This window comes from Passer montanus, unplaced genomic scaffold (assembly GCF_014805655.1).
Source record: "Passer montanus isolate IOZ18808 unplaced genomic scaffold, ASM1480565v1 scaffold56, whole genome shotgun sequence".
Lineage (NCBI taxonomy): Eukaryota > Metazoa > Chordata > Aves > Passeriformes > Passeridae > Passer > Passer montanus.
In genome coordinates, this window is record NW_024370595.1 from 1,374,941 (window position 1) to 1,519,119 (window position 144,179).

Consider the following 144,179-nt stretch of genomic DNA (forward strand, 5'->3'; position numbering starts at 1 on the left):
ACCAGAGATCATGTACTGAAGATGGTTACCATGCAAAAGGACCTTTCTGAGTGCGGGAGTTAAGCCTTTATAGGATATGGTAAGAATATGTCAGGGAAATTAACATTTTTTCATTTCTTTTTTTCTTCCTGTTACCTCAGTTCTCCATCCCCCTAATCACTGCACACACTCACACCTTCTGTCTCTCTGACCCTGTGGATGTCTCCCATTTGCTGTGACCTCTTCTACTCCTACATCCTCCACTGATCTCAGTTCCCTCATGCTCCATTTGCATCCTCTCATCCTGATCACAATGCTCTTCACTGTCCACCAGACATGTGTCTTTTTATCTTCCTCACATATTTCTGTGGTTTCCTAAATCCTCCTTCTCACATCTTACGCCAAACAGCTGGAACAAAAAAAGGGAACAGCTTCTAATTGAAAGCCTCCAATTGTAAATATAATATATTTAAAACCAACTTGTTGAATGTTCCTAATTAAATCCCTTCATAATACTAAAAGGTCAACCTTACCAACACCTACAGAAAAAAACCAAAGCTAAATTGTTATGTTTATTACTGATGTCTGATGATTACTGATGTACTGATGATTTTTATGACTGAAAATACATTTTTCATTAAAACTAAACCCCAACCACCTATTATAGGAACAATAGGTTTAATCTGAGTTTTACCCAGCTATACAGAACTAAATTTAGAATAAATATTTTTTAATACCCTCGGAAAAAATGAGTAGTTCTGACGAAGTTTGTGAAACAGCAGGCAGTCAGCTTTACAAGAAGACATCAGCTAAACCCCTATTGATAGAGTGCCCATATCATTCTGCATCTGGTTTGTATCAGTGTTGCATTTCTAATTAGACCTTGCCAATTCATTTGTCAGTACTGCTCTACGAGTGACAGGGTTGATTTTTTTTTTTTTTCTATAGAGATATCTGACAGGATTTCATGCATTTCGATTTAAAATAGGTTAAAGCAATCATGGATTGTGAAATTCTCTTTCGGAATAGCAACCATTAAAAATTGAGGACAAAATTGAATGGGTTAAGCATTATATATGAAGGACAGATCTTCAGATAACAAAAATTGTTATTATTATTCCACTGATACCATTAAGGTTTTATTGATCCAATTCTGCTGAGAATTTGCTGAAAAGTAGTGCTACACCCTGCAGCCAGAAGAAACACTGAAAAACACAGACTTGCCCCTTATCAGAATCCACTTTTCTTTCGAAAGGAAGTTATTTCTTTGTAGATCTATATTAAATTTTTATTCTTGTGAATATTTCTTTCCGAGTTACCTTTAACTCCCTTGGAGCCTTTTCCCTTTGAAATGCAAGGATCCCAGTGTTTCATTATTGCAAGGAACAATTCCTTTATGCCATTTAAATGTGTAACTAAGTACTTGGATCTCAAACCTTGAGAGTGCAGTGTTGAAACAGTGAAAGTTCTTTCTTGAATGCATAACCCATTTCAATTACACATAGAGTGACTTCGTTTAGTTAAGAAAATAAAGCAACACTTATTTTATTTGCTAGCATGCTATTTATTCTTTCTCTTCCCTCTTTCTACTACAAACATCTCTGTATGTACTGCTCTGTTTAGTAACATTAACAGATAAGCCTGTGGAGTCTGGAAACCCTGCCTCCACAATAAGGGGGAAAAAAGCCTGCAAAGGGCTCAAAAGGAGCTGCAAATATGGAGACCAGAGGTAATATTTCTAATGCATCAAGCATGTAATTGCATTAATTCAATACAATGATTAAAGAGCTTTGGAGCAATGTTACTACCTCATCCAGACAGATTCTGATTAAGCCACAGGTGTGAGAAACTGTTATGGATCAAAGATTGATAAGATATAGGTCAGGAAAGAAAATAGGTTGGAAAGATTTAGAAAACATATTTAGATGCTCTGAGGAAAAAGAAAATGTGTTAGAGATAAGTTATAGAATAGATTGTTATGTGGTATAATAGATGTAATGTGGTGTAAAAAAATCTGTCATTAAATGCATACTTTAAGGGGCACAGTGATCATGGATAATTTAAAGATTTTATTTTAAATTATTTTAAGGAAAAGAAAATAATTCTGTTGGAATTCAAACATCAGCCTCTTACACAACTTAAATATCTAAATTTAAACACTAGTTAAATAGCTGTGTTTCTGAAAGATCTAAAATCATTGTTGGATTTAAGGAGGTATCATAGGGTCTGTAGCACATTCCCCTATTAACACCAAAATTTCAGTGTTGAATCTGGGCAGCCAAATCACCTCAGTTTGATTTTTTAAGGGCTCTACAGGATTAATGATAACTATATTCCTTCCTGACTACAAACATCTTGATGAAAATAGTAAAAATTAAGGCAGCACATTAAGTTCAGAAACTTAGTATAATCACAAGTCCTGAAAGTCAACTGACAAGCCCAGGAACACTATTTCTGATACCCTTTATTTGCTGCCTGAGTTCAGATTAGCATCTTCTTTTGAAAAGCAGTAGTTCAGAAATAGAGTGAAGAAAAGTGAGCACCTTGAGGAGCCAAGATATGGCTGATGATTTTAGTTTATGCATGAAATGACCATGAAATGAGGTGGGTCTCTGGAGAAGCCAACAAACTGGCATGCTGGAAAATATATTTTTTATTTCCTTTTTATTTTTGTAGTTAGAAGGTCTCTGGACTGTATATTAACATGGAGAGTTCCTAATACTTCCCAGCAAATTGCTTATCTCAGTAATTTTAAAAAGGATTCAGTGGGAAAAGACTACTGCATAAAGGAGAGAGTAGGTTAAATCATGATGAGGGTTTACAAGCAGCCACTGACATAACAAAATTTATGTACTAGCAGCTGCTATAGGTGAGAATTTATATTCCAGAAACAGTAGTTCTACATCATAAGCTTGCTCAAGAGTTTTCCAATGGAAGCCTCTTGGTTATACAATTTTTCTTGTGATATATAGCTGCAAAAAAATTACCCGCAGTCCTCTTTCTTCTATTATTTACTTTATGAATTTACAGTTGCTTTAGATCTTTTCAGGATACACTCCTCTAATAAATGAAGTGAACCAAAGAATGGGGTTTTTTTGAGAGTTATCCATCAGTTGCTACTGTTTCATCCTCAGATCATGCTAAATTCTGCACCCTCCCTACAGGAAAGTAAAGAAAGAAAAATAATCACCACGACGTAACATTAGAACAATACTGCACAGAAAGCCCAAAAATGAACCATGTTTGGAAGTATTCAGGGAAGCCATTTTCTATGCCCATTTAAAACCCAGTGTTAAGCCAAGTACAGCTGTGATGGCTTTCTCTGCACACTTCAGCAATCTGAATTACATGCTCTAACTGTGACCAAGCTATACCCCAGGGAAACCTGGGGTCGAGCCAGTCAGGAAACCTGGTGTGACTGAGTGAGTGTGGGGTGTGTAGCCAAGAAGGGGCCTTGGTCCCAGCTCAGGTGGTTAGGTGAGACTGCCAGAGGGACTCCTGCATGGGGAAGTTTCCCTAACACAGGCCATGGCTCACTGAACTTACTGGTGCTTCCTACCCTGTAAGTGTTTTCTGGCTTATTTTAAGATGTCTTACAAGTAGCAGTCATGCTCCTTGAGAAGCAGCACCTAAACCATGGGATTTTTTTCTGTCAACTGAAGGAGTACAGCACAACACAGTGTGGCTGCAGAGCCTTAGTCATTGCATAGGTGGGGTTTGGAATTCTTAGCATTAGGTTTATCCCCTGAAATTGCTTCTATTTGGAGCTTTCTTGTGCTTAGAAGAGCTAATCCCACTGCTTCAAAGGCTGTAGAGAGGAATACATGCTTTGTATATAATTATTCTCTTCAGCAAGTTGCCTGGTGAAAGTTATGGTGTTGAGTCCTCGAGGCACTGCATAGCAGTTTTATTAATATCTGGGTGATTACCTCCAGAAGCAGAGTAAAATGTCTCTTCATAGTGTTCTGTTGCAAGTCCCTCTGGTGAGTGAAGAGCTAATTTCAATCACCTGTAATTTTTCATTTTCCCACTGCATGTCAAATATATCTCTTATTACTTTTTTTTTTCTTTTGGCCTGGGTAGAGATGTTGGTATTGAGTAGATCAGCAGCACGTGACAGAATCCCTGTTGCAAGGAGGAAGAAAAAGTGAATTATGTAGTTAGCTGTACTGGTCTGTAGGTTTCCATTAAACAGATGTCTCTGGCTTGCTATCATTCACTATAATTGCAGTGTCTGGAAAGTTGCCTTTCCCTTGAGACTAATCTATTTTAAGTTCAATGGATCAGGGGAAGCTTTTGAAAGATTTGTAAAATTCTTTACACTTGACTTCTTAAGTCCCAGGAAAGACAATACTATGTACCATGCATACTTCTTAGTGAAGAATTTATTAGAATATTAGTTTGAGTCAAATTCTTGTGTGAATTTCCACAGGCAATGGATCACCACACGCACACACAATTATATAGATAGTAATTGTTTTCAGAGATTGCATTTAGAAAAAATTAGTTAATTTTAGTTGCAGTTGTAATTATAGTCTATTTTTCTATATTACCCATGTTTTCCCACCAGCTATGGCAGAACTATGAGGGCAGCCAAAGATTGCTGCAGTTTCAGACAAGCTCTGAAGGAAGGAATGTTATACTTTAGGGCATTTTCAGGATTTTGTCCAAATCCATGTAGTATAAAGAGGCTAAAGGACTATTCCTTTAGCACTTCTTTAGGCTCATTTTTTCACAGAAATAACTGAGAGACTATTAGAAACTCTAAACTAATTTTAAAAAGAAAATAAAAACAACCTTCAGAAGAAGATATCCATTGTGCCCTGAAATCTTGAGTGGACAAAATGACATCTTTCTTGCCTAGCAACTCAAACTATGGCAGCCCATTAACCAAACGACAACTGGAAAGGTAATCTTCTAAAATCTCATTTCTGTGGCTGCTGTAATGTCTGTCATCTCTGTTCAGGTCTCATCCTGAGATTCATAAAGTACATCAGTGGCATAATTACACCTTACTTACTCCTCTGAATACCACATAGCTAAGGATAAGGGTCCTACATTTTCTTCATGGTCAATGCCAGTAGAAGGAAAGCAGTGGTAAAAAATCAGCTGTTTAAGGTTTTTAAGTCAAGAGTGACCAACATTGCAGCTTTCACTGTACAACAAAAAATGACACATAATAGGTACAATTCTTGGCCCATAGCATTGACTACATTCATTTCTGAGAAAGAAAACAAGTAATAATTATTATACCTGTTGCTTAATCATGGCTGGAAGGTGCATATCTGCTCTGTAAAAAGAATCGTGTAAAAAAATGAAACATATTTGCTTTCAGTCTTTATAATTGAGACCTTTCAGACTCCATCTCACTTTCCTGTTTGGGATTGCCCAGGAAGACCATATAATAAGAAGCCTAAGGGCTATTAAGAAAACCTGGTGTTAAACAGGTGGCTAAATAGGCAGTGAAGTACATCACCTGCATTCCAGGTGATAAGCCTTGAAATGCACCCAGTCTTCTTCTAAAGAGCTGTGCTCAGAAATCAGGAGCACTGGGAGATACTCCATGTCTGGGGTCCTTTCTCTAGTACCTTAGGTTAAGCACAGCACTTATACCTCTTTTTGAAAGAAGAAAGTTATTACACTGAAAGACTGGTATTAAATCTGAACCTCTGAACCCTAATTTAACAAAAACTACACTTTACCTTCTCTTAGAAAGCACCACTGTACGTGTCTTTTTGAAAGGGCACTGAGAGTTTCCCCCTGAGGGAATGCAAAGGCAAAATACAACTTTCCACCATTGATCTCACAAAAAAAATCTATATTCAGCTGCTTTATGCTGAGGCTGGGAAAGGCTACATGGGTGTGCCTAGTCATGCCTGAGCATGCTGCTTCCAGTCTGCTCTGTGGTGCCTTAGGCTGCTCCAGAGGCTGGACTTGCAAAGGGTATGGTATCCAGTGAAAACCTGAGGTCACTGCAAAGGCATTTTCTATGGCCAGTGTCCTCTGTGTAGACTTTCCCAGCTTTTCACATAATTTATGATGGACTGTGGTAGGAATGAGAAGGGCACCCAACACATCAGCCCTAGGCAGTGGTAGCAGTCACAGCTGAGCATCAGACCCATCACACGATACACTATCAGGGATTACCACCAGCAAACCCATAGCAAGACTGCAGTTGAATTTTTGTGTTTTCACAGGAGAACAAGGCCTCTTTGCTCTCCTGTTTGGGTAGATGCACCTTGAACACATTTGTTCAATCTGTCCTGCATTCCCACCAGCAGTGCCTCACACAGCGCTGGTGCTGATAATGTTTTTAAAGGCATTTTTCCATTTTGTTAGTGTTAAACTTCTTTGGAGATTATTCTTTCCTCCTTTTCTCTTAGGAGTGGATCCTCTGTTAACAGGTTTCTCCATATCTGGCTATGTGAACGAGAGACTTTGAGGACTCTGCTGTTTCAAGAGACCAGGATGATTGACTGCAACAGCAGTACAGTAATGGAGGGAATCACTAGGGGGATGTTGGAGCAGACAGCTGCTATATTATTTTGAACAGGCAGTTTTCCTTATAAATATTTACTGTATTGAAAAACAGACAGCTATTGTAGCAGTGATCTGGAAAAAATTTTGAAAAATGACTGGGATTTTCCCTGTGAGACCAACATCAAAAGCTGTAACTAAATATACTTATGGTCCAATATTGCATAAAATTTGGGCTCAACCTGTATTTAAAAAAACTTCAGTGAAGCACTGTATTTTTTATGTGAGGAGGTCAATGCAACTTTTGTTTCAACAAATATTTCAGTACTCCTACCTATTGTTCACAAATTTTACTCAACCTGAGAAATATGCCTGACAAAACTGACCAAATGCCACTTTGAAATAAAGGTGACTTCACAGCCCTCATGGAAGCTGGCTTGGTTTACATTAGCGGGAGATTTGATCCAGAAGCAGAGATCACTAAATATATTAAGAAATCATTTAAATACTTTTTTTTTTCCTGAAAAGTTGCTGCTTCTACTTTTATAATCAACTCCTGAAAATCTTAAATAGAATAAACCATTTCTAATGTCCACATCAGAGATTATTTGAAAAAAATCACACTATTAAATTTCAAGAACTAAATATTTGAGACAGCCATATCTGAGTTGCTGTTGTTGATGTTTTAAAATTGGTTCCTTCGTTATGTAAAATGCTGTACCTATGAGATAATTGACTTTTCCTGTAATTAAACCTGCAATTAAAAAAATGTTATCACCACTTAAATAACTGCTAGGGAAACAATTGGATGAAAATACGAGCTGAAAGCCAATGAATGGTCTTTTCTCAGAGTGTGAATAACAACAAGGTTTCATAGTCTGTCAGTCTCAGTACCAGCAAGCTTGTCTTTGAAAACGCTTCCATTTTTCAAGCTGTTAGAAGGATTGCTGTAGATCCTGGGGGCATATGTCTGAAAGAAAGATCATAATTCAGCAATAGGAGGTCTGCTTATCTCACTCAACAGTGAGCTGGCAGAGGACGAGCCCCACGCTTTGTTTACAGGGAGAATAAACAGAATACCTTCCTGGTGCCTGCGTGGGCTGTGAACCCCCTCGGTACAGAGGTGACAGAAGGATGGAAGAGCAGGCACGGACAGTGAGGAAAAAACTGTGCATAAGTATGTAGGTGTGTAATTAGTGGGACTCCTCACACCTTGAAAAAAGAAAAAGAATCTGCCTCATCCTTACAGTATCCCTTGATCTCTTTGTTAAACTGTATTTGGAGATTTCTATTGAAATGTCATTCAGGAAACACCATTCAGCTTCCCTTGACACACAAAAAGAGAGGACAATATTAAGTGACCTGTGTGGTGAAAGGAAAGCTGTGACTCAATTTTATATTATTTCTAATTAAATTCAGATAATTACAAAAGAGATGGGAAAATGGGAAGAGAAGGGGAAAGAAGGACACACAAGAAATTAGGTCCTATTTATAACACACTTTTCATAGAGCTAAATTCTGCTATGCCTACTTATTTTGAAGTGAATTGGTCTACTTGTAAAATATTCTTCTACAGAAATCACAAGGGTGCAGGAAAGGTTAAACTGATTATAACAGCACTATGATAATTTAGCTAGTAAGAACTGGTCATTTCACCCTTTTAGTAGAAATGTATTTAAAATCTAATTACAATGGTGTATTTTAATTTGGAGTTACAGGTGACGTTCACCAGATAGAAAGATCAGTAATTACCCTCGCTACTGCTACAAAACCAGGACAACCAGACCAAAGAAAAAGGAGTTCACTGAAGAAGAAATAGAGAATTTAGACATAATAACACTGGTTATCAAATAGTGATAGACTTTGCCTTTGGCTTCTGATTTTCTCTATAAGTTTCTAAATAGTTTCCTGTTTGGATATTATGAAACAATAGATTGAAATAAAAAGTATTCTATTTAAGTGCATCACCTTCTACAAACTGAACATAGAAACTATTATTTATATTCTGCTACCTATGGTTCAAAAAAAATCTGACTTGAACATGCATAAAGGTCTTTAAGAATTTGACAAAGTAAATATTTCTGTTTTCCTTCACATTTTTTTACCCCATCAAAGCTAAATGAATGTAAAGCAGTTTTAACTGTTTTAAATAATCAGCTTGCCTGTCTTGGTTCTTCATGAAAGATAATGAGGTGTATTTGATCAGAAGGTTCATTAAAAATGATTGCATAAAAAAAAAGGAAAGTCATTCCAAACAGTGTTGCTAATTGGAAAAGATGAGTTGACGTATGACTGAAGTTTGGATCCAAGTTCAGAGCCAAAGAAAATGTGTAACAATTTGTTTTCCCATGTGCAATAGTTTGTGTGATGTTATGACATTAACAAGTCCCTCAGTTATAACAACTTTCATTTAACTGTGTGATGTTGGAATAATTTACATTTTTCAAAATTACATTTGAGTTTCTGAGTATGAATTACCCAAGAAAGTAATTGACTGTTTAGAAGTCGATGTTTCTAATAACCAAACAAGTGTTGAATCACTTCATTTTTCAGCATCAGTCATATTCCTCATATGATTTCTGAATTGCGCGTGTCACGTCACTAATACCTCTTTTGAATTGAATTAGAGGAAAAAATGGTAGCTGGAGAAAGTAATTATTTCTCATGTTTCATCTGCATAACTAATGTCAACAGAGTACTGTGCTTTCTTTAACTTGTGATAGGCAAATATTGTTTGAATAGCCCTCCAGACCTCACAGAAGCCACACCTCTGATTAAGATTCACAGAATTTACTATCGCGTACAATCCTTACCTTTTCAGAGGAAAGCAAGCCTTGTCTTTTCAGCCATAATAAGAAGATATTGCTGTAATTGGGAACTCACAGGTTAACATTTAAGATACCCAAAAATAATCAGGAAAGGTAAACGCAAGGGAAAAAGGAGAACACTGAGTCAAAAAGAGATCGCCTCTGAAACCTACAGCTGGATTTCAGCCTATGGAGACTGGATTACAGAAGGAACATATGCTGAATAAAATCTACTTTCTCAGCAAATTACATATCACTTTCAAGTGCAGGTGGGCAATAGGGCTATGAGTTCCACTCCAACATCTATCCATCCTGAACATCTTGCTGGAACAGAATGAATGGTACATCTCACTCCACTACTCTACAGAAATTTTAGATAACAAACTTAAACCAGACTCCTCATTTCTGCCCAGCCGATGGGTGAAATGAATCCTGAGTGCTCTGAGCTCTTTTGGGGGGGTTTTGCAGCAAGTCACCAACACTCAGCTGCTCAGGATCTATGGAGAATAGGTTAGTTTTTAATAACTGGGTTAGGCGAGGTTTGAGAAACACAGGCAAAGCTTCAACTTGATCGAACACATGTGTGAAAGTACTACTTCTCTTGTGCAGACAATGTATTTGGCTATTAGAAAAGTAAATTATGCTTTTTAAAAAATTGCATCTGTGGTATGCATCAGTTTACCACAGATGCAATGTGTATAAATGTGCTAAATGTGTGTATCATGAGGTTCTCTGGGCTGTTCATGGCTAATTTTAAAAGTTTGTAAGCTAATTAACTACTTTAGAAGGAAATTTATTAACTGCTGTATGTTTAAGACATGGGAGTGTATTCTTTATCAAAGATTCTAATCAAGAAACAACAAATAAAAATACTGTGAAGACAAAGTTTGTTCTGCCTTTTTCAAGAAGCTGCTATATCTTATATAGTTACTACTGATACTGTAAAGAAAGTAAGAAATTAGGTCACATTCTATTTTTCAACTTAAATTCCACAGGAAATAAAGTCAATTCTAATGTTTCATAGCACACAGAACTTGACTGTTCATTGTCTTGTCCTTGAGTGATGGTACTGTTTTGCATGCAATTTGTACAAGGTAATGACAATACAAAACACAAGAGTGTACACTTCAGTTATTGCATCCTAAAGCTTTGAATCTGAAAAAGTCCATCTATATACAATTCTTTCTCACAGAATATTCAGAGAGGGCATAAATATTATTAAACAGGCATTAGACAGAATAATTTACAGATAGAAATGATACTGCTGATTTTTCTTTGATTAAAGAAAAAATTATTGATGGAATGTATTGCTAAGAACTTTGTTGGGATCCAGAGAATCATTAAATATCCCAGGACTCTGTTTTGTGAAGAACTGCTTCGTATTACGCTTGCCCAAACATAGTTTCTGCAGAGAACCATCTAGACAGTGTGCCATTGTAGGCTGCAGATCCTCTGAAGAGGCATGGTGCACTGAATATTAACACCATTTCACACATTCCCAAGATGTATGCAATTACCTCAGGGAGAGGAGCTGGGAATGTGAGGTCTCAAGGGCTTGGATAATGACATAAAATAAATTGCAACGATTACCCATGTATTTTTCCAAGAGACATATTATTTAAAACCTGTCTCGGCTTTTGAGAATGAAAGACAGAGGAATGTCCACTTTATGAAATTGCTATTAATGTGTGACCTAGAGTTGAAGACAAGGTTAATTATAGGTTTTTAACAGAAGTATCATTCTGGTTTAATATCACTACCCAGGCCTTAAATATTGAAGTAAGTCACATTTTTCAGGGACAATTGCCTTTGAATGAAGAATGGCGGGGCTCTGATCTTTGCTGACCCTACTGACTCCCATTGTGTAATCCATAGCAACAGCGTTGCTACAGCAACCCAGGAACGTGTCGTAAAATAGGATAAGACCGTGAAATTCGATGTCATACTTCTATGAGATGCAAAATTGCAAGTAACTTCCTAAATCAGATTTATTAAAGGATTGATATATTGCATAGGAATCATTTTGGGTCAATCTTAAATGAACAAAGTACAATGGAAAGAATGGAAAGAACAATAGAAGGCAAGCCGATCTTACAGGACGCTTTAGTGTTCTGGTGAAATGTTTGGTGCTTAAGACAATTATCTACAAATCATGTGCATCTTTACTAATGTTGTTGCTCTCTTTTTTTCTCTCATCTGTATCTAGTAGGCAATCAGGTACACTTGATTTAATCCCATACAGTTATTCCTCAATGAAATTAAGAAGAAGATAAAACTGTAACCAGTGCTGTATGAATGAGGTGGAATTATTCAGGATATTGTATACAGAGTTTCATTTTGCCTTGTCTACAAGCTGATTTGTCCTTGGCATAGTGTACAGCCATCCAGCCAGCATGTAATTTACATGAATGTTCACATATACAACAGACAAGCTGGAAACACTAAATTATACTTTCTGACAAAGAAAAAGTATTTTTGACCGCGATATGTTTCAGAGGAAAAAACCATAATAACATGTTATAACTTTTAACCATAGATATATTTTTTAAAGCTATAAAATATAACACCAATGAATCTGAATTATCAGCAGGTTTTAAAAGACTTTTATCAAGAGCACAACAAAACAAAATCTGAGAACAAAAGTCCTATTCACTAGGAAAAAAATTCTTGCTTCTCAGCCCTCACAACATTTGTTAATTAATATAACTTTGCAGTAAGCTTAAGTACATCTCACTGAATGGATGGATTGTGCTATACATATTATAATAGGCTCAGTAGCTACACAGCACAACGCAGGAATTTTTTTTGAAGAATCAGAAGTTCTTAGACTAATCAATTTCAAACAGTTTTTTCCTGTGATTTACAATAGTCAAACCTGGATATTTCAGAAGAAGCTGTAAACTCCTTACACTGCATACAGCCCTAGATTTCTGTATGATAAAGCTAAATTTCTGCCAGAAGTACAGATGGGATGGTGATCTACCTATTTCCCCAAGCATGAGATTTGATGGCTCCTGTAATTTGATTCTCTTTTGTTAGTACAGCTAGTCAATGAGGAGTGCCTTTCTCTGAAAGTTCTGCCTGTATATTAATCGCCTGTGATGCTCTACTGCACATAATATGCTGCAGACATTCTGCCTCTATAGGAGATTGTAAAAGCATGTTGGTCAAATATATTAACCTTGCTAACATCTGCATCTTTAGAGATGACTTATTGATAGAGAAAGTTCAAAGAGACGATTGCACAAATCACAAACAACGGCAGTCCTGTTATCACATAAAATTGTATGAGTTGATAGATGCTCTTTAAATGATGCTCTCATACAGAAGAACACTGAAACAAAAAGGTTATTTTTCAATTTCTTTTGTGGCTGTTTTCTTCTTTTCTTAAGGCTGTTATGTTACCCACAAAAAAAATCTAAAATTGCTCACTTTTTCACTAAACATATGAAAATTGATCATGCACTTATAGAACGAGTTTTGCTTTTTATAGACTAACATTCATATTTATGACTTCTGAAAAAAACCCAATATATTACTTTGGGTTTCAACTAAAAACTAAAAAACACAGTACTTTAAAAAGAAATCAATACTTCTCAACCAGCTCTATCTTTCCTACAGTTATCTGCCATGGAAAGTTTATTGTAAACACAGATTTCTTTGTAAACTAATTGAAACAGGTCAGCAAAATAATTTGATTTTATGACTGAAATTCTAATGCTGATGTAAGATTTAAAGTGCTTGTGAAACCTGGCTGCAGACTCTGAGGCATACAATTGAATATATATATATGTATGTATGTATGTATGTATATATTCATATAATAATTTTATATATGTATTTATGTATTTTTTTAACAAAGGTAAGATGTTCATAGCTTTGCTTTTCCTAGTGAATGATACAATTATTTGTACTAGGAAAATCTTCTGGGAGATATGTTCACAGAAAACAAAAAAAAACAAACACCAAAACAAACAAACAAACAAAACAAAACAAAACAAAAAAAATCCACAAAAAACCCCACCAAAAAAAATCCCCCCAAAAAAACCAAGGAAAAAAATTTCACAAACCCCTCCCATCACCCCCCACCAAAAAATAGAATTTTCCAATTCCAGTAGCTGTAATTACAATAATACTTTTTTCAGTGAGGTCAGTTTCAGAGTTGAAGTAGAAACTCCCTTAGCAAACTCTTTCCTTCACTTTGATGCTATATTTCTATAGGGTTTGGACCTGTTTTAGTCAGGTAAAAAAAATGTGTTAAACTGTAATTATGTTGGAAAATCAGGCTTTCTTTTAGGCTTAGATAGAGGAAGGAGTAATTTTTGAGCATCCCCTTCTGCTGTGGAAAGGACAGTGAGTGTGTCCTGCATCCCATTTGCAAAGGACCTCCCTGAAGAAAATGTTGATGTTCCCAGCAGTTGAAAAGGGCTGTTCTGGCCTGTGGGGCAGATGTGATTGGAGAAGTGATCACTAATTTCAGGTGGCTACCTGACCACAGGACTGTAACTCTCTGTAGTACACCCCATAAGGAGAGGCCCCTAACCACCCAAACTGGAGGGATTTATTGGGATTTGTGTCAGCACCTTCCCTGCTCATCTGTCCCAGTTTTCTTCAAAGAGAACAGCTCTAACTAAAATATAGATACAAACACTTGCCTAGATCTTTTTTAGTATGAACTTCCAGTTCAAAAAAAACATTTAGCTTTCTTGTTTCCTAAATTGAAATGGTCTGAGTCAGTCATGAACAATCTTAATTTCCCTACATAGCATGTAAGATTGGGATTTCCATTTTACAAGCTCAAGCCATCTGCCATTTATTTCAATTATCTCCCTATACTTCAGATTTTCCTTCCAGTCGGATGGGAATTACTCGTCCATTTTGCTTCCTCACACCCCTGGATGCAGGCACACGTGCACTCCTGCAGGAGGTCACACAGACTCTCATACTGGAGATTCAGAGGCAGTGAGAACACCTACATGATGTAGTGCAACCCACCTCTGCTCCTTCCCAATGCAGGTCAGAGTCTGATCTATTGCTTCTTGCTACTGATTAATATAGTCTGCAATCAGTAATTTATAAGCTTCATTTTCTTTGCCTTAAGTAAAAATCACAAAATGTCACACAAGGGTTTAACTATTTTCAGGGGCTACGATCTACTTTACAGATGATTCTTCATCTACACAAGTTTCTCTATTTTCACAGAGGTCCCCTTCCCTGTTATAAGTCCTATTCTGTGTGAAAAGCAAAAAAAACTAATTGTTATGTCTATTCCCCTTATGTTTCCTGCTCCACTGGCATCAGGAGGAACTTTGCCATTAAGCTCAGAGGGTGTTGGAACCAGACCTGAACAGGTTCATGTAAGGCAGTAACATCATATCCTCTTGTTTTGAATGGCATTTCTCCTTCTTTCTATTAATGTCCACCCAACACATCAAAGCCTGGCTGAGTCGAGGCAGGTTATAGCAATAAAGAACATAATCCCCACCCGCAAAGTTTAAGGTTGAAGCTATGACCTACTTTAGCTCAAAAACAAAATGGGCTTCACAGGTGTCAGAATTCCACTTCAATCAACCACTAATCTTTGCTTTGCAAGAGTGAAATAACAACAAAAACAATTTATCTGTAAAATGACAAGTTGACTCTTGCCAGCTTTGTGTTAAAATGATACTTCTGTAGGTATTACTTAATGTATTGTTAATCATGGAGTTTTAATTCTTCACATATGTGAGGTAGGGGAGAATATTCATGTTATTTGATTGTTTTATCTACTTTCCAGGCTCAATTATTTTATCAGCTGAAAAGCTGGAAAATATTCTTATGACTAAATAATTTCATGTTTATCATTAATTTTAGTTTTTTAGCCAGTCCTCATGACACTGTTCTAATTTTGATAATGTTGATTGGAGGACGAAACATTTACATTGAGTTATCTAAAACACTATTCATTCAAAGAGATTGTCAACTATATAAAACACTTGTCAATAAAGTGGCATAATAAAAATACTTAATATTGAATACTTCTCTGGCACAAATAGATACTAATCTTGTTTTGCATCCTCTATATTTTCACAGGTTTATATATAGCTTAGTTTTGTATGTATTGGTCCTGGGAAGAACAAGTCATAAATAAATCAGATTTCCATTAAACTGTAAAATATTTAGGGCTGACATTCTTGTATTAATCTTTGAGGAAGGATTTACAAGAATGTTGGTGTTGATGCACCAATAATAAGCAATTATCACTTCTAATTTCCTTGGATTTTCCCTATTTTGTGACCTGTTTTTATCAAATAGGGTTGCAGAATCAGAGTAAGTCTTTATCTTGCAGACTATGTAGGTAACTTTGATTTTTGAAAGCAATTTTTGTGGCAATTAAATTTTGATGGTCTGTCAGACATGTGCAGCCAGTAACATAATTGGCTCTAATTTAAAAAATAATAATTTTTGCTATACAAGTAGCCAAAGAAAACAAGTAAAGGGGACAAAGGGTGAAAATCTGAGCCAACTGCCTTTCCTCAGGAAAAACCTGTAGTTGAGACAAGGGGAAATCATATATGAGAATCATTTTCTCACTCTATATATAAATAAAGAGAAATTTTACTGTGAAAATATTAGCCATAAGGTTTTTCTGACAGATGTCCTTACATCTTGGTTTAATCATAGTCCAGTGTAATGTTTGTGAACTCTACCTCATTTCAATATATATTTACTCAGATAGAGAGGAGAATGACAGCAAAGTGCAATATTGAGAGTTTTATTATTATTTTAGTGTATAGAATATGCAGATAGCCATCATCATTACTCAATAGAGCTGGGCAAGAACGATCACAAGATTTAATATGTGCACAAATGTTTCACATTACAATCTGATGGACTGGATAGTACCTCCCCTTAAAAGGAAAAGGAGATGAAAATAATAATAAAAACTATGTGGAGGAAGAGGTAAATTCTTATGCTTTTCTTTTGTCTTGCTTGCTCCTCTATAACCATGACAACTCTGCACTTCTTCAAGAGGTTTTCATTATTGCCCAGGTGGGGCAGAAGAGGACAAGTCACTGCTCCCACTCGAGGTAACTGGATTTCTGTTGTTCCAGGTTTCTTTGTTCTGCATTTGTATGGTCTCACTTTAGGGATAGCACCCTGAAACAGAAATAAGGAAGCACTTCACACACACACAGTGTAGCCCTTACTCAACTCTGTGCTGATTTGAGGTGGAAAAAACAGAGTATACTTTATTTATTCTCTGCTGTTCATTTAATGGCAGGATATACATGAAAACTCTCAAATATGTGAGGTACACATATGAAAACCTTTCAAAACAGTCTAGGTAGATCTTCCCCATAGCTTTTTAAAAATTATTTTAGTTTATTTTAAATTAAGGCTAAAATACAACCATAAATGTAATGTTTAAGGAGAAAAATACAGCTGGGGGTGGGGGGGGAGGGAAAAAATTCATTAAATATCTTATTGTTTGTTCCAGAAAGATCTCATGGAGATGACCGACTTTGCCTAATATTGGCAGAGTCAGCTAGATTTTTTATGAGAAAAGTAACAAGCAAATCTGGTTTGCAGTCAGCTCCATATGCTGTTTATGAAAATCCTGTTTCATAAGAACGTATTGTTTAATAGCTGTGAAACAGCATTTAAAGAAACATCATTGATTAATATGGTAGAGACCGATACACTAATCATTTACTTAAGCATTCACTGATCATTGTTCCAGATATTCAATAGGGGGTCTGGAAGAGAGAAAATGAAGAGGTCCTGAAGGTCTAGATTTATTTCTCTAGGGATTTCTTGGATACACCATTAGGCTTTCTGAGATGAAAGGAAAGAAAAAATAAAAGCTTCCCACCCTCTGAAACACTATAGAAAAGAATGTCACAGCCAGAAGTTGAAAATGGAGTCACTATTAAGGTATGGCCACCCAAAGGATTTTTTGCACACATCCAGGAGAGAAAAGTTTTTGTCATCCTCACAGCGAAGGAAGTCAGAAAAGCCACTGCTAATCAGGAGGTAATGTAATTTCAAACATGCCCTTTAGAACATTCATAGTACCACTCTGTTTAACAGTGTTGTCTGACTTTGATTGCTCTGACTTCATGCAACCATTCTGGCTTTAAAGGGCTTGATTTTGGGCGGATGGAGTTGAGGCATGTGAAACCACTAATTCAAAAATCTCATTTTTCTAGCATATATAGCAATGCCTCTACAATGTGCAGCACTGCCATCAGTTATCTGAAACTGCTTCCTAATTATCTCGCTATTCCTGGGATATGGCTGCTCAGAAGTGAGTTCCCTGAAGCACAGAGCTATCTCGACTATCTTAACATAGTTAGCTCAGACCTCATTACCACTGCAGTGGAAGTAGTCCGAGTTAATTTCTTTTCCTCAACAGAGCAAATTGCTCTAACTTTGGAGGAGATAGTCACAGAATAAGAAATTGCCAGTTTCTGTAGACATGGTGTACAACCTCTTCTTGAAGTCAGCTTTTAATGTGAACACAGTAAATCATCATGAACATTTGTGTAATCTACTGGGGATTTTTCAAGTGGTGTCAGTTTTTCAGGTATGCAATAAAACTTTTTTTTTTTCCTGTGAAGGAATGAAATGGTAAACCAAAACAGAACATTTAAAAATATTATGATTTGTGGTACTGAAATATCAAATAGTAAAACTAAAGAGACAACCAGATGCACTTAGGGAAAAATCAATGCATATGAAATATTTCTTTGATGACACACACCTAGTTTTAGACTCCAAAGAGGTGACAGAAGAGGGAGACCAGCTGGCAGGGATGGAAAGGATGAGTGAAACAGAGATAAGGCACAAGAGAAACAGGATAATAACAAAGATAATGATTGAGTGATTGTGAAGACAGATATTAAGAGAGGAAGGAAGCATGGCAAGAACAGCGAATGCAGTAACAAGGTCTAATATATCAACTATTAGATATTATAGATAGCGAATCACAAGTTTTAATACAACACATGAAAATAAATAAGAAAAGGACAGAAAAATAATTAAATGCAGGCTAAAATATTTTTCACTAGAGGAAGAATGAAATTATAGAAGGGAACATTGAGAAAGAGAGCGACCTTTTAAGGAAGAAAAAAAGATTGAAGCAAAAACATTGTGATTTTTTTCCCTTTAATTAAAGTTCATCTCTACTTTTTTGTCTCAGTCAGCAGTAGGTGCTGCTCATTTCTGAATTTTATTTATATTGTATTGGGGGGGTTATTATGATTATTACACAGTCATGTTTAGTTAATAGCTGCCTTTGTTTCACAGGCACATTGTTGCTGGGGAGCATTTCATAAAGACTACATTTTTTAGCAGGCATGCTCAGTGCCAAATTTACCCCTGAGGTATTACCCCCTGTAGGTGGGTAGAACTGCACAACCTCAGCAAAGGACAAGTCTGGGTAAAGCAGACAGACATTCCATTGTGTGGCAAACAATGCCAGTCAACATACCAGGACATGTGGCACACCTTTGTGGCAGGTTTTTGTCACCAAAAGTGAAAGAAAGGTACTCAAGAGGAATAAGTAAAAGACACATCATGGAGGAAGGCCTGGTCCACAAAGCCACAGCCATGTAGTGACTATTCTGGGGAAGTCCTTTTCACATGAAGCCTGATGAGAAGATACACTCTATTTGTATTTGCAAAATACAGATTTGCTCAAAACACAAGTTGTGAAAGCTGCACAGAGTTGGGGTTTTTTTTCTCTCTTTTTTATAAACCCTCTTAGTGAGCTTCCAATAATAAAACACAACATGATATTTTAATGTGCCAGGCTTTGCATTGCAGGTCCACAAAAAAAGGTCTATATCAAGTATAAGGTCTCCAGCACAGATCCCAACTTTATATTATGCAGAAAACTGTAATTAAATGTATCAGAAACCATGGTCCTGTATATAGAATTAAATCAAGATTATTATATTGTGCATTAATTAATCTTCTTGAATTTTTGACTGAGGTATAGAAGAGAGAATGTGCTGTGAGAATGTTTAGTTTTACAACAGAAAATTTGTTTGCTGGTTGAAAGTAGCAAAAAAAAACCTGGTAGACTTATGTAAGTTTGTCTTTTTTTCCTTTCTCTCTAGAGTAAAAAAAAACCCCTATTTTCTTGATCTTTCTTAAACCAAATCTAGTATCACTTATTAATCTACAGAAATGAGTCAAGCACTGAAATTTTTTCATTATTTTTCTTATCATTATGATAATCACTTTCTTTGTAGCTGCTTCTCCCAGTTAATTCAGCTGTAGATAATACCAAGCATGCAGGTGTCAGTTAATCTCTCTGAAATTTTAAAATATTTTTATTGAATTGCTCATACTGAAGCTACCGGATAATTTGGTCCCCCACACCATTCAGAAACTCTGTAACAGCCATTGTTTGCCTTCCATACAAATGAGGCTTAAGCATCACATTACCATGGGCTGCACTCTGCAAACTGCATTTATAGTCAAGGAGACTGGAAGTTTAAATGGCTTGAAAGCACCAGCAAAGCTGCAAGTTTTCCAGTGGAAAAGAACTCTGTCTTATTAGTTAAAACTCACACCTGTTCAGAGGACCATACCAGGTCCTTAAAAATTAATTGATGCCCTCATAATATTCCTATAAATTTAAGCAATAACTTATCGTGTGATCCTTGAATTGGTTACAGACCCAGGAGTGGATTTCACCTGTGATGAGTGTTGTGTGAAGGGAAAAAAATGTATGAGAAAGATTCCACAGAACTAACAAGCTGATAAGTTAAACAAGAGGATAGGAAGAGAGCCTGCTATGATTGGTCATATTGGATAAACAATGTGAGAAAAGTAATGTGAGCTATTTTAAAAGCCATTCTAAATCCTTACCTAGAAACAAAGGAGAGATATACTACACTTTCTTTGTGTTAGCCAAGAAGAGAGAGTGAGGATATCGTGCTTCCATTCATGCCTTTGTTTGGGCTCTGATTTTTCAAACATACTGAACTAAAGCCAGAAGAAAATCTGAGCTCTACAGATATGAAACAAACCAGTGATAAAGGAAAAGACTGTATAATAGGATAGCTATTAAATACCATTTTCCACCAATTAATATTATAACAGATGCAGCTCTAATAGGATTAGAAAACTATAGTATGACATGGAATCTCTGTGATATAGAGCACAAAACCCCCCAGGTCTACAGCTGAAGAAAACAAAAAATGTTGAGTCGTATGAGCTAAACACTAATAACTATCAAAACAACAAATATTTAATGCAAACAGAAAAAATCTAGCAGCAGATACCTTAAATTAGCTTCAAAATATTTCATTGACCTGGTATTTGAGCTGCAAGGCTGCTATTTCACACCTTGTCTGTGCTGCCAGCTACAGCTTGCACTACGTCTGTGCTTCATCTCTTTATGCTCCTGACCACACAAACCACACATCTAAGTGCAGCTTGTACATTCATCTTCAAGCTTTTAGATGTGATTGATGCCTGTAACAAATAAGTGGATTTGAAATAAAAGTTAAATGAATTATCATATTTATCTAGGCCTATGAGCTGTTATCAAGCCTTCCACAAGCTGGCACTGCACTTAGAAATGAGTATTTCAAAGTAAAAGGTTAAGGGTTTTATATAGAGAGAAAAATAATCGAGTAATTGATCAATTCTTTTGCTAAGTCAGGTGATAAAGACACTTTATCCTTAAGTGTCAGGACAGATGTAACATTGCTTGCAAAATCCTTTATGAAACTCAGAAACATTGAACATTTTTTTAAAACTTCATCTTTCAGTGGGAAATGCAATTCAGCTTAACAAGGTAATATATATGCTTGTGAATTACCTTCCTTTTGTTTTACAGTGACATCAAATTTTCTGACATAAGACTAGAAACAAGTAAAATAGAAAGCAGACAAAGATTCTTGGTAGAAAATCAGCAAGTTTTGGAACTTAGGTTCACATTTGCAAGTACTCAAGTATGGATTTCACTTCAGGAAATACAGCATACAATTACAATATAACTGTCCAAACATTACTCCTGTATTGCAACCATATTTCATTTCCCCATTATGCATGATTTCTGAAAAAAGTTTGAAAGCTGTATTCTAGAAATGGCTCCATTCCAAGTCATTCTGTAGTGTGCATTTTACTGAATATAATACAGCCCAGTTACTGCTGAAAATGAAATGGCTATTATTAATGTATTTGCAAGCTTACCCTAAATTTGTAGTTAAACAGAACAAAACTTGGTCTGTGATGCAAGAAAAAAACTGAGATAATTAGTTATCTAAAGCTTGTATCTTATCAGTAGTGATAATAAAATGCCTTTATTCATACTTACAGAGGCTCCATCTTACTGCTTAAATTTAAGCTGTATTTTGAGGGTATAACTGTAGCTGTGCTCATTAGATAGAAGCAGAGTCATCCTTCATCTTGTTCTACCTGAGCAAAGCTTGTAAAAATGAACTGTAACTAGAGAAAAAAAATGTTGCAACCTGTCAAAGTCTAGGTATACAGACCTTCATGTAGAGTATGAATGCATAATACGAAGAATATATAATAGGCTACTTGGGTTTACTAGTTTCAAATATTCTGCATACTTTTTATAAATGGCTATTGTTCCAAAAAAGAGCAGTTGTTACATATTGATCACTTTTTTTTTTTTCCCCAGGTATTAATTTAATAGATATTAATTAAATACAACCATCTTTTTTTTCCCCCAGGTATTAATTTAATAGATATTAATTAAATACAACCATCTGAAGATTACAGGAGTGTGGACATGAAAGCACATATTGTGACACATCCATGTGTACACATTACTTTTAGGAGAGGCTCAGTACATCTGCAAGTGAAAGATAAGGTCTGATTTGAGGGTTCTAATTTCCATCTAATTTGAGGCTAAACCAATAAATAAACGAAACATAAGTTAGGGTAAAATTAAGTGCACACTTTCTGGACCAAGCTATGTTTTCCCCTCCTGCAATCTACAATGTTTCACAGGGACAACAGGAATTAACTATGTCAGCCATGTGCAATGGATGAAAATGGCTGAATCAGTATTTCTCAATCTTAGTGATTATCTTTATTTCACCCTGCGCTATGGCAGCTTATTTGAGTTAATTATGATTTTGCATCCAAAAAAAAAAAAAAATTAAGTCTTCCAAATAGAACTTTCTGGAGTTCTTCTACAAGAATTGCATTATCATTATTATTGGGGGTTTTTTGACAGGCCCATTATGTGAAACAGACTTATCGTTTCATTACTCCAGGACATTAAATTGCTCAGTGGAGTGAGCACATTGCCCTCTTGGTGTGTTGAATCATGAAGTATCTATGCAGGGTTTGCAAAATTCCTTTATCTCCAGTAACCTTTGTGACCCACCCCAATGACTGACTGGCACCCTCACAGTGTGGGGTTAGGATACCTGCAGGCTTTCACTCGGAGGAGCTTTTGTATACCATTCTTTTAAAAGCTGACCAAGGCCTTCACAGTTATGAAGTACTCCAGGAGCCTCTTCTGCCTAAATTCTTGCAAAAGAGCCTAGTGTCAATGAAGCCTAAATGAGTGCCTAAATGAGCTCTTCTACAAAGACATATAACCACTGAAATTGTGGTGTTTAAATTTACCTGTGATTACCTGAATTGAATCCGACACAGATATGCTCCATGCTAAAACTTCCAGCGTCCACTAGCAGATTACTTAAAGCCTGGCAACGCTACAAACATTTTCATTTTAATTGTATCAAAATGATGACCCAGTTCAAATCTTCCCATTTTCATCATCTGGGTTGGAAACATTGGCTGTAATGTTGTCAGTAAAATCAGCTGTCCTAGCCAGAAAGCAGATAGCCCTGAGCAATGGTGCCTTCTCTCAATTAGCACTTTGCAAGCAAAGTTGGCCCACGAGTAAATTGGCATGAAAGCTCATTGAGCTAAATCAGATGAGACTGAGCAGTCAAACACATAAGAAGAGATAGTATTTATCCTGACCCATCTGCAAAAATAAACTGGAAAAATGTTGCATTTTCTTATTTTTTGTACCTTTTTTTTCCCCCCATAAATCAGTAGCACAACAACCTGTCTAATAATTCTACCTCAGGGAAAAGGTATATCCAGGTGCAAACTTGATTAATTTGAATTTGATTTTTTAACAGAAATGTTCAAATAAAATTCTAAAGAGGAAAAAATATATTCCACTATCTAATTTTTGGCTATGCAGGAAGTTTGAAAGGAGACATATATTAAGTTACTTATTTTTCAATTAATTATTTCATTTATATCTTTCTGAAATTACACACTATTTTATATTGTGAGCACATCTAAAAATGAAGAGACAAAAGGAAGACAGTGCCACATCTATCCACAGCAGTTTTCTTTTGCCTTAAGAAAATTGAGAGAAGTTGCACAAAAAAACCCCAGCAACCACAATTCTCCTGCAAGACACAATGTAAGCCTACAGCCACAAAGCACCGAAGTGCTTTTGAATCCCATGGTTATTCTTGTGGCAATGTAAATATGTTTCCTAGAAACAAGATGGCACTAATATAGACTACTGTGACACTTTTGGTTAAAAAAAAATAAAAATAAAAATACAACCAGGCATGGGAAATACATTAAAAATTTTTGATAGAATTTTTGATCAACAAAAACAGTTGATCTGTTCTATACAGGGTGTATATACTAGTATAAAACAAGTAAGAAATCAAATATAGCCAAGAGATCAGTACTGCTTTCTATTTTCCAGCACCCTGGATCTTAGTGGTTAAAATCTTCATTATATTTCTGATTAGTTGAGATTAGTTTTTAACATCTTTGTACCACACTCTGTGAACAGCCATGCTGATTTCAAGCTGCCTGTACAGGGAATAGGGAACTGAGTGGAGACACTGTGGATTTTTGCAGAACATTGCTCCCTGCCTACCAGCATTCTCTTCTGCATTTTTCTTGCTGGACCTGTACATTATTGACCTCACTTGCTAAATACACCCCAGTCTTGCTTCCTGTCCTTCTTGAGGAATACCTGCCCCCTGCACAAGCAGCTCTTCAAACTCCTGATCTCCTGATGAAAGTGTTTCTTGCCACCACACTGTACTGTGAAAACTGATGATAAGATAGATGTCAGGTGGGGGACAGGTTTTCTCGATTCTGTTTCCTTTCCTGAGGCCAGAATGGCTGGATAAATCAAACTGGTTGGCAGGTCTAAGATTAACAGAAAGTTATAGTTTATATTTGATGTCTCTACAAAAGAGGATTTTCAGGTTTGGTGATTGTGTTGTTCATTTTTTCAAATGGCCAGCAAAAGAGACTTAGCATAGACTTAGCTACTCAGTAGCACTTTGGGGTGGTATTTCCAAGATACATTTACACTTAAAATGGCACAGTATTTTTCCTTAGTTTGTTAGTCATTATATTCCTCTCATTTACCTTCTGAACTTTTTTTTTTCTAGAAGCCTCCTCAAAGGCAGCCAAGTATGCAAGTTATCTTTTATTTCTTAATTCCAAAAGGGAATATGGTAAGTGCCTGCTCTGCTCTTTATTAATGCATAGTTTACAGTGGAGATGATCCACATGATCCAAGGAACAAAAACACCCACTTCATGCAGGTGCGTGGGCATGGCTGAGTTTCACTGCACTGCCATAAATTTAACACAGGCCTTGAGATTTATTCACACTGGATACATATACAACCCTTGAAATGATTTTACATCCAGTATATCATTAATTTATAAATGTAAATAAATAAACAAAAGCTGACACTTGCTTCTTGGTAGAATCTTTGAAAAAGCCTTGATACTTTAATTATTTATTTAGCTTAATGAGGGGAAAATAATGCCTAGTATGCAGTTGTTAACACTTTCTATAAACCTCTAAAACAATTTTTTTTTTTTTTTTGCTCAGTGACAAGAGATCTTCACAGGTTTTTATACAAAATCTGTAAGCAGCTATCTAAGAACTGCAGGTTTTTTCGTCCAGCATTCTTCCTCCTTCTGTTTGCTATTCTACTTGGCTCTGCTCTTATGTGTTAGTAAGACGTGCCATTCCAAACCAAAAAAAGTTTAATCAAAAGCATATAAATTTACTGATGTGATGATGTATCAAGTACAATGGCTGCTAGAGCAGGCTTTAAAGAAAATCTACAACATACATTGCACTGGATGATGTGCATACTTCATTATGGCATCTCAAGAAACAAATCCTCTTTAACTTGACATAATGAGAAATTTAAAAAGGGGGAAATAATAAACAAAACAAACAGGAGTAATAAAGGTTTGTTTCCTAATTTGACCTTCATGGTACTGTCTCTACACCTACTCCTTATTACTGCTGCTCTGGTTGTTTCCTCAGGTGGAGCAGAGTGTGGGTACAGAGAGACAACTTGGGCCACTTGTGGCTTTTTTTCCACCTGTATCTGTGCCTTACCTAGAGAGCCCTCTCATAGCCAGAATATTATTCTTGGGCAAAGGCTGTTAAAATGTGACTTTATTGTCTTTGGACAATTACTCCAAGTGTTCGTGTAACACCATACCTAATCTATTAAGTATGGCTAGAGCTGTGTTTCTTTTGTGGAGTCATACCTGGCTTAACACCATGGCTGTAGTCATGTTTGACTGTACCTACTAACAACCCAAACCAAGGATTTCTCTCACTTCCTTAGACATGACCATGTGTGTACACAGCACAAGGGAAGAAGGAGAGACTGGTGGTTGGCAGTGGCCAGCATTCCTTATCTCCTGATTCTCAAAGCAGCACAATATTCTTTGTCACTGCTCTTTCTCACCTTCAAATGAAAGTGTTGGAAAGACAACTTCTATCCTTTCATTTTAATACATTTTAATCTCATGCTTTACTTTGTCACACTCACTTAGGCTTACTACACAAGACCTCCCATTGATGTTATTAAAATGTCGGCATAGTGATCAGGCTACTTTGATGGAAAAAAAAAATGGACCAATTTTATCTCTAAACATTTTATCATCTCATGCAGATAAAAAAACCTCTTCAAACAATTGCCCAATAGAACAGGTATCATAAGAATTTATGTGGGCAGATAATTATGTTAATTTGTTGTCATTTTTATTATTGCCTTTTATTATTACTAAACTGTTGCCTATTAAAACAGATAAGTAATTTCCCCTTCAAAAATGAAATAATCTTCATGTTAATATATTTCTAAAATAAAGGTACTCACAATACAAGAAATGTTGCAAGCAATGCATGATTGTGTTTTGTACTTCTGTACTCACAACAGAAGTGAGTATCTGGGGGTCACAAGGAGTACCTGCAAAGCAGCAGGCCTTGGTAAGGTGCAGAACGATGTGTGGGAGCACATCAGACAACTGGGAAAGAGTTTTTTTGCATAAGATATGTGTCTAGCAGATATAGGTTCATGATTTTTTTTGTAACACTCCTCCATCTTCTATTGTTTACAATTCTGCACTGCCATATCACATCTCTCATCAGAGTGCACCACGTTTGAGTCTGGGCTTGTGTCTAGCTGACACATCTCAAAGGCATCTGTGATTCTACAGGGGTGTCACAAGTACATATTTTTAATCCTTTCTTCTTTCTAGTCGTACTCCCGTTTCTGTTTATTAACTGCCACTCTTTAGAAATCCTAGGCTTGAAGATTTGCCACCTCCCTGTTTCTTTCTCTTCTATGCTGCCTTCAATCTAAGCAACTAAATTAAGTCAGTGGCACCCAGCTTCCCTCTCAGGGTTTTCACCTGCTGCTTCTAGGCAGAAAAAAGAGCTGTTCTCCCCAGTCTGCAGCTGTAGGCTAATTATCTCTGGTCTGTCAGCAGAAAATTTAAAGAAATACACACTTTCACTCATTTTGTTTTTTTTTTTCTTTCAAGTAAACCACAGGCCAAGTGTTCTCCATGTAATTTTTAATTTAACACTACTGGCTTCAGAGCCTGTACATAATAGATGAATTTGGCTGGGTAGGTTATGATTCACCTAACTCAACTCCCCAGGCATCCAGTGGAGAATTCATGCACCCATTTGGGTCCTGGACTCCACAACAGAAGTCAGACACCTAAAATTTAGGTTTGAGCATTGCAATGCCCACAAGTCTTTCTGCATCTGGGGCACAGAGATGTAACTCAGCTCTGCCTGAGGCTGTTTGTCCTTCCCCCATTCCTTCAGACTGAAGTCTCCTGCACCACCTTTGCAAATAAATGAATGAAAGGTATTAAAGACGTAGAGTGTCTCTTTCCCTCATTCAGATTGTAAATGTTTAAGATTGTGCCTCTGATTTTAAGGGAAATTCAGCTCATTTGTGAGGATATGGTGTTTTTCCAAAAGCAGGAAATGTTTGATAAGAACTCTAGATGTATCTACAAGATAAGAAGCTTATTATTCCTCTTCATAGTATATGGAGGGAATAAAAAAAAAAAATCAATTTGTTTAATATGTGACAGTTTCCTTTAATGACCCTTAAACATGAAATAAATAAGGTCACCCAAAGTTTACACCTGTGCTATTTGAACACCATTAAAAGAAGCATATGGAGCAATGCTGAATTCTCTGTTGACCTAGCAGTAATTTTATTCATGTTGCCAGCAGGAATACACCGCTTATTAATTAGTTTATTCATCCTTAACATTTTTTGCATTAGTAGGAATAAAAAAAATCAATTTGTTTAATATGTGACAGTTTCCTTTAATGACCCTTAAACATGAAATAAATAAGGTCACCCAAAGTTTACACCTGTGCTATTTGAACACCATTAAAAGAAGCATATGGAGCAATGCTGAATTCTCTGTTGACCTAGCAGTAATTTTATTCATGTTGCCAGCAGGAATACACCGCTTATTAATTAGTTTATTCATCCTTAACATTTTTTGCATTAGTTTATAAATAGACACTTCTAGATTAAATCAATAATTTGTCAAAGATCTGAGGGGTCAGCCATGTCCTTGTCAGAGAAACTGGTTAACACTGCATTTAGCAGCTAAAAATTGTCTCTGCTAATGGAAGACAAATAGGAATCCGTCCAAATCTCATGGAACTAATTCTAAAATAACAAAACAAAGCAGCGAGGCTTTCTTCTCCACCTTATAGTGGAGAACTGAAAGCAGTTGTAGACACCTAAGAAACTGAATCCCATGGAAAAGACATATGGCATAGGATCCATCATGTGACTGCCTGGATGCAAAAAACCGAAGACATCTGAAAATGTCATCTGTGAATCCTGACTGTTGGTGGGAACATCCCTCACCCAGAGTTGAGCTTTTTGAAGTGCAAGGCCTCAGCTGTTTCCTTGGCGCTTCCTGCTGACATCCTTGTCTTTGATGCCAGCACCAGCTTTGCCTCTTTTAGCATAAAGTACTTGTCTTTAACATGAGGATAGATTTTTACCTAAATCTTAAATGATTTTTAACTCTTGCTCCGTTTTCCCCACAGTTTGTAATGTCATTTGGCTTAATAAATTTGGAGCTGTGACTGTTGTAAACTGCCCCAAATGCTCCAGTGGGATGGTACTTTTTGTAGGTATTGTACACTTTGCAAAAATTGTCCCTCCTGCCTGACCATTTGGCATAAGCCAAATTGTTGTGCCTCAGTGGTAGAAAATGCACAAGTAAGTTGATGTGATAGATATGTTTACAACATTGTTCCTCTCTGCCTTTATTTTACTCTTTCTGAAAAAAAAAAATAAAGAAGGCATTTGATTTCCCATTTATTTTCCACTGTTTGGATTTTCAGCCCTTTGTAGTTATATGAACATCAGGGGGATCTAAAACCACAGTGCTGAAAGAGTTAAGCAGGTTTTAAGCAAAGAAAATATGTGTCCAGACTTGTTGAAGCTTTTAAAATGCCATCTAAAAATCAGTGTAGAGAAGTCAGCACTGGCTCTGCCAGTGAACATAGAAAGCAGCACTTTGCAAAGAGCACTTTCTTGTTCAAGTACTCTAAAAGTGTATTTTTAAACATCTGGAGCTGTGAAAGCTGTTCGGCTAAGACTGTTTGTTACAGGAGGAGGCAGGGGATGGCAAGCAGCCATGGGATCAACAACATAACACCTGGTTTCTGACCTAAAGTGGCTAAGAAACTGAACATCTCATCATTGGCAGCCACAGCTTCCCTGCAACATGATCTCTTCTCTGATATATTTGTGTAGCGCTCTTTTCAGGCCTCCTGTAGGCTTTCGCTCCAGAAAAAAAAAACAACAACCCTCTGAATTCTTTCTTTCCCTGTAGAAACTGGCAGAGAGACAAAAAGCAGAGTATGAAAGACAGTAAATGGATCTCAGCAGGAGGAGCCCTGTTCCCCTTATAATGACCAGCCAGCATGTCTGTTGCTCCAGTGCAGAAATTCAAGTTTTGTCTTTAAAATCACCAGGCGTCTTCTAGACCTCATGGATTCCCTAATTTTTCCTCCAGTTCCATATTATAGCATTCACGCTTCCTGCTACAGGGGTCTAACCATATCAAATGTTGCTCAGACTGCCAGAAGGATTCCTTACAAGCACTGGGTATTTGTTTCAGTCCTACGCACTTCCATACATTTTTTGCTATAGACGTGTACAAAGTCAGTGGGAATTATGCCTGCGTAGGGCAGAGCTGAATGCAGCCCCAGATTTACTGTGTCATCCAGTATTTGTAACACAATAGTGTTTGTCAAAGTGCCAGTGTGAAGTGCATGTGGATTTCAAACAGCTGTAGTGCTGCCATATGCTGCCCTTTGGTTAAGCCATGACTTAAAGTTCAGCTTCCCATTTAGAGCAAAAATTGACAGATTCATCTTTTTTTGGATCTTCAGAAGCAGTCAGGTTCTTTGTTCTGCATTTTCTCATCTGAATCTCTCTGACTGGTGCTGCTGACACCTCTCCCTGACACTGGTCCTGGAAGGTGCCTTGATTTCTGAAAAAAGAAACCTCTTGAAGGAGTCCACTGTCCACCTTTAGGGAAGTGTTTGGCATCTCAGCCCAAGGCAAAAGCTCAGAGGAGAGTGCATTGCCAGTAAGACCCAGTCTCCAACTTTAGGGTGTGGCAAACTGGGACAATGTGAGAGTCAAATCAAACAAGATTTAAGCTGTGCAAGTGGGCTTGCAGCCTTCTCTGAGATGTGAACCATGCCCTCCATTATAAAGGGGAACTCCCTAAATGTCAGGTTTGGGGATAACCTTGATCAACCTCTCTCACTGAACAAACAGGATAATGCCTCTGCAGGTGACTGGTGAGCAGAGTTGCAGCTTGACTCCCTAGGCTGCCAGTTCATGACTTTTGGAAGCTTTTCTGAGCAACAGCTGTTTCGTCTACCAAAAGTGATAAAACTCCAACAGAAAATAGCTGACAGGGTACTAACCTGAAATCATATAACCATAGCTCTGTTCTGAGTCATGCAGGCAGTGTATTTCAACCCAGGACTCCTACATCCCTGGTGAATGACCTAAACTGCATGTTTTCAGAGGTCATGGGGATGGTGACAGTCTGGTTGCTAGCAGGGACTTTTAGGACGTGGGAAAGGACCCAGACTTAGCTCAGGGTGTGGTCTGTCTAAAAAAGATGGATTGAGAAATGAGGCAATTTGTTAGTACATGGGTGATTCATGTGGTTTGTGAGGGAAAATAAAAAGGATTAAGAGGGCTATTTGAGAAAGGAGCTTTATGCATCTGGTTGGAAGATACAACAGAGTATTCAGATAAATATTTCCTGTTAATATATTATAAAGGAAATATCCTGATTTTGCTATAGAGAAACATAGGTAGAAACCCCTTAAGCTTTTCAACTGCAGCCAAAAATATAATCCTCTCTTTCTGGATAGGATAGCTAAGAGGTGCTGAGCAGTTTCAAATCCTGCTACTATTAATACAAGCTTAAAGTGCTTTATCACAATCCAGGATGTTTTACAGGAGTAGTTTCCTAAAATTCTGGGGACACAGTAACTGGCCAGGATGGCATCCAAACTGTTTCAATGCAGTTCCTCCTCAGCTTTTCTAAGGTTATACAATAGGAAAATACAATAGAGCCATGCAATTTTGAGTAGTAAACTATATATTCTCTCTCTCTTTCTTTTTAAGGGACAAAGCAGAACTAAGGGAGAGTTCAAAGTACAGGAAAAAAAAGTGTTGGAGCATGGAAAATTCACTAAATGGAAATAGGGAAGCATGGGTACCACAAGAAAGAGAATGAGATGAATGAATTTTTAACTTTTATTTAGGGTAGAAATATGCTAACAAGTGATAGAATTTAGGAGTTGATTTTCCTGTCTCAGAAGAAAGGAATAGAGAGATTCAAAAGTGGAAAGCTAAAAATTGATCAAAGAAAGCACTCTTTCATATGATGTGTGACTGAACTGTAAAACTCACCTCCACAGAAAGCCACACAGGCCTGGAATTCAGGGAGATTTTTTTTTAAAAATCATAATTTCAACACCCATTAAGAGTGCTCAGAGTTCTGATTTTTCACCGCCCCTAAAGAAAAAAAAAACAAAAAAACAAACAAAACAGTACACTTAACGATTATGTTTAACTTAGAATAGCTGGCAATGGATAGGATCTTTCCAAGAGCCCATATTTCTAGGGAGATTGGAAATGTTACTAACGGGTCTTATATTTTATAGGGATTGAATTGCCACCTGATTCATGTCTGTCAGCTGGTTGGTAATCAGGGGCCAAATTCTTCAGGGCACTGAAATCAGTCGGCTGCACCAATAAGAAACTTCACTTCATGCTGAAGAAACCACGGTTGGGTCAGCCGCTGTTCCAGGAGCCGGCAGTAATGTTAAGTGGAGCCATCAAACAGTAAGTAGGAAGTGTAACCCTTCACAGGTCTCCGTCTGCGACCCAGAAGCAGCCTCTCCAGAGAGGGGCCGACCTCCGGGTCTGCAGGAGATACCGCTGTGACAGTCACAGCTGGCTGTCCCTGCATCCGTGATTCTCACCACCCGGGAAGCTTCCAAGGGTTTAATTAAGGCGGATCCTCCCCATTGTTCCTTGCAGAGCACGTCTGGCAGAGCGGTGCAGCAGATGAGCTGAGGCACGCCGAGAGCCCGGCATCAGCCCCCACGTGCCTCCCTTGCGGGCTCAGCCCCCTTCCAAGGAATCCTTCGCATTCCAAGCGGCTGCTCTCAGGGCCGTGCACAGAAAGCTGAATGGCTGAACCTCATCGCCGGCAGCTTCAGCCCAGCTCGGAGCCGCGGCCAGAGCTGGGTGAAGCCCCTGCCTTGTGCAGCACAGAGCAGCTCTTCCCTTTGAGAAGGACTTATCAAAGTGCTGGGGAGGGAGACCTCGCCACCTCCTCTCCGCCTCCCTGCCAGAGCCTCAGCAGCCCACAGCAATCCTTCCCTCCCCGATTGCGACTGAAAGAGAAAACAAACCCGGTCTGTCTAACTTTGGTCAGCACTGATGGGGCCTTCCTGGAGCCAAGTGTGCAGGTTTTTCAATCCATCAGTAGCGTGACACAGCTCAAGTGCAGTGGTAAGGTGTCTCTGAAAAAGCTGTGCAAAAATGAGTCTCCCAAGTCTCATCTGGGTGCTTGTAGGCACCAGTCTATTAATGGTGCCTTGTGTAAAGAGGATGCTGTGGAAACATTGCAAGCAGCCAGCTACACGGGGAGACAAAAGTGTTGTATAACTTGATAAATATAGTTCTGATGCTATCTTTGAAATATTTAGGCTGAGTAAAAAATCCAAAGTAAAAACGTCTGCTGTTTTGAAATGCAGCACTAGAATGGCGTGGAGGGAGCTGGCAAAAGGGATTTATGTCTTTTCTGCAGGAACAATGTACTAGTATAAATCCCTTGTATTGTGTGTAATCACATAGGTTACACCTTTTGGTGGCCAAAGCATCCAGAATTCAGTTTTATCACTGCTCGTCATAAGAGACAGAAAGGACAAAGCTACATAAAGAAGCTGGCTGCCACCAGACTGGGGCACCGACAGTAAAACCAACAGCACTTTCTGCGCTCCAGTTTTGAGCTGGCTTAAGGAAACAAACCAAAACCAAACATTAGTTATTGCCAGAAGTCATTCTGTCTTTTTCAAATATGCCCACTCAGTTTTGCGCTGCACATCAATAACTGCTTCTTAATTCTGCTCAAATTATGCTTTCCAAAGTGAACTGCTTACACTTTTCTAGGGAGAAATAATAACATATTTGATAACTTTTCTTAAATTACAAGAAGCAAGACAAAGCAATCTGAGATATTTTTAGCTTAATGTATTGATGAATGGAAATGTAAAACCAAGTGGATTGTAACAAGCTATATTTAAATTGTATTTAGGAATTTTACTGCATGCTATTTTCCTTCAGATGCAACTGTATAAATACAAAAGGAAGAGATAAAGCCATATAAAAATTCAAACTAAAGCTGATTGAAAAATAAGGGGCTTATAAGAAAACATATTCTTGGTACAGGGATGGTTTCTGTGTTCCATCAGAACCTTATTTCTTTCAGGAAATGTCGTCACCAGCTGAAATCCAGAGACAGGCATATAAAGGGAGGACAGCCTAGGATAACATTTGAAAAGAAAATTTCAGGGTGAGTAACAAAATGCTTTGTCGAGAAATTAAACCATATTTGGGACGATATGAAGCCCCAGTGAGGGCTGGTGTGATGGGCAGGGCTGGTGTGATGAGCAGGTGATCATGACATGGCATCTGGGTGTGCAATAAACAGGCTGAAGGAAAGCAGCCAGCATTTACTCAACAGTGGGAATTTCAGAAAACACCTACAGACCCAGCCACATGAATCTCTACAGCTTGGACACTGTTTTGAGGCCTGGAAAATTCAGATATGCTTTGCTGGTTGTATACAAAAAGAAACCATAACACATAATGAAGGGAAATTGTGAAGCAAAGGCAGTGCACACATGATTTTTAACTCTTTGATAATCATTTGGATTTCCCCAAATCTCAAGATCTTTTAGTGTGACAAACAAAGGGCTATTTTGGTCTCCTGGCCTCACATCCTCCCATATTTCTTATGGCAATGAAAGCTGAAGTGCTATTGATTCTGAATAATTAGTAAATTATTCATGTGGTCATACACATCCAACAGCTGAGTTTAAAGACAGTCAGAATTAGGTATGTTGAACGAATTAAGAGATTTGGAAAGACTAGAAACATAGCATGTGGGCATGAACAGATAATGTAATAACATTGCACAGCTGACCTGCTTGTTAAGCATAAGGAATAGAATTGAATGCAGCAGGAGGAAGGAATGAGTTTAAATATTAAAGAGAGGCCAAAAAGACTCATTAAAACATGAACAATTTTTATTACACATTTGCTAGTAATCCAACCTACTTTAATGAACAGATACAGCAAATTGCTGACAATGTTCAATAAAATACAAAATACAATTTTTATGGCATTGATAGCAGTATTTTATAAAAGCAAGTCACTGTTGGTATGTTTTTGAGTACAATCTTCATAATATTCAGAACAACACTCTTATAAAGAATTTTCTCATAGCTAAGGGCTATAGTAAAATCTGTATGAGTATTGCTTATGTGTGTGCAATTCTGAACTACAGATAAATAGGATCAGATCTCAAACTGAACTATGCTAATTTATATCCACTGAAGGTCTGATCTAGAAGCAGCTATCCTCCCACCCTCAACAAATTCCCCATATTATTAATTTAATAATTGCACTTCTTCAGCAGTCTAAGCACATGAGGGTTTTTCAATACACTTATGAAAACACAAGTTGTATTCCAGCTATGACAGCTGTGCACAAGGTTCTCTGCTTTTTGGAGTTTGACTAGTCCTACAGTTCTTGCAGATCCTTCATGTCTTTTTCACAGGATCTGAGGCTGCAGAAAGCACTGAGTTCTGGCCTGGGCTCTCCTCCCTATTAGGCTCATTCTCCCCTCAGTGTCTAGAACAACAACCTGGCCTGATCTCCTCACCTACCTGAAACAACTAATACTTATCAAACACTACACTTGCTTTTCATCTTTCAACACTTGTCTTCTGCACGTTTTCCACCAAAGCCTTTCCCAGAGATGTGAAGATCCTGTTTCTCTACTTCCACAGCTGCCACCTTTCTCTGATTTCTCCCTGGATTTTGTCATTGCAGATCTCCCTGAAGAAAGTCACTGCTCAGAAAATCACTGTCCTCTCACACACTTTCCATCTCTTGCCTCATCCCACTGTTCCACAGGTCTTCCTTCAGAAGCAGCCACCATCACCTCTACCTCCTCATCCTCACTGTGTATGGGCAGGCTCCTTCTCAAGAGGGTTTCCTATGGATTGCATTATGCCTTAATTATGCATCGAAGTATTTGCATGAATCATGTGAAAGACGGGTATTATTATTTTGTTTCATAGGCGGTAGCTCAGTCAGCTGAATCCAGCACCATTTGGATTATGAATAGCACAGCCATTAATACACTGTGGTATATGCGCCAACATCCATTTTTTTCCAAAACAAATATTACTTGATTTCTGGTCTGATGCTTCATGTAATGACATACCAATTGTATAAGGAGTTTGTTTGGTGTTTTCAAACCCTGGGCATTTTCCCCACCAGAATTTGTATTGTGGCTGTGAAGATGGAGAGCAGCAGTTAAAAAGACTGAATTTTCATTGTCCTTTATTTTGCTAACCACTACAAAATTTTAAGCTTTTCTGCAAAAAGAAAATTTATGGTGCCCATAGAATCAAAACGAGTGTGTTGCTGACTGAGTGAGCATTTGATCAATGCATCACAGCAAAGCTAAAGAGACAGGCTGAACAAGAGGTACAAGGTTTTAAACCAAGGCAGTAACATTGTTATGCTTACTTTGTGAGGCACTATTTTATATAACAGATCCTAATTCCACTCTAGATGGATAACTACTGTGAATTATAATTTTATTTTCCACTTAGTGGAGCCTATTGACTTGGACTAGCTCTTGCCAGAGAACCAGTTTTGCAATAAAGGCAGTAAATTCTGATTTTGTGCTTGTTTGATAATTAATAGTGAGGTGTCAGCAGCAGGAAAAAATGAAAGTATTTTTTTTCCTCTGCAAGTTATAAAAGATGGGTTGTAAGACAATGATTTTATGCTGAGTGTCTAAGGCATCTTTTACTAAAATGAGTTCAGCAACTCAGTAGAGGTTTTGCTCTGTTTGGGAAGGTATGCGTGCAAGGCACTCCTGTTAACCAAGCATCCTTGGCCCCAGGCATAAATATACAGATAGTTATTACACTGGCAAGGATTTTCCCCTCCCAGTGGAGACACAGTTTTTTAGCAACAGCAATTTTCCCCTGTTGCTAAGACAGTGGAAAAATAGGTGCCCATGGGTGTCAGTATACATGCTAGTTATAAATACATATAATAATATATGTTTATTTTACTTGGAAAAAAGAGGCACAGTAATGAAAACACCATGTAAACTTGACACTATTGAAGTACTTGTTTATCAACAGCTTCCAGTATTTAACAAGGATTAAAATACAAACAATAGCCTTGGCCTTAACTGAGCTAGAGCCACAGCTCTAACAGATGGCTGTGCCAGACAGGCTTTCAGCACAGACCAGACCTGAGCACCTCACAGCAGATGAGGACGTGGGAGCCCTCACGACAACCAACCGAGATCAACAAGTGGAATTGCCCGTGTGCAGCCATGGAGCAGGGAGTGAAACCACAATCCAGCTGAGTATCTGTGTGCTCAGAGAACACAAGGCTATCTCCTTTGAAGTGGCTTAACAGACATAAATAGAGGATTAGGCCCAAGATTTACTGAGATGCCAGAGGATGCTCACATGTTTTACTCTTATGCCTTCTGCTGGACCAAATCTCCAAGGTCATCTGTACCAGAGCCAGGAGGTAAACCTAAGTTCCACTGTGACTTTCTCTTTAAGGTCAACTTCTAGCACAGATGCTGTGACCTGGATCTCCAAAATGAGCTCCAACTGCAAGAAGTCATACTAGTTCAACCATCTCCCAGTCCAGGCGTTTCTGTACATCCCATTTCAGAGTACTTGTGTCATTGCGACACGCCAAGTGTCCTAGCCATGCTGTCATTTTTCTCTGATTATTCAGAAAATAAATCATTTGACAAATGGGAATGGCATGACCCATACTAAAAATAGCTAACTGTGAAATTTCTATGGCTAATTGGCATCTGTTGTTAAAGTGACACATGCATATTTGCCCTCTGTAGACCTTCCCACCTGTTACTCCATGGACCATCATACCATATATGTGCTGCTAACAAAACAGAAAGGTGCTTCATTTTCAGGGTGATTAGGCTTTGTCAGAAAATTAAGGTACTATTTATTAAATTGATTTGTTACCCTAGTGAAAATTAGGGCAGCAGAACCAGAGGAATTGCATTAAGGCTTGTCCTACCTGCACGTTTGCCCTCATCTCCCCTAGGCTGCAGTAAAAGAATCATGAAGACATGTCTTGACTTTGCAGCACTTCCAATCCTTTGTCATCCCCCCAATGGTCTTTCATCTCCTGTCCCTTCTTGCTCAGCCCTGTCACCCCAGGCTCACCACTGCCCCTCCTCAGGAGAAACCATATCCAGAAGGCTTCAGGTTTGTTTGTTTTTTTTTTCTTGGATCCTGCCCACAGAGTACATCTACCACATAATGCTTGGGAATCATTTATGTGGTTGTATGCTCAACTCCAAGATCATCCAAGAAACCTGGCTACTGCATCTGACTGCAGATCACTGACTTCCAAGGGCATAAGATGCCCAGGTGCTTTCTAAAATCTGCTGATATATGGAAGAGAGAATTTGAAAGAAGTAGGTTAACAGAAGTCAGTGTACTCTAAGGAGATTTCCTATAAACTACTAGCAGTCAGGTTGGAGAGAGGGGGGAGAGGAGGAAGAGAGAGACAGGAGGGAGGCAGGCAGGCAAGCTTGGTGACTTATTTATTTTCATCCTTTAAAAAATAAAAAAAATTGCAAAACTAAAGAAGAAATACTTAGAAGGCAAGGTTTCCATAGGAAAAAAATATTTTATTTTTTTAAGAACAAATTCAGTTTGAAACAGACGTGGAATGTGATTTTCATAATTTTCATTTTCTGGGAACTAATTGCAATGTGGAACTAAAGCAGATTTCAAACTTATGACCGGCTAGTTTTAATACAGAATGAAACAAACAAACAAACAAAACCAAAAAATAAAATTTAAAAAAAGGAGAAAGAAGAAATTATTTATAACTCAAGCATAATACTGTGTTACTTACAAACTGGACAAAGAAATTCTTAAATAAATATTCATGGTACACAATTTCAGCACAAATATGCGGCAATTTGGCAACCTTTTATATAATTTTTTCCTCAATACAGTGCAAAGGGGAATGACACTGCCTTTAAACAAGCTGTAGCTAAATACATTGCAAAATTCAAATTTTATACAAAACATCTTGCTCAGACTTTATAAAAAACCAACATTGCTCTATATACACAATCTGGTTAAGAAAAGCCTTTTTTATCTTGTTTTCATGTGTTTTTTTTAATTATTTAAAAATGTGAATAAGGCTACTGTAACACCCCAAATCCATATACAGTAAATCTGAACCTATTTACAGCATCTTCACTTAGACATGATGGTGCAAATTCCAATTTGGGTGACTAGGGATGATCATACAAGCAAGGCATTTACAGTAACTTTTCAAAGCTGGACCAACGTCAAAGAAAGGAACAGTTGGTAGATTGTCATAATTCTGCACCAGACACAAAACAGACGCACAGTACATTTTTTTTTTCAATTGGTTGCAGGTTGCTCTTGAGCAATTAGTCTGATTTTTTTTCACAGTTTAGTATATAACTAGAATGTAGCCAACTGATGAAGCATAGATATGATTTAATAAAAATAAGGATCAGTAAGCCCATCTTTTCCCTTCCCCTCCCCCAAAATAAAATCTTAATGACTTACAAGAGAACCTTGTATGGATGGATTCATAGAAAAGAAGGGTTGTTGAAAAGAATTACATATGTACTGTAGTTAGTCACCATGGTAACCTTCCACAGAACCATGGGTTGGAATTTTTTTTGTTTTTTGTTTCTCTCTTTTGGACCAACATCCCAACATTATCTTCAGATTCAGAAAACAAAGAGAGTGATCACGTCTATGACAGATATTTTTCTTTTTTTTTTCTTTTTTTTTTCCTTGCAGGTGCTCACCAGAGGTCTGAGAACCCTAAAATGCTGTTGCTACATTTTCTTTCCAAATCAGAAAGCGAAGTGTTACCATAGTAACATGACTATGTTAGAAATGTCTATTTGCATAGCACATATAAAAGTAGAGGGTTTTTTTTTATTTCCTCCCTAGGGTGGGAGCTTTAGGGGAATAGCCATGCTAAAGAGAAAACTTTAACCTGAAAACCCCCTCTACGAACCTCAACACAATCTACAGAACACATCAGCCTGTAAGGCAAGGGAAAACACAACACAGAAAATAAATGCCGGCACATCTTGTTGCTGTTAAATATGTGATGCATTAACAATGAATTCCTGATATTTTGGACCTTATATTTTCTACTTTCCTCTTACAAGATGCTTTGGAATTTTTTTTAACTATGCTCCCACTGGTGGTTTAGGATAGCTGTTTTTTTTTTCCCCCAGAAGTATTTTTTTTAAAAAAAAAAGTGCGCATATGCATACATATATATACATATGTATGCATATATACTTATATATGTGTGTATATATACATAGACACACACACACATATATATGGAAAATGATGACAAGTTAAGACTATGCAATTGCCGCAAATGAATTTCACATCTTCTGGTGTAGATTCTGTGCAATCTCAAAATATATATTAGTAAAAAAATCCAAACCAAAAGTAAGAAAGAATGAATAAAAGAAAAACTCTCACTTTATATCCCTTGTGTTCTATACACCTATTATAAATAAGACATATTTTCCATCTCCATCTCAGTGTCATAATTTATTTTACTCTTACAGACTGCCAGAGGTTTGCCATATGTGCTTTAACCTTGCAACAGAGCACCAATGAACTGCTGTGTCAGTCAGTACCTACACTCACTGTGCAGGGACAGCACTACAATAAGCCAAAGTGCCAAAAGGGTCAGTCAAAAAGAAATTCTGCCTCAGAGATGAGCAAGTTTTTGTGGTTTGTTGTTTTGTTGTTTGCTTTCCCCACAACTTTATCAGTGACAGAATTATAGCTCATTTGACCCACTGGCTTATAATCATCTTGGGCACTTGGCTCTCAGTTGTTTTCTTAAATGCTTTCCCTGTGTTTAGTATAATGTGATAGTATAGCAGCTGAGTCTGCTTAAAAGTCATCCAAGGCAGACTATGTTTTTGCTACAGCTTCAAAGCTGTGTATTTTATTGCCAGTACCACAACAGCCCTGCCCTAATACATCCTCAGTGGCCTGCTATTGTCTTGTCTTCTCCAGGCCTGTTGACTTACTAACAATACCCCTTTGTTCTACTGTATTGAAGGTACTATTTTTTTCTGCACACTGGTATTTGATAACCGTGAATTCCTTCAAATGCAGCCTTAACCCACTGCACATGTTATTGTGTTTCCTACTTGCCTCGTAAAACTTAGCATACCAAAGTGCTGTGCTACCTAAATGCATTTTTTTTTCTTCCTAGTTTCTATTTCTGAGGCAGCAATATTCAATTGCAACCTCAATCAGCCCTTCCCTCCACCACCCAGTCCTGCTCTTGACTTTGTTGACAGCCTAACTTTTTGGCTGGAAGGCTCCTTACTATCAAACACAACTTTTATAAATGCATTACCCATTCGAGTGAGGCTGCTGTAGCAGATGGATGGAGTGCGGATCTCCAAACATTAATGTTCCATTAGTGATTCAGGAGGTGGAGTGAAAGGAAATCTCATGTGAAGGATGGCAGAGCCCCGGATAACAGAAACAAATGGAACAGTGACGGACTAAAAGCAAGAGAACTTTAACAAGTCTTACTTAGACACCAAGGTCTGTGTGACAAATCCAGTACGCACTGAGAGACACACAAAAGTCAGAAGATTGCATTTCAAGCTTGGTATTTCCTAGAGCACCTTCCCAGGATGCCTAGAGCTATTAACATCCACGGATTGCTCCATCTTCCCTTGGCTTTTGTACATGCCTGAATGCCCACAGCACATGGCTTTGAGGATGATGAATGTAACAAGAGTACAGCAATCAGAATGGGCATCTTCTACATAAAAGTCTTCCAGCTTTTAGTGAATACTTATTCACTGAGATAGGGATTCTACAGACTAGGTAAGCTGTCCAGCTCGCGTCGGTTCCTGGAGAAAGAGCTGTTGCCTTCTCCCCCCTGTGCTTAAGTCAATGCTAGCGCACAAGGCATCATCACAAACCCCAACAGAAAGCATTTGACCAGTGAGTTTCCTCTACGACTCAACTGTACCAAAGAGCTGGTTGTGTGTTCCTCAGACCTTGTAATAAATGTTTGCTGGACTCTGAGGAGGCATCTCTTGAACTATGTACACCGGATGTCCATAGTCGCCGCTGACCTTTTCATAGTGGGGGCAAAAGACACTGTCTGCAGTCCTTAGAGGAATGATAATGTCACTGGGCTCAGAACCATTGTTGTTGCCACTGCGTTTTGGGGTGGCTAATGTACTAAGTGACAGAGTTGTCGTGTGTTGCGGGGAATGCTTCCTGTGTCTTCTCCGGTACTTCAACAAAAGAACCACCAAAGTGATGATGATGACGATGAAAATGATGCACCCTGATGCAATCCCTGCAAATAAGGCCACCTCTGAACCCAGTATACTGGAATGCCCAGCCTTACTGCCATCTGTGCTAGATCCTGGAAAGAACGGAAATACAATAGACAAAAGTTATTGCCATCCTGTGACCCATTTATGTTGCTTAAAAATGTGTAGAGTAAGCAAGACTGGAAGAATTAACTGACAGCTAAACTTTGACAAACCAATTACCCTGTTAGATAGCTAAATGCAAACAGCCGAAGTCAGCAATCAATATAAAGCAAGACTTTGTGCCTGTTGGTCTCACTTTTGTGTTGCTCCCAAACCACCCTGTTTCATACATCATCATCCATCAGCGGCAAGAACTGTCACTGACAAGGCAGCCTTTGATGCACACGGCATCTTTTAACAGATGCAGGCCAGCCCCAGGCACAAGAGAGGGGTGGGATAGGACTAGAAGGGAAAATAACACAGGGAAATGACAATTCTCAGAACAACTGGTACTATTCAGTGCCACGCTGCTCCCTCTGCTATTTTATCTTTCGCATATTGATTTAAGTTAAACCATCCTTAGTGCCTCTTTACAGGGACTCCTCTTGCTTGGAAACGAAACTAAGGAGCTTGAGGCAGCATGGGAGACAGGCAGAATGGTTTTGGCATGTCTGTTAGTATTAACTTACATTTACTTAAAAGAAAACAATGCCATGCATTTGGTAGTCAGGAAAAGCTCATGTGCTGAACAGCCTGTTGAATATTTGCTGCTTATCACACCATCATATTATTTGTCACAAATATTACATGAATGCTTACTGACACTTTTTCACTTCTAAGTTTTAACCTATTTCCGTCTCTTGATGTTCACTTACAATAGAAAAATGATACAGATGCTATATTCACATAATTGTTAACTCTTCCCACCAAATCCTCTGCAGGGATCAGCTGAAGCCACTCACTCTATCAAAAATTCATTAGCCCAGTAACTAAAGACACAGCTGGCAAGGAAAACTTGTGGCCTTTTGTGGGAAACCTAGAATCACTTGTCAGCAAATTTTTGCTTTGTAGCATTATTAATTACTGAATTTTCTTCTGGACATCTTGATTCGTAGGAGTTAGGTTTTCTCTTGTTCACCCTATGAGTGAAATGCATCCTGAAGATATTTGTTTTAAATGATCTATTTATTTTGTTTAGATAATTATTAAAAAAAAACCCTAAAAAAAACAAAAAAAAAACCAAAATCAAACCCCAAAACTTTACATGTAGTAGAAGACCAGCCATACATATCTAGACTTCATATGGTCAGCTAAAACATCAGGACATTAATTATAGATACCCTGAAATAAACTTTATAAATGGCTGTTAAGAACCTCTTGGTAATGTATTATGTGGGAACAGAAAGAGACTCGTTTATCTGCCAAAGTACTAAATGTAAGGCAGCACTGACCACTGTAAAGCTGCTTAGCAAATGTCCTATCCAAAAATTTTCCTGCAAATGAGAGACAATATAACAAGATGTAATTAACTTCTACAGCAGAGTGGAAGAGGGTGAGAGCAGCTATTGCCAAAACTTGCAGCTCCCACACGCTATCAGAACTGGCCTTTGCTTCATCTCACGATGAAAACATTTGCTTTTCTGCCATGTTAATGGCAAAAAAACCACATTTGGGACAAAGGAGGAGACAACTTTCCAGGGCAAAGTCCCACCACACCTACCTGAGTGGTCCTTCACAAAGGGGCTGGTGGTGGAACTCTTCCCATTGGTGCCAGCTTCCTGCTCAGGACGCTTGGTGGGATCCGTGTGCCGGGGCTGCCCTGCTGAGTTGGGATCTGGGGAGAGAAAGAGGACTCATGCAGCTTTGGCACTTGATGGTATGGAGCCTTACAAGCTGGCTCTAGGTACCTCATGAGACACAAATGGTTTAACAGAAGAACCTTTATGCAAAGGACTGGGAGATATAAGAATGCAATTTTCCTTTTAAAGCAAAATGGTTATATTAGTTATTTCAGGTTTAAATTGTGAGGCCATCTGCAGAAACTATAGGGTCTCCTGTAATTGGCAAGAGAAGCTTAGCAGATGACATTTCAGTTTAACTGAGGAAGTTGATTGACTACTGAACCAACTTCTACTTAGAAGAATAATTCTTTCTTCCTGCACAATAGGTTATCTATATGTGAAAAGAGACAATGAACAAAAACCTCTCTGTAATCAGAATTCATAACAAGCAAACTATAGAAATATTAGCTTCCCTCTTTTCATGTATTTTAAATAATTCTGAGCAGCAGAGTTGTGGCTTTTGTTTTTAAAATAAAAATAAAAATGACTGAAACACACTACTCCCAGGCGACCTTTCCTTCTAGGGATCTCTCCAATGAAGAGATCTTATTACACTAACCCTCCTTCTGTAGAAATCTGTCAGTAGCCGAGGAAGAGAAAATAGGCTGTGCTTTCAGACTATAAGGGAGGAATGACCACACTAGGCTCGACTGGCTCTCTGCTCTACACTGCTAAAAGAAGCCTGAAAACTAAAAAGGACATTGAGACGGATCAAAGTGATTTCATGAAACAGCAGATGGTCTTTACCTTGTCCAACTTTCATGAGGATCTTCATGGTTTTTGTCTGGCACACCCCTCCCTCCTGGTTATCCAGGCCCTCCAAAGACCCATTTGATGTTGCTGATTAAAAATAAAAGAAAAATAAATAAAAATAAAAATAAATAAAAATCAGGAAATCAACAGGCAAAGTGATGTGAATATGAGTCTCTGAAAGCAGGGATCTTTCAATCTACCAGGACCTGTTTTTGTTGCTCAGGCTGACCTATGGAAAGTTGTGAAATGTTGAAAGCCAAAGGAATGAATACACTGGTAAGCTGTACAATATATACAAATGGAGGAATGTGTTATCAAGGTTTCAAATTTACCCAGCAGCCTTTTATTTTCCTATGCACAATTGACTGACTGACTGACTCGGACAAAAACACACCATCTTGCTAAAAAGGTGATGGAGTCAGCTGAAAAGGAAGCTCTGGCAGGCTCAGAGGAGAAAAGCACTGAAAAATCACTCTTTTTTCCCCCCCTCCCAACAATATCTTTATAATCACCATGTTACACCTGCTTCCTCTATTACAAATCTCCTGCTGGAATAAGTGAACACACACAAAAGACCCAGGTGAAAGCTAAGATTCTGAACTGATTGGAAAACCATTTAATATTTTAAAGGACAATCTCACTTTTCTCAGCATTGAGGAGCCTCTGCGGGGGCGGGGGGCAAAGGGGAGTACGCTCTACTCCCAGGGAAACCTTTTAGCTCACACAAACAACGGGCTGCTTTCCCCTGTGCCGCTATTGTTCTTGCTTATCTAGGTGCCAGCCGGAGCCACGCGATCCGGGCGCAGGCTGACACTGCCGTGCCATGCACCACTCCCTTGGAGAACCCACGGGGCTGAATCACCATGCATGGGTGCGCCGCTGCCGCCCCAGCCAGCTGCTGGTTGCAAAACAGCTGCTGGCAAAGGATTCGGCAGCTCCTCAGCAGGAGGTGTTGGGGCCACCGCACTGCACTGGCCACGGGCCACCACGAGCGGGGCACAGCTGCAATCGGTGGGCTGTGCATTCTCTGTGCAGGGAATGCGCCGGGGGTTTTCCTACCCTGGTTGTCCTGGGCATGGAAATTTCACTGTCATTTCTTGGAGCTGTTTATCTGAGGCCCAAAATAAACTTATGGGAGGGTGTACTGGGCAACCAACCGGAGAAAACACATGGAAAATGGGATGTCAGGGAGCTGAGTGCTTGGCATGGCGGGGTGGTGGTGAACTGCCTAAGCAACACATGCCTCCCTCTGCCCCTCTCCTTTCAGCCTGTGGGCTTTACACTCTTCAGGTCTTTGTTTTTAATTCTCGCTCCCTCTCTTTCACCTTCCTTGGGGATTTTCTTTCAAATGCAGTCTATGTATATTTCCTTTTTCCTTCACAATGTCTTCCTACCCCCATGGCAGTATTTTTCTTGCTCTAATCTTCTCTCTAGCCGTAAAGATATAAACCCCATACTGCTGAACCCTGCTTCCTAGCCTTTGATCTGAGTCTTGTTTTTGTTCCACTTCTGACTCTTTTGTGACCAACTCGAATTACAGCCACCATACAAACTTCCCAAACTGTGCTTTCTTTTCCTAAAATTCCCTTCTCCTAATATGTGGTCCCTCCCAGTTCCTCCTCTTGTTCCCTCCCCCCTGTAAAAACATGACAATAGCTGTATGGCAGAAAGACTTTTCAAAATACAAAAGAGCACGTTGAGTAATTTAAGATAAAAGCTGATCTGAAATGTGTCACTGCATTGCAAGGCTTCGAAAATAATGGAGACATATAGTTTTGTTTTCTTTTGGTTTTTTGGTTGTGGGTTTGTTTTTTTTTTTTTGGGTTTTTTTTCCCCAGAGGGGGAAAAAAAATCAATACCAAGAAGCCATCCTGGACATAAATCAAATGTGTCTTTGCTGAAAATGTTTTTTATGATCTATCTGCCAATGTACCAGCACAAGGACACAGAGAAAAAATGCAGTAAATAGAAATATCAAAGCTGAGCACCAATTTAACGTACAAATAATAAACACTGACTTTGTTTTGTGGTTTTGTTATTTGATTCTTTTTTAAATTGAGCCGAAGGGAATCACATCTCTTTAAACACCTTCTACTTGATTTTAATTGACTAGAATGCTGCTGCTGCTTCTGAACACCAATGCCTTTTTGTTCTTTAAAGGCCTATCCACTTAACCCATGGAGCAGGAGACCTCAACAGGATGCAGAGGATGCAGTCTGACCTCAGTACAGAATAAAAAAGTAAGATGAAAAAAAAATGCAAAAATTACTTCAAATACAGTCTCCAAATGGGAAGATCCAGATGTACAATGAGTCTGGTTGTGTGCCTACGCCAGCGCAATCCTCCTCGCTTGCTTGCTAAAAGAATGCTTTCATAGCTTTGATGTCAGATGAATGAATTTGCAGAAGTATTCACTTTTTCCACAGTTCTTCAAGGGATTTTAGGAAAGCCTACGTTATAGCTCAGAGTACAGACTGCTACGTCCTGAGGAACAGGGAATTTTCAAAGAGAAGCATTTCAGTGACAAAGCAAGTTTCCTTCTCAGCTTTTCCTGTAATTAAACTGACAATTACCCAAGGCCACTGGAGGAAATTATTTTTCGAAATTCATTAAGACTACCGAAATACAACCTTGCGTATCCCTAGTGTACCAGGAAGAAAGTGGGTAGCTTTAAACACATCGCTTTAAGCTTTGAAAAGCTTCACTGAGAAAAAGAAGTAATCTGGGACAGCAGAGAAAACACAGTTTCATACAGCTAATGCCCCTTGACAGTGCAGTGTACAGAAGTCAAACAAGGGAGTGAGTACAAAATATTCCTCAAACACTTTCTGTGGCCTTTCTATATTGATCTCCAAATGAAAATTACACCCACTGTAATTTTAGCTCCTCCACTGCATCCACACTTCTGTGGGAAAGTGACCCAGAACTTGCAGCTCTGCTCACACTGAAAGGATATTAAAAAAAAAGCCTCCGATAGGAGTTTTGGATTTAAACACAAATGTAACATAAGTTTCTGGTATTCAAAATGGAAATGTTATCCTCCAGTGTGTTTATATAATCAGATTTTAAACTTTCCATCCAATTCATTCTTTTATATATATATATATATATAGATAGATAGATAGATAGATATATATAAAAGAACATTTTGGTCTAAATATGGATATATTTTAAAGCCAGTTACTTAGATGATTTACCATACAAAGCCCTCTGCTAAGAAGACTAAATACTAAAATGTTAACATTAATAAGCATAACTAATGATTAATATGAAGTTTCTCATTAGTATTAGTATGTTCTCAGGATCCCACACTTCATTTTCTATTAATACAGCAATAAGTAGGAATGTTGAAGTAAGTAAAATGTTGCTAAACAGGTAGCAAAATATTTTTAAATCTTTTGATGGTTAAATACCTCTGATTTTCTGAGACCTGTCCTGCTCCACTGGTGTCAACTGCAAAACTAATAATTACAGCCCAAACGACATTAAATTATTCAAGAGTTTGTCCACACCTAAAAATAAAGACATATAACTGTGCTAAAATCTCTACTACTTTTAAGACTTTCTAACAACATTGTAATAACTTATAGGCCATTTTACAGTAGTTTATCAGACACTGTCTGCACTCCTTGAATATAACACCAGCTGCCATTTTATAAGGAATGCAAGTTTAGCTTGTCAACATTCCGAAAACACTTATCTATTATGAAATTAAGGTTTAAGAATCTTGCTGGTACATACTTACTTTAGAGAAGCTAGTATACATTTGCAGGTTCATAACACACTACTTTAACATATCCTCCTCCATACACATGGGAGAAATTAAATTATTCAGACCAAAAAACCTCATTCTGATCTGCCTCCCCGTCTTTGAAATACATGAATTGTATAAAAACAAACAAAACCCCCAACAAAACAAACAAACAAACAAAAAAAGGCTGGAACTAATGTAAATCAATGTAAAATGTTTTACATTTATTTGCTTTTAAAACTCCACAAGTGCTGTTTATTGTACAAAGTGCATTAGTCATAAATGCAGAGGCAGGGAGTCAGTGAGCATAGCAGAGTCAGCTGACAAGAACAGTTCCTGGCTATGATTCTTATACAGTCCCCATGGAGAGGAAGTAATATTACATTTTAATATGTCTTCATTTGATTGTTATTACTCTGCCTCCCAGGAGGCTACACCACTGCATGGATCATGGCTGTTTGCAACCTACCAGGTTGGTAACATTGCTCTAATCAGACGAGAATTAAGCTGCTGGATTTGTGCCTGTATATAGCTTTTCATTCACAAAGAGATTAGAAATGAAGGCACAGTCATAAAAATTCAACTTCCTTCACTCCGAAAAACACACATTAGTTACAAAATGAAAAAATGCCATCACAATTACTTAAAAGACCAGCAGACAAAAATATCAGCCTTTTAATTCTGCTACACTTATTATCCACAGTTTCATGTTTTTGGATTATGAAAAACATTACCTATTTGCAAATGAAATGACATATGCTTTGAACCAACACAACTTTAAAACATCTGTTTCTAGAGCTTGAACATAAAATGGACTACATCACTGATGAGAGAAATTATGATGATCATATTTAATTTTCCTGTGAAAACTAAATAGACCTTAAACCACGGACTACAGGAATAAAATGAGTGATATCAACTGATGGGCAAGGGCAAAATTGACTTTGCCCCTCCTTAGTGTGCTGGACAATAGAAGTCATTTGGCAATATATAAAAGACACAGCATTGATGAGGTCATCGAGAATTGCTGCTGACATGGATCTGTTAATAACAAATTGAGAATTACAGGTTTTTAAGGGGCAGTTTAGTAGTATCCAATAGTAGTGATTTTCCCAGTTTTTGTTCATTAAATACTGCTTGAATACTCCATTAGAAAACAGATTTTTCAAAATCAGAATAAAATAAAATAATACTACCCTTTTCCCCTTTTCCCATGCTGTGCTTAGAATGAAAAAAACAGCAGCAAAAATCCACACAAGCTTTATATCCAACAGTAGTAAGAAGGTAAGAATAAAGTGAAGTTGTACTCCATCACACATGCACTCTCAAAATTACTAAGTACATGTAAAGTTGTTGAGAGTTTTTTATTGTATCAAGCAATAGAATACTGTTTTGGCCAGGCATCATTGTTTGTGCTCTGACTGCTTTCATCTATTTTTGGTCCTTTTAATGATCCTCTTAGTAAAGCACTGAATAAATAATTCTTCTTTTCCATAAATTTAGATAATTTATGGGAGAGGTTTAAGAACACCAGAAATCACACACTGCAAAACCACAAATCACTGATCACAGGAGAGAGGTTGTTTCCAAACTACCATGGACGAAAGAACAAGATACGTGAGAGAATAGAAAGTGTGTTTTAATTAAATGAAATTAAATTCTGCCCCCCAGTAACAATGCCAGATCTGCATGGAGATCTGAAACAACAAAAAAAATTGTTCAGGCCTCTCACCAAGGAGCAGGTAGTTTGGACACATTACTCTGGGTGAGCTCAAGAATGTTTAGATAGAAGAGAAATATACTAGTTTCAAATACTAGCAACTAACGCTTTCCCTTTTCTTGTGGTGACAAAAAGATTGACCCTGAAACCTTCACTTTAAAAAAAAAAATTAAACTGTGTTCCGAAATTTCACTATCAGCAGTCCCAAACCTGGACCGCAAGTACTAAATGTAAATGCACTATGAATAGTTGAATGGAGTGCTGTTATGTGTTGACTGTGTTTTTAATCAACAGACAATAAAATGAAAACTTTCTACTGATCTTTCAGAGACAAAGAAATGATCCTAAAAAAAACCCCAACCAACAACAAACAAAAACCTGCTGAATTTGCTCAATACAATTTAGGACCCCAAGACTATAATGAAAAATGTATAAAAGCAGCTTACCAATAATTTTGCTTTTTTTCTAACTTTTTTTTTATTTGCAAAGTCAAGGTGGCAGAATTTTGAGGAGTTTCTCAGGTTTTAAAAAAAAAAACCAACGTTTTAAAAACCCCTCATTCTACCTTACTCCACATATTGTTTCAAATCAAGATAGATTTTTTTTTTCCCCTTAAACTAGGGCTCATGGAGTGTTTATAAATACTCCTGATGCCAGCCTTTTTTCCTCTCTAAGCACATGTGAGGCAGAAAGGACAAGAAGAGAGGGAAAGGACAAGAATTCTCTATTCTTCTTTTTCAATTTGCATTCTTGCTTTTTAAATTTAAGTCCTATACTGCGTGTCTCGGGATTTATATATAAACAGGATCCACAAATTATATTCTCTACAGCAAGTAAGCAGCAATGCCCTCTCCAGTCAAGCTAAAACCAGAACAAAATAAAGTAAAATAAAGAACAGGCCTCTTTTTGCCAGGAAGAAGCAATGGCTCTGCAGTGAAACTTTGTAACTCACTTTTCTAACCACTGCTCTGAAATGTGTCTTGTCCAACTGTGAATAGCATGGCTTGTGGTACTTAGATGGGACTCATGATATAAGGGTATTTATATAATTCCCCATAAAAGTCTCCACTTGTATTCATATGTTATGAGAGGGACAGATTCTATTACTGTTTCAATGATTTTCTGAGAGTGCAATGCGGAGGACGCAATCAAGACAGAGCCAATCAGCTTTGTACTGTAATATACTTTGGTATATACCAGCTGTATGATTCCAGGGACAGCTCTGGAAATCCACAGACTCTCCTTCCCACATTTCATGTCATCCAACAGCACAAAACAGGGAGAGAGTTGTGACGTTTCCTACAATCAGAATTATTTTATTAATTCCAGGGAGGCATGGCACCAAGTAAGAAAAATATACATGGTAAAAAAAGCGCTGCTTATGTCAACAAAGTATTTCCATAAAGAGAAAATAGAGACAGTGAGAGAGCTGGAAAATATAAATAAAAGCTGTGAATTCCAACTGGTTACTGCTGCCTATCATTTTAAAAACACCACCACCTTCTCATTGAGTTAAGGAATACAGCTGAAGTGTACTGAACAGTAAACTATTTGCTGAATTATTACCCATTACTGAAGGTCACAGGTTCCACCCACCCACAACAAAATCCTACTTGCTTCACTGCTGTCAAGTGCAGTGCCCCTTTCCAAAACTCCCTGGGAATGACTTGGAGATTATATAAAAACAAACCAGAAAAGCATCTCAATGCTGTATATACTATGAACGATGAGTCTTTCATTACAGTTAAGCATTTCTAAAAGAATTTCAGTTCTATATTTCACATACTCTGAGAAATGTTGTCAGATAATGATCCACTGCACACATGGTTGCTTCTAGTTTACATAAACAAATTATATATTTGTGAGTGCTGAAGTAACTGTGGCAGATGTAAGCCCACTAATTATGATGTATTTAGTGTATACCCAAAAGTATGCATCTAAAACAGATTACTAGTTAGTTGACTTCACCATTCACAAACAGGTATTTTACGCAAATTTATCCTCTCTCTCAGCACACTACTGACAAAAGCTTCTCATGGATGGGGAGAAGTGTCTCCCACTACCACAGCAAGCTTTGCTTAACAGTTCAGCTGAACAGAACTAATAGAATTAGTTAGCATTCAAGTTACACTGATTGTTGCTAATGACAAGAGGGCTTGCTGGAAACAAAAGCAGAAGCTTTAACATTAAATGAGGACCTACGTTCTGTATCATACAAATTCAACTTCGCTCTACAAGGGTGTTCACCTGCCTTGAAAATCCCTCTGTTTTTTGTCTGTGGCACTTGGATAAGAAAGGGTTATAGCGAAAGTTCATACTAAATAAATAACAAACCCCTTGCTCATTCTACTGTCACTAATTGCATGCAATGATATTAATGACCCAGTAATTGCTATACGAGTAGCACTGAAGTGGAAAACATCATTTTGAGGCAGAGTTCATCTCTAGGTGGTAGGACTTCACCAGTGACTGAGTTAATGCCTAGTGACAGTTTAGAATATAACACTACAGATGAGAAAATGTGCCAGTCTCACGGTTATAACAGTTTAGATGGACATGATGTTATTTGCTTTGACCACACAGAGTCTAGGAGTAACCCCAATAAAGTACCACAGTCAGACTTTGCCCTGTAGATGAACCTCATTCCTTTCAGGGGAGATGCTCTGTACTATAACAATCTAGAGCAATTTTCCACATGTTTGCTTCAATAAAAGAATACCTTCATCTCCTGCTTTTACATGTAGCACAACAAAAGTGTGCTTTATTGCAAAACACAAAAAGCTATTTACATCATCTAACTATCCTTCAGCAACACAGAGTTTGGCACCTTAGTACTGAGATCAATTATGATACTATTGGATGACTGTACACTTGGCAAAGACGATCAGAAGTTAAGCACTGTTTTGACTGCAGTATGCTTATGTTTGTGTTTAGAGCTGTAAAATACCCACAAAGTAAACCTTAATGAGGGAACACGGCAGAAATAAAGCAATCTGAATTTCCACGGTTCTACAGGATCTCCTGTTCAAATACTTGCCATTAAGAAATTAAGAAGTTTAGCTTCTTTAGAAATTACTATGTAGGCACATCTTTGGTTCATTTTAAGAAACTCCAGTGGGATATGCTAATTTCGCCAGTGTTTGGAATTTTGAAAAGTCACAGCTAGACAGGCGAACCGATACTTTTAATACTTATGTTCAGAGAGTTTTTAAAAATTCACTGGGGTTTTAAGAGTATAACATTATTTAGTTATTTGTTTTATTATTAGTTATTATTTGGGGTTTTTTTCCCTGTTGCAATGAAAATTATTTTGCTAATGTCTTGATTCTACTACTGAACCTGCTGTAGCAGCCTCTGGATGGCATGTGGAATCAATTTTCAGCAAAGGCTGGGGCCAAACACATCGAAAAAAGCCCTGCAAAAAAGCCATGAGGGTCCTGGTGGACACCAAGTTGACCATGAGGCAGCAACGTGCCCTCGTGGCAAAGGAAGCAAACAGCTCTTGGGCTCGATCTGCAAGAGCAGTGGCAGCTGGTTTGGGGAGGTAATCCTTCCACACCACTCCAAACTGGTGAGGCCACACCTGCAGAGATGGGTGCAGTCACAGGCTCCTAAACAGAAGACAGACATGGACTCACAGGAGCAAGTGGAGTAAATGCTCATGGAGATGATGAAGGAACGGGAGCACCTGCATAGGAGAAGGGGCTACATCCTTGGGGATACTCAAAACTCAGCTGGACACAGTTCTGGGCAACTGGCCTGCTTGAGCAAAGGTTTGAGCAGGGGATTAGATGAGCTCCAGAGGTGCCATCCAAACCAATCTATTTTGGGATTGTGCAATCAGCTGGGCTGTTGTGGTTTAATGCATTTATGTGCTAACATTAAATACTTGAAAAACAAATAATTTTAAGTTTTCCTGCCAGGATCTGGATTCAGAATGCTGTTTCTCTCACAGCAGCCCAGTGAGAACATAAGGACTACTCTGCTGCCGCGGTTTAGTGATTTTTGCTGTCTTCGTCTACCAAACAGAAAACAGATAAGCCATGCTAACAAAGATCCAAACATGCTTTTAAAAACCAGCCTTATCAGCTTAATATGGACTCTTCTCCAAGAACAGCTAAGACTACCTTAAGCCTAATCCTGCTTTTACTTCCAGAAAAATTTGCATGATTTCCTTGGGACTGAAAAAAGAAACTGGAAGACTGCCCATTAGGGCTTAGTTTTGTAGTCTGATTTATCAGAAATAAATCCTGAAATATTCTTCATCCAAGGTTTCTAGGATGGACTGAAGTCAGGAAAGAAAATCCAAACTGACATGTAACCCTGGTTTTCAACCACTCCAGCCTTTTGTTTTAGCTAATGCAGTTCTCAGACAAACGTACCTTTCCCTCCATTCCAGCTACGTAAAGACTTTAATGAGGCAAACAATTTCAAGTCTTGAAAATGAGTTTCATTAAAGTCTTTATAAATCCTTATGCAGCTCTTCACCTTTAATTTTAGGACTTCAAATACTGCAATATGTAACACATATGATACAAGCAACTGCATAAAGTAAAGAATAATCATTCCACTCGATGAGCTAAATTATCATCACCAAACTTACGTACAAAATAGAAATTAAATGTGTTTCAGTGTGGTAGTGCACTCTCAAGTTTCAGTTTAGACAGATACTTTCTTCATGCTTCCTCAGCATAGCACATCTTTCCAATACACACCCCCCTGATTTAAACATTTACTCATATCCTGAATATAAAGGATAAAATACACACTCAGCACATTCTTCTTCTGCATGTAGTCCTGTTAAGGATGTTTATGCAAATCTAAGAACATACACATTTTGGAGAAGATCAGGGCTTAAGCTTTTTATTTTGCAAAGCACGACAAATGCTACATGCATAAAGAATTCTAAGGAAGAATACAGTATCTTTCTTTCAGAATGTATTATATTTCCCATATTTATTCCAGCTTCTGAGGAATTATGAAAGCGAGATATAAAAATAGCGACTAAAACTATTAAACAGCTTCTTAGGAAATTTTAAAATCTGTTCAATTCGTCAGTATTTCCTGAATATTTTTTTCTTCCTGTCTGAACAATTATTCTTCATTTTTCATCTGATTCCATATCTATTCAGAATACTTGTGGGGGTGTGGGGGAAGATAACTGTATTTTTTTCACAACATGCCATCAATTAACAAACTGAGAATTCCTATCTTTCATTTCCTTCCCTTAGGAATAGAGACATAATAACAGATTTCCTTCTGAACTATCTCTGTCTACTTTAAAGGAGATAAACGATTGGTATTGCCTAGGTAATGGCACTGAATATGAACAAAGTCCATCAATATAAAATAGCCTTATTCTCTTACAAGACCTGTGTGGTCTGGGACAAAATCCCAAAGGACCATGACTCCATTAATCCTGCAGGTCTTAGACTCTGTTAGAAATCTGAAGCTGCAGAGACAGTGATTTTTCTCTCTAATATTATTTGTATAAGCTGTATTTATATTTCATTCAACAAGAGCTAAGTGGTATTGCTGATACACCCCTTAAAAGACTCTTCAGCAAAGTCAAAGACTGACCTCTGGATATTAAGGAGAAATTATTTATCTAATTGTCTGAGGAAGGAGGAGGAGAAAGGAAAGAAAAAAGTGATCTTTGTAGAAATGGAATCAGAGTGACTATTATCGCACTGGCTTTCATTAACACCATCACCACCAAAAAAAAAACCCAAAAAACAAACCAAAAACAAACAAACAAAACCCACCAAAAGAACCCCCCAAACTAGTAGATTTCTGAGTCTTTAATACAAACCAGGAAAAATGTCTTTGTTGCAAAATAAAGGGATTGACTTTCTGATACAGTATTTGTTCCTGTTTTGGCTAGTTTGGCATTAACAAAGGAAAACCTGTTTACTGTATACTTTTGGGCAGCTTTCACTAGAGGATTTCGAAGTTGCAGGGGGCTGCAGACTGAAATCTGCCTCAGAATTTCAGAATTTTTCAGAATGCCAGACAGACAGATTAGCCAGTGCTTAAACTGGTCAGAATACTAAAATAACATTTTAATGTAAATCTATTTGGCCATGCAAAGAGATTTATTCTTCCCAACTGGGCCATATTTCAGGGCACAATCTATATTGTCCTTTAATATGTTCTTCCTCAGACAGTTATTGCCCTTTAATTGTAACAGAATGACAAAGTGAAAACATAAAAAGCCTTGTGATTTTTTTCAAACACAGCTAATGCTAAAGTTTCAGAACAACTGTTTTGATTTTAAAAGCCACAGTACTATTAAAGCAGTTATCCAAAATATAGTGCTACTAGCCAGTATAAACCTTCAAATCAGTCAGGGATCAAATACATATAAATATACGTTTTTTAATTTAAGCCAGAAGCCAATTATGTAAGTGGGTCACTTGAAAAAAAGTTGACAAAAAAACATTTAAGGAAAGCTGCATATTCAATTTTGCCAATGTCAAAGCCAATGAGCATCATTAGCACAGCAAGCTCAGCTAATGAGGTCCAGGCAGAGCAAGCCTTATAGAGGAATCTTTCAGAGAAACATTCTGTAGCCCCTGCCCAAGTCCCAAGTCACTCTACTACAAATTTGGAACAGGTGAAGACTTCATTGCAGGTGACTTATTTTTTAACATTGATGATGTCAGCCCATAAACTTCACTTATGCAAAAGAAGAGATGGCGTGAAATATGTGCTTGCTTGGCCAAACTACACCAAGCTCCAAACCAAGGAGCTTGATGGCGGCTTGGAGGCAGGCGGCACTGCTCCCTTCCCTCTGGCACAGCTTCCCACAGGCTTCCCCCAGAGCTCCCTCAGCACAAACCCAGTGTATCACCAGGTGCTCTAGGCTCTCTGACTAAGGGCCAAGTTTACTGGGAAGGGTTCAGGATGACTCCTGTGCACCAAGAGTAAACAACTTTGGTATATGAAATGCACTTGAACTATGCTAATGCATCTCTCAAACAAGAAGAATCTGCATCTGAGAGGGGTACTGAAGCAGTGACACCATGACCTAAGTACTTGCAGATCAAGTACTGAGTATCTCCTCAGCAGTGAGAATATACTCACTGCTTTTTCTGAGCAATTCACAACAGCAGAAAATAATTCCTTAACCATGCAAAGACATAAAAAGAGTTTTTAATGCAAACATCAGAGTTGCAAATCTTCACACCCTTCTCAAATTTGCCCTTCACATAGATATTTATGTTGTTGGGCATGATGGATCTTCCCTCATGCATGTGATTAAGGATTTCGTTAGAGACTTACGGTATGTTAGCTAAATGGTCACATATTTTAGGATAATCTTCATGCATGTGATTAAGGATTTCCTTAGCTAACATACTTACGGTATGTTAGCTAAATGGTCACATATTTTAGGATAATCAAACATTAATACTTTTGAGATCTCAAGTACATTTGACCTTCTCCAGCTCTGCTGAAAAGAAATCAGGTAACTGTAGGAAAATGAATCTATTCATTTCCCAGGAACGAAAAATTGATGATAGCAAAGAAGAGAAAACCAAGGACACTCTGTTACATCATTTATTCACTTTCACAGTATCATTCAGTATCGTCTTTCCAATTACTGCTGTTCATAGAATTAACTCTTTGGATACTGATAGTCATATTGAGGAATATCGTGCCAAGAAATTGGTTACTTTTTTTTTTTATTTATTAAATTCCCACTAAATGTGAAAACAGATATGCGAAACTTACCCACACTTTTACTTTTTAAAAAATTGGGAACTGTGAAATGAAAAATTTTATATGCCTAGGCTTAGGAAAGTACTGAACAGAAAAGATCTCCTTCTGCTATACTTTTCATGAATACATCTGGATGATATAAAAATTATGGCTTGAAGAATTCCTGTGCAATCACATGTCTATAAAGGACTCAGGAAGCTGCTTCATCCTGTGTTGCAATTCCTCATCCCAAAATGACTAACCCCCTAATATGAATAGAGATTTTACTGTTTAATACAGCTCCACAAACCACATACTATTACCTTAGAAAAACAAACTCTGTTTTCAAATAATGGCAAGACGATAAAGGTGCATGACAATGCACAAAACATTCAAAGGGCTGACAACAGCCTGCCAGCATAAACAGCGTGAGATTAGGCTGTAGGCGCAGCCACAGCAAGCGCTGCAAAGATGCTGAGCTCAGGGAGCTCTTGTGTTAGGTTTGTTTGATGCCACTTATTTGAAGGAATGAAAGATCCTAAAATACTTTAAAATCAAAATCTGGCACATAAAATGCATCATTGCCTTCATTTCACAGCTTTTCCATCCCTCAAAAAAGCCCAACAAACAAGCAAGGCAAAACAAAGGGACGGACGGACGGACGGACGGACGGAAGGAAGGAAGGAAGGAAGGAAGGAAGGAAGGAAGGAAGGAAAAGAAAGACTTACCAGCCTGTGAACAGGAATACATACAATTTAAAGCTTGATTTGCATACATTACTAAGATGCATTTTATTTCTTATAAAAATGATAGCAAATGTCCCAACTGCCAGAACTTGCACTGACAACGCTGTGTCATGAGCTTTTACATACGAACTAATAAAATCCTATCTAGTTCCAGTACTCTCTAAAATGGTGTCCTAGCTGAGCACTGGCCTAGTTTTCTATGCCTCTTAGTGCTTCTGAGACCAGCATCACTGAGTTTATTGTTTCCTCCTTGAATGACAGGAAGATGAGGGTTTTAGCTTCAGGATGGCTGGGTTTTCAAGGGTGGGGTGGTTTTTTATCCAGCCTATTAAAATGTATGGGTACCCTTGCTGAAGCTCAGTCAGTATGTTAGCAACAGAGTGGTAAGTTAGCCATTTGTTTATGCCACAATGAGTAGGAGAAATAATACCCTGAGGCACTCCAGTATTGCTACTAGGCCAGTGTGATTTTTGAGGCATTAGACTGAAGGCTGAGTAAGTTCTTTCAACCAAGTTATGCTGTAATCTTCCAGGAAATGGAATGTCTATTATGTCTTATTGATATAATGAAATAATTATACAAAACTAATGAAAATGAGACGTACTTAATAATTCTCTGGGTAAATCCATGACATAGATATGACAGAACTGACAGTGCATCAGAAAGCTCCATTTGTGCCCATAATTTTCAGGTAATAATTGTAACAGTGCCATTTGTTCCACTACAGTTGGTCTTCTGTGGATGTTTTTAAAAGCAGCACTAAATAATGAGCACATTTCCTCATTTAAGCCAAATATAAGCATGGTCATTTTTATGCTACACATTTTCACAGGAGTTACTATCTCTCTATACTACTAACTATCTCTCAACATGTAATTTAGTTGCTTTCACCCTGGTAAGTATCTCACTGTATTTCAGTGGGAAGTTTGTCAGAAGTTAATATTTTTTAAATGGGACCACATTTTTACATACTCCCCAGCTAAACAGAGAAAGTGTCTACTTTTACCAATCTTTAAACCAAGAAAATGGTGATTTGTATCTCCTGTAACTCTTACCTAGTAATTTCTAAAACTAGTAATTAATTAATAATGCAGTGAATTCTTACTTAAGCTTCTGTGACATACAACCTTGTTTTATATATTACCATGTACCACTATGGATATAACTGGAAAGTGAGCATTAATTTATATTGAATTAATTTCCATTTCCATTTCAAAAGTACTTGATCAGAGCACTTTTAAAACTGCCAATATTTTTAAATCAGAAATTGAGAAATAATTACACTGGCAGACATTACAGGAAATAATTATCAATCCTCCACTTTCCAAGGAGGTGGCAGAAATGGTTGTGTTCAAGGTTTCAAGGTGGTGTTCAGGGACTAATCTTTTAGTAGGACCTGTTGTGACAGGACATGGGTTAATGGTCTTAAACTAACAGAGAGAAGATTTAGACCAGGTATGGTGAATAAATGTTTTACAGTGAGTGTGTGAAACACAGGAACATGATGCCTAGAGAGGTGGTAGATGCTCCATACCTGGGAACAGAGGTCTGAGCAACCTGATCTAGTTGAAGATGTCCCAGCACACTGAATGGGATTTGGACTAGATGAGCTTTAAAAAGGACCTTAAAAAGCTAAAGGTCCTTTCCAACCCAAATTATTCTATGATTCTGCAAAATAAGACACTCAAGTATCTAACTTCCTTGTAACTGCAGAAAAGCCAGGTATTTGCAGAATTTGTTCCATCACCTAATAACTGCAGATACTTGCTCAAGACTTAAAAAGTGCCCATGGGGCTAAATGAGATCCACAGGGCATAATATTACAATGACAAAACTTAAACTAATGTAAATTGTTGTTATACTGCTGAGGTCTCAGCTTATGCTAACTCCTGATTCACATCATTAGCTGCACACATCGTAAGTAATTTGAATCACTGATCACAGTGGCTACCTCCAGACTTGCTTTGAGCCATAAATCCCTGAACAGAAACTCACACAAAGTTTGTACTGCTGCACTGAGGCCTGTGCCATGCATATTTGTTTAGCAAGCCAGGACCATGAAAAAGGATAAAATTCAAGACTATGCCTAGTCTAGGTTTTACCCAAGAACTCTCCTAGCTACTGTATGGATATAGTAGGTATGTTTTGAGGAAAAGCATGTTCAATTACAGGCCCTTACCAGTAACTCTTGTGAGGAAACTACACTGACAAAACTGGCACCAAAGTGGCCAAAAGATGCTTCCTGTGAGAGTCCCCAGAGCACCTGGAGCAATGGCTAGCCACGTCACACAGGATGCCTCATCTGAGAACAGCTGGGTCACTGTGCTCCTGCTCTTGGCATAAGAGAAGCCAAGGACAAAACCAACAGCACATCATCAGGGTTGTGAGCAGGAAACACATCACAGTTTAGCTGCACGCAACTTCTAATGCAAATGCAGAACACAATACCATGCAAAAAAAATCCCAAAAACCCAAAAAACAAACCAGCCTTTTACAGGCAGAGAAGTACAATCAAATGTGGTTTACACAAACCAAGGAAAAAAGAGACAGAGACCCTTTGAAATTCAGGAACAATACTGAAAATATGTTGGCAGTAAATCATTTTCAGATAAAAATACATAAAACCATTTATAGTTTGCTTATAATGCACAAGACAGCAAAATAATGAACAATTATATTTAAAGAATTAGAACTGAAAATTTGAACTTACATATGACGTAATAATCTTTGTTCTTCTGAAATTCCAGGCCCCAGAGATTAGGACTGAACTCTTGAAACTTGATGGTAAACTTAACATCTTGATCTGGCTTGGCACAGTTAAGTAGAGGTGTATTGTCCTTTTTAATAGCACAGCTATCTGCTTGGTCTTTATCAACCATGTAGACCTTATAATATTCATATTGGCCAATAGTTTTAGAGTCCACCTTTGGGCATATAATATCCAGTTTGTCTCCTATTTGTGGATATAGTACCAATCCTTGTCCAGGAAGGAATCTAAAAGGAAGGAAAAACAAAGAGGGGGGCGGGGATGGGGGAAGAGAAGAGATAAAATTTGAGACACTTAATAAAATCCCACACAGAAAAGTAGCAACTGCAGTGAACAGACAAGAATACACAGTTTCCAAAACCAAAATGACAGACTGAGCAACCCAAATCTTTATAGTCTGGGCTTGATTCAATATCAACAAGATGCTTATTTAGATCTTGGAAATTATAGATGGATTGAGTCTTTTAGTCCTTATCCCAATTTTGGGCACAATAACAGATTTTACATCTCTCTCTGGCAGGCACCACTGTTTCTTGTACTGCATTTAGCCATGCAGAGCAGCTAATACAATATCTGGTGAGCTTTGATTCTGCTTTTCTGTTTTGCTAATATTTCTACTATTCTTACACATATTTTGCTAATTTTGAATACAGGAGAATGACAAAAATAATCTTTCAACCCTCTTGAACAGCCATGTGGGACAGGAAAAAATGTAAGACTTTTACAATATATTAACATGCTGATAAATATTACTAGTGTAACACAAATATCAGACACTCAACCATGCTTACAAATCTCTGTGATAGACAGAGATCTACCTGATCAATGGACCACAAATGATTCTGCGAAAAACACTTATATGCAGGACAGTGTGACCATTCCACTACAACGATTTCACAAATTCCACCACCACTGCCATTATTGTAGTTGTCGTTGTAGTGGAATGGACAGTGTGACCATTCCACTACAACGATTTCACAAATTCCACCACCACTGCCATTATTTTAGCTCTTTTTTGATTTTTTTTTTTTTTGTGCTAGCAGTTAAAGACGGGTGTGCTTTTTTTCTTAGTACGGGAAGACTTCTTAAAAAAAAAGGGAGGGGGGGTTTTTTTTTTTTTTTGTGCTAGCAGTTTAAGACAGATGTGCTTTTTTTCTTAGTACGGGAAGACTTCTTACACAAACTGGCAGGGAGCTTTAATATTTGCAGTTAGACACAGTAATTTGTCTTTCCTACTCGTATTAATTAACAGGCAAACGTGACCACTTCTTCATGGAAGAAAAATATAAATAATTACTTATAGTATTGATTCATGCACAAAATGAGGAGTATTGTTCTCACAAGGACAAAAGCCACAGCAGGTTTGTTTGTTTCTCTCTCCATTAAGACATATTTGTTCAATTAAGGCCAAGAAGTGCATGTTTTAGAACAACAGCCACAAACACAACCAATGTACTCGAATGCACAGACCCAAAAGACTTTCTTTCCTCTTTTTCCTGCCTGCCAGCATTTTCCAAAGATCTTCCTTAATGGAGAATCGGCCTGAAAAACCAAGTGAAACAATTCCTGTCTAATGAACACCCTTCTCCAAGTGCTAATATTTAAACAGCACACGTAGTAAATCTAGCTTATTCACAGGCAGCCTTCCTGGAAACTTTAAATTAGAGTATCAAGGCCCACGCAGAACAAAGCTGTAGGCGTCGGTGACCTCCAACCTCGGCTTGGCGAAAGGAGCCACCAGCATGAAGTACTGGTGGGGGAGAACCCACTAAATTAAAGGATGATGCAACGCCCCAAATTTCAAATCCATCATTTACAACTGCTTGCTCCACACAATTCAAGTTTATGATCTGTGCTAATTGAGCAGGATTATTTTCACTCACAAAGCCAGTGTAAGAATTATATTTGTTATGAAGCAGCACGTAGCAGGACAAAGACATGTAATTACAGATTTAGGGAACTAGAACAATGAAATGTTATGGCAAGAAAAGCGACTGTTGATGTATAAATCACTGCGCTCTTTTGTGCTGTGCAGTGTAATTTCCAGACTGCAGAAACTGGGCTTGGCCACGGCTGTTCAAACTGAGATTGGAGACGGGGCAAAGCTGCGCCTCCTCCCCCAGTTTTCAGACATGCCAAAGGAATGCAGCAACTACCACCTCAAGAAAGCTGAAATGTTCAAACAAATGGAAAGGTGGGAATGCAACCTTGGAGTTATCAGCCTGCTGAAGGACAACCAGAAGTGAATGTATATAAGGCACCCAGGGATGTGGTTTAGTGGTGAACACAGCAGTGCTGGGTTAACAGCTGGACTTCATGGTCTTACAGGTCTATTCCAACCTGAACGATTCTATGATCCTACGACTGAGGAGGATCCCAGCCAGCAAATATTCCCAGGGGAGCAGCATGTACTCTCATTTTCGCTCTCCTCGGGGATCAACTTGGACCAGGCGAAAGCAAAGGACAGAGTTTCCAAGCCAACCTGTGCCACCTGTGACTGACTTTACCACCTTGTCCGACCACAGCACCATTTCAACTTTGCTCCTGTGCAGCACTGCTGTATCAGGAAGATGACAATCACTTATATTCCCCCATCTGCATGCCAGGAAAAAGGCTGGTCACTGTATGATCCCACTGCTGCAAATACTTCTTCTTGCCAGCAACTCTTCATGTAACAGTGTAATAGGAAACGCGAGATTTCAAAGGACTGAATCTTTGCTTGTAAGCTAATCAAGTTAATTTCTATACATAACAAATATGAAATTCTTAAGGTTAGATAAATATTCCTGTCCATCATTATCAATAATATAAATCAACCTAAAATCTGCCCTGGGAAACAAAAGACACTGATTCTAATTTTAGACTTTGGGTATATACATGTAACAGCCACAGTATATGTTCTCCACGCAAACTCTGAGCACAAACAGGATGGGTTAAGAGATGGTATGCCAGACAATCCTCAGAAACATCTATAGGAAAGAGGGCACACTTGTGAGCCTTAGTTTCAGCCAGGAATTGTCCCATAAAAGGTAGAGGACAGAACTGTCCCCAACAGACAGTTGAAACTACATTTTACAAGAGCTTTAAATGAATGCACTTGTTAGACTTTATGGCAGGGAATATTCTTGCTATGACTCTAAAGTCTGTACAGTTTTAGAACTAGACTCAGTAAATCTCCTTCTGCTTGAGTGTCTGAACTTGTAGGATCTAACACTGATGGGATTAGGGAAGAAAAAAGGCTTAAAATGCAAGGATTAATCTGAGAACTTGATTGTATTGAAATTTTTCCACACTTTGCAGTTTTGATCATGACCTTTGCTAGGAGAGATATTTTTCCAATTTACTTTCCTTATTTTCTTACAACAACAAAGCCCAACTATGGATGGAGTTAATAAAGAAGTTTCACCTCATGCATTTCAGTTCAACCACAAAACCTACAGTGGCTGATTAGTCGTAGGCATGATTATTATCCCTGCATTTGTGTAGTACTTTTGCTACTGTACTTTTTATAAAGATTTTAAATAAATCATTTGCTGGGTAGTAAGCATTTTCTGAAGCTATTTATGAAATGTCAGGAGGATTAAGACTACTGTTTTATGATCCTATTTTTGAAGAGCTTCTATTTGAAAAAAAAAAAAAAAAACGGGAAAAAAAAAGGACAATGTACATTCAGCCTTGGTGGAGATTAAAAAAGCATCAGGATTAATCCTGAGTCCTTTCTGCAAGTGTTGATGTTGTCTTAAGTATTCCAAAGTAGCATCAAGACTGATGAAATGTTTGCAAGACAGTGTCTATACATTTTAAGTTAACAAAATGGCTTTAAAAATGTGGTCAAAATGTGTCTTCAACTAATTAGAAAGCTTTCCCCTTTTCACATCAAAATAGATATAATAAAAGCAAAGCAAGGTGTTTCCAGAATCCTGGGACTGATCCTGCGGAGGCTGTTACTCCAGTGGTGGCTTGGGACAGTGACATGCTCTCCAAGAAGTCAGGATAGCGACAGCACTGGAACCACTGCTTTCTATAAAAATCCCTCTAACTTTCTTCATTTCAGCTCTAAGTATGATTTACTGCAAAACTTAAATACCAACACAGGCCCCTGGCCCCCAACAAAAACTTAAGAGAAAAGCTTAGCAAGCTTCCCAACTAATTTCTGTCAGCAGTCAGATACAGAGAGACTCTTGGAGCTATTGAAAAATCCTGCTCACAATAAATAATCCTGGTGCCTGCTGTGAGAAAGCACAGAAAAGTATATTAAGTACCATATAAGCTGTACGATGAAATTCATGCACTTTCAGTCTGGCACTTTTCGATACAGATGGCATTTTACTGTCAGCCCAAAACTGGTGCATTGTGGGCGACATTTGACATCTGTGCAAAAGCCCATGGATGTGAATCCCTCCCACAAGTCCAACTAGTCATGCAGCTCATCAAATAACAACACCTTGCAGAGTTCCCAAACCTTTTTTAAAATAATTATTGTACTTGACCAAAAAGTCACAGAGACACAAACAGAAATTAGGAAGAGTAATTCATTCCCTGCTCACACCAACACTTCAATGATTTTTTTCTACCACACGTAATTTTAGGTCCCAGCAACAGTTCCTGGCACTAATGCAACCTTACTTGTCAAAGTCTTCAAGAAGTTAAAATTTGATTGTGACATTTTATATATATATATTTTTTAAAGTATATTAATTTCCAAATAATTTCTTGAGAATTTCCTTATTGTTTAGAGAAACTTGGCACATTCAACCATGTTAATTTACAAAGGAAATTTGCTTAATGACAACCATTCAAACCTGCCTAACCTCATAATAGCACAGTCTCAAAAAAACCCAATAGAACTTAACCTGCCTACACTTTCATTCACTGAGAATATTCTATCATTTCTTAGTATGCAGAAATTTCTGAAATTGTAAAATTATCCACAGAAAAAATTCTTAGAAAAATAAATTCTTAAGAGATTTTGTTAATCAGTATTGAGTGATGTAACCAAGTGCTTTGTCAGTGTTCTTCCAACTTGCAAAACTATACACATACATATATGTACATATACTATTAATATATATGCACACTTAGCTTTAACTATATTCTAGTAATTATAAAATAAATATGATTTTAGAAAGCGTGTTAGGACTTGATGCAAGACTTGTATATTTAACTGGGGAGGCAGTGCTAAATTTCTGTGCTTTAATAACTTACCTGAACTAATTGGTGTAGGCAGTTAGCTTCAAATTCATGTCACAAAAATAATCCTAAAAATGTGAACAATCAAGATGCTTCTTAAAATGCAGCCTGAAACCTACTGTTGGGGAATCCTACCCGCTTAACTTTATGAAGTTTTAACTACAAGCCTGACTCTAAAGTTATTAATTGAGAAGTTTATTAAGGAAATATCATGAATACTAATAACACAGTATGTTAGTCCGTTACTTACAAAACTGCAAACTGAAACAGAATACATAATTACATTCCACATACAAGTCCTTATTGCCTAAAAAGAATGTTTTTTAATTAGTGTATGTATTAATCATCTGACTTCTGAGAAAACAACAACATTCATATTTCAAATATCACTTAGTCTAGAGGAGAAATATTTAAGCAAGGCAAAAGTCCTACCAGCTTGATGCAAAGCAAATAGTTTTAAGGAAAAGGCTAGTGATTTCAGTGAAGTAGCAGAAAAACAGTTTCCTGATTCCCAAAAACACTGCACAGCATGAAATCCAAAAACAAAGACCAGAGCTCTCTGCAAAAGGTCTACACTAAACTTTCATGTTAGTTTTTGTCATATTCAATACCATGTACAAAAACATGCATGTGCATATAAGGTATACACCTGGCTGTAAATGTTTTTTGTGCAGAAGCAGTGATTTTACAGGACTCATCTCACTCCAGTTTAAATAGATTAAGGGAACATGAATTCAATGAGAACAGGATCAGTAACTGCTATGGACAGACAGAAAAACAAGCTTCATCAAAAAAAGATTAATGTGGAGTCTGTCTCAAAGCGGGTACATAATTTTATGAGGAAAAAAGGCACTATGCTTCTGTAAAATCTTTGTAAGAAAAAATACCATAGTGTGACACAGCAAGATGACAGACTGGCTTTATACACAGACTAGCTAATGAAACTTTGAGAGCAAAAAAAGTATAGCATTTCATATTATTAAAATTATTTAAAGTGAGCTTTGGAAGCTACTTTTCTTTACCAGTGCAGTCTTATTAAATAATTTTAATACTACAGGAAAGTTTTACACAACATGCTAAACAGGGATGTTTTTGAATTTAAATAAAATTGAAGAAGTTTAATCTGCTAACCTTTATTTATATGTAACATTTTTCCACACAGTTAATGAAACAATTTATGTAAGGAATGGCTGCTGGCATTAATGGGACTTGCAGGCTAGCAACTAAAAGGAATTTAAACAAATAAATAAACAAATATATTCACACTCATTCCTTAAGATCTTTAATGGCAAGTACCACATTATACAAAGCCAAATTATAAAATATTATAACATGAGTTGGTAAAGAAGCAAGTCCTGTATTTCTCACTTCTACTATAAGGGAAAATCCTATGTTCAGGCTCCCCTGAAATAAACCTGCAGTAAGCTCATAAGTGCTTTGAAACAGTTCCCTGAAACCATAGCTGATCTCCTTCCTAGGATCTGGGGTACCTTATTCTCCTCACTCTTCCTCACCTCTAGCCATCTTCTTTCAGACTACCTGAGCCAAATGCTTGCAGCACATTGAAAAAGGAAATGGTAAAGGTTTTATGTTGTTTTAATCACAATGCTGGACACAACATGTCAGTGGTGCCACCATTATATGCGCCACAAGTAACCACACAAATGGGCACTGTTCTTGATGCATTTTTCTGGACCTATTCTTACTGACATCAGCTTCAGGATTTCCATTTACTTCAGTAGGGCAAAACGATGCAGTATGTCTGTACGTCAAATCTTAATAACCTACACAAGAATGATTCTGTAGCACTATCACGTTTTCTCAAAAATTTTAATGGAAATTAGGAATGTGTATGAAATTTTAGCCATTTCATTTATCCATTCATTGCACTACCTTTAGCAGAATACTAGAGCAAAGCATTTAAAATACAACAAGGGATTTCGAATACGCGTAAACCAAGGATGGGCTTAGAGTGCATTTGCTTCTCTCCAAAGCAAGTATTCTTTTGCATGGACCTGCTGGATTTGACAGTCAAATTGTACCATCACATCACAGTTCTAAAGGCACAGAGGTTCTACTGTATGGAGATACCCACAGACACCATTCATCTTCAAACACATCAGAAAATAACCTAGCTGGTCTCCTAGATCTGTCACGAGCTTCCTTCAACCAATAACTCTTATGACTAGTGCTGTTGCAGAAATACAGATGCTTTTTCATTCCACTCAGCTTAGAATCATCCCAAGTCTAAAGGTGCCTTGCACTTACTTGAGAGAGCACAAACCCTGCAGCCAAGACGTGGTATTTGGCAAAAGTGTACCCCTTTCATCCTTCATGTATATGGAAGGTCACCTGCAACCCAGCACATCTTATTGGAGATACTCAAAGAGAAAATCTGCTTCCTTAAAAGCTGTGATGTACGAGGGTCTACAGTACAGATGTGATCTCGTTCTCCATACAAAGTAAGACAAAGCAAATGCTGCAGACTCCTCTTCAAGGGTACCCCAGTCCTGGGTTCCAGCAGAAGCAGGTCACTTTGCAGTCCCTCTCCAGGGAATCATGTCATCTCACGTTGGGATCATGGCATCTTGGAGTGACCACAAATGCAGGGGCACTGAGAGGCCCCTTTCCCCAACCCACCATGTGTAAACAAGGCAGCATCCTGCCTTCAGTCACCTGGTGTGCAGCTCCAGAAGGGTTTTGCTGTCAGGCAGCATACCTGTTTCAGTGGGATGTCACCTCCACATGCGAGAGGTGGTTCAGTTTTGCTGGAAAGTTGCCCTTTCCCTTGCTGCTTTCGCTCTCACTCACAGAAAAAAGCAAAAACCCCCACTTGCATAACTAAAACCTTCAAACCAATTTGTTTTACCCCTCCATCCCCATTAAATCTAGAATATAAAAATGAATGCCTGCTTTTCCCCACATAAAAGTCAGTCATGTTTTTCCCTGCCTTAAAAAACTTCTGAGAGCAAACACTTATCTGTCTTTTCCTGTGCTTGCAAAAATGGGCTTTTTGCACAAGAATGTAAAACCTGCCTCAGAATATTTACTGCAACGGTAAGGCCTGAAATGTTGCAAAGATACACAACCCAATCTTTTACTAAATCTAAGGATTTTTTTTAAATATAGATTTTATATTCCGTTTTCATATATGACCTCCATATAAGGCACTATTAATAGCAATTAACTTTTTGTATTATATGCAGAAAGCCATTACCGCTCTGCTTAAAGTACTTAAAGCACTAGAGAATTCTGATCCATTTACTAAATCAATTCCTGTTACCACAAAAGAACCACTAATGTGCTTCACGACAGTCTTTTAAGTAAGGAGCAAAAGAAAAAAAGGGATGAGTATGACCAACGTTCTATTTTAAAGTGTATTATATTAACATTTCATCGGCATTTACAGAAATATGAACCTCACAACAGCGCTGGACTTGCTTAGCTTCAGCAAATGGAATCATTGCTCACTTGCTCTCATACAAAAGCATGGAAACACACAGGCACATTCTCCTTCTTATTTAATTTCATTTCAATAGAAATGTGCTTTCTGTGTAGAGTTTAAAAACTGCAAGTGGCTGCAGTGGAAAGTAGCAGCCAGTCTGTATAAACGGCTTACTCTGAGAAATTTCTGAAAGAAAAACACTCAGTAGGTGCATTGTAATTAGTTGCTCTTTCTAGTTACCTCTTGACAAATGATGCATGCGGGTCTGGATGAGAGCCCAACTCTTGACCCATGCCACCACTACACACTTTAGTACTTCAAGCAGAAACCCCTAGCCTCAGCATTCTTTTCATTTTACTTTTTCCAGAAACGTGGTGCTAAGTAATGCACAACACGAGAATCAGAGATGATTAGCAAAGCTAGAATTCTTTCAGAAGTGCTTCATATAGCTACGTCCTAAATATATCTGAGGAAAGTTTCCTGCCTTTGATTCCTTCAAATATGCAGCATGTTTTAGGGCTCCATTCAAGGACAGAAGTACATGGAAATACACAGGACAAATACTACTTCCACAACACTTAATAATACACTTTGGCAACATTTGTAAGTCTTTCAAACTGATGATATTCTTATGATCATTACTTTCATATTGGCAATTATAAGCCTATTGAGAAATGCAACTTTTGCCACAAAAAGTACCCATGAAAATAAATAATTTTTTTGGATAGCACTTTACTGCCCCCTTTTGCACTTTAACATTAGAACAGGTTTCAGTGTGAACATACATATGAAGAAGAGTGAGAAGATACGGGGCAAAACTACAGGGCATCATGTTTAGTCACTAACAGATTCTCAGGCACTGCTTTAGAGACATCTTCCACTTGCCTACACTGCAAACAAATGAAACATCTAGCTTTCATTGTCCTTAATCTTCCATGGGAGAGATCAGTAATGGTTTAAATTGCAGTCTTCCACTGTAATCTGAATGTTTATGGGCAACTGGAAAAGAGGGGGATATTGCTCATTAACACTAGTTGTCTCTAGCATAATTTTCTAAAGCAAAGATCATCTGCAACGTGAATTCGGTTTATTCATCAGGATGACAAAGGGCTTTCCAGTCTGAGGCCATGCATATGTTAGCAATGCCTGAACTAAAAGGATGGGTGTATCCTTCAGAACAAAACTTCACAAACTGGCAGGCAAGAATATTTCCATGAAAGGTGAAGACAAGAAGCCTAGACATTCAAATACCATGCAAGCCTAGAGGCATAAACCCGTTCTGCAACTCCGCACTGCAATTACAGTCAGTACAGAATCGATGTATGTCTGTATGTGTCCACATAGATCTGCAAAAGGTAATAAATCTATAGTCTAGTGGCCAGTTATTTACAAAATACTAATTCATTATGACAGAGCCAGAGGGGGACCCATCCTGTACCAACCCTCGACTTCCATTTGAAAAAGTCCATGTGCTGCTGTGTACACTTACATTTAAACTTAATCCATTTTCTCTGTCATCCTACAATTACAATACAAGTCACAATAATATTAAATTTCAGTGCCTACAGCATTGCACAATTGAACCATTACTGTAATGAAAACTGACTCCCTTTGATATTAACACTGGTGTTTTCTCTCATTTGCTAGCCATGAAATACAGGAAGAGACCAATGTTGTTTTAATTAAAGAATTGTTGTTCAAAATATGCTACTGGGAATATTAAAGTAGTTCTTTGCTCTTATTGCAAGGATAATCAGGTATTTATATAATTTGAATTTTGGGGGAAAAAAATAAAAAAGAAAGTAGAATAAAAAAATCTGTGCCACAAATTCAGTGTGAAACAAAACCATTGCTCTACTTGACTTGTGCTCACAGAGGCAGGGGTGCGCCAAACCCAAGACATGGCACTTTACTGAAAAGATGCAGAGCAGTAGTTAGCATGGAACAGAAAGTCAAACCAAACCATGTGTGTTTCTTACACAAATCACTAAAGCCTTTGCTTTTAGAAAGCTAACAGAGAGCAGCTGGCATTTGCCAAGAACTACTTTTTGAAAAGTGCAAACCAGATTGTTCTATTGCTGTGCTATTCTGTGCTCTTCTCTACCATTCCTGTTAGAAAAACAAATGTCTAATGTCAGCCACAATATAAGGATGCCAACCAAAGTTTGCAGCCCTCCTTCTCTTAACTACAGTTTGCTCACACCTGTACAGTCTTGTTTCAAGACATGCTCCAAGCAAAGTCTATAAAAGAGGGCGGGGACTGTCTTGTTAGTTGATGAGACATTAATAATCGGTGATTGTATCTCCAATTCAAAGACAGAATTTCATCCACTCTGCAGTTGTTAGAAAATGTATTATTGCATACCATTTGCCTGAATAAGTAAACACTGGAAGTAGAACAAATTGTTAACTCACAACTTTCAGGACAAGTTATGCCAAATCAGTAACAGAAATGTATAACAAACAATCCCTTTTTGGCAAATCATTTTTATGCCAAGGAGAAAATGACCTTGAACATAAATCCAAATGGGAGACCTATAATCAGTCTGCACTTATTTCTTACACTAAACCCAAGATTCAGCCACTTCCAAGCACAAAGATTCTATGTTCTTACATGAAGTACCAGCTTTTCCAAGGTTTGACTGACATACAGAAGCAGAATAAAACCAGGTGGTCACAGCCACCTTCAAGGCAGTAGTAATATCTGACCTATGAAGAAACAGATTTTGGCCCAACATCTGAGCCTCTGAAATGAAGCTTAACTGACACCTGAGTAGTTTAAAAAATTCTGTAAAGATTCAAAATGTGCATTTGACACAACTGACATCCCTGACCCAGACGGAAGAGTCCACTGGAGGGGTTCAGCAGAAAGCTGGGGATAACAGGAGATCCAGCCACTCAGTTTTAACCCACTGCCCTGCACTCATGAGACACTGATATTTGGTTCAGCCCCTACTGCAGGGGGGCAAAGCCAGTGCACCCCTCTCAAACCAGGCCCTCTCTTGCAGGGGGAAACCTGGGCTCCTGGGTCACTCTCAGTGATCAATCTGGCATTACACCAAACAGTGAGCTAAAAAATGCACAGAAAACTCAGTTGAAGCAGGGCTACCTGTGCAGCCAGACTCCAGAGGCACAGCTGATAGACCTGCTTGAGCTCCCAGCTGGCACAAGGGACACACAGACTACTGGCACGCTATATATCTCTTTCCAAATGCAGACAGGGATGTAGCTTCTGACAGCATTTTCTGATTTTAAAAAAAGGCAACAAAGCTTTGGAGAGATCTGTATTTGTCTAACCCCAAAAAATCTCTTACACTGGCCTTGGTTCAAGACAGCTCATGCTTAATTCGTCCTGCTTCAGCAAAAATATTCAGCATTCAGCACATGCTCGACATGAGCTTTTCTGAATAAGGACAGTTTCCCAAGTCAGGCTGTAGGAGCACAGTGCAGTCCTGCTTGCCTTGGTGTCATACACTGATCCACAGAATGGAAGACTACAATACGCTATAAATCCAAGAGGTGGCTCTTGGTTTTCTTCAAAAAGTGCCTGGAAACTGTCTGATACAAAGAGTGATTACCACTAAAAAAACACCTTTTAAATATTTCTTTCAGGCAGTGAAGTAATCTGTATGCCAATGTGACTTTCCCTGTTCATCTGATCTGTTCAGCTCAGAAAAACACCCTGGAAAAAGAAACCCCTCAAAAACCAGAAGGTAAAGTGCTGTGCAGTGATTAAGCTAGACTGCTTCTGAACTAAACTGAAATTAATTAAACATGAAGAAAGCAACTGAAGTGTGGACAGAGAATGCTATGGGACTGCAAATCCTTAAAAGGAGTCAAGATATTCCCAACTCCAAATTTACACTTTCATCTAGTCAGGTATAGAAACCAACTGCTGCTCAGGCAGTAGGTAAGCAGATGGCAAGCACCAAGCAAAAATGAAACTGTGAAACGATGCACCACTGACAAGGAGTCAGAAGAAGCGCAGTTATGTGTGCTTCAACCAGTGCTCACTGCATAGGTTCCTTAAACAAACTGCTTCAAACTTGGAGAACATCAAAAGCCAGATGGGTCTTCCTGAATGAATCCACAGGCAAGGAGCCAGGATTCCAGTTTGCTGCAGAAATAGGCCTGGACTTGATTTGAGACTTCTTAGCACTGACAGGCTGGAGTCTGGCAGAACTCCCAATCCAAAATAAAACAGCATTCAAATGAGACTGGGTTTTCACTAACAATAATAATAATGATAATAAAATTTCAAATCACTCTTATTAGCTTTAAAACGCATTTCTCTTTACAGCGCAGTGTTCACCTTCCCCACTGCTGTTCTCTGGTTTGGGTATATAAATAAAAGCGCTATTCAAACAAAAACTAAGAAAACAGTGAGAAGCAATTTGCAGCATCACAAATTTTTCAGCCTAACATAATTTCACCATCTAACCTATCCTGCTGTGTAAAACAAGACAAATAATTTCTTGTTTTCCGTTGACACATGTAAAACTTGACTTTCCTTTAAAGCATACAAAGCTCTGATCCTACCAAATAAAGTTTTGTAAATCCTATTTTAACCATCACCCATGAGACATTTTAAAAGAACACTACACAAGGTAGGAAACCCATCTTACAGTTACGTATATGTCATGCATCAGGAATGATTCACCTAGCAACACAATCCTCTACCAACCTTTATCTTTTTTGGCTTGGAACTTATGTTTAAAACCAGAAGAAAGCATAGACTATTACATCAAAGTTTAAATCAGCTGCATTATAATTATCATGCTGATACCTCAATAAACACTGGGTGTTGGCTGGCCAGGATTGCCAAAAAAGATAGAGGTCCTGCCCTTATTTGCTGTCTTTGACAATGTATATAATCACATCAAAGGGAAGTTCTCTGCAATGCATCTAACAGAAAAAAAATAACCTGTATGTTCTCTTTCCTAGAGTAAAATGATAGATTCTTCTTCATAACAAGAAAATTTAAATTTTGCCTATAATGAAAAACAATTATAATGTAAAGCCCTTTCAGGCTTGCAGGACTTGCAGTACTCACTGAATTCACAGGAGGTATTTCCATGAAGTTGAACAGAAGCTAGATAGGCTAAGGTTAAACCTGAATTTACAAGGACAAAAATTATAACAACAACAACAACAAAAAAAAAAACCCAACCCAGAAAATTCAAAATTACAATGAAAACACTTCAAGTTTAGGAAATTTCTGTGTGTATGTTTTCTACGTTTTTTGGGTCCTAAGTCCATCTGGGGGTGGAGGAGCAATGCAAAAGTGGTTTTTGTTCTGCCATTTTGTCTTCATACTTGGCTTCCAGAAACAGACTGAGCTCAATGTACACGTTTTCTCAAAGCCTGTCCACTCTTCAGTGTTGGGGCTTTTTTCCCCCGTTTAGGGAACAGGAGCGAAAATTTAAAAATCTCTGTTTTAAATACACCTTCGAGCTTCTATCAGTGAAAACTCCTTAAGGTGAGGGGAACCTGGAGGGGAAAGACTCTGGATGGATGAAGAGCTGGGGTCCACTGTCCAGAATGCTCTTCGTAGATGATTCCCCATTTCTTCCTGTGCCCTGCCAAACCTGTCCGGCCTTATCTGGGACATTTCTGAAATGTGACATGACAGGCAGGTTCGAAAGCTAATGGTGGGCAAACAAAGGACATCGGTTTTTGCATTATTTCTTTAATTACTTTAACCCTTGTTCGAACAGAAAGCATAAGGCCAGAGTAATTCAGCTTCCCCCTTTGTCATTTGCCTGCCATAAATATGCACCAGTCTGCATTTGAAAAGCTGAAGGAGGCTGCAAGCTTGCTGGACATTTATCATGCTCTGTTCCCTGTTAACAAGCAAATACTTTAGTTGAATGGCCCATTAGCAATCATTGTCAAATGCAGAATGCAAGGTGCTTGAATGTGACCGGCCTGTAAATTAGACGAGGTTGCCCCTGTGCTTTGGAGAATTTCAGCAAATGAATTGGGTCTTTTGCTATAGATTTTTGAAGGTTAAGTTTCAACACAGGAAACCCATCTGAGCACTTCAGGTCCTGTGAATTCTGCCAATCCTTTCGGCTCCCTATATGCACTTGTTTATATTTCATTTGTTAAAAATCACATCAGCAGCTTGACAGTCTGGGGTCCGGAGTCCCCTTTTCAGTTAGAATTGTGAAGATTTCCAGCATACTCTGGGATAGGGTAAGAATGATAAAGTCAAGCATGTAATTAACATCTTTATATATATAAAACCCTGGAATAATCAAACAAACAAAACAAAAAAACAAACAAACAAAAAAAAAGAAAAAAACCAAACCAAAAGCCACCAACCAAAACCCAGTCCACTTTAAAAGTGTCCAAGCCACTGCCAAACAAACAGCATGAATTCCATTTTGCCGAGCTCATCCCAGGCTCATTCCCAGTAAAGAAAGACACAACTGTTATTGTAGGCTTCGGTGTTTTTTCCCCCTTGTGTCTAGACTACGCTTAACAAATGCAGAGTGCTTTCTTCTCCCCCCTTCGCAGACAAATGAACAGGCAATAACGTAGATATTTCTCATTTGAATCGTACCCCTGATTTGCAATGTAATGCTGACTTTAAGTTGTGGGCGTTAAGGGCTGTCAGTTGGGTAGAAAAGCAAAGTATTAACTATTTAAAGACTCTTATTTAAGAGAAAAAGCAAGAAAAAACACATCCAAGTAGCTGCACTAGGAGAGGTATATTACTACGTTTACAGCTGCAGATTACTTAAAATAAATGATTAAACAACAGCTATATTGTCTGCCGGCTAAACTCAAGGGGCTGACAGCAAACTCATCCCAGTGATTGTAAGTTGGCTAGGGAGGAGGGGAAGGGGGGAAGGCAGATGCTTATCTCATTCATTTCTAGATTTCAGCCAGCCTTTCGGAAATAAACACCACCTAGAGACTGAGCCAGAAACATTTGGTTATCTGCAGCTTGACTGGTAAATAGGAATGGGTGCTGGTTTGTTTGTGGTTGCTCGGTTTTCGGTTTTTCAGGTTGGTTTTTTTTTTCTTTTATATTTTTGCAGAATGGGAAACACAAGAGAGGCTGAAGTATCACCTGGCCTAGGCACAAACAATGCAGCATGTTTATCTTTGCTGCTCCCATGGAGTGTGAGATGCAGACCACAAACTAAAACACAGCTGAAATCAAAAGCTCTCTGTTTTCCTTCCAGATAACCCCAATACTACCTCTCCCCTCTGTTCTCTGTGCCTTGCCAGCATGCTCCTGCCCGAAGCCCAAATAGATTAAGGCAACAAATCCCAAGTGCAGCCAATTCTTCAGAAAGGCTGCTACTAGGGCAGGAGTTAAAAATGAGAATCTTCCACACCTCACAATTGCAGCCATCTCGAGTTTTAATCGGCCCCCATCTCGGCAAAAAGCAGTAAATGAAATCTATCTTTACCATATTATACACCACCAATGAGCAAGAACTGAGCAGCTTTTCTTCACCGCTCCAACCACCCCAAGCCACAAGTAGGCCTTTCATAGTTCCTAATCCCGGCCCCCAAGTTTTGTGCGGTTTTCACATAGTACCTTACAGCCCGGAGCAAGGCCCTTAGTTTATAACACCCCTTTCAGAGACGTGTCATTTCCAACATCAAGCTAATCTATATGTTGCCATGGCACCACCCTTTATCTGCCTTTACATCTTATGAACTGCATGGATTTACCACATTATTTTTATCTGAAAGACAGAAAATGGTGGTTTTATTGCCATACAATCAGATTACTGCTGCTAGTTTCTCTATGCCTTTTTACCATACTTCAATCAAAAGGGATCAGTTTCTTTATACTCTGCCCTTGATTTACATTACATCTGTAAAGACCTAGTCTGGGTTGTAATCCCCTTATTAACTATGACCAGGGTTGATTTGCCTAAAAATAAAAGCAAATTGTGTCAGACCTTTTCACTTTGTTTTTGATTCGGAACTACAAAATGGATTACTAAAGAAATCTTCAGAGTTCACACGGCTGGTATAGTACTGAATTTAAAATGAGAATTAAACAAGTTAAACATGGGAGCTGTGTCAACGGTTTACATTTTCCATCATGGGAGAAAGGCTGAACTGCATTTGTCTTTGTGTTCTCTGGCCTTAAGGAGACAATGAAGCCACAGGAGATTTTTCCAAGCTCTTCTAACACTGTCCATTTGCCATCCTCCCCTTCCTCTGCTTTTTCATGCAACTCCCCCCCAAACTCTTCTCTCTTGCTGCCCCCTTCCCCACACCCCTCCACAAAAACTTCCCCTCCCACAAGACAACAAAGTCTACGTAGTATGGCACTCAGTATTTTAATCAAAATATTTCAAGCAGTTTAACATTCCTATGTAAGTTTCCACAACGCCTCACAAAGAATGAGCTCATAAGCAAATCCATGTAGATGTATGATAAATGACCAGAAAAACAGGTTTCTTTATGTCAGCAGCCAAGGCAGACAGACATTAGGCACACATGAATAACATTTTAATCACTATTTTTTTCTCAGAAGAACACTTTCTTCTCATTTGCAACAAGCAATTTCAAGTACTGCAGGTTTGCACGATGCATGAAGACCAGATCATAAAGGGAAAAAGGTCCCCAAAGGAGGCCTGCCTGTGGCTGCTGCGCAGGGCTGAAAGGCCTGTCTATGCCAGCATGTCACAGCAGTCACCTCAGCGCCTGATTCCCCATGCCAGCAACCTGGGCTGAATTTGAGAGGATCCAGAGTGTCACACCTCAAGCAATGTGATCTCCTTACAATAAAACATGGAAGTGGGGGGGGGGAAGGGGAAGGAAAAAAAAACACAGGCAAGGAAGGCATTCTTGTGTGTGGGAAGAGGGAGAACTTAAGTGATTTTAGCATGACTTTTAGTCACTGCCTTTCTAAAGGCAATTACTTCATTAAAGAAAGTGAAATAACGTAGCACAGCTTACAGATAACATGTTTTAACATAATTACTATAAATAATATAGCAATTATACTCTACCTATAAAAGGCTGGGGAAAACAACCAGCTCAAGAAATCGGCCTTCAGTTTATTCTGAATTCATTTTGTTAATTCACCTGTGCTTTGGGGATCTGGCTACAAATGCTAGAACTATCAAATGGACTGACTGGAAGCCACCACTTGCTCCATCTATTAGCACGCCAAGTGTCAACAGCTATGTTTTGGGTACAATTTAGGAGCATGTGTTTAAACAATTTTAACCTTCCACTCCTGTTTCTTCAGCTTGAAGCTGTAATTGAATAGGTTAAAAAGTGTAGTCCCACAGCACAGGACTCCCAAATAAATTCCTGTCTAGCTGAGAGCCTCCCAAACATGTTGTGTGATATCGTTTTAGCAAGCTCTTTGTGCTCTGGCTGGCTTGCCTGTCCTGTGAAACAAGGGCTGTCCATTACCTACAGTTTATCATCCTGACAAAATGTGAGGAATGTGGATGTGAATGCACTAACAATTCCACCCCTGGTGCTTTCTCCTTTTTTCCCCTCTGTATTAAAACCGACAAGATTAACCCAAATGCAAACTGCAGAGCATAGTTCAAGGGGCTATTCAATCGGTAGTGAATGTGCATTTGTTTACCTACAAAAATAAGAATTTCAGATACAATGAGAAGCAGACTAGTCTATACACTACTGAATAGAACATTTAGCAGGGTCATCAATTGTAGTTTATTTTATCAGTTTCTGACATGTTAGCATTCATTCAGAGGCAGGCTGTGAAATATCCCATATATAACTGGTTATCAGAGGGAGAGAAAAACAGCTATATAATCTAACTTAATCAGTGTCAAAGGCACCACTTATGAGGATAACCTTCCACATGTCACTAAGGAGACCTGCCTTGATCGCTGGCCTATAGCACGCTGGGAAAGAGTGACGCTTAGACATAAGCCATGCTTTTTTGAATGAGATTTCTTTACTGCTTCACTGAAAGGTGCCCCATAACATTACACGTGGTCCTGCGTGTCAAAGGTGAGGTGAAGCTGAAGTAATCCATGCTATCTGCATACATTTCTTGTCTTGGCAGAAACAACACAAGCAGAAAGTCTCCCGTTAAAAAGTGTCAACAGGAGTTAAACCTAGAGTAATTTTTCCTCTGTGTTTTCAAGATAAGGTGATCTAGAAGTTCTTCAGATGATAAGTCTATAAAGTATGCCAAGACTATCTACAGCAATGATGTTTAACCTCCCAAGCAATGAAGTCACAGGTATAATTATGGAGGTCACTTCAATCTCATGATTTGGTCAAGGCAATAAAGTAGATCTCTAAAAAGGCAAGGGGGGAACAGGGAGGGGAGCTCGGTGTTTAAATAGCTACTGCGCACTCTCCATTCCAGCCACCTGCTAGAAATTATAACCTCTAGACTTCAGTGCAAAACCAATTCAGTTTATACAGTCACCTTAACCTAAAATTTATTATTTCATACTTTCTATTAACCTAACAACTTCTCCCATTTTAACTGCCTACCTGTTCAGCAGATTTTTGCTTTGAGACTTTCAATTGAGTTAAATGCACAGCTTCCCTGAATAAATTAACCAGCATCAAAGATAGTTATTATTTCAAACCTAAAAAGGAGCTTTATTATTATACCATGCCAAGATCTATTCAACAGCTTTACTTCCCAAGCTAACACTCAGCTTGAATCCAGAGTGAGGACAACCTTCTCTAAGGAGAAATTATTCAGGATCCTTCAGGCAAACAAGTGTGAGAAGAATTAGTAAGAAATTTTGCTTGGAGAAGTAGCGCTGCCTCATCAGCGGCAGTGTCAGGAATGCATTTGCAAGCCTCCTCAAACTCCAGGCCTCCAAGAGGCCTATAAATCACTAGCCCCAGCAATTGAAAAGACTAATTTTAATAGTGTACTTCTTCACTGTGGTGATTAAGCCTCAATGAATCACTCAAGAAAATTCAATTACATCAGCAACACAACCTATTTTTAAGCGTGCATTTAAGATGAAAAAGTAATTAGATATTATCATTAGATCTACCATTAACAACATTCAAACCTTTTTTGTAATCAAACAGTTTAGAATTAACTAAATGGAAACACAAATCGTGTTTGACAAAAGAAGCATATCCCCAGGCTCTGTGAGATGGGCTGAATTCAGCTGCTCCGATGCTTTCGTTTCACTGATGGCTAATAAAAGCGATCAAGGTAAGTTAAAAAAGAAGCGAAAGCAGGTTGGGGCTGGCAGAGGAGAGCTCCGAGCAGCCGGCTCTTCTGCTTTGGAAGAGTGACCTCTGTAGGCATAAACCCAGCGAGGCCTGGGATGCAAAAGCATTCCCCTTCCTCCTAGGCCGAGCCAAGGCTGTTTTCCACCAGCACAGCAGGCCCACTCCTGCAATGCAACCCCGGCTCTCAGCCTTTGCCTTTCGAGAGCCTCAACAGCCTTATAAAGCCCGCTTTATAACCAGCCGGGCCGCTTTATGCTCCGAAGTGACGCCGTGCCTTTCTTTAGCCAAAGAAAGGCTTCAGCTGTGCAACATCATGGAAGTGCTGAGCCAGTGACTGGAAGCAAATTTTAACAGGCTTCCCACCTGATGCATATACAAAATAAGTATTTGTCAATCAATATTACAAATAAAGACTCTGAACTGAGCAGTCCAGCGCGCTCCTGCCAGTTTCTCCTTTTTTTAGTTCTTTTTCTTTAAGAAAGACTAGGAAACTTCTCGGTAAAGAGAAACAGAGCAAGTATTAAAAAATAATGCAGACAGAAATCCATAGTGATTTTTTCCATTTAGTGAAAGCAACAGTAGATGATGACTGTAAGACAAGGTACCTTGGTAAACTTGAGATGCTACTTCTAATTCAAACTTCAAAATCTTCACCAAACTCCTAGAGATCCTGCCACCTGTGCAGGATTAATCCCTGATCCAGGAAATACTCCATTCATACTTGTCTCATCACCACCTAACATTTCCTCTACCAACTCCCCCGGGAAAACAAGACATGTACTTACTGGAGTTAATGGGAAACGCTAAATTCAATTAACACACTGCATATTATTTTAATCATATATAACTGAAGATGGAGAAAGTATATAAAAATTATTTTAACCCATTTCTGCTTTAAAATTCCCTTAACCCATTACAGTCTACTTTTTCCTGACGTGATTTTTGTTCTCCAAACTAGTGATTCTAATCACAAAAGTTCAGAGGCTCTTACAAGTGAACAAAGCCAACTTCCATTTTGTATGTCAAAAATCCAAGGAGACAAAAGACAAGTGTAAGTAGCTTTACATCACTGCCTCAGACTTTTCTTTAGAAGAACAGGCCACGTTTCAAAAAGTTCTGTCTAACAGCAATAATTTTATACGTTTAAGTAAAAAGGTTGTTGGCTTTTTTTTTTAAGATAACGCATCTCTTAAAAGAGTGAGCTTTAAAAGTGAGGTCCTGGGAACACATATACATTTTCGCTTGGGTTTGTTAATGAAAAATGACACTGTATGGCTGTGTGATGGGTAATGCTTAGTTCATTACTCACTGACATGTGCCTTGATACCATCAACTCCACAACCAAATTTAGCCCTGTTATAAGCAGATGTAACTTCGCTGGAGTCAATGGGATGAGTTTGCATCTGCAGACGGAGAAGTTGGAGAGTATCACCCTTTCCTGGCAACTCAGAGCAGCCCGGTTCCTCCGCTGCTCCAGCCCGGGCGAGCCCGGACTTTGCCCGCAGATTTTATCCTGCTACCGCAGCACCACTCCCCAGCCCGCTACCGGTCCGCCGCCCGGGTCCTCCCTCCTCCCTCCGAGACCCTCCCGCCGGGGAAGCTCCGCTGTCACACGAAAGCCCCGGGAAAAGCCGGATCCCGCTGCGGGCCACGGCCGGAGCCCCGCCGCTCACCGCTAGTGCACTCCGCCCCGTCCCCGTGTCTCCCGGCGGCCGCGGCCGACCTGCGGCACCGTCCCGTCCCTCCCCCGCGCACGGAGCACAGCGCCGGTTCCCGGGGAAACGGCGGGCGGGAGCGGGATGGAAACTTACTTGGGGTTAGAGGAATTCCAATATATGGGGTCTAAAACGATGGACCGCGCCAGTGCAGTTCTGCATAAAACCATCACGGCTCCCCAGCAGTACTTCCAGGCGGAGGCATCTCGCCTCCGCGCTGCCATGGTCGCAGGCGGCACCGAGTCCGTCCCCGGAGCCTCGCCAACTCCGCCGTGCGCCTTCCCACGCACCTGAGCGGCAACAGCAGGGTGGGTGCCCGGTATCCCAACAGCCGGGATGATTGATAGGAAAAAAAAGAATGAATAGTAAAAAAAAATATTTTTTAAATCAGTGAGAGTCGACGATGCACTTGGCGAGAGCTGCAAGCAGATCTACTGAGTCATGTATGCCACTCTCATGTAGGAATAGCTCCTGTGAGGTCAGATCCAAGCTACCACCGAAGTAAAAGCAATAGCAAAAAAAAAAAAAAAAAAAAAAAAGAAAAAAAAAAAAAAAAAAGAAAAGCAAACGCCTTAGTCCTTCCTCTTAGTGGGGGTCTCCCGGCTGCCTTGGAAGATGCCACTCAAACTGCCAACTCCCATTTGGATCCAGAGCGCCATACGCGTTCACAGTGTCTAAGGCCCGCGTGAAAAGGAGTAAAACAAAAAATAAATTAAAAAGAGGTAAAATAAAAGGTGGCGGGAGAAATAAAAGGGTCGGGGGGAAAGGACACAGCTTCGGCGGGCGGCTCCTCCTGTATGTCTCTCACTGCTCCCCGCAGTTTGCAATCCGCACGGGCACCAGCTCGGGCTGTTTCGGGCAGCTCGGAAGCAACCGCGAGTCAATAAATCCACTCCGAGTCAGCTCCCCCAGTCCCGGGGAGGCGCATCCGCAGGGCTCCGGCTTCCCCGAGGGGCACTGCTGTCCTTGTCGCCGGCAAAGACCACGGAGTGGAGCAAGGAAAGAAACAGGGACGGACAATAACAACTACAAAAATAAAAAATAAAATAAACCAAAACGGGGGGGGGGGGCCGCAGCGTCAAATCGTCCCTCTCCCGTTGCGCGACCTGCAGTGCGCGCCGCGGCGGCTGACTGAGAAGGAGGAACGACGGGCGCGGGACTTGCGCCGACGCGCAACCCGCCGCGGAGGAGAAGGAACGGAGCGAGGGATGAGAAGCGGCGCCAGCCACTGTCGTTCCCAGCGCGGCGCTTCCAACCTCCGATGCCGCCGCTGCGAGTCCCCGGCGCAGGAGCGCGGCCGGCGGCAGCGCGCTGCCGTAGCCATATAAGCGCGGCCCCGCTGCCCCGCCGCCGCCGCTCATAGGGCCGCCGGCGGGCCGCCGCGCTGGTTGGGCGCCGCGCCTGTCACTCCAGATGGAGCGAAATCAGGGAGAAAAAATGAAATTAAATAAGCATTAAAAACCAACCTTTGCTAAAACTGTTTCCTCCTGTTTCCTGAGTACGCTGCCGTTCAAAGAGCGGAGAGCAGCGGCAGGGCCCGGAGGCACGGGGCTCCCCCTCACCCTGCCCGCCGCTGCGAGTGCCGCACCCCGGGGGAGCGCGGCGGCAGGAGCTGCGCGGCAGCGGCCACCTCCGCGCTGCGGCGCGGGAAGGGGCCGGGCCGTGCTCCCACTGGCGCGGAGCTCCGTGCACAACTTTCTGCGGGTTCCTTGCTAGGAAGGAGGCCCGGAGGTGCTTCCGCACTAGGTTCCCACCGGCCCTTCCCACGGTTTCTGTGAGTTTTCTAAGTTTATCTGGTTGCGCGACAATTAGCTACGGGCCGTTACTGAGTAAAGAAGAGTCGGACATGCGGAACCCTTCAGAGGGATGCAGAACGGCGGGCAATGCAGGGCTCCGGGACCGGCTGAGGATTCCCTCGCCTTTTTCTGGCGATTGGTCAGGGACTCTTTCTTCCCCTGTAGTTTTTCGTGGGGAGGGGGTTCGGGCACAGTTCGTTTTCAGACGCCGCGTATCCCAACGGCACGACACCTTGCCCTTTTATTTCACCGCATCATTAATTTCGGGCCAGAGGGAGCTATCAGCAGGCAGCACTGGAGATGCTTTCCCCGCGGCCTCGCAGGTCCCCCGGGGGGTGCGGAGGCCGCCGGGGGGTCGCGGGTGCTCCCGACGCCGCGCTCGGAGCCCGACACGCCGCGGCTCCCGCGGCACTTCCACGGGGCCACAGCTCCCACTAGCGGCCAGCGGCTGCCGTCCGCAGGGGGAGCGGTCCCCCCCGGCTGTCCCCCTCCGCCGCTCCCCCGCGTCCTGCCCGCGCCGGCGCCCACACGGTTCCCCCGCAAAAGCCACCGGCAAAAGCCAAACGGGTCGGCGGTACCGCTGCCCCGGGAGGTGGTACCGGGCTGGGGAGGCGGCACACGCGAAGGGTCTGCGACAAGAGCTGTACCGAGTATAAACAGGGGTGGTGTAAATGGCATAGTCGCTCCTGTGGAATTATTAAGGGGGTTACCGAATTTCTTCCAGTAGAGATTTCTTGCCAAAATAGTATCTGCAGAAAGGATTAGAAGTTAAATCCCAGTAAATTACCGCGCTCTTTTCTGCCATTTCCCTACCTATTAATCGAGGCTTGCAAAGAACATCCTACAAAAAACCCTAATAAAGAGCCAATTTTGCATAATTTTATTCCTGAAGAAATATGTGTATTCGCTTAAAAGTAGGCTTCGTGATGGTACTCGTCCGACTTTTAGACGAACGCCAAGAAGCTCTTATAAGGAAAACAACTGGCACTGTAATTTATTTCCTGGATAAATTTTGGAACCCAGTGTTCTCTTTCGACCCCTTTTAAACTAAACGGGTGTTTCAGCCTGGCAGAGCCCGCTCCTCCCGCTCGCCACAGAAAGAAATTGGAAGCTCGCTGGAAGCCTCATAGATTCTGAGTTAATTGTGTTCGGTAGTTCTCTAATGAAATCTACCACTCAAGAAAACAAGGAAATCAGTTTGTTTTTCACACAAAACATCGAATACGTTTTAAGTAAACTGCTTAATTAAATTTAATTTGCAGTGAGGAAGGAATTGCAGATCCGGCGACGCAATTTGGTGGAAAAGGATCTGATTCCCGGGACGGAAACTTAGCACTCAAGTGGGAGCTTAGGTATCTATGCACACCGAGGGGCATCAAAGGAGAACTTCACCAGTGAGGGGAGGAAAGTACTTAATTATTAAACTTTTAAACAAATGTGCGGTGTGTAGCCGGTCAGAGGCAATGTAAACACGGAGCCTGATAAATGTTTCCAGCAACAGAGACGTGTAAAATAGGTCTACCTCAATTTTGTGATGCTGCTGCTTCTGTTTGTTTAAAAGCAAAAGGTTACGAGCGGTGTTTTGTAGAAATGGTGAGTAAACTGTGACCTCTAACTCTTCGTATCCTTGCTTTAAGTAAACCAGAGGAAATGAAGAGCCCTGGTATTGTCTGAAAATATCCTCTTGTAGCTAAATATATCACACGGCTCCTATTGTCCAGTGCCTAATCATTTTTACGCAAATACAGCTGTTTTGCTCTACTGTCCAGTATCCTACCGATGCACACTGTAAGAGTATAAAAATCCACGTTAATAAAAATATTTTTTTTCAGCAAAAAACAAGACAAAACTGCGTGCTTGCTTCCGAGATAACCTAATCAACAAAGATTAAGATATCCAAAGAAACGCGGGCTCGGTGGCTACTCTGCTCAGGTCACCCTTTTTGGCCGAGGAACCGGTCCCTGCGGTTGGGTCGGGCCGCAGGGCCCTTGCAGAGCCGCAGAGTTACTTGCGGTTCCGAGCAGGGCCGGGCCGGGCCGGGAGGCGAGGGCCGGGGCCGGGCGGGGGCAGGCGGCGCTCGGAGGGGCTGCGGCGGCCGCGGAGCCCCTGGGCAGCCGCGCTGCGGCCGCAATCCTTCCCCGGTCCCGACCCCTGCGCCCGCCGCATCGGCCGCCAACCTTTCCGTCTCGCCTCCGAGAAGCGCCTCGGACACGGGAGAAACGTGAGAGTAAAGGCTGGGGACGGGGGTTTCAAAGCAGAAAAGCCGACGAGTGCTCGGAAGTTGGAAATCGGCCACCGCTTCTCTGGGGGCTATTTCAGGAGGAGGTCCCGGCAGACATTTCGGGTTTCGCAAGGAGAGCGGTTTCCTGACAGACGGACGCACAGGGAACAGGCTTCTGGGGGAAATCCTGCCGCGGCCTGGGGGACGCCGCCGCTGTCCCACGGCGCCCGGGCGGCCCGGCTCGGCGGACGGGGATGGACGCACAAATGGACGGATGGATGGATGAGCGCTGCCAGGAGCAGGTGAGACCTGCCTATCCCTTGCCTTCACTGAAAAACTGGGACTTTGCTGTTTGTGCCGCTTAAACCTTTATTCCTGTACCTCACACTGGCTTAAAAAAAAAAATCTGTTAATCACTGAATAACCTCCTTCACCTTCTTTCAAACAGTGATGTCGGCAATAATTACATAGATACGGGCTCTGGTACTACAAAATCTATAATGAAGGACAGCTAATCTGAATGGGAACAGGACTGGGCCCACAATCCCTGATTCTCTCTTAAACATCAGCCTAAACATGGTATTTTTGAAGTCGAAAAGCTCACCATAATTCATTATTATATGAAAATGTACCAGTTTTGAAAGTCAAAAAGATATAACACAATGGATATAATTACTGCTAAATTCAATAAAGAAAAATTATCATGACCGATGCTTATTCACCTAAATGAATTGTTTTATCGTTTGTACAAAAGGCCAAGTGTGCCAGCTACCTGCAACAGCTCTTAATACATCATTCACACTGCAACAGTGCATTTTCTGCACTTAGGGTAGAGTAAGTACACGTCTAGATATTAATTTGTCTTCACCAGGTCTGTTTAGAACTGTAGTTTTGGTCAACATAGCTTCTTAGAAAATGAGCTTGGCTTCTCCCAAATACAGCTATAGAATTCAAGCAGCCTTGTAATAAAAATCAGAGATGTTCATATATCTAAACCATTAATTTTAACTCTGTTTGACTTGACTTATGCTGATTCTCTGTACCACTCCTTGAAAACAAAAATATTTTCATTATTGTACAGTCTGATATGAGGGGTAGGAAAAATGGGCCTGGGATCAAGCTTCTGCAACACAACAGGCCTTTTATTGTCAAAGGGGGATCTATGTCCTTTCGAGCAGAGCTGATGCTGAGCTAGCATAACCCTCGATTCTAAGTGTCAGTGCATGGAAGATGATTGTAAACATGAGGTTGTTTAGTACGGAAATGTCAACAGAAGCTCAGCACCCTTCAGCAGGCTAACAAAATGGTGGGATGGAAAGAGTGGGATAACCCTGAAATGCACATGTGGCAATCCCAGCACGAGAATGGAACAGAGGTGCATGAAAGTCATGGTTCAGCTCCTACTAGTCTGGCCCGTCAGTCCAAAACCATACCAACCTGGGCACGTCAACCATATCCTCCTGCCTTGGAATGAGCCTTAGGCACACAGGCAGCTCTCCGCAGCTCTCTTCTGAAATAAACCCCCTCTGTAACACAACCTGGAAGGTGTTTATTGACTTGAATTTCACCTGCTCTTGCACCAAGCTGAGACCTTGCAATGACAGAGCTAAGACCCCAAATGCTCTGAAAATGTTTAATGAAATACTGCATGCAGTTAAAAGTGAGTAATAACCAACATCTCCATATTTGGTGTACATGCAAAATGGCAGAAACTCAAGCCTGAGAGCATGTTAATAACATCACAAAGAGGGGGATATCAGCTTCAGGTCAGGAAGGACAATAGATAGGGTGAGGTGTATAAGGTGGCACATAGCCCGGGAGAAAAGGAGACATCAAAGGTAAATCCTTAGTTTTCAACACAAGATAGGAATGGATGAACTGTTGATACTTTGGTGAGATTATACATACAAATGCAGTTGCTTGGCAGTTTAGACATCTCACTAATGTAATTGTCTCTGCTTTGCTAAGCTGCGAGGATGCCGTCCTGCCAATATATTTCTCAGAAGTCAACTTTCCACTTGAGCTTAGAAAAATGATGATAAATGAACATGCAAAGTTCAAAGGGCAGTTTATCAAATCAGCAAACTAAGAGCACATGTTTAACATGCTGTTCTAAGGCCTTCCACGCTCCTACCTTTGCCAGACAGACGCACTGTTTCATATTAAAATAATTATCCAGGACATTTATGAACAAGTTTGGGAAAACTAAGATCTCTTCTGTTACCATATAAGGGAAATGAATACTGCTCAAGATAGGTAGCAACAAAAATGCCTACCTGCCTTCCTGGGGTGGTCAACGACATACAAAATTCCAGAACAACCTAAAACTTGTCTAACCAAAATTTGAAGTTCATACTTCAAACTGCAATAAAATAAAAATTAAACACCGAACACAATCACCAACAGCATTTTCTCTATGCAGACAAGTGCAGGGAGCTCGTGGTTTAAACCATAAACTGACTACACGTCAGTCTATGCTCCTGCATACTTTGCGTTAAAAGGGTGTGAAGTCCTATGGGAATACAAGAATATCCCAAGTTCTTACCATCAAATGTCAACTTGCCCCCTTTCCAAACTATATGCATTTATATTTTTTCTAGAAATCAACAGTATCTCTGAAGTCTTACAATAATTTTAAAAAGAAAACCCTACAGCAATGCAAACATAACATTCACCCACAGCAGGTCTACAAAAATCTAAGACACAGAGAATGCCTTAGGACAGCAAAGAGACAGCAGATTCCACCAACTGAACTTGTATCCCAACAGAAGAAATCAAACCAAAGACCTAACTGCTTTTTCTTTTTTTTTTTCCCCTTTTTTTATTATTGGAGGGCAGGGGAAAGAGAAACAGGTAGTGAAATGTATAATGGCAGGAGGGACAATCTCATTAGGAATGGGCATTTTGTCCAAAAGATAATCCTAAAGGTGGGACTGAAAATAACCTGGTAACATCTAAGCCTACACAATGTTAAATGCAAAGAACAAATGTTGCTATTTAGCAGCACATTATGTGATGCAGAACAAAATGCTCGATACCACAGCTGCATGTAGGATTACTTAGCTTCTTTCTTTCAGAAGAGGAAACAAAACTGCATAGGTCTGTTTTGAGTATTGACTTTTAATAGCTTGTTTCTCATAAGGGAACAGGGGATGTTTTCTGCTTTAGAAATACAGGTATCAGTTGATCTTTAAATACAGCCTGCTCCTGCCAACAGGTCATGTACATGATTTATTTGGCTTCAGCTTTTGTTTTTATGCATTAAGCAACTTTCAACCTTCTTCTGTCACACAATATATAGACAAATTTAAGTACAATAATAGTGTAGGTATTTCACCATCTTCACATTTTCTTGACATACTGGACAAAGCGATACACATCAATCTGGCCCCAAGCCCCAGTTTCAGACAAAGCTGGTTGAATACTGCTTTCAGTGGCACATTCAACTTGCTCCCAAATTTAATTTGCTAAATCTACAGAAACAGACCCTTTGGGCATATCAGGAACTACTTCCAACTTTGTCCAGTGACATTCAAATGCTCAGGCAACTACTGGCAACTGTCATTTTATGGTTACTACAGATGTTGCACGCTGACAGGAAAAAGAAAGTTTTAGAACTGGACAAGCTATAGTAATCTAGATTTTAGTAGAGGAATTACATACAAAAATGGGGACTTTATATATATAGTTTTCTATCTGTAGTTTCATTTTTCAAAATAAAACCTGTATATATAAATGAATAATATTCAAGATCTGTATAACAGTTGCTTTCTGGCTAAAACAATATATTTAAACAGAACCTCACTTTCTGTTTTTTAGTTCAAATATACTAGCCAGTCCAGTCCTTTGGGAGAAAAAACTTCCATTTTTAAATCCTTTAGGATCCATCAGATTCATTTTATGGTAATGACCTTAACTTATACAATATATTATATTATGAGGTGAACTGAGGGGTTTTAGATATCGGAAGTATCGGTCTGGGTGCAGTAAGCCAAACAGCCGTTTAAACATGATACTACAGCTGAAATAAGTCTGTCAGAATAAAAACCAACATTCATAAAAACAGCAGCAGCCATCAATAACATTCACAACTGCAGGGATTTTTTTACTATTTGTGATTTTGCATCTTAAGTAGAAGCCACAACAGTTTAAAGCAAAATTTAAAAAAATATCACTATAGTCTTGAATTTGATAATGTGAATTGCCACTCTTTATAGCAGTTTATAGAAGTGTACTAAAAAAATTTACTTAAACATATGAATTTAAGACTTTCACTTTATTCAGCAAATTGATTTATTTACACAATGGGGAACGCTGGTTGAATGCTGTCAATGTAATAAAAACAAATCTAACAGAGACAATACTGAACTCTCTCTATGTATTCATAGCAGAAATGACAAACTATTTCCTTACCTGTATCAGGAACATCAAGCGCAACAACGGGACAGTATCATAGGACACTGATTTAACAATAAACCACAGAGGTCCAGTAATACTATGGCAATTTACTCATGTATTTACTGACTTTAAAATAAAAACATTAAAAGTCAGCAATACCCAGTAAAAAGTTCTGTCAATTATCAGAGTCAAACTCTGATGAGTAGGTCAGTAAAACCTTATCAGATCATCCACAGTTCATAAAGTGACATGAGTTGCTTCAGACCACCAATACACAAACAAAATTGATGAAAACAGATTATCCTCTAAAAGGGAACGATGATCTGATAAGGGTTTAACTTAATGGAAGTTTAAAAAAAATAAGAATTGCAGAGCACAGCCCCTATTAGAACAAGCTAACTTTCCAACTTTCAAAAAAAGACAAAAAAAAAAATTTGAGAGAAAGAAAAAAAAAACCAAAAAAACCACTTCAACATGAAGCTACCATACAAAGTTTGTTTGTTTTTCCTTTTTTTTGTTGTTTTTTGTTTGTTTCTTTTTTCTTTTAGGAGTTCAGAGTTGAAATTTAATCCTGGCTTTTTAGGGAGAAGGACAGTTTTGGCCTAGACTTTCCTTTGCCCAGGATAATTTTTTGCTCTTCCTTTTGCTGACGCTGTCTCTCTTGTTCTAGTTTCATCCTCTCCTCATGAATCTTTCTTTGTTCTTCAACAATTTTCAATTGTTCTTCAGCCTATATAGGAAAATGGTAAAGTTTAGGCCAGCATATTTTGTAGTCATAAAAGCAATTTACAAGTCCATATTAGCTTCCAAACAGGTCGAATCCTGCATAAGTATGTAAGCAGTTCCACCCGAGCTGGGTGCCATAGTTGGTTTCAGTGAAACCATTTATAAAATGGTTATTTGAATTGAGTTTAAAAGAAACACTGAGAACTTTCTACAGGTAGTGTATCAAAATCTGGAGTGCTTACTTGCCAAGTTTTTCAGCATTGCTTTGCAAACAACAGATTATATTTTAATTAAGGAAGACATTAGATAACATACAGAAATTGTCCCAACACTAGTCACACGTAAGGTGAAGTAACAAACACACATAATGAAGTCACATATCTTCAGGCCAAGTCTCCCTGCTCCAAAACCCATCTAAAAACCCCTCCTAATCCAAAATCATTTTCACTTGATTTGCAACTAGTCAATCCTTACATTGACCTATGCTTCTCACAGCTCTCCCAGTGGTCTTCTAAAGGTGCTTATTTAGTTTATTACATCAGTCAATACTTTAAATTTTACATTTGTACTGTTTCTACCTTAAGAGTTTGAGAAAAGGACAAAGTAGAAAAAAATTGAAAGCAGATGTAGTTCAAGCAAAAAGATTTAAGAAGCCTCATTTTTATATGAAAGAGGTGTAATTACTTGGGCAATTGAAACTGACAGAGTTCAATCAGGATTTAGAAGCAGCTTAGTTTGTCTTATCATCAATTGATTAGAATCAGCTAAATCATATTGAATGTTTTCATGTGGCAAGCACCTGATTTAAAAGGGCTTAAGAAGACCAATGTAAGTTAGACTTTCCTAGCTTACACATCTTAAACTTATGCTGAAAGTCCCTTTCAGCACTTCTACAGCAACATTATACTAGAATCAAATCTAGTTTGTACTTGTCCTACTCAAAAAAATAGAATTAGTCACACAAAGCTGAACATGTTGGCAAACTTACTTCAACCCTCCCCATGAGATATAGTTAAAACATACTTTTTAAATTCTGAATGTAACATACTTTTTAAATTCTGAATGTAGCTATCTCCCCTCTAAATTAACTGCATCTGAACTATTTTACCAGCCTAGTGTTATTGCTAAGGATCTGGTTTTTTATGCTCAGGGAAAGCAGAACGATCTTACTGATGGAACTAGCAACACTCAAACTCTAGAAAAGGTTGATTTGTTTATTTTAATTGTGTTGCAAATCTGGCAAAGACACCTGTATTTCCCTACAGAACAGTTAACTACACCTTCACATACCAGTTTAGCTTGTGCTTCTGCAATTTTTCGATTATTCTCTTCTAGTATTCGCTCTAGTTCCTCACGCTTTGCACGCTCTTCTTCCTAAAGGGGAGGACAGGGCAAGATGTTAGTAAAGTAAAATATTCATTTCTGCATGTTCACTAATCTTTCTCAGAATTCTTTTGTGAACTGACTTAAAGTGGCAGCTTTACAGCCACCTATTTTGCCTCACAACGGTAAACTGTGCAGCCACTAAAACTGGTTTCTAGCACTCAATTTAAATCATCCCGCCCAGTCCAAACAGCAACCAACTAAACCCTCCCTAATCATAGAATCCTGACAATTTATTACTAGAATTTTAATATCACACAAATCAACAAGGACAACTACAAAAACTGGATAGTATTTACCAAATTAAAAAGTAATATAGAAAATATAAATAAAGTGAATAGTTTGTCTCACCAATTAAGTATACCTACGTATTCTTTACCTATACTCCTTTAATCAGCATTAAAAGTTGAATATTTACTGTCTTGTCCAGTGTCCTGCAGAGTGTGCTCCTCGGCTGCCATACGCGCCAGCTTCCTCTTTAAAATGATTTGTACTGTTAGCTTGGCAATACCTGCATCAGCAGCTCAACCATTTATAAAGAAACAACATACAAGGAAGGCTGAGCTGAGGAATGCAGATGTTTATGGTAAGAAGGAACAAAAATATGTAAATCATTCCTAAGGCAAACAGTTAATAAGAAAAATACATTTACTGTTAGTGAAAAATACAAATGGTAATCCATACTTCATGGAGCTATGGGCTTCTTTCATGGGGAGAATGGACTTAACATTCAGTATTTTGACAATTTTAAGACAGCTGAAACTGTCTGCAGTATGAACTTGGAATTCAGGAGTCCAGGGAAGGCAAGATCAGGAAATAAAGCCTTGTAATTGTTGTTTTCTTGGTGAATTTTATGGAACTCTGTTATGCAACTCAAATATGAAGACTGCGTGAAAAATTTTGAAGTGTTTCAGTTCACATAGTATATATCCAAATTATTTTTATATTTGGAGGATTTAAAGTTAGCCAGAGGTTTGTGTCTGTGTAAGAAAAAAAAGTTAATACGAACAAAGCAAGCACATGAAAACTTCTTACTATGACTAGTAACCAGCTACTAGCTAGCACACTTCACTCCAGGCATGGAGGTTCGTTCTGCATTACAAGGAACTGGTGGGACTTCACATGACAATGATACCAAAAATACTTTTTTTAAAAAACAAGTCATCCATCTGATCAAACGAAAACCTCTACATATGAAGAATTTGCTGACTACAAACACGTAAATTCAACCGAAACTCTAATATTAAAGTCTAAATTTGCAAGAAAAGTATAATTTATTTATTCTTTTCAGTATTTATTGTAACTCAGCATTCCATTTGTTTCCATTTAATTTGATACTATGTGACTGACAAGTCACATCTAGTATGAAGGGGAAAGCTGCATTGCTACCGTCTCTCCTTTCGCAAGCCAATCAAAATATTAATTTAAAATAAACTGTGTAGGATGTAGAGAGTGAAAAAAGCATTTAACACTTATGACTATTTAGCACAAATTTTCTCTACGGTTTGAAGTTTGTCTTGAAATTTCTGGATCCTGGAATGATTGGTGCAGGCAGGCATCAAAGCCTTTAGTAGCAAATTACTGTCTCACAGAAAGACATTTTCAGCTTCTGCTCCAGCTGCTGATTAAAAAACAAAACAAAACAACAAAAAAGGCCCCAAAAACCCAAGTCACACGTTCAGCTTGACTTCAGACAAGGGCAACCTGCTCTTTTATAACTTCTAAGGAGAAAAAAAGGAGTTGTTAGTAGTTATTAAAAATGGATATAATGATTTGGACAGAGATCCTTCGTGAAGACGTGGATGGGCTTATGCTTGAAGTCCCAGAATTAGTCCAATGTATGCTCAAGGAAAATGTTCATTTTAAATGAAGAATAAGAAACCTATTTGTTAAAGACAGGTACTGCAGCTCACTGCTGGACCCTGCTTTTTGCCTGGCTGAAGGCAAAAGCCTCTTACAGTCTAGGTAAACAAAATGAAACAAATGAAGGATACATAATTACATATTTTTTAATACCCTTCCCCAAAATGAAAGGACTGCTGATAAATCCTGCAGCCATGGCAAAAGTTTCAAACAATTCTGAAATATATGTAGGTCAGTTCCATTAAGAATCAAGTATCCTTGTTCAGGTTTTAGGAGAGTAACTGTTTAAATATCAGTGAGCTCCTCTGAATAGGCTAGAAATTAAGTTTCGCAGCAATGCAAGTTTGTATGAGAAGGGAATTAGATTTGCTGTATTCCATCTCTTTCTGAACCGAACAGGAGGCACAAACCGACACTGAAAGTTTTGCCATGGACTGTCTCTACTTTCCAAACGACCGAGCGTTACCTCTCTGGCTTTTTGTGCTGCAAGTTCAGCTTGTCGCTGTCGCTCGAGTTCTTCGAGCAACTGTTTTTCCATGATGCGCTTAGCCTCCTCCACCCTGCGGAGAACCTCTCGCTCAATCTCATCCTTTCTTTTCTCCAACTCTTCTTCTACGCGTTTAGCTACAAGTTCTTCCACCCTTCGAGCAGTTTCTTCCTCTATGAGTTTCTCTTCAATTTCTTGTTGACGACTGCAAAATGCAAACATGAGGGTTACATTTTTAATCAATAACGTTGGCACTGAAACACACTCCTTCAACACGCAGCATCAGCTATGCTACTAAATAGCTTTTACACGTAGATTATGTATTTAAAGAATATTTTGCCCTACATTTCAAGAAAGTGAATATTCAGGCAGTGTTCCTGTAACAGGGAATCCATTCAGACCATTCCATATTTAGTTATCTTTCTATATAACAACAGACTAAATTGAGGACAACTTATCATACTACTTCTTGATCACAACTGGGGGGGGGAAGAAAAAACCCAACCCAAACCAACAATTACAATACCATGCCCCCCTCCTTCAAAAAATACAAATCTCACCCAACTTTGACCATCATTTACCCTTCAGGAGTTTATATGGTCTCAACTTTAAGTTACATATGGCAATAATATCCTGTAAAACCTTGCCTTAAAGCCACCACTGTAGAGGCACCAAACTATCTCCAGTATCTTAACACAGAAGCAATAAAGTTTATGATTTCAAATTTGTGATTTTACCTAGAATTCCAGGTGGCATCCAATCATCTACCTTAACAAATTTCAATAACTTCAGCTCTTTTTTTTTTTTAATTGCAGGACTCTGTTTCTACCATAATGATCAAAAATAAATTATATCAATACCAAGCACTAAATAAATCCTTGCAAACTGCAGCTTACCATGTTCTGAAATTTGGAAATACTTTTAAATGTCTTGTCTTGATTTTAGTTGAGCAGCAGTATTATCACTCATCCAAATCACTGTTTTAATTTTTCATTAAAAAGGATACAAAAATCAGGTAAATTTGCTGGTTAATTACCACACACAGAAAAAACTCCAGGCAGTAATCACAACTGCAACATGGCAATTAGATATCCAAGGATGAACAACAGTGAATACTCTATATTTCATGTAGTATAATTCATCTGGAGTTATTATGGGCTTTGGTTTTAAACCGTTTCAAATATTCCATGAAATACAGAACAATCTAATGAAACTTTTCTTCTGTTCTGGCCTGTCAGCAACACAAATCCAAGATTTAGAAGAACAACTACTGTTGTAGCATCTTAATAGCCTGTCATTTTCAGAATGATTGCATTTTCCTATCTCATTTGGAAAATATTTCCTAATCTATCTTATTTGAAAAACAACTAATAAAAAAAAAAAAAGTTACATCATTTACCAACTTTTAGATGACCCAAGGCACAGCTTGCAAATATGCAATAGGAGATGTGAAGTATGGATTACTTATCTAGATAACCAAGGGAAATACAAACGTGAAAGGCTCCCCATTTCGCCATGTCATGTGCCATCTTTTCAAAACTACTGAGCTACGTGGATCTACTACACTTAGTTCAGTAAGTGGATCTTCTTCAGTGGAAAGCTTTGGAATCCTCAACGCAATCATTTGGCCAGAGAATACCAATTTTAGTCTTACAATCCTCAAGAGATAGCAAATTTAGCTGGGGGCACATTAGACCAGCATTAGTTTTTCCAAAATGGACACAAAATATCTTGAAGTGATTTCTTTCAGGAAAAAAAAAAAGCCCAAAGCAATGTAAGGCAAACAAAAAACCTAGACCACTCCCAGAAAGTGCACCAACCCCACTCAAATAAACATGATTTTATTTTAAAAGGTTTCCCTTCCCAGCAGTGAGTACTCTTACCATCCTGAACCCATGCTGCTTAGTATACATAAGAGGCTAGAGTTCCAGAGAAATAAACTGTCATTAAGTTCATATTCTCATGTTTTATTAAACTATCATAGCTTTACATTTAACATCAGGAAATCCAGGAAAAAAGTTAGCTAATTGAATAAAGAGTGCATAGTTACAAAAATACCATTGCATTCATGTCTGAAATAGACTTTCAAATATCCTCAACAATTGCTGATGCACTCAAATTAAGCACTGTGCCTGCACACGTTCCATTTTTCTCACTCCAACAAACTCCATTCAAATTAAATTAAATTCATCAAATGTATTTTTAGACTTATAGGCAAAGATATTACAATGGCTTAGACCTTATTAAAAAAGAAAATTATAAATACAGATACAAATCTCGCTGATTTATTCTGCAGCATACCAACTATTTTTTTTTAAATCACATGAATTACAGTATTTTATCATTTTATCATCCTGGCCTACAGAGTTATTATTCCAGAGCAACAGATAAGTCACTAATGTAAAAAACTATTTTTTGTATGATCTATTTACTTCTTAAAGACTAATTGTATGAAATCTGCAGAAAAGAAACAACTTATATTTTACCAAATTTCTGAGGGGAAAAAGTCATACCTGCGAGTACTATAGGAAAGGGCTGAAGTTAGGCTGTGTATTGAGATTTGAACAAGACAAGAAGAAAGTCAGATCCCATCTATAAACTGTCCACTAATGGATTCAGTCAGAAAGGAAGTACTTCTTTTCTTATCTAACATGAATCTATACTAACATACATAACACAATTTACAGATGACTTACTCAAATACCGTACTTTTCTACTCAAAGTTTCATTGCCTTTTCTTTTTATAATTTAAAGTGTATTGTGGGAGTACCAACATGCCATACCAAATCTTTTTCAATACTGGTTCTTCCTCAAATGTCTACTATTCTGTAGTAAGTATTGCTGAAATATCATATTCCTTCTATACAGACTTCATGAGCTTTTTAAAATTTCAAAGTTAACTTACATAGAAAATTTACCTACACATGAACTAAACCAGCTCCTAAACACTAGAATAAACTATTTATTCTATTCTCAAATTTTTAAGCACATTCCAGTTCGTCATTGTAGAGATGCACAGAATATTTTTCTTAATTTAGGTACTGAATGAAGTTCTAAACCACAAAACTAGGATCAGTATGTCAAAATATGCCAGTTTTCACATGCTTGTGTTACTGTGGAACTTTTTGACTGTCAAAACTCTGAAGTTAGCAAAGGTGATTATCTTCAAAAGAAAATGAAAGTGACAGCTTGGGCTCACCAAGCCTGACAATGACAACTAGTATTTCCTGAGAACGTTATGCTTAAATAAAGCTCCACCTGAGAATTAACAGCACCACTTGGCTTCATATGTACAGACAAGTGCTTTTTCTGGATAAGGTGGTCCAATGAGCAAGGGTAGTGTTCAAAGAAAAAGAATCACCTGGTTACAAATCATTCTTTTCTCTGCTGCATAAAGGTCTGTTTTATAACTTTATATGCTGCTAAACACATTAATGCATCCCCATCATTTATTAAAATACTATTTAGATCTGCAGACTTCATAAATAACCATACTCCCCATAAACATAAACCGAAGAAAGGGCAAGGTTTCAAATGAAACTATAGTCACCGGATCTCACCGTCCCATTTGGCAAGAAAGTAATCCCACACTGTTAATAGAACAGCTGCATAGTTTCTTGAAACCCTCACTCGAGCACCTCCAGATGCCTCCGCTCGACGCGTAACAAGCTCCACGCCACGAAGGGGAGGGGCGGGCGTGTGGCAGTGCAGCACAAAGCCTCAGGGGCGCCGAGGCCTCCGCCGCACAGGGAAGTTTAGGAGCAGCGCAGGAGGGAGAAACCAGCGACAGCGGACGGGAAGCGGGCAGAGCCGGCCGAGAGGGAGGAGGCGTGCGGGGGGCTCGCACCCGAGTGGGCGGCTCCTAACGCACCTGAGGGAGCCGGCCTTTGAGAAAGGGGCGGATGGCGGGAAAAGAGACTGGTCCGGCCTCAGCGAGGGCCCAAAGGCCCGTAGCCAGCCGCAGGCGGCACTAGCCCACAGAGAAGGCACCGAGCACTTCCCTTCCTCCCCCATCCCTCACCACCCCCTCGTCCCCAGCGCAGGCCCGGGGCTCACATTTTCCGCTGCCGCTCGAACTCCGCTTTTTTCTCCTCCTCCTCCCGCTTCTGTTTCTCATCCAGGCTGCTGCGCTTGCTCACCGTGCGCCCGAAGATGTCGATGCGGTCCGGGGGGGAGGAGGCGCGGTCGCGGTCCCGGTCCCGGTCGCGCCGGGAGGAGGGGGCCGTATTAGAGCGCGAGCGGGAGCGGGACTCCCGGCGCCGGTTCCGCTTGCTCTCCCGGGACTTGGAGCGCTTCCTTGCCCGCTCCTTTTCTCGGGAACGGGACCGCGATCGGCTCCGGTTCTTCTTGTTGTGCTTGGAGCTCTTGGTGTGCTTGGAGCGGGACGAGCTCCGGCTGCGGGACCGACCCATCCCGGCAGAGGAGAGAAGAGGCCGCGCCGGCGACCGCTTGACCACCCCCGCCCCCTTTGCTAGCGGCGCTCGGGAGAGGTGCGAGGAGGCTCTGCGCGCATCAGCACCGCCCTGGCGGGCCCTTCGTCTTCTCCCTTTCCACCGCTTTGCGCCGCGAGAAAAAGGAACAGGCCCCGGGAGCGGGAGCGAGTCCGGACGCAGCCAAGATGGCGGCCCTGGCTGAGCAGTGACTCTCCTCTCCCGCCCCACAATGCACCGCGCCGTGCTCGAGCCGCTCGCTCCCCTCCCCGCCGCCTCCGGCGCCGCGCCGGAGGAGCACGAGAGCACTCGGCAATATTCGGCAGCCAATGGCGAGCGCCGCTCGGAGCGGGCCCTTCGGCAGCGGCGGGGAGAGCGCGCCGGCCGAGGGGCGCCTCAGAGAGAGTTGCTATGTTCGTTTTGATTGAAAGTTCTCTCAAACACTGATTGTCTTATTTGAGTTATGTTTTAATACGAGGAACAGAGGGAATTATCACTGCAGGTGAAGGAAGTTGCTAAAAACACTTAGAGCCCCCACTAAATTGTGAAAATGAGTTTTTGAATCCTCTGTTGCACCACTGTGAAGATCCACCCTTTAAGAGAAAGAATCGCCTGAGATTGTTAAATGATCATTGGAACCACCACAAAACTCAGAGGGGTCGCAAACAACCAGAAAGTTTCATCAGTGAATTACACACTTGGCAAAGAAATTAGTAGGTTATTCCCTGACCTACTGTATAAGCACACGGCAGTGGGTTTTGGATAAAGGGGCAGGGTGAAAGGGAAGAGGGGAATTAAAGAGGGAAAGATGAATTAAAGAAGGAAAGATGAAAAAAGAGGTCATCAGTCCTGGTTCCAGCGTCGACCCAGCTGAGGGGGTGTCAGTCCAGCTGTGTTGGTCTGGCCGATGGGATGCCCGGGCTGCCAGGGGTCTCTTTCCTGGTGGTTTCAGTGTGGCACAGGGAAGGGTCTTGGTCGTATTTAAATGTATTTACCTGTAGACATTATTGTCCACTGTTAGCTACAAGCGTGTAGGCACAGGAGAGTATGAACTCAGAGGTATCCGGGTCAGGCAGAGAGTATGAACTCAGAGGTTCTATAGGCATCTGTGTAGGATGTTTTTATCCCAGTTCTGCCACGTAATTGCTAGCCGTGTCTGCAATGACAAAATTTGGAACTGGTGTTATTCTTTATTTCAGTAAACTGGTGCAATCTATAGATAGTTAACCTCATTCTTTACGTTTAGCTCCTTGATATCTTTCACAACTTGTATGCGCTTTTTTTTGTTTTTTTAATTCTCCATAGGTCTGCATTTTTTTCGAAGTACTTTTACTAAGCTTGCAAAACATTCCTGTAGCCACTGCACGTAATCCAATCTCACTAAAAAGTCTTTTCTTCTAATCATTTGATTGCCTTGCCTTCCTTTTCTCGAAAGAAGACTTTCTTATTTTGAAATTCAGTCTATCTAGTACCAAAAACAAATCAAAGAGAGGCATCTTTCTGACGGGTCACAGTGCAAGTACCAGCAGAGTAAAGGACACGGTGAAACCTGCACGGCGGGAATTCAAGTGCCACAGGCCCTGGGCACTCTTGTTTGTCCCTAGCCCGGGGGAAGCTTATGCAACAGGTAACTCAGGAAGTTGATAATCAGACCTTTTAGCCCCTGACCGGGTAGGTGAGTTTCTAGCTGGCACCTTTCCTGCAGCAACTTGTCTGCAAGTGTGTGCTGGAGCTTTTAAATTCACACGGTGCGTCAGGTTCGGGATGAAAAATGGATCATCTTTTTTTTAGTACTATGTGTCATAGTGGATGTACTAAACTTGACATGAAAAGTAGCAGGGGGGAAGGGGAAGAATTAATTATTATACAGTCACTTACAACTATAAATCAGTTTTAAAAATATTTATCATAAACCGAGCTTTCTCCTTGGTAAGTCACTATAGTCTGGACCTGTATTTATTGTTATTTTATTCCTACTTAGTAATATTGACTCACCAGAACTATAAAATATAATATGCAACATTTTGTGGGAAAAATTCATTATTATATATTGTGTAGCATTAAGGACTTATGTAGATGAATGCAATACTTTTCCCCAATCCATTATTGCACTATTCCATCTAATTTTTGTAAAGTTCCAAATTAATAAGAACACAAGATTTTTAATGCCTGTAATAGCTGAAGGTCATTTGTCTATTTACTTTGTTATTTATGAGGACTAAATTCTAGTATTTCTGGAAAAAGCTCCTTGTCCTCTTAAAAATATATTCCTAATAGATGAAAAATTAGTAGAAGAACATTTCTATCTATGATTTTTTTTTTACTGTAAAGTTTGGTAGTTGATTGCTGTGTTTTTTTGGGTTTTTAATTTTTTTTTAATTATGCCACCTTATTTTTCTTAGCCTAATAGTAGTAAAATATTAATATTTAGGTGGTTTTTTTTCCAGATATAATTGATATGGAATTACAGTACCAAAAGGAACTTTTTAGTAAATACTTAATTTAAAAACTTTAATTGCATAATTTAATTTCTGGTTTTCAATTAATTAAAAAATATGGTAATTTCCCTTGTGAATTTCCATTCAAAATTTTAAATATTTTATTAAAGTAATGCGATTTCTTTTTATTAAATATTAGAATTTTGAAGTTTTTAATCCCATGTAAGTACGTGTTTTATTCCCAGTTTGCAAGACATTCTGAATTTCCATGCACTCTTGTGTTTTTGCATTTTTTTTCTATTTTAATGTATCTCAGTATATTAAAATGCATAATTTGCTTCTTAAAACGGTTGCCTTGGAGTTGGAAAATACCTTATTTGACAGCCAAATGGTGGCGTAATTAAAGCACCTCACCCTTCTTTACCTTGGCTACTGTCATCACATGAAATCTCTCAAACCCATAGGCGTTTGGGGGTAGCTCCATGGTGATACTGTGTTCTCATAATCTCCAAATTGTACCTGCTCTTGCTTGCACCACCACTTCTGTCATTAGCTGGGTCAAGAGGGATCTTGGGAGATTAAAGGTGGATTATTTTGGGTAGTGCTAGTGTGGCACAGCTGGATGTGAGATCTTTGCAATAGGTCTAAAATAGAAGAACTCTGGAGGGCAAGCAGGGGAAGAAGGCAAGAGCATAATAGGATAAGGTGTTTGGTATGTAATTTGCTGTCATCTGGTATAGTCTGCCTCACAATAGTAAGAGGACAGAAGTAGCACAGAAGAGCTGAGGAAGAAAAGGTGGTTTAAATGTATATTGCTTCTTTCAAAGTGGCTGTTTCAGCCAGAGTTTATTACAAGGTCAAAAACTGTGAATAGAGGTTGGGGGATTTTAATTATTTTTTTTTTAATTCTAAGTGACTCAGCGCTGGGATTCATGTCACGTAGATCACAGGAGCTGTGCAGGAGTAGAAGTTGTATCACTTAGTCACTTTTTTTATACCTAATGCTGGAGTTGCTTGTTGTGCTTTTGCATTTTCTGTCAGGCACTTTGTTTCTCTTTGAGCAGCTCTGTGGAGTTCTGATCTGCTAAGCTGCAGAGGTAGGGAGATGAAGCACCCGGGAGACTGGCAGAACAGCTGTGAGGAAGGCATGGCAGGAGCATGGAACAGTTGGCAGAAACAGAAATATTCTTTCTAAAACTTGAGAGAATAAGTCACCAAAACTCTGCTTCAAAGGACTGTCAAAAGGGGGAAAATCACTTTAACTGAAAGAATGTACAGGAAATGCTGTAAAATGAGAAATTAAATAAATGGAAAAAGTTTTCACATGGTACCTATAAAGGAAAGTTGAGTAAGTTGTATACATAAGTATAGTTATTAGGTAAAATAACTGTTTTCCTCTTTTCCATATGTTCAGATGATAATAATGTCCTTGGAAATGAGCAATACTGTACAGAATGCTGTTGAAAGTGTTTTGTAATTTGAATATTCAAAAGGCACAGCTTGAGTAATCAGGACTAGTGTGTGTATGTACAAGATTCAAATTAATTTAAAACAATATCTGGTTTCTTTCCCATGTGGATTTAGTTTTAAAAAATAAATAAAATTGCAAAATTTAGATCAAGATGGGAATTTAAAAATTAATTATCAATGTGAGAATTTAAAAATTACATTAATTATCAATGCCAGAGGACATTTTATTTTTTTCTTTTATGTAAGCCCACTAACCACTTTTATTAACATTTGGACTGCTTTTATTCTGTCTACATGGAAGAAGGGAATGTTGATTTGCATGCTTTGTTGGTAGTGCCTGGTCTTTTAGGTCCCAAACAAAAGCTCTTGAATGCTATTAGAAGTGGTGAACATAAGTTCTGATCACAGCTTGAGACCAATCTGTAAACCATAGCGATTCATAGTAATGCACTGTTTTCTCAGGATTGTTTTTCAATATCGTTGAAGTACGCACATTTAAGGTTACATATAATTATTTATATATGGACCTATGACTTGCTCCATCAAAGTCTGGCAATAAAAGAAGTTCAACCAACCTTCCTGAGCAGCTGCATAATCATAGAACTACTTTAACTCTGTAGGCATGCTCTTATTTATCTGAAGGATTTCTTAGCAATTATAGTTCTGGTATGTGTGACTAGGGATTTCAGCCAATCAGCAATGAGTTGAGGTGTCATCTAAGCCTTATGAGGGACAGATCCAATGTGAATACTGGCGTAATGCCTTTTAAAAAACCCCCAAAACCACGAACAAAACAAACCAGAGTAGCAACGAACACTGTTATTCAAAACCAGGTTGCTTATGATTCAGTGGTTAACATAGTGGTTAGACTTGTTGGACAAGCAGGAAAATGGGATTCAGGTGTGTCCTCATTCATATCAATGTCTCTTCCTTCCCATGACCGTATGTTAATCACCAGACCAATGTCTAGGCTGGAGGAAGGTGAGAAGGGAGCTAGGGGCAAAGTTCCCCTCCGTGTCCTCACAGATTTCACAAAACAGAGAATTCATGTTCAGAGGCAGGAGGCAACATGTTGTAACCTAATGTCAGCGGCACTCTGGAAGCGGGGGAGCAAGTTGCTCTGGATTTAAGTCTATTCAACAGACAAGTTTTAAATTTTGTTCCATAATCATGAGAAAAGAGACAGAGCTAACCCTGAGAGCTGGATCACAAAACTTGGCAGGTGCTGTCACTGCTTGGGTGTTGTATAACATTTCCCCTCCCACGGCAGCTGCGTTTCACAAAGACTGAGCGTGTTCTGTTCTTCAAAGTCTACAGTAGGCACTGCCCTCAGGAGAGGACTCCCAGTTTTTGGCTCCTGAATAGATGAGGATGCCACCTTTGTGGTGCTGACTCAGACACATGGGCTTTAACACGGCGACAGCCACACCTCCTTGTACAGCACTTCCTCTTGGCTTGGTGTCTCCTAATTAGCATGTGTATTTGATGAGTTCCTAAATTATGTTTAATTCTGAAAAAAGTATTTGGATTAAATACTGGCTGTGGGAATTTTATAGCCAGAATGTTTTGCATATTTTATCTGTAACCATGATTTTTCTTGGTTTTTTTCCCTCCTTATTTCTTTAAACACACTAATATGTCTAGTAATACTACTTTTTTGTATGAAAATTACTGGGAGTGATTACTTTTTTTCCTCCAAGTCGTCAAGAAGCAACTTGTTTATGATAAAAATAGGGTTTCAGGTACAAGAAAAGCATCCTACCTACACTTCAAAATTAAATAAATTTTACCACAATTAATGGGAATTGACCCTGAAGCATTATTTAATGTTTATGGCTATTCTGTTAAAATTTTATCAAAAAAAGGTCAGATTAAACCTTTTTTTTCCTTCTTCTACTCACCATGCAAATTTATGAACTTTAAAACTTGTGCATATTAGAGTGGGCAGAAAATAACAGTTATGCTTAGTTAAAAAATATAAGACATGAGCAAGCCAGTTTAGCAGGAAGTCTTCTGAGTGCCAGTTTCTGCCTCCTGTATTCACGAAAGTAATGCTTTGTTTTGCAAGTTGATTTGTTAATTAATTTCCCTGACTTGTTAGGTTAAAGGTTGAAGGAATAAAGTTTTGGGGCATGATGCAATTTTATTGTACAGTTTTGTTTTAACAGAAATTTTACTTTTGAAACTTTTTGAGAAAAATCTTATTAGAATGACAAAAGCTGAGACCCTGTACTTTTCTTAATGATCTGATGAGTAATAAAATACTAAGGAGGAGATAGACATTTTGAAGTATATTCTTCTGGGAGTTTTAATTTGTGTGCCTCTTCACTGTTTTTGGAAGACCAAAAATACTGTGGCATGTGTTATTTTCCTCTAGTATTCTTCCTTATGTTTTATTCCTAAATTCAGTCAATAGTAGTTGTTTGTAGATTATTGGATAATTTTTGAACTGCAATTTTAGCAATTCTGCAGGTTAAACTGGATAGTATTTTCATGAGGGATCCAGTTGACTTGTCCCTGCTGATGATCTGCCGCAGAGCTGTAACCATAACCGTGACCTCAGCAGTACTGGAACAGGGCTGCCTTGATGATTCACAGAGCTCTGAACACTGGGCACCCTCAGCATGTCTAGCATCCAACCCACTGCTTACATAGTGTCCTGCCACTCTGCACACAGCTACACACTCTGTAGTGCCTCTGCACAGTCTCTTTCATCGGCTGTGAGCCCAGCTGGGCACTGATTTCACAACGGGTTTGGTTCATTTGGGTCTAAGATGACAGTGTTAGAACAACACCAGCTTCTAAATGCATGGCGTATCGACTGCCTAGATGTACTGTTCCAGAGATATACCTGGCATCAATGTCTATGTGGTTTCTGGTCACAGACAGTGTTTTGTGTTGACATGCAAGTTTGGTAAAGTTGTTTTCACATTTCTATCACAGATGCTAATTGTGGCTTTAACAAATCTCGGGATATAATCTCGGTAATGTGGGAAACAAATAAATGTTTCACACATTTCTTCTTTATCTCTTACCTGCATTATTACCAACTTTGAATGGATGAAACGTTCTTCTCTTGTTTAAATCATTGCAAGTGTAGTGTGGTGGTATATTTGCATTTGGACAGTTCTCTATATTTTGCTTTGTGTTCTGTTTTTGGAGGTGAGGAAGCAGCTATGGGAAGAAGAAAAAGTTGGCCATACAATGTTAAAACATTTGAAGTAATACTCTGTTAAACACCACTTTTTAAAGGTAGGTATAGCTGGTTGTGAATAAGAGTGGCAGAACATGGTTGTATAGATGAAACAGTGAACAAATATACAATAACATTTCAGCTAGAACAAAATCTTGATTTTGCTGTTGAAGCAAATCTCTCAAGCATCAATTTAATTTCATTTGGAGTGGTCTCACAGTGGGTGAACTGCGTTATTTTTGGATAAGACTAAATCTAAAATAAAACTGAAACATGGTACTTTCTGTTTGAACATAAACACTTTTTTTACTGTGAGGGTGAGGTGACCCAGCACAGGTTGTCCTGGTAGATACTTGGAGATATTCTGGGCATGGTCCTGCGCAACCTGCCTGAACAGGGCAGATTGTACAAGCTGACTTCCAAAGGTCCCTTTCAGCCTGAACTGTTGTGTTTCTGTGATATCTGATGATGTGTTCCAGAACTTTCTCTGCTATTGGGACTGCAATCTGCAGGACTAGTCTAGAGCTAGTGGAAAGTAAAGTTCTTGCCAAAAGCAGGTCACATGGGCATCCAGTTCTCAGCAGCCACTGTCTTAGTTCACAGACTTTCTATTGCAAAGTGCTACTTGCCAATGTGGTAACATCATGTAGAGCTGAGTTAGCAAGTCCTTTGGTGTTGGTTTCTTTGCTTCAGAGCACATAGGGCAAAAAGGCCAAAAGTTGATACAATTACCTTATATATTGGGTCTGTACAGATGTAGAGCCTTAAGACATTTTTTTGCAGGCTACAAGACTGTGGTATTTGGCTGCCAGCCCCTGATAGATAGGCACCAGGCCAATCTAAATGTGTATGGTGTTGGAATATCTAGTTAATCTGAGTGTATAGACTTTCCTGCTAGTTGCTTGATGACTTAGCACATCCTAGACTCTCTTCATTTAGCTCCATGTTGGATAATTATGTATTCTTTATGGCTTGCCAAAGGTAAGTAGAAGAAATGAGTAGAGGAAGATAATACTGAGGCTGAATGGCACAGGAGTCATGGGAAGAGATGAAAGTATTGCACTAGATGGTGGGGGAGGATGTATGCAGCCTAGGTTTGGTATGATGAAGGTTCATCTGCACACTCAATTCTGGAGCTCCTGCTGTGTATATTAGGCAATGAAATAATGCACTGACATGCTCTGACTGCTCAAAACAGGACTTCCAGGGCAAAATGCCATCCATGCTTACTCACCCTGCTGGATAGCATTGTCTGCAATTTTTCTCAGGCTGTTTCTACAGGTATTCAGTCTTGGTGGTGCAGAGAGACCTGGAATTCTCTAAGAAGCTGTACTTCAGGAAAAGGTGACTTTGCTGCATCTGTATAAAAGTGCTGCTGCAAAGAGAAAATGTGAAAATGTGAACAAAAGTCTGGAGCTTCCCTCAGGCTTGGAGCCAAGAGCAGGCTTGCAGCTGATTGTGAGACATCTGTCATCAGCAGGAGCTGCCAGTAGTGGAGCTGGGGGCTACAAATGAGAATGACAGAAGTACATGATGACCTAGTGAAAGAAAAGGATTTTCTAGGACAAAGGGTAGTAGTTCATGATAAGAAGGCAAAATCAACCATGGAGAGGATGATCAGGTGTGTGGTGGGGGGAGTGGAGGGGCAACTAAAGCAGACAAAACCACACTAAGATAGAGGCTGTGAGTGAGCAATATTGGGGACAGATAGATAGTAAAATGCTTGCATTGGTGAGACAGGAGAAAGTGTGGTGGGAGAACAACTAGGAAATTAAGAACAAAAGAGGCAAGAAATGAAGGATGCAAAATCCCTGAAAACGCTCGCTGCATTAAGGGAAGAAAAAAAGCCCACAAAAATGTACTGTATACATATATGTACCCTAATTTTCTTTATGGTCTGTTGCTAATGTTGTCAGAATGAATGTTAAACAGTTCAAATGGAATGGTGTCTGAGATGAATTCTCTTCAGCTGTACGTCTCCTAGGCAAATGTGTGAGAACTGCTGATCTGTTCATCTTGTTCAGATCACATGAATGTGAACACATTAGAGATTTGACTTGGTGTTCCTCTCTACAAATATAGAGGGGGGAAAAAAAGGAAAGAGAGCCTTGCCTGGGAAGAAAGGGAGGGATCCCATTATAACTGAGAGTCATACGACATCCCTTCTGGAGATGTGTTGAAATTTCCCATGGGAGGAAGAAGAATAAACAAAGGTCGGTATTACTAATAAAAGAAAAATAGTTGGCAACCAAGGAAGCAATAATTATTTGATCACAGTGTTCTACAAAGCTAGCAACAGAAACAATACCAGTTAAAAGCAACAAGCCAAATGCATCTTACTTGCAACCAACCCTACCTGCTGTTATACCAGGGTCGTTTGCCTGTTTGCCTTACTGTTCTGAGAGCAAAGCTCTGCCAGGAGAATAAATATGTCCTGACTTTTCACCTTGGCTGCTTTACTCTTCTTATGACCACAGCGTTCCCAAGGGTTTATTGTGTTTGACTTCTCATAGCTATTGTGCAGCAAGCAAGGAGTAGCTATTATCTCTGCTTCACAAATGGGCAACAGAGCCTGCAGGAGAGCAGTGCTTGCAGCTGCACAGTTCATGGCAGGCAAGGGCCTTTGCAAATCACAGGCCAGTAGCTTTCTTTGCTCACTCTCTGAGGTGACAGAGTTGGTAGTAGAATATTAGTACTGGGAGGGCAAGCAAAATGGTTTTTCTTGAGCAGTCAAGTTTACCTACCAGGAACTAAATGAACAGAGCATGCTATTGAAAATAAAAATTTTTAAAAATCCTCAGATCATCACTTCAGCGATTTTAATAGGAGATCCATATAGCCTTGAAAAATACATTAATAATGAAATGTCTTTTTGCATTGCAGCAAGACCCTATTTAAAAGGAATGCAATTTCATTTTAAGCTAAAACTGGCAAAGCCTGTTAAGGCCAAATCCTAACAGCCATTGTTATTTGTTAACAGATAGATGTATGATGAGCTTGACAAAAGGAGGCTGTGCATGCTCTGGTCATGTTCCCAGCCCGCCTGGCAATGTGGCTACAGCCCTTGCTCTGCCCTTCCTCAGAGGTAACCTCACTGAATGGCACCATCTAGTTTAGCTCTGCCACGCTGCAAGCAGTTGTTCTGCATTCTCAGTGATCTTATCTTTACTAGCAGTGATTTGTGGGAAGGTTTGTTCCTCGATCACCAGGGCTTACATAAAAACAACGTGCTATGGCAAGTGTCCCTTTCTCAAACCTCAGTGCAATGCTGAAAGTGACTGAGAGGCAGTACTCCAGAAAGAGTCCAGGCTAATGCTGCTGGGAAGGGTTAGATTGTGTAACATATTCTCAGTCCTCTGGGCTGTAGAATGGATGAGTTGGATGTTCCCAACGCACCAATTACTGCGCTTCTATAGGGACTGTAGCACACTGCTTTTCATCTGCAGGAAAATAAAGCCCTGTGGCTAGATCTTCTTTCCTGATTGTTTTTTCATTCTTTGTTTCAGTGATGTCCATTTCTTATGTTACTACATTAGGCTATCTACAAGAGATTCAGGGTTGTCTTTGCTTTTTTTAATTGAATCTTAGAGTTTTTATTCTATCTTCTTTGTATCTATGTTTGGCATCTCTGTCCCTCAAAAGAGTTCAGTCTCTTAGGATTGCTATTTCCTGTTAGTTTCTTCAGAGAACAGAAGGAAAAGAAAAACATTACTTTGAATTGTCAAGCTTTTTTTATTACAAAAGCATTGTAAATTGAATAGTGTTTTTAAGCATAGTCATCTTTTAAAACTTGCTGCATAGGAGCGAAACATACCATGCAAATTGCTGTTTCTAATAATATATGTTTTGGGGTTTTCTTAAGTAGGCTTGTGGCTTTATGTTAAATATATTTTTGTTATTGAAAGAAAGCCGAACCTGAAACTACCATGATAGCTGAAGACTAGTAGTTGTTGAATGGTCATTGTGCTGGGACCTTTGTGTATGTCTGTGTGTGAAAGTGACTGTGCTTCATTCTGTAGTGTTCATTTATGAAAGGAATTTATACTCTAAGTGAAAGTAACTGTTCTTACTTCTGACATAACTCTGCAAAGTTAGAGATCAGCAATGTTTTTTCAGAGAGGTCATGCATTTATCTTTCATTAGGCATTTGTGTGCAGCTATTTAAAAAAGTCAAACTCCTGAACTAATATGAAAACAATCAGTTCAAATATCCTATTTTTAAGAGTGATATGAAAAACAACATGTAGAAGTGAGAATTCCTGAAATATTTTATTTACCTTTTCAGTAACAACATTGCTGGTAAGAAATAAAACAGCTGCATTTTAGTTTTCCTCATTTGTTTTTAACAATGTGTCTCAATCTCCTTGCAATTCTTTGAGATATTTGAAAGGAAAATGCAAGAAAAAGATTTCAAATATTTTATAGTAGTCCTCTATGTAGTTTATTTTCCTTTGTCTGAAGAGGCTTTTTGCCTGTTTCAAAAGGGGATAAAGAGTTGTCTGTATAGCTAGATGCTTTTGTTAACACTCTCGAATTGGAAAAACCATTTTAAGGGCTCCGGATAGACTCGGGGAGGCTGGCAGAAGGCTTTGCGCTCTTGCTTGTGGCTATCGGGCAGTGGGCTGTGTGTGCGGCTGTCAGCGCTGGCTCGGGGGTACCCGCAGTGCGTGCTCCCGGTGCCAGTAGAGGGCACCCGAGGGCACAGCCCCGCGCCGCGGGCCCGGCGTGCGGTGAGCGGCCGATTCCTGCCGCAGCTGGAGCTCCTGCCCTGGTGTTCCCAGCGGGAGCTCAGCCCGGCCCGCTGCTGAAATGGGGCCTGGGCAACTTGTGTTTTCAGAACTGTTGCCCTGTGAATTCTACATTCCTTTATTTCCAGTCTCTTTCTAGTTCTCAACACTTGTTTTGTTTCTGTGTTGTTTTTTTGTTTGTTTAGTTGTTTTGTTTTTTTTTTCCCAATGCATAGAGAATTTTAAATTAATTAATTAGTCCATTAGACCACTGCAATGGGAAGAATTGGAATGGTACAATTAGAGGAACACTGCTTCCCATTTTGTTCTTTCTAGTTCTCAACACTTGTTTTGCTTCTGTGTTGTTTTTTTGTTTGTTTGTTTAGTTGGGTTTTTTCCCAATGCATAGAGTATATTAAATTAATTAATTAGTCCATTAGAACACTGCAATGGGAAGAATTAGAATGGTACAATTAGAGGAACACTGCTTCCCATTTTGAACAAAAGCAGTGTTGACAAAAATCTACATGAGCCGGTCAACCTTTGTTGAACAATATTCCATTTCCCATTTTATAGGCACTACAGGGCAGTCTCTTGCCTTTGATGGAAATAAACACACTGTTTGTCAGTCCCAATGGAAGCAGAATTCTTGAATGAGCCTAAAGTTCCCTTTTATAGGAAGGCAAGTAAGAACAATCCTTGGTGACTAGTCTGACGCCTATTATTACTGGTTTATCAAAACCTCCACCCATTCCATGCAGATAATGGACTCACTCAATTCTTAACATAATTATTGGTCTAGACTGGAGAACATGTCAGGTTAATAGTTCCACAGAGAAGGGTTTTCCCCTTTAAAAGCAGGTGGGAGCTTGAATCACAGGGCTAAATCTGGAACATGCTCCCGAAGACTGTGATTTGGTCCCTTTGGCAAAGATTATTATACTGGGAACCGCTCCCAGAAAAGGCAAAAAACATGAATCACAAATAAGCTGTTTGATTTCCTGTTGAAAGGATCTAGTGAAAAAGACTCAAGAGCAGCATAGGCTAAAGGATTTTACATTAGTGATGAGTTTCATTTCATGTTTGGCCTTGGCCTACTGCTGTACAGAAATTACTGTACCCAGATATCTGATTCATTTCTGGAAGTGGCAGATACAGTGTCTTTTGCTGAACTGTAATAGAAACAATGCTTGATTTGAATAGATTGCTATTTCCCCAGCTTTTGTGGGATAGATAATCTGAAACAAATTCCTTCAATTTGCCATGAAAAGAGAATATTAACTTTGCCATTGTATTTTGGCTTTGGTGACCTCTTCATAGGATGGTGTCTTGAACAAACTAACGAACAAACAAAAAAGGTGTAATTCATGCTTTTGTGGCACTTGTTATAATACGTCTTCACTGATGTCTTACAGTAATTTCTGCTTCCAGACTGTTCGGGTAAGTCAGGAAATTCACAAGATAGGAATATCTGTGCTTATATCTGTAGTGATCTGAAAAGCTGGGAAAGGTGTTTTTTCATTTTTGGTTATGGAAGCAGAGTTTATCAAAGAAAGCTTCAGATTTTTACAGAGTGTCTGAGTGCCTTTATATGTCTAGCTAGCATGGGTGAAGTAAATAGTTGGTCAACATTTCCACTGTGAACCTTCATTTTTAATATTTTGTAGTAGCAGGAATCAGTATTTATTTTTTTCCAAGTGGAAACCTGGCATGTAACTTCTCAGTCCAATTATTTTTGTATATTTTGAGACAAATCAATTTGTCCATTATTAAGTTCTATAGGAGATCATAAATGCTTTTATGGCTTCAGGTGCCTTACTATATTCCTGTAACAGAGCAGGAATTAGTTAGAAAGGAGTTTTTCATTAAAAGCAAAGTTTGTAATATATGTTATAGGTTTCAATATATGTTCTTTGTACCGTAAACCTCCTTGTAAGCAATACATGCAGAGCATTAATGTTAGAGCAGAACCACCAGCAAGTTAACAATTCACAGCAGTAAGTACTTTTCCCTTCATTGTCCACACATTATGATCCACAATTCTCTGAAAAGTATATTAACTTCCTTGATGAAGAATTAACTTCATCACTGGTTTAAATTAGTTTTCAATTTATAGAAACAAATTGTATTTGTAATGTCAAGTAAGCCTGTAGATGCAACAGCATGTTTAAAATTGGCACTTTTTCCCTGATCAGAGTGTTTTCTTTGCCAATCCAATTTTTGTGCTTCATTTTACTAATGAGTGATAATGGTAACAACAATGATAATGAAAATAATAAGGGATCTTAATAAAAACACAATATTTCACTTCACAAAAACTTTGAAAAGCAAGTGTATTCAGTGGATAAATGAAGTCTGATACTCTGTTTTATATCACACTTGTTTTAAATGCACCTGAATCCTTGTGAAATTGGGGAACTTCAACAAAGGATGGGTCTGAAAAAGGTAGGTAAGATGGTTTACTGTATGCCCGTCTTTATAGCTGATGTTAATAGGCTCTACAGGTACAAATACCTATGGGAGCAGCATTTTGATTGCTCCTACTGAGCAGATTCTTGCAGAAAACCAGCAGTCCGTGGTAATACTGCTGTGGTCTAATGTCAGGAACACGCAGTAAGTTTAATGATGGCTCTAGCATTACTACTTCAGATGCATTTGCCTGTTCCAAACACATTATTACTATTAGGGTCATCATCATTATGAAGAGTTCAAAATCAGGCCTCAGACTGAGTAATTCTGACAGTTCTAGGGAAGATGTTGCAGATGAATATCTGTGTTGTTCCGTGGCTGAAGGCGTCAATGTTTCCTCTTATGCTCCTCCAACAACCCTTTTTGTTCTTGTATATGTAATTAGTTTAAGCTACCATAGTAGAAAATGAAGCCAACTGTCTTGGGTTTAGTAAAGGCAGAGGCTGTTTTCACTAATTCAGACCCAAAGAATATATTTTGTGTAGCAGCAGAAGGGGAATCTACTTGTCCTAGTACCCTAGAACTTGATCTTCTATAAAGCTTAGTAAAATTTTCTTTTAAGTGAAATGTTTGGGTTTGTAATACATTGTCTCAGTAGCATCATTCTAATAGCATTTAAGCCCTAAATAAGCACGTTTGAGCAGGACCTTTTGTGGCTCAGTGCTAACTGCATTCCTGAACCCTCTCTTGGCCAGCACAGCCTCTCTGCAAGTGAAAGAGGGAGAGAATCTTCACAGTGATTGACATCAAGAAGGGATCATCTCCCTGAGGCACTGACTGTGGTGACTCACTGTCATCCTTCCCTGCTGGACTACAAACATGTATAATAATAGAGCTCTGTGAGGGGTGAGACTTTCTGGCGTGAGTTACTTGTGTCAAGCCACAGGGATTTAAGATCTTGGGTAGCCTTGCAGTAGTTATCACTGAACCGGCAAACCCTAGTGGAAAAGAATTATTCCAGTGAAACGACTCCCTCATTTGTAAAAACAAAAATTAGTATAATACAATGTGACTGGAGATATTAAATATTTTATGCACTGATTTCCTTTAAAAACAATCATAACATAAAGCATGTAACTTTTAAAAAAGGCTGTATTAAAGTCATGCTGATTTCTCATTATATCATGTAAAAAGAGGAACATATGAAATATCAGAGAATGGGAAAGTTCATTACACAGAACTTGGTTCTTGGCAGTCATCTCAGTTTAGGGAATTTCTTGTTTCTGAGGCTGACATATCAGAGATGTTGTTTATTGCCATATGATAACCTGCACAAGGAATTAAACCTTTCTGTGGTTTGGTTGTTGTAGCTACCCTTGGACCACTGGTGGTGAAAAGATGATGTAGCATTTCTCCTGAAATAATATCACAGTTTTATAGTAAGAGAAAATTATACTGATTTCATAGCCCTGATTTAGGATCAAACATTTATTAATTAATTAGTTTTGTTTTATTAGGATATGTTGTAATGCTTGTATCCTACATGAGTAATACATTATAATAGAACTAAAAATGTGCCTTAGAATTAAAATATTTCTGAACATTTATCTCTTTTTTTTAATGTTTGTTAACCAATGCATAGCTTAGTTTAGAACTTGGAGTGAAAGAATTCTCATCTAACTTTAGGGGTCAACTAAGTCTCCTAAATAGCTGGTGGGAAGAGAAGGAGACCTGCTCAACTCCTATTTTAGCAAATGTGTGGCAGTGTAAGTGGGAGCCCTTATCCCTGGCAGATGCCTGTCTTTCTTTTGCCTTCAAGGGCTATTGTGGGCAGCTGGTGTCTACACAACTGCTTGGAGCAGGATCTTAAGGTGATGTTTGCATCCCTTTCCAAATGTACAGAATCTGGGAATAAGTTTAAAAAGTGAAGTTTTTTAAAAAATAAGAAATATTGCCTCAGAGGTTGTTTGTTTGTTTTGTTTTTTTTTTATTGTTTAGGTTGTTTGATTTTTTTGTTGGGTTTTTTTGTTTTCCTCTCAGTGCATGGGGTTTAGTTTTTAAATGTTTCTTAAAAGTTTAATCATCAAAACTTTTAAAAATTAAACTTGATGGCTGCAGTATCATCACAAACCTTGGGACTACACTTTCAAGAAAAAGATATTAAATACCCCATGAACCAAGATCAAATTTGAAGACTGTTCATACTGGTAGGCAGAAACAGCTTTTTGATTGATCATGTAACTGTGATCTGTTATTTTTTCCCTCATTGCTATAATTCTTACTGTTACTGGTGGTGTTCTCATTGCTGGTAGTAGCACATAATTGCAGACATTATTAAGTTCAGAGGCAGCTGGACTTTTTTTTTTTTTTGTGGCTGATTATGCAAGATTTCTTGTGGAAACAGAAATGGACTTTATATGATAAGGTTTTATTTTTTAATGGTTCATTTTGAATATTTTTTTTTTCTTGATTAAGCCTTGTGTTAAGCCTGGAAACTATTTGTTTTGCAACCTTGAAAAGCTTAGTAGAGGTGTAATATTACAAATTAAGTTTGTTTAAAGCTTTTGTCAGAATTGCTGTATAAAAATGTTGTCCATACATAACAGAATTTAAAGGAATTAGGCAATAAATAAATGCATTTAATACATTAGAAATGTAGTATTCAAAACAAGTAAAGCAACTTCAGCCTGAAGGCCTGGCTGAAAAAAATTACTGAGTGTGTTTTTGGACTTCAAAAGTATTGTGAGGAGATATTCAGTACTACTGCTGAGAATTTATATCATAGTTGCTGAACTATATTTTACAGAATTAATTTGTAATTTATGACATTATTTTAAGTGCATATCTTAGAAAAGCTAATTCTTTACAAACAAAACAAAAAGAAAAAAAGAAAAAAAGAAGAAAAGAAAAAGCAGCAAAATTCTCATTTAGTGTTGTCACTGGAGCTGAAGGTCTAGTCTAGGTTAATTTCTACTCCTTGGAAACAACCTGCAGGGCATAGAGCTTTGTCTCACCTCCTTACCATAATGGCTTTTCCCCATTCCCTCTATTCTTGTGGAAAGCTGTGATACAAGTTACCTGGCTGTGTCAGTTTTCTCTCGGTTTTGATGAGAGCTGGTACAGGAAGTGTTTAGTGTTCCTGTTCTGGATCAATGCAACTTCAGGCAACATTGAATTTGTCATTGATTTCTTTGGTGGATACTGGAGTTACAGCCCTCCATGGCGGGAATGCGTGTGGCATGACTTCACTTGAAGGAACCACCAAAGTTCAAGCAGATATGGTACTGCTCTAAGGAATTTTCCTCAAAAGTATGTATCTCCAGAGGCAAATCTTTGTTAGAAAATTTTCATGCAAGACCTAATAAATTTTGTCCTGTAGAAATTACAAGGGGAAAGGGCAATCTGAGTTAAATGTTGTATATCTCTGCCATTATTTTCTTAATTTCCTTTTTGTTCAATAACCTTAGTGCTTGATGTCTTGAACTATGAAAAGAGTTGGCAAATGAAGTAAAGTCAAATAGCATCATGTGTCTGTAAAAAACAAAGAAAAAAAAAAAGCTGGGCCAAATGACTATTCTTTGTGTAGTTTCCTTAGGCAGAAAAATGGCTTTTGACAAGAAATTGGGAGGGAATAGAAGACCAGAAGCACCTTTTGTTATGCTTTTTTACAGTTCTTTATGTAAAGTGTGAAGAACTCACTTGGTAGTGGTCATGCTACACTAATTTTTATTTTTTTTCTGAAGATTGCAAGATTGCTGATTTTTTTGTTTAGCACTGCTGTGGTTGTCTTTCTTGCTCTGCTAATGTTTAAGTCTTTATTCCCTTATGCCACTGTATGTAGAACAAGAAATTAGTGACTTAGTATGCTTTCATATCCTCTTTTTGCCAAACTCAGAAACAAATAAAATTAATGATTTTTATCCTGTAATATTTAATTTTCTAGAATGTAGAAGTTGCATTGTCAGAATTTTGCCAACGGTTTCTCTGCTTCCAAGGTTGAAATTTGCTGTTCTCCTGAATGAAAATGAACTTATTTGCAGAAAATAAAAAAGGAAATGTTAAATATAAATACACACACACACAATTGCCACTCTTAATAATTAAGACATGAGTGTGTAGGCTTCTTTACATGGTAATGGACTAAATTAAGGATTTAGCTGTGATGTATAAAAATTTCTTTCCATTAGGCGTTTGTAGTCTTTACAGCACTATAAACAAGTGAAAAGGAAGTTTTTTAAAAAGCACTCTTAAAATAATGATAGCCTGCTTTTGTAGGGTGTAATTCTACTCAAAGATTTTTAAAAATAAAATTTGCAGTTGCAAGGAGTGAACATCACAGCTGAGAAGCTATGTAAATATAGTTTCAACCCACTTTTTCTCTCTTATTGAGTGGAAATAAAGAAATTGTTCTGGGAAAACCCTTTCTTTAGGAGAAAGCTGCAGAATAAGGAGCTGCATGACTGTAGTTCCACTCTCATGGTGCAATAGGCTGGCAATATCAGAAGCATTTCATACCATCACAGATCTTGTGCAGTGAGGACCTGACGGGGAGCCAGTAGGTCACGTTTAGAGCATCTTTGCATCTGGATTTTTGTAGAAAGGTGTTCAGTCCTGACCATTTGGAGCACTACCATTGCTTCACTGGTGACAGCTGTCCAGCTTCTTAGTTTGCAGTGTGCAGCAATGTGATATGGAAGTGAAGAACTTTTCCAGCTGGGGCTGGGAAATGTCAGCCCTCTGGCCAAGATGCTGTGAAATGTGCTCCGCTAGAGATCTCTGGGTATACCAGTACAGTGGAGGCCAGCACTGTTTTGGTTTCTTTTTTTTTTTTTCTTGGTAGGGATGCTGTGGAGAGTCACCAGTGTTCAGAAAATCAGCCTGAAAGCATGGTCGAATCTTACCCCAAGAAGGTCTTCTGAACTGTGTTTTGTTCTGAATTGGAAAGATGAGTGCCATGCTTTGCCTTCCCTGTGGCACTGAAATGAAATTAAATATATGCATTTATTAGCTTTTTTGCTCTGTTTGTTTATGTTCAATATCTGCTATTGTTCAAATTGTAGAATAGTCTGATGTGTGATATTTAAGAAAAGCCCATCTCTTTATTTTCCTTAGGTAGAAGCCCTCTTGGATTTCCACCTTCCCCCCACTTCTCCCCAGAAGCATTTCAAACACTGATGAACAATAGCTCTGATTACTCCACACAGACTGTGTTCCTTAGAATGTATTATCTCAACAGGGACTTGAGTGAAAAGAAAGCTATTTCCTTGTTTTCTAGCAATAAGTCAATGGACTCTTAAGAGAACAAGCTTTGCCACAGATGCAATTCTTAGGCTATGAGCAAGCAGCAGATAAAAGAGATCAAAAGCTTCAAATTCTGGTGAGGGGGAAAAAGCTGCTGTTAGCAAGGGGCCAAAAACTATAGCAACACAACCATTCTCTAAGAAGTGAAAACTTAAAAGGAACTTTAAAAATGTGTATCAAACAAAATCTAGTGTATGTCCTCTGTGGACAAAGGAGGATATGCAGGCTCACCACTTTCTATCTCCCAGTGAAAGGTAAACAAAAATCTTGTTTGATTGGTCTCTTTTGTATTTGCCTGGTTGCATAGAAGACAGTGGGGGAAGGAGCAACTTAGGAGCTGGAAGGACTGTGCTCAGCAAAACCCTTTTTGTTGTTCAGGGACCTGAGTTTTAACTGCTGGATGGAATTAGTGCATAAAATATAGCTTTGCAACAACTTAGCTTTCATTAGAGAATTATACTTCATTTGATCACAGCTCTCATTTAAGGGATTCGCAACTTCCACTGACCTAAACAATTGAATCAGAGGGAGACCACTAAATTATCCCTGTACTAAAGCAGCATTCAGGCTGTCATTTGACGTATCTCATATTTCTTTCTTGCTGTACATAAAAGCATTTACTACAGAGGACTTTGAGGTTTGTTACATTAACAAACACATTATGTTCTGAAGATGAAATCTATCTTACTACAAATGTAAAAGTAATTATGTAATTCATTTACATTTAGGTATGTAATAATATGTAATTTGTGACTCCTTATAGTCTTCTGTGCCTTTTGTATGAAGCAGGTTACTGTTACCTGCACCCAGGAGGTGCAGTTCTCATCTCTGGAAAATATGCTGTATTACAGAGATACCACTTCTCACACTTTTCTTGTAGGCCACATGACAAATAAAATCTTTTCATGCAATTGACAACAAAGAACAATTATGTTATGTGATGTTTTGTTCTTTCAAATTTTAGTTACAGTCTTGTTTTCTTGGAGAGAAGTGTTGTCAGGTCATTTTTTCATTCTGTATAAGTAAACAGGGATGTTACTGTGCCTCTGAGGTCCTAAATTTGGAGGGAAAATTCTTCTCAATTAATTATCTTTTCCCATTGAGGGAAAATGCTTCCCAGTTAATTGCAGAGTTTATGAAATGGTTGCTGACTGTGGAAACATATTCAGTCTACATGATAAATATGTCAGAATATTATCAGAGGTTTCACAAGAACTTCTGCTTGTTGTGCACCGAGCGAGAGAGATAGCAAGCTGTAAAATATTATGAATCTAACCCCATATTTATTTTCCTTTGTTTTCTCCATCTGAACTAGGTTTGGTGATGCTGCAACTTTTTTCATCCTTTTCCTAACTTGAAATATTTTATAGTGATGCATCATTTGAAACACTTGGAAGTCTATGCATGTTCAGATATGCAAAAATCTGAGTGAAATTTGGTAAATAGATGTAAATATTTTTTTTCACCCTCACATATCCATATGTCTACCTAAAACAGCCCACATTTTTATGTAAGACTGAATATTGTTTTATCAGATCACAAAATATTTTATTGGTCAAAAGTTCAGCATTAACAGAGTGATAGAAAGAGAATGACAAACCTCTAAGTGGTGGTTGTTTTTTTTTTGTTGTTGTTTTTGTTTTTGTTTGACTTTTATTTTTTTTTTTAAATTTCATTCCCTTCTAATGGCACTGGACAAATTAGGCTGCTGCTTGTCCTTTTTTTTTATTTTTTCTGATTTAGCAGACTTCATGTTGTACTACAACAATCCCAAGCAATTCCTTAAGCCTTCAGAAACATGGTCAGACCTTTTACAAATCCTTAACAAAGACTTTCACATCATTATCAGAGAAAGTGATCTTTTTTCCCTGTTCCAATATCTGCATGCCTTCTATAGCAGTAATCCTTTAATTTAATAAAGATAAAAATGCAATAGCTTGGTTAAGTAATACAGAACATATAACAGCATTCCTGGTTTATCTGTCTGTTTAGCCTTATTGATCTAATTACAGATTAATTATCCACCTGAGTGCATTGGTCTTTTATACGGTATGTAGACCCATCTAAATCTGCATTCCTCTAAAACCTTTTTAGAAAAAAAGTGCTCATGAGTCAAATGTCTCACTAGTATTCATGGTCCAGAAATTCTTAAGTTTATTAATTACCTTGGCTCAGCATCCCATGTGGAGCAATTTCATTATGGTGATCAGCAAACAGTGCCCTGTATTAATCCTGTGTTAGCCAAATGAACTAACTCGGGGATTGGAGTCTTAGACTTTCCAACCTTTATCTTAGGCTTTAGAGTGTGCAATATTCAAGATTGAGATGTTGGACTTGCAACATCCTTCTCTAAGCTTCACATTACTTTAACATCATCTGTGTATAAATATACATTGTGGAGCTTTCCTTAGCTAGCAGTACAAGTGTAGGCTGGCTTTATTTAATCTGTTAAATATCTGTTTCAATCTTTCTAATGTTTGGATTCTGCCCACCATTAATAATTTATTTGATCACAGCCCCTTTCTCTATGTCCTTTTTTAAATGTCTCACAAAAAGAATATAACAGTTCTTTACTCATAAGTCCTCAGTACTTATGAGCCTTGGTGCTTCTTTTAATTTTAGTCTGTTTCTTTTGCATTAATAGAGAGAATATATGTCCTGTGCTTTTAATCAGGATTTAAGATGATTTTTTGTGACATGCAACATTCAGCAGCACTTTCTTTAAAAACTCTTCAATACCTACTAATTTCCCACCTACCTTCAGCACCTAATCGCCCATTATCAAATTCTCTTCAAATCAGAAGTTTTTCCTCCTCATGTTATTTTGAGTCAGGGTCTTCAAATTTGGCTAAAAGCTACTGTACAAAACTGTAATTTTGAAATAATGTTTGCTATATTAATATTTCTTTGATTTTGATGGCAAAAAGAATTTACTTGAATTCTGACATGCTTTTCTGCCCCTGTTTTGGTTTTAGGAGTGGCCATTGCAATAAGCTGGCATTATTTATGGATTTTGGAGTATGGTTCTGGACATGACTAGTTGCAGCATCCCTAAAGAGAGTCAGGGACTGGAATAACAATTAAGCAACAAGTCAGGTCTAATGCCTGGACTCCCTCCTAGCTCACCTTTATTTAGCATATACTTCCATCCCTTGAAGGGAAGTAACTGAAACATTCTGAAGAAACTTTCATAATTTATGCATGAAATCAGTCAAATAAATGGTGCGGTCCTTCCTACTTAGCGTGTATGTGTGCATGTGTGTAACGACTGAGTTGTCAGCAAGGCATTCTTAATAATAAGGATACTTTATATTTTTCTCTGAAAAATTATGAATCTCCAACTCGTCTGCTCTCTTTCACATAGCTATAGAATTAGTGTTTTGCCTGTGGGGTTATAAAACTGCATATGGTTGTCCTTGGCTTCTGTACACTTCTCCTGCTGGGCTGTACTACCTCCTAGATACATTCAATTTTAACTTAACTGTTGTGGGGATATAGATTGCAGCTAAAGAAACAGGAATATTTGTCCTTTGTTTCCTCCAGTAGTTAAGAATTGCAGATGTTCTTCCTTTTCATGCTTTTTGTTCAAGTCTTCAATTCATTACTGTTTTCATCAGCTGTGTATTTTGTTAGCCTATTCTATGTCTTATCTTTAATGTCCAAAGGCATTGTTTAACTTTTAGTACAGTTCCTGGGTTGTTACAATGCTACTGTTTGTATTTTCCAGGCTGTAGAGTTTCATATCTGTGGCTTAAATCGTGTAATGACTTATACAGTGCCTTTTATACAGTGGAAATTTTTTGCCATTTCAGTGGGAACAGTCACAGTGTACTAATTTTATGGAGTGACAAAATGTTGGTAAAAGTTTGCCAATAAGCAGTATTTTCCATAACAAGGCAATATATTTCTTGAGCACCGTAACTTCAAATGCTAGAGGCACTTCTATCCTACTGTGTTTTTATTCCCTTTATCTGCAGTTGCATGAATTTTATCCAATAGATGAGTACTCCTCTGAGTGGCTATTGTTTTGGAAACGCTGCAGTGGGTTTTTGATGGGACAGACAGATAGTAAGCCCAGCCAGATGGAGAAGACTGTAGTTGTTCCACTGACTTGAGGGGGCCAGGGCCAAGTCCCTGAACCTTAGTGTCTCATTGAAATGCTGCTGCATCTTCCTGCCCTTTGCCATTCATCAGTTGTGCATTCTCTAAAGCTCTTATCATCTTGTGCTGTGAGCTGTGTGAGAACCCAGACTGTGGGTAAGTGGCTGATGTAGTTGTTGCCAAGAAAATTGGGTAATCTTTTCCCCATATTCGTTTGTACCCCTACTCCAATTTCTAGCCATATGGTTCCACCCCTTCCCCTGTGTCAGCTTCTGCAGTAAGACAGATTCGTCTTACTAGTCTGGCAGGAAGCTAGTCAGGTTTTCTTCTGCTGTATTTTTCTGCCAGATTAGTAAAATTCGTTGGCTTGCAAAAGGATCTGATGACAGCTTTCTTTCCATACTGACAACTGTCTGAGAAAAGAGCTCTGACAAACTATGCCATCTCTCTGAAGCAAATTTCCCCCCAGCCCACCTTCTCCCAAGAGCCCCTGGGCTCAATTTTGGCTCAATTTTCTACTTACATTCTGATGTAAGTAGAAGTCAACCACAAGTCTGCATCTTTGAGGGTGTCATTTTCCCACTGGAATTTCCCTTGTAGAGTGAAATCACTTACTTTGGGCAGTTGGATAATCAGAAAAAGAGGCCTCATTCATCTTGATTTGAAAGTCAGCCCCAGGAACATGAGTTGAGTCTTTAGTGCAGTTCTGTACTGCTTGGAACCAAGGACTGTAGGTGATACAACACCTGGAATTTACGGCATATCTTTGGAAGGTCTTTTAAGAAGAGGCTTTTTGTAACATTGCCAGACATTCCTAATCTGGTGTAGTGCAAAAGAACACAGGCCTGACTCTAGGTGGGCATCATTTTAGAGGTTGCTTAGAGGAAGAGACAATCCTGTCTACTGCTACAGAGTTTCAAGATGATTAAGGACATGAAGATGTAGTTTGGGGGCTGGCAGCAAATGTCTATTCTTCAGCAGTTACAAGAATAGGGGGAGCAGGGTATTTGCTCAAAAAAACCCCAACCAAACAGAGACAATAGGATTTTTAGTTATGATTTTATTAAGTTGAAGGGGGGAACGTTTAATTTTATACTTGTCTTCTAATAGAAACTCCTAGAGAACTAGGATTCTCCATCATTCACGTAATTCATAACTCAATTTCAGCATGCCAGCATGTGTATGTGTGGTGCTATATCTTATTTTCTCCAGACAAAAGAGCTGTGTTTCTGTCTGCTGCTGCTATCTGCTCATACTGATCCAAAGGAGGTTTTTGACCTGCTATGGGGCACTTGTGTTCTTAGGTCCCTGCATGAGAAATCAGTAGAGAAGGCACAACATCCTCTTCAAGCTGTCTTTAGAAATAATGAATTTGCTAATGGGAGAAGACTGAGCCTGTAGGGTGACTTCTTGCTGCCTGCTCCTGGGTTGGCAAGTAGACAAATATGCTTTATGAGTAAGGAACCCAGACCAGGGCTGAAGTTTCCTTCTTTTGTTGAAAAGTGCTGCCAGTTGCTGATGTAAGTCAGACAGGGAATTTTGTGTAGGCCATGGGTATGCCAGGTTGCTGGCACGCAGATGCTGGAGGTGGGATAGACCAGCCTGAGAAAATCTTGCTGGGCCAGAGCTAGTGGATAAGTGCTGTCCCTCAGGGTATACTGACCTAGGTGTGCTCTGCCCACAGACATCTGAAGACACTTTTAAGAGCCTGATGTGGAAATACTCTTCTCCATTGTTGTGCCATAACTGAGATCTTATTCAGGAATAAACCTGCTGTGGAAACGGCCAAATGAAAAGTACATTCCCGTCAGAGGAATTTTCTGGCTTTGAAGGAAACTATTTCTTAGGAACTCCCCAGCCAGTGTGGATTGAGTAAAGGTTGAAAAACTAAAGTGGAGAAATTTCAGGCAACGAAATGCCAGAGTTTCAGAATATTTTTTCTGTCAGGTGACCAAACTGCCAGCTCAAGTTTAATTCCTGGGAAATGAGTCTTTTAATTGAAAAACTTATTTTGTCTGTAGTGAGAGGAAGAAACTTTCCTAAATGCTGAATGTATTCTGGTTTCCTCATCTTGCTAGAATCAGATCCTTTTAGAATAGAATAAAGAGAGTTTTCATTTGAATATCATGTCATTAATATCTTGAAACTTCAGATAAACATCTTACTTGTAACCCAGAGATGTCACCAGTTCTCATCAGAACAAGGTTGCCATTTTTCTAATATTAGGTGACATCAGCTTTTGGAACAGAACTAACATATCCAGAAAAAAAAAAATTGATTTATTGTTTTACAGCAATACCGCCTTTTTATTTTCTTTTGTTAATTTATCAGCAAAGCTCCCATTGTTTTTTTACTGATGATAAATTACACTTTTTTATGGAGTGCCGAGTCATAGTAATTTCCTTGTTCCAATTTCATTAACTTCCTGGTAGTATTGTCTGGAGCAACCAGATGCTGATGTGTAATCCAACTGTTTCCCTAGTATGTGGGAAGCAGTAAACTTTTTGTTTATCTCGTAAACAGTTCTGGCTATATATCTTTGGCTGTTTCTTTCCCATGGTCAGATGAAGATTGGCATAAACCGTATTCTTTTTGGCACCACAGAGTGCCTAGAAACAGGGACAAAAACATCACATCACTATGTCATTAGTCTGGTTCACAGAAGTTGAGTGACTTTGTTTTGTTTTTAAATCTGTCTGGGTTATGTTATTTTTACATATAGTCTATACATGAACAGTTTCTGAAAAGCTGGAACTTTAGAGTTAATCATAAAATTAAATATAATTTTCTAGAACTTTACCTAAAATCCTTTGCAAAAGAGGAATCTTAACATTTAAAACCAGTGAAAAAATAATAAACAGTATAGAAGAGAGAAATTTTCTTCGTCCTCACAAAACAGCAATAGCAAATCCCAGAATAATACAATTTCTAAGTGAGGATTGTAAGAAATAGTCAATTTGGAACTATTACAAGTATTTACTGTTATAAAAGTGATTTTGCTAAGTATCAACCTGAATTTGAGTACAGATATAGATTTTATATTAAATCTTTATAATACTTTTGAAGATTAATGCTTTTGGGTTTGGACATCTCTTTCAAAAAGTTTCATAAATGTTTTTGGACCAGTTTCAAAAAGGTTTGAAGTCTTGAGTTACTGTTTTTATTGGTATAGCAAGTAATATCAAGGCCATAATTAATCACCTATGAATCATATTTGTAAGTTGCTTAAATATTTTGGGATGAAATATCTTTGTTTTCCTTAAGATTAGTTCAAAATACATCAGCATCTGACATTGTGTCCAAGTTATTCTGTCAAAGTTGGATATTTTTAGAAACAGCAAATATAATTAACCATCAGCAACTATTGCAGTAAAATGTGTTTTCATTTTTTAAATGTTGAAAGGGTTACATGACAAGAGGGAGGAGGGAGCAGGAATCAGTACATCATTCCTGGTTTGGAATGTCTTAGCTTTGTACTTTGTCACCACACAAGTTTGACAGTGTCACTTCAACTGAGATGTTCTTGACCTGTTAATTTAAAATATTTCTTTTAAAATTTCTACACTTACTAATAATCATTTTTGCAAACTAAATCAGATTTATGTTTAGTTTTAGTTTTAACTAAACCAGTTTGAGTTTAAACTCCTGAATTGTATTTGCAGGACTGGAGTTATCTTATTCTGTAACTGTAGAGTGCCCCTTTGCTTTATTTTAACTGGCTCAGATATAGGGACTCTAATCTTTGTTTACAAGACCAGATTGAGATTGGCATTCAGGCTGATTATTTTTATAGAGTGTGGCACATTTATAGTGTTTTTTTAGATGCAATAGGATTATGGAGTTGGCTGCAACTATGTGTGTGTGTGTGTGTGTGTGTATATATATATATATATATATATATATATATATATAAAAACTATATATATAATATAACCACTTGCAGATATAGGTCCACTACTGAGACTTAAGCACTGAAACTCTTCCCTTTTCAGGTGCCAGAATTGGACATCTCATATTCCTATACAATGTGCAGGGAGATTCAAGTTCCTTAGGAAGATAACTGTGGTTAAGCAGTAAGGTTTCATCCCTGGCCATGAGTAAAAGGAAGGAAGAGGGAGAATTGTCATCTCTGTGAAAGATCACTTTGGTGAATGTAAGTGGGCTTTGGTGCTTGGGAAATCTCAGTTTGGTTGTTTAAACATAACCATTGAGAGAATCCATGGCTTTGCAGAGGGTTTACAGAGCTGTGAACTGGAAAACAGGGAGTACAGTGATATATTTAAAAACCTTTATTCTCTACTGCCTGTTCCTGGGCTGTTGGTAAGCACCTCCAATATGAAATCGGTATTTTTGTACACAGGCCTTTGCATTGGCCTATATTTTGCTTTAGGTGCCTGCATCCTCCCATGGTCCTCACTCTTAGTTTTGTCTACAAAGTGCAGTAAATTGTACTATAGAAACACTGGAATGGGTTTCTCTCTGAGAGGTAAGTTAGTCTGGCTGAAGTACGTCCATAAGACAATTTTACTTTCTCTCCTGATTTGGATAGTTTATTTAGAATTAGCTGTTTTTAGGAGGAATTGAGCCATAAAGTATATTCTGCTTTATCTAGATATTTGGAGATTGGAAGAAAATGCAATTCTGTCAGAACATCTAGAACAGTGCCAAAATGTCTATTATTTTGCAAGTTCAAAAGTTATACTTACAGAGTAGTTATTCGGTTCATAAACTGTCTGCCAAAATGGCCATAACCAATGGAAGTTTTTACTATTGTTTCTTTTTGTTCCAGCAATGAATAATAACCAAAGACATTGGATTTAAACTTTTAATAATGCTTTGAGTTGAATTTTTCATTTAAAACATCTATTTATAGGTAAGAAAGGCTTTTGTGTCTCATAAAAGTAGTAGTCATGAAAACTAGAGTTATATGAAGTGATGTTTCTATTCAGTTGCAGCTACTTTTACCAGTTTATTTATACACTTATTTTCGGTGCATTTGGTAAAAGAAGTAAGGTATTGTTTTACAAGAAACAGCAGACAGCAGGACATGGCAGTTTGTGCTATGTTTTCATTGTCATGGGGGTGTTCATGACAATGAAACAGTCAAAGGTTGGAAAAAGGAGATTATCTGGGAGATATTGTCCAACCTTAATGATTCCATGAGTCTCTGACAAGTAACAGCAATAGAGATAAAAATATCTTAATCACGACAGAAAACATTTTATTGGAAGAAAAGGACACATTACTTATATGAAAAAAATGACTGCATTTGATGCAGATCTTTCAGTTTTACTACTAGGAGGTAAAGTTAGGACACTCACTTGCTATAATTGCTAATATGTTGATATTTTTCCACAAACTTGATTAACATTGACTGAATTATACTTTGTCCTTCTAATCAGACTAACATTGCAGGTATTTTTAAAATTTCTAATGGTGAGAGTGCTGGTATGCACTTGCCATCTAATTTTTATATGGTTTTAAATAATAAATTTTCTCATGAGAATAATAACTGAAAATATTAAGCAATTGCTTTATTAAAGTCTTCCTACAATTACTGCATAACAGTTTGGTTCTGTAGGAATTTATTTGAAAATGTATGGTCTTTACCTAAATGTGCTCCACAAAATGGATCCAATTAAAGCCAAAAGAACTACAAATTTTTCAAAATGTTTCTGTGTACAAAACCTTCTTGCTTGTAGGAAAATTGTAACACTGACTGCAAAAAATTATGGTTTTGCCAAAAATATCCCAGGATCAATGTATGGAGTAAATGAGACATCTCCTAGTTATCTTTTTAATTAAATGCCAAAGTAGGGCATAACTCGAGCATGTTAGTCTGAAAAGATTTATACAATCTCCCTGTTTTTACAATGTTATTGTACTCTTGAACACATGGAGCTGTATGGCTCTGTCTCATCTGATGTGGTAGTGTAGTTTAGCATCTGTTCCAAAGCTTATGATGAGCACAGAGGAAAATAAGGTGGTTGGAGCCTCTTTTTTTGTGAGGGAACAGTGTGAGGAAGCTGAAAGGGAAAGTGGAGACATTACTGGATTGAATGCATAAATCTCCTGAAAGTTTTGAATACACACAATACAAAGGCAATTTTTTTCTTCTGTTCACTGGTCACACAAGAATAGAATTAAAAAAAAAAAAAGAGAGTTACCTTGCATTTCTCTCAGTTGTGGGGTTTTTTTGTTTGTTTTTTTTTGTGTGTGTGTTTTTGTGTTTGTTTGTTTGTTTTGTTTTGTTTTGTTTTGTTTTAAGAGAGCAGTTTTGCAAACAAAAGGGGGTCAAAATAGAAGGTCATAAAGGAGCTAAGGAAAAGAACTCAGAAAATGCCCCTTGCAGGACAGCAGTATTGTTAATTGTCTCTCCCACTATAAAATTCTGGTGTCTGTGGAAAGCTGGAAGAGCTACAAGTAGTGTTATAATCTCTCTTCAAGCAGTGGGTGCCAGCAAGGGTAGAAGACAGCCAGCAGTATGGTTTTTGTTTTTAGACTTTCTTTTCTGACACCAGCTGGCACTGAAGCACTTGATGTGTTTAACAGGCAGGAAGGATAGCAATGGAATGGTTTAAAATAAGTTTCAAGAGTACTGAAATCTGTGTAAAAACGAAACATTTGAAAGATGTTTCTATATTTGATAGGAACTGTAGATGAAAAGCTGAGCATTTGTGACTGTTTAGAGGTTGAACATCCTCAATTTTGAGAGTCTGAATCCCTGGCTAGATTTAACTGCAATCTGGAACAAAAATCTCTAGAAAATGTGCTATTGAGCTATCCAGAATTAACCCTTGGCAAAGAAAGTGCAGTTATATTCCTTGATGGTTTGGAGAAATAATTACAACATGTAGTTGTGCTTTGCTTGTTTTTTCGTTAATCCTTGTTCACCATCTTTAGACAAATTTGAAGGTTTTTAATTATATTTGTGGATGAAATTTGTCTTTGCTTTGTTATGATGTCTTCAAATGCTGTGGAGGGTCTGTACAAATTACATTCAGAGAAAGACTTCTTTAACAGTTTTTTGGGACTTGAATGCTTTGCTGGTGCTCTGTGCTGTCTAGCCTTTTCATTTTGAGTATGAGAAGGTGGTTCTATGAATCTAAATAAAAGTGGTCTCGAGTGAATAGTCCCTTTTGGATGCATTCTAGTCTGGCTTTTACATTGTGTCTGGCATTGTGGTTACTTGTGTCTCCAATACAGCTAGCTGCAAATTTTGACCCTTGTACATATGCTAGATCTCTTAGCTGCTGATATGAGAGAAACTTTTTTTTTTTTCTTTGAGTGGTTTTCATATGTACATTTGACTGGAAGTGTGCAGGAGACTTACAAAATTGAGCTTGGAGATCTTTTTTGGCAGTAGCATATACTGTGCATATATATAAACTGAGATTTACATTTGTGTTGAAATAAAACATGCCCATAGTTCATATCAGAGGTGATTCCAGATTTCCATTCAAACCAATGGATTTACATAATTGTAAATATGGATTTATATAATATTTTTCTGAAAAATCCAATCAAGAAGTCTAGATCTGTCTCTTCAGCTTTTGCGGAAAAAAAGTTTTTGGTTTTGTTTTCTTACCTACAAACACAATAAATTTTTATGCAATCTGCCACTATAATTAAGAGGATCACATGTAAAACTAGTCAGATAGATGTGAAATGTGCAGATATTTGATAGTAGGCTGGGCTGACAAAGCACTCAAACAGATTTTGAGCAACACTGGCAGCTTAACTGAAAAGATTAATGTGTAACTGATATTTTGGCTTGTAGTAGCTGGAAGCAGTTTGTGAAACATGCTCATTTGTTAAGACAGCATGCATGAAAGAACATCAGCAGGTGCACAGGTAAGTAACTTTCTATATGGAAGGAAAGTTATTGCATAGTGATGGGTAATCCTGTACTGTCAACTCATAAGCAGGAGATTGGAAATGTTATCCCACCTCTTATTTTTCTCCCAAAATTCAAAATAAGCACACAAAAACTAAGGAATAGTGGAAAAAAGTATGATTATTATTAAGAAATTAATAAAGGTAATTAATATAATCAGTCATCAGCATTTCTGAGCATTTGTTTTCTAAAAGAAAAGGTAAAGTAACAAATGCATTTCTTAAGTGTTTATTTTGATACTTAGAAATTTTTTTTATGATTCTTCTTCTAAGCATGACCTGAATTAAGTTGCATTAAAGATATTCAAACATAAGCCATATTTATGCAATAAGTTATTCCCCCCATTTCTTTCATCTGCTATGTAAATAGAAGTATTTGGAACAAATAAGGGATTACTGTCAGATATGCCCATAGAGCTATAGGGATCACTGATTGTATAGGCTTGTAATCATAGATAGTAAAAGCCTGGCTAAGAATTTTGCTCTCTTTGGACTATGGCCTGGTGAAAATGAGTGATCTGAAATTTGACTGGTAAATAATGGAGATTTTTACTTTTTAGTCATTTTTACCTGAAAAGGTCTCCGTTTTTTTTTCATATTTAGCATTGAATGCTTTTCTGATGTTACTGCGGAATGGGTGTGATATGTGAAAAGGGTGAAGACCTTATGTTTCAACCTTTCTACCATATATTACATGTTTGTTTGCAGTCCTTTATGAGGCTGCAGTCATCTTAATAGTCTTTGGCGATACCACTGGTGTCCTGTAAAAATCTGTAACTGGTTTAGAAAGAAAAATTTTGAAGAGAGAATGTTTCTAAGGAGTTGAAACAATATGTTCATCAATGGAGAGACAGCAAGAGAATATGCTGGGCCTAAAAACCATGAAAACTGGAAACCTGGCAAGTGGTATAAGGCCTCCGTGTGAAGTTTGAAGTAATGGCATTTGGCACTATATGTTTCTGAACTTCGGAGGAAACACTTACAAAAAGAGAAAATTACCACTTTTTGACAAGGATAGGAATTTGGACTTTGAATTAACAGTGCACTAAAGGAGGATAATAGGTGTGAATTGAAACTAATTGGTGTTTCAGATCATTGAGCAGCTTGAAAATAACGTGTGGTAAGAACTATAGAAGTGAAGTCGCTCTTAAATGCCTAATTAAGCACAGTTCTGTCCTGCACAGAAGAGAAAAAAATGTTGTGTCACTTACTGCTTTGTTCTCAACTGACTGATCCAAATGGACAGTCAGTCAAAAGATTTAGCTTCTGTGTGATGAAGTTCTCTTGATTGGGCTGATCCACTGGTCCAAGGAGGTGTGATGCCCTGAGGCATACAGCTGTAGGCATAAAGATGGGCATAGGTATAATCCAAGTTGTCTAGAAGACATTGTACAAATCAGAATGAGCAGATAGTTGGCACAACTGATGAGTGTATTTTCAAGTGTGTGATTAAAGTGAGTGCAGAAGTCCTGTAGCTCAGTGCCTAAATCAGCTCACACCCTGTGGCCTGATTTAAACACACACATGTGTGAGTTAGAATATGACAAAGATATTAAAAATGAGTTTTTCACTGAAGAAATATCCATTAAAAGGCATGGAAAAACCTCACTGGAGAAATATCTCTTAAAAAGCATGGAAGAATTTCCCTTCTATTCCTTTGAAAAAAGGCTGACAGATGATTAAACTTATGTAAAATAAATCAGACAATTTGACATGTAAGATCCGTTGCTTTCCAACAAACTATTGAGTTCACTGGCTGCAATCCAACAGAGAAAACAAAATGTGCAGAATAAACACTGTCTATAGCAGGTGGAGGTAATGCCTTATTATACGTAAATGCTGTTTTATGTTGTGTAACCTGGGGACAATTTAGCAGACAATTTTGTACTTAGAAAAATCATGGTTTATGCAGAAAAGGAGAACCACGGATAATGAATTGTCTACATCTGAAAATACCACACTAGATGTGAAACACATGTCCTACCACATTGTCTTATGATTTCAAAAGCAGAGGAAGGAAGAGAGATTATTAAATTTAATTTCACTCCCTCATATCACTTTAAAACAGATGTTTAAAACCAAAAACTTATCCCTTCTTTCCAGTGTTTATTCTTACATATTTCAGTACCAATGTTTTGTAATTCAAGAACAAACAGTGGCCTTTATTCATCATGCAGCTAAGAAAGAACTATTGTAATTTTGTTCATGCAAGCATCAGGTTAACTGAAAAAGTAAAATAATGTAAGGTCATAAAATAGAATGTAAACAAAATGCAGGCAAAACACAACTATGCTGTGAGAGGCATGGGTTGCATGTGTACATGTATGTGTGCAGATGTGGCTGCCTGGCTGCAGGGGAAGCAGATCCCTGAGGTTTACCTTCCCCAATAATTGTCTACCTTCAATTCCACACACAGTCAAGTGCCAGAGTTTCCTAGGAGATATGGGTTAACTGAGGTGTGAATTATACTTTTTGAGAATCCAGGAGTCGTCTGGTGTATTTGTAAACCTGATCAAAGCACACAGTTATATTTTGCACAGTTTAGGTGCTTGTAAGCTAAAGGAAAACTTATTAAAGTTTTCAGACTTTTGATGTTTTGTGTAAACGAGTCAGTTGTCTTTATATTCCTACAAAACTGGAAAGGCAAAATTATGTCAGTACTGAGATAGGAGTATGAGTTCCAACAGCCTTAAGTGGAGTACTGGAGCCTCCATCACCACATCACCATTAATAGATTATGGCAGTTCTGTGTTTCTAACTTTGAGACCAAAAAAAGCAGAAAACAACTGGTTTTCAGTACAATGTATTTTGCTGATTTAATCCAATTTCATAATTATCAGCAATACCAATTTTTCTTCCAAGTGATTTACAAATGCTGACTAACTTGTTCTCACAATTGTCACAACAATCTGGATTTTACTCCCTCAGACTAAAAAAAATATCACTGAGGACAAGGAAACAAAATCAGTCAAATATTAATTGAAGGGTTCATTTCCTCTGTGAAGTCAGTCTCAAAATGGCATTAAATTACATCTGGAAAGTCCTTATTTCCAGTGTAGATCTAGTTACTAAGCACTTGTTCACTTGCTCATTTTCTATGAAGCTGGTTTCTCTGAAATACTATTGCCAGAGGAGAGGAAATTAAAAGAAAAAAAAAAAAAAGCTTTTAATTGTTAATATAGCTGGTTTTGTAAGCTTACTTCAGCTTCATTCCCACCCTTTTCAGTTAATGTTTTGCTTTGCATATATTGAGAAGGAAATATTTATAGAAATTATCTTTTATTAAAATGTCTGGGTATCCTGTCAAGTGTGGCATGTGTAAGTATTATCCAGAACTTTTCATTCATGCAAGTGCAAAATAGCTGCTTTTTTGTTCTCTGTGGCATCAAAGAGCAGAAAGACGAAGGGAGTGAAAGAGACAATGGAGTCGTGCTTATCCCAAGCCCTTACTGCTCATCAGATCTCACAAAGCTGTCCAAGGTTACCTTCTCCTTCACTGCCAGAGAGACCTGGGCTGCACATCTCGGAGGCAGAGGCTTCCCCTTGGCTTTGTCCTGCAATGGCACAACTCTGCAGTTCCCTGAAAGGCGGTTGTGGTGAGGTGTGTACTCTTCTGCCATGCCTACAGTGAGAGGTCTAGAGGAAATGGCCTTAAATTGAGACAGGGAAGATTCAGATTGGAAAAATCTTTTTCACTGTTAGGGGGGTGAGGCATTGGAATATGTTGCCCAGGTACATGGTGGAGTCACCATCCCTGGAGGTGTTTAAGAGGTGCCTGTGTCTGATGCTGGGGATGGTTTAGTGGTTTAGGGGCTGCAGTGGTAGTGCTGGGTTGATGGTTGGACTTGGTGAACTTAAAGGTCTCTTCCAGCCTGGATAATCGTATGATTGTATAATTTATGACTGCACTGTCACATGCTGCAGTTACATCTGGCTGTCACAACTGAACCTCCCGATGGAGTGGGACTACTCATGGAGGGGACACTCTTTGTAAGCATGGATGGTAACAGTAGACATGAAATGTGGTACCAGCCCCCAGAGGTCTTACCCCTTGGTACCAGATCAGCCTAATTCCCTTTGGTTAGTAAAGACTCATGGAAATGTAGTGCAATCTATGATGAAGATATTGAAAGTCTCAGAGAGCTCGGAGTGCTGTTCTGAAACCCCCAAGTACTTCTTCCTCTGCCCTGTGTGTGGTGTGAATGAATTCTGTGAGTAGAGTGCCAGACAAAAATAAGTACTTAAAAGCTTTTTTTTCTTGGAAAATGCTTTCCAAAATGTGAACTATCTTCTGTGTGTATATCCATGTGAATGCAATGGAATGTTTAGCAATGCAATTTTTCGTGTTGTGTTAGTGCTCATTTAATAATCTCAAAAGCTTTACTTTTTAAACATTTGCCATTTGCATGAATTCAAATATGAAATGTTAGTGAGGTTTTAATCTGAAAAAATTGTTAAAGCAGTTCTACTTTAATTTTCCTCCAACCTTGTGTTCACCTTGCACCTATCACACAGGGAAGCCTGAAACATTATTAGTAGCTATGATTTGTGAAAAGCTTATCTCTAAAGAACATTGCATGAACTCCAAAAATGTGACTTCCTATTTTCCACAGGACAAAGAGTTATACCCATTCACTGGAGCAACAGATGGAGATGGCTATTAAATAGCAATCTTTCAAGGTTTTATAAACTGCGTGTAAAAAATTGAAAGCAGCTAAAATTTTTAATACTTATAGGAGTTGTTCAGGACTTTTAAAATGGAAGGTGCAATTTAGTCCATGGCACGCTAATACAAATTAGTGGTTTTCAACCATCCTTCCTGAAAAATGAGATATTCTTTAAAAATTCACTGAATTCTCCAGCACCTGCCACCTCTGAGACATTGTAGGTTATTGTCAAAAGATGACCGGAATACAGAGCCACTAAATATTTCATCTTAATGATAATGTATGCTGCAGAAGGTTTGAACTTTAGATTGAGATTTGAATTGACTTTTGATAAAAGACACAGTGAATTCTCTCCCTTTTTTTTTTTTTCTATTTTGTGCACATTAACTTTCTCTGAGGAGCAGGGGTCAAAGCTAGCATTTAAACTCAGACTTTTCTCTACTTATTGCTAGTAAAATGGGGATATCAGGGGATTTGTTTGTTTTTATTGTAATTTTTAAGAGTTGTCTGGCTCAAGTTAAACTAATTAGATGTGTTTTTAAAGAGGTGGATGGGATAAATGTCAAAAAGTGTTGCAAGTCAGTTGTTTAAGTGAAGTATGCCCTACTATGCTGAAGTCAAAGGTAATTTTACCATCCCTAACACTTTGAAAATTTTGTGCTGTACTCAGCCATGCACCCAGCTGTGTCCTTCCCAACTCTGTTCATTTATTAGTCATAGAATCAGCATTAAACACCAGTGACATAAGAGCCAAATGTCTAGCATAGTCAAATGATCTGTAGTTCAGTACAGTTCAAAATATATTTCCTAATTCTCATGACTGACTACAACACAAAACCAGGTATTTTCCTGCATGTCTAGAGTTGTTTTTTCTTTCCTTTATTTTTCAAGGAGTTTCAGAAAAAAAAAATTGTTCAAGCTTAACAAGGGCAAGTCTCACCAAGTTCTCTTTCAAGAGCATTTTACAGTCAGAATGCCATTGCCCAAAGTTGATGCTGCATATGAAACAGCAATTAATTTTTGTGGATTAGGAAAAAAAATAAAGGTAATCTTTAGGTCTGTAGACATGTTTCCTGATATATTTATTTTTCCCCCTTTATTTTGCACTATCTATTGTTGAATTGAAGTCTTACAAATATACGAACTGCTATGCATGCTTTTTTTTTCAGTGTGTAAGCTTTTTTCAAAATATCCTGTTTAATCTTACAACATAGCAATAATAACTTTACACTCACATAGTTCTGTTTTTTGGAAGGCTTCCCAGGAAAATAGCTAAGATTTCTATTTGCTCTTAAACTTCGTTTTAAGGAATAAGTCCCTGCATTTGCCCCAAATAAGATGGTTAATTATGAGTGTTCTAAAACATAACTATTTTCAGGAATTTACCTAATGACTGATTTATAACTTAGCAGAATGAAAAAAATTATACCTGTGTGTTGTATTACTGCAAGGTCTAAATGTTGATAATTACTTTTTAACTCATTGAACTGGCTGGTATAGATCTTCTTGTAAGACTGGCTCTGTTTGAAATGAAGAAATTAGTTCAGAGTTTAAAGAAATGGCAATCCAACCATCTGTATTCTCCATCTCATACCTGCATCTTTTCAGAAAGCAGAATATGCTTTGCTGCCACTTCCTTTAGTTACATTGGTTTTGCACCAGAGAAATAGGATGAGATGGCACTTTTTGTGCCTGAACTATAGAAATATGGACCATCATGCAGTCATTTACACTCAAGAATCCATAAGAGGAAAATTCAGTATCTCAGAATTTTGGGCCTTGTGATACAGATAAAATTTGGGCTTTAATCCCACCTTCATTAAAGCAGATGTCTAATTGTTTTGCTGTCTGGAGTGGTACAGGATGGCTCGGAAAGAAGAAGTTTGCAACTGAAGGATGATTTGAAGCTCCTTGAGTGGTAAACAGGAAGTCCCAATCATGGAAAGAGAGGAGAAATGGGAAAAAAGAACCCAAACAAACAAACTCAGAAAGCACAAAATGCTGTTTGCTTTGCAATACTTAACTGAGTGAAGCTTGGAAGCTACAAATTTGCTTGATCAAGTCAGGAAAAAAAGAACGGAGGGGATGTCATAGCACATAAGCTTCAGCAGATCAGTGGATGTGCAGCTGCAGCAATTAAGCTCTTTAAGGGGCATGTGTTAAGTTGTAAAAGTTTGAAGTCAGAAATGTTTATTTTGCACACTCATTCATTGTGCTGGGCAATGAACATATATAGCGCCGTGCAAACAAGCGTGTTTTCTCTGTTTATCCCAAACACTGATATGAGTGCTGCATGTGTTGAATTCCTTCACTGCTCAGGGTCTGTGGGAACAGGGAGTGAGGGTCCTGCCTGTTCCCTGAATACTCAGACTGGAGTATTTTTTGCTGTTACTAGCACAGGGACAGAGACTACTGAGCTGCTTTCATGCATCATAGTCTATTAGTCGGGTATATGCATATTATATTCAAAGTGTCTTAATAACTTTAATCAATTGTGAAATTGATGTAAAGCAATAAAGAATGCATTTAAAGCATTATTATATAGATTTTTTTGTTCAAGTGTAAGCAGTAGAAAGGAGATGGAGGTGGAAGGCACCATCAAGGTTAAAGTCAAAGCTTCATTAAATGAACAAATCCTGATCTTCCAGATATTACTCAGATGTTTCATTATAACCATTGACAGAAGTCTCATTGCTTTTCTTGGGGTCATTTATGAGTTTGAAAGTACAGCAATGAAGCATAAAGTATCAGGATGAAAAATGTAAGAGGAAAAAATAGCAGCCTATTCTTTCAGCTTTCTGGCAAATACATATTTTCTGTTGGATATATTGAGCACAGCACAAAAGTGTCTCATGAGAACTTTGTGCAAGGAAATGCACTGTGTCAGTCACTTAAAGTAAAAAAGAAACATGTCATCACTCCAAGTGGTATTGATTAAAACAATAAGGATTTCCTGGTGCCAACAGTTGAAACAACTGTGTGAAAAGTAGTGAAGAGGTATTACCATATTGTTGCAGCTTTCTCAGGAAAATTCCAAATAAACTGAAGGATTCCTGTCAATATTTGTATAAGGAAACATGCTGCTCTCTGATTTGGAAGCACTTCACACACATGCACGCGCACACACACCCCACTGCATGCAAAATTCTAGAGAAACTTTATTTACAAGCACAAGAAAAAAGGCACACACTCAGAGCTTGGTGCACTCTTTCTCATGCTAATATTTACAACATCGATCTCTTATTGTCGGTATTTGATCTACATTTCTCCCAGCTCTGGTCAATGGAAGGCACAGCTGCTGAATCCCCATATTGTGTAGGCAGCGTGCCTTTGTGTTTTGCAGCTGGGGAGTTCTCATGTCCACAATAGCCAATCTGAGCACACTAAATTAGGAAAGATTATTGTTTCATTTATTGACTACACAAGTTTAAAACAGCAAGTATATAGTTTGTTTCATGTTTTATTTGTTAAGGTCATTTTCACCAAAAGCTGGGCACATGGACACAACTATAGGGCAGCTGTACTTCCAGCCACCTCAGTAGGAAGAAAATTCCAAACATTATTGAAATGAAATTGAATGGTTAGTTTCTTTCATGTGGCACAGCCTCCCACCTGCTTTCTCCCAGCTATCCATTTATGAAGACTTGCTGCAGCTTTTTTTCATACTTTTGCATCAAGTTCCTTCCCCACAAAGTGTTTATCCTACAGTACAGTTCATTTTAATCAAAGCTAGTTTTACAGTGGAAGGAAAGACAAGTGAGTTCAATTTTTGAGCTCAGTTCTCCAAATGTTTCTTTCACTGAATGGTCTTTAGAAAAAGGAAGGCAGCAATTTTAGCTGGAAGTAAATATCGCTTCTGTGTAACAAAAAAAGGGAGGGGAGAAGTGGGAGAAGAATCTATTTAACACTTTAGGATATAATGGTATTCAAATAATATATTTTTCTGCCATTTATTCATTTGTGAAGAAACTCAGTGAATAGTAATAGCTGCTGTCAAAGATATTTATATTTAAGAGGGTCTTTATGTAAAATAATTTTTTTTTTTTTTATCAGGAGTGATTTTTCTCCAGGAGAAGTCTGCCATCTCCTAGCAACCGATATGGCTATCTTTTTTTAACAGACGCTGCAGTAACAATGGGTGCCTAACCTTTATATGGAAGTATTTGCACATGTACAATCAGGCCGCTTACGAATTCAAACCGAGTTGTTAAAGTGCTCCAAGGGAGACTCTGGTTACCACTTTATCTTCTATGCATCTCATCTATCCAGGACTTTATAATGGCAGCCATTTTAGCTGCAGTTGAGTACCTCCCAGAGAGCTCCAGAACTAAATCTGGAAATGACTCACACCTTCACTTCCCTCTCTCTTCTCTCACAAGAAAGGAAGGGGCTCATTTCACTATTGAGGTATTATTTCCTTCTATGTCTTTCTGATTGTGTCACTCAGTTTTCAAAGCCATAGCATCATTTAAACATGCTGGGTAAAAAATCCTTTTAATTTGGAGCTATAAACAATAGAGCACAACAACCTATATCTGCAAATGGGTAATTAATTTTGAAGGTACTGACTGTAAATTAAGTACCTTTGACTAAGGGTAGGCTCTTCCATTTTCTCCACTTGTCTGGTTTTGGAGAGTGCAGATTTAGATTTAGACAAGGAGAAAATCTGGCAAACTATAGCATGCCCAGGCTCATTTCAGTGATTCACACCTGCATGCCTGCCTGAAGACTGTTCTGGATCACGAACACCACATAAACCTGGGTAACACATAAAGTGTGTGTGTGTGGTACCCAGGTAATGTGAGATCTAGCTTCCAGGAATTCAGAACTCTCCAGCTACTGCTCAAAGGCTGTTCTGTAAAATGTTTCAGCAAGAAGTCTTCCAAATTTCCTCTTCTTTGCAGAAATAGAAGCAACCATTGGCTGAGAAACAGGAGGGTGCAGAGTGAGTGAAGCTTTGGGACATGTACCTGATACATGGCCTCTGCTTCTGCTCATAGGGCTGTTAATATCTTTTAAGTATCTCCAAACATCCTTGAACAAAAGGTGGGAATATTGTTGGCAGGAAACATGCTGCTGGTGATAGGAGAAAATGAAACAAGAAGCCATGTCTTTCTCATCAACAGCATGCCTAAACCAATAATTTCTTATCTATAAACCACAATGGGTAAACCAGATCCAAATCAGAGAGAAAATGAGGAACAATTACAAGTAAATTAAATAAAACTTTACCTTAAAAGCTCTTCTATTAATTCGATACAACAAACATTGAACTTTAGTGTCCCTGTGCCAAACCTGTAGCTCAGTCCCTTACTTAGTAAATACATAGGAATCTGACAAATCCCCAAGTGTAATGACAAAAGACTCTTCATTAAGCTTCAGCATCTTTCTCTGACCAGAGTTCATCCTTCTCCATTCTTCCATCAATTTCATTCAAAGAGAAGCTTAAGATTTTTCAAAGCAGCCTTCTGGATTCTTCTCTTAAGTCAGAATATAGAGTTTCTCTTTCTCATTTTTACTATCTGTATGCAGCATTTCCAAGCTGATTTAGTGTGTTCTCTGCTTTTGCTACTCATTTAATGTTTTCCATTACTGATGCTCTCTACACTGATAAGTAAGACTATTGTGCTTGTCTATCTACAGCTTTGGGTTTGCAATTTAGATATTTGCCTATATGTGTATATATATATCTTTCATCATATGTAGATAACTTTCAGCAGAGAGACTGGGTGCTACCTTCGTGGAGTGACTTGGGGATGAATCTACACACAGGGGTTTTGGACCCAGCAGTTCTTACTTTCAAAATACATTTTAACTTTAGATATTTTTGCATAACTACTTGATGGAAAATATATGTCACAGAAAAAGAAAGGGGAAAAAAGACTGCAAAATCTTGATGTAAGGGAACTAAATAGCAGCCAACATTCTTTGAGAGTCTGATGGATGCCATTTGAGAGCTTAACCACAAATCTTTAAATTAGTCCTACTAAGAGAATTTATTAATAGTAGATGAACTTCATTCACTGCATGAGTTATAGAATAATAAAACTTGTGAATAATTTGCAGTGGATAATTTACTTCTAAAGTGCATTTGACACATTTAGCCTCTTTTTCTGTTTGTGGAATACCAAACAGTGCTGACTGGCCTCTCTGTCTGGTGAGGACATGAGATGTGAAAGGACATCCTGGGTAAAGGGGAGCAGCTACAACCTCCTGGGTAACAGCTCTCTGCTGTTGCTGGCAGCCATAATTTCTTTTCCAGTTTGATCTTAGAAGTAGCTAAGCTGCTATTTTACTTCTCTAGCAATTAGAAACCTCCTTCTAATTTTCCAGTCTAATCTTAACCAAGAATACTTTTTTTGATCATCCTTGGATGAATGTTGGTTTCTCAGCTTTACTAGCTCTTTGACTTCTCTAGTGTATACTTGTTTCTGAGCATCTATTTTGTTAGATTAATCAAGACTTATCTAAATCTTCTTTCTATTCCCTGGACCATCCTAGGAACATTTTTATTCTCATTTATTCAGATTTCTTACTTTTATTATTGTTCAACCTAATTCAGTTGTTTTTTCTTTTTTTTCCCCTAACTTCAGAAGCCAGTTATGAACTTAAGTGCCTAATAATCAACAGTCATTGCTGATTTGTATCAAGTACTGTTTTTATTTATAATCTTTCTCTAATTCTTTCTTTTTATTGTATCTTACCTAAAAACTATTGATTTTACAGTATTCAGTGGTCTGAATCCAACTCATAATGAAAGGATAGAAGACATCCTATTGTTTTCTCTTTTGAAGAGAATACTACCTGCTGAATTACCAGATTAGTAAAATTAGATAATTTTAGAACCATTTACAGATATTTTTTTTCTGGGTCGTACCTGTCTTGCCTAGGATTTTTACACTTGAAATCATCCTGGTTTATTATGAATTTATGATGGGTGATGATTCTCAACATATGCAGTCTACCTTCTGTGTCTAGCCTGTCATATGTCTATTAAACCTTTGTTTCAATCCTGCATATTTATGTTACCTGCTATAAAATTGCTAGGCAGCAATGACTAAATGAATTATTCCTGACTGATTACAATAGTATTTTGGTTTTGTTTATAAAATTAACTTCTTTGCCCTCTTACTTGCCTGTGTGGCTGCTCTGTAATTATCTGTTTCATTTTCAGGCATCCCAAGTGTCTCTACTTGATTTGAAGTTTTACAAGGCAGCACCTTGTAAAAAACGAGGAGAGCTGCAAAGAGGAAATGTGATTTCTAGTGGTGAGTTTGTTTTTGGTAGATAGCAGACCCAGGCATGGTTTGGATTTGGCATATAGGGCTGCAGGACAGGAGAAGATTGTGGTGCTGATCTGCAAACATATGAAGTAAAGACCTAATGATGACAGAAAATGAGGCAAAAAGCAGTTGTGTGGGCTTCTCTTGCTGTGCAGCAGTTCTTGGATCTCTGACTTGTTACTGATGCTGTCGAAGCTCTCTAGCTGTTTGCTGTAGTTGCTTGCTGAACCAAGTTAGATGTATTTTACCAAAAGGCAAAGGTGAGAAAAGTTCATTTTTTTTTCTATGTAATCCAACAAACAAGATATCAATGATCAAGAAAGGGGAAGATGCAATTTAAAGAAAATTATTTGGCCAGTAAATGCGAAGGTCAGACTCTGCAGGTGAGAAAATTGTACCCTTTTCCCGCTGAAAGCGGTGGGAAAGCGAATCCTCCTTTCCCGGCTGTGCTAGAGCGTCCCTCCGTCGCTGGCCGATGTACTGAGAGCTCCCCCTCCTGTTTCCTTCTACATCGAAGGGCTGGCAGGTCTCGCACCTCTAACCCACACATTTTGCCGTCTTCCATTTTTTTTCTTTTCTGCGATATAACATGGCAGAGCAGAGGGCACTTTTCAGTGCCTGTTAAGTTTCTGCACGCTTAAATTGTAACCTCATCTAAGGAAGAGAAGATGCTACCCAAAATTTTCAGCTACTATTTATTCCACATACAACCACAGTTTTCCCATATTTGATTTTGGG

General features: G+C 38.6%; 3 protein-coding genes across 5 annotated transcripts; 1 reads left to right on the forward strand and 2 right to left on the reverse strand.

Annotated features, from left to right (window-relative positions):
* Positions 1–38,131: 38,131 nt before the first annotated feature.
* On the reverse strand, positions 38,132–84,224 carry EFNB2 (ephrin B2). The gene is made up of 6 exons (XM_039725649.1): positions 84,119–84,224; positions 82,749–82,942; positions 61,068–61,351; positions 44,434–44,526; positions 43,566–43,679; positions 38,132–41,955 (listed from the first exon to the last, which is right to left on the reverse strand). The coding sequence occupies exons 2-6, from the start codon at positions 82,874–82,876 to the stop codon at positions 41,573–41,575; spliced, it is 1,002 nt and encodes a 333-aa protein (XP_039581583.1). The 5' UTR covers positions 82,877–82,942; positions 84,119–84,224; the 3' UTR covers positions 38,132–41,572.
* LOC120510170 lies at positions 83,056–87,458 on the forward strand. The gene is made up of 6 exons (XM_039725682.1): positions 83,056–83,095; positions 83,556–83,968; positions 84,152–84,426; positions 85,711–85,800; positions 86,351–86,971; positions 87,118–87,458. The coding sequence occupies exons 1-6, from the start codon at positions 83,056–83,058 to the stop codon at positions 87,182–87,184; spliced, it is 1,506 nt and encodes a 501-aa protein (XP_039581616.1). The 3' UTR covers positions 87,185–87,458.
* Positions 87,459–89,769: 2,311 nt separating this feature from the next.
* On the reverse strand, positions 89,770–100,192 carry ARGLU1 (arginine and glutamate rich 1). Of its 3 annotated transcripts, none has more exons than XR_005629429.1 (4): positions 99,583–100,192; positions 95,506–95,731; positions 93,084–93,652; positions 89,770–91,797 (listed from the first exon to the last, which is right to left on the reverse strand). XR_005629429.1 is itself a non-coding variant. In XM_039725648.1 (4 exons), exons 1-4 carry the CDS (start codon positions 99,936–99,938, stop codon positions 91,633–91,635), a joined length of 831 nt encoding a protein of 276 aa, XP_039581582.1. In that variant the 5' UTR covers positions 99,939–100,192; the 3' UTR covers positions 89,770–91,632. The 3 variants fall into 3 exon arrangements, 1 of the variants encoding a protein (XP_039581582.1); XR_005629428.1 differs by having other exon boundaries at positions 93,084–93,167; positions 93,595–95,731; XM_039725648.1 differs by having other exon boundaries at positions 93,084–93,167.
* Positions 100,193–144,179: the final 43,987 nt, after the last annotated feature.

Excerpts from the sequence above, each read along its gene's own strand:
- EFNB2 (XM_039725649.1), bottom strand. The coding sequence starts at position 82,876 with ATGGCAGCGCGGAGGCGAGATGCCTCCGCCTGGAAGTACTGCTGGGGA. Across the intron at positions 44,527-61,067 it reads CAAAGATTATTACGTCATAT|CAACATCAAATGGGTCTTTG; the intron begins GTAAGTTCAAAT and ends ATTTTTAATCAG. Across the intron at positions 43,680-44,433 it reads CCTCATGAAAGTTGGACAAG|ATCCCAACTCAGCAGGGCAG; the intron begins GTAAAGACCATC and ends TTCTCTCCCCAG.
- ARGLU1 (XM_039725648.1), bottom strand. The coding sequence starts at position 99,938 with ATGGGTCGGTCCCGCAGCCGGAGCTCGTCCCGCTCCAAGCACACCAAG. Across the intron at positions 95,732-99,582 it reads TTCGAGCGGCAGCGGAAAAT|TCGTCAACAAGAAATTGAAG; the intron begins GTGAGCCCCGGG and ends TGCATTTTGCAG. Across the intron at positions 93,168-95,505 it reads CAGCACAAAAAGCCAGAGAG|GAAGAAGAGCGTGCAAAGCG; the intron begins GTAACGCTCGGT and ends CCTCCCCTTTAG.
- LOC120510170 (XM_039725682.1), top strand. The coding sequence starts at position 83,056 with ATGCACTTGGCGAGAGCTGCAAGCAGATCTACTGAGTCAT. Across the intron at positions 85,801-86,350 it reads GCACTCAAGTGGGAGCTTAG|AAACGCGGGCTCGGTGGCTA; the intron begins GTATCTATGCAC and ends AGATATCCAAAG. Across the intron at positions 86,972-87,117 it reads ATGAGCGCTGCCAGGAGCAG|TGATGTCGGCAATAATTACA; the intron begins GTGAGACCTGCC and ends TCTTTCAAACAG.